The 136446-nt window shown below is 58.2% G+C and overlaps 7 protein-coding genes across 14 annotated transcripts; all 7 read right to left on the reverse strand.

Moving 5' to 3' along the window:
• Positions 1-692: 692 nt before the first annotated feature.
• Positions 693-41957, reverse strand: UNC119 (unc-119 lipid binding chaperone). Of its 2 annotated transcripts, XM_073315286.2 has the most exons (6): positions 41745-41805; positions 26271-26376; positions 23421-23534; positions 19664-19766; positions 10355-10527; positions 693-7621 (listed from the first exon to the last, which is right to left on the reverse strand). In XM_073315286.2, the coding sequence occupies exons 3-6, from the start codon at positions 23467-23469 to the stop codon at positions 7509-7511; spliced, it is 438 nt and encodes a 145-aa protein (XP_073171387.1). In that variant the 5' UTR covers positions 23470-23534; positions 26271-26376; positions 41745-41805; the 3' UTR covers positions 693-7508. The 2 variants fall into 2 exon arrangements, with proteins under 2 accessions (XP_073171387.1, XP_073171386.1); XM_073315285.1 differs by lacking the exon at positions 26271-26376 and having other exon boundaries at positions 41745-41957.
• A 5809-nt stretch (positions 41958-47766) lies between these two features.
• Positions 47767-57898, reverse strand: PIGS (phosphatidylinositol glycan anchor biosynthesis class S). The gene is made up of 12 exons (XM_073315233.2): positions 57796-57898; positions 56711-56850; positions 55796-55907; positions 54669-54758; positions 54032-54120; positions 53035-53245; positions 52467-52609; positions 52257-52371; positions 51634-51779; positions 51071-51171; positions 50195-50405; positions 47767-49338 (listed from the first exon to the last, which is right to left on the reverse strand). Exons 1-12 carry the CDS (start codon positions 57812-57814, stop codon positions 49063-49065), a joined length of 1653 nt encoding a protein of 550 aa, XP_073171334.1. The 5' UTR covers positions 57815-57898; the 3' UTR covers positions 47767-49062.
• Positions 57899-60923: 3025 nt separating this feature from the next.
• On the reverse strand, positions 60924-69595 carry ALDOC (aldolase, fructose-bisphosphate C). 2 transcript variants are annotated; one of them, XM_078849236.1, is made up of 9 exons: positions 69496-69595; positions 65860-65993; positions 65004-65215; positions 64568-64622; positions 64165-64325; positions 63497-63580; positions 62941-63115; positions 62159-62358; positions 60924-61698 (listed from the first exon to the last, which is right to left on the reverse strand). In XM_078849236.1, the coding sequence occupies exons 2-9, from the start codon at positions 65969-65971 to the stop codon at positions 61603-61605; spliced, it is 1095 nt and encodes a 364-aa protein (XP_078705362.1). In that variant the 5' UTR covers positions 65972-65993; positions 69496-69595; the 3' UTR covers positions 60924-61602. The 2 variants fall into 2 exon arrangements, with proteins under 2 accessions (XP_078705362.1, XP_078705363.1); XM_078849237.1 differs by lacking the exon at positions 69496-69595 and adding an exon at positions 66222-66781.
• A 3649-nt stretch (positions 69596-73244) lies between these two features.
• Positions 73245-93161, reverse strand: SPAG5 (sperm associated antigen 5). Its single transcript, XM_073315315.2, is given in 30 exon segments — positions 73245-73522; positions 74191-74271; positions 75115-75168; positions 75690-75842; positions 76024-76104; positions 76787-76898; positions 77186-77309; positions 77787-77861; positions 78880-78973; positions 79130-79295; positions 79745-79878; positions 81081-81162; positions 81602-81695; positions 82172-82286; positions 83067-83201; positions 83616-83708; positions 84093-84212; positions 84893-84997; positions 84999-85028; positions 85470-85487; positions 85489-85563; positions 86355-86429; positions 86431-86475; positions 88429-88446; positions 88448-88482; positions 88485-88621; positions 89528-90212; positions 90215-90779; positions 91310-91456; positions 92949-93161. Coding segments are annotated over 30 exon segments (3801 nt in total). The 5' UTR covers positions 92985-93161; the 3' UTR covers positions 73245-73405.
• A 43-nt stretch (positions 93162-93204) lies between these two features.
• Positions 93205-98643, reverse strand: RSKR (ribosomal protein S6 kinase related). Of its 3 annotated transcripts, XM_078849239.1 has the most exons (13): positions 98444-98578; positions 98007-98258; positions 97397-97480; positions 97238-97306; positions 96692-96761; positions 96404-96604; positions 96120-96227; positions 95812-95852; positions 95249-95276; positions 94910-94999; positions 94731-94819; positions 94010-94120; positions 93205-93881 (listed from the first exon to the last, which is right to left on the reverse strand). In XM_078849239.1, exons 1-13 carry the CDS (start codon positions 98489-98491, stop codon positions 93657-93659), a joined length of 1416 nt encoding a protein of 471 aa, XP_078705365.1. In that variant the 5' UTR covers positions 98492-98578; the 3' UTR covers positions 93205-93656. The 3 variants fall into 3 exon arrangements, with proteins under 3 accessions (XP_078705365.1, XP_073171417.2, XP_078705364.1); XM_073315316.2 differs by lacking the exon at positions 96404-96604; XM_078849238.1 differs by lacking the exon at positions 96404-96604 and having other exon boundaries at positions 98007-98643.
• Positions 98644-101946: 3303 nt separating this feature from the next.
• Positions 101947-127299, reverse strand: BLTP2 (bridge-like lipid transfer protein family member 2). 4 transcript variants are annotated; one of them, XM_073315103.2, is made up of 39 exons: positions 127183-127295; positions 125524-125653; positions 123805-123854; positions 123342-123504; positions 123128-123246; positions 122573-122633; positions 121984-122194; positions 121610-121733; positions 121024-121148; positions 120768-120835; positions 120500-120648; positions 119481-119599; positions 118901-119064; positions 118421-118685; positions 118005-118210; positions 116496-117582; positions 116000-116191; positions 115255-115457; positions 115056-115174; positions 114760-114980; positions 114248-114438; positions 113956-114055; positions 113670-113872; positions 113025-113307; positions 112570-112727; positions 112136-112342; positions 111733-111832; positions 111182-111364; positions 110487-110608; positions 110250-110405; positions 110045-110157; positions 109617-109797; positions 109443-109529; positions 109170-109280; positions 108826-108961; positions 107647-107771; positions 107169-107270; positions 106349-106483; positions 101947-102580 (listed from the first exon to the last, which is right to left on the reverse strand). In XM_073315103.2, the coding sequence occupies exons 1-39, from the start codon at positions 127242-127244 to the stop codon at positions 102395-102397; spliced, it is 6717 nt and encodes a 2238-aa protein (XP_073171204.2). In that variant the 5' UTR covers positions 127245-127295; the 3' UTR covers positions 101947-102394. The 4 variants fall into 4 exon arrangements, with proteins under 4 accessions (XP_073171204.2, XP_073171203.2, XP_073171205.2 ...); XM_073315102.2 differs by having other exon boundaries at positions 121024-121163; XM_073315104.2 differs by lacking the exons at positions 125524-125653; positions 127183-127295 and adding an exon at positions 125325-125498 and having other exon boundaries at positions 121024-121163.
• A 4484-nt stretch (positions 127300-131783) lies between these two features.
• On the reverse strand, positions 131784-133781 carry SDF2 (stromal cell derived factor 2). Its single transcript, XM_073316001.1, has 4 exons — positions 133767-133781; positions 133609-133681; positions 133146-133378; positions 131784-132529 (listed from the first exon to the last, which is right to left on the reverse strand). The coding sequence occupies exons 1-4, from the start codon at positions 133779-133781 to the stop codon at positions 132242-132244; spliced, it is 609 nt and encodes a 202-aa protein (XP_073172102.1). The 3' UTR covers positions 131784-132241.
• Positions 133782-136446: the final 2665 nt, after the last annotated feature.

Below are 136446 nucleotides of genomic sequence, written 5' to 3' on the forward strand. Positions count from 1 at the left end.
TGTTCCTCAAAACCCTCTTTTCTTCCATGCATTGTGAAATGAAGATTCAGTGCCAGTGGAAACCCTAAAAAGAAAAGGAGGACTTGTGGCACCTTAGAGACTAACAAATGTATTTGAGCATAAGCTTTCATGAGCTACAGCTCACTTCATCGGATGCATGCAGTAGAAAACTTTATAACAAGTGTTTGCTGTGTGATGAAGTAAAAGGGTTTATTTATAGTGTACTAGTGTCTGACCGACTTCCCTTTGTATAAACCGTACACATTAATAGGCAAATAATGAGATCCCCAGGTTAACTCTAAGGCTTGAGGATTTAATACAAGGACTAAATATTGAAGCAATGTTGTAATGTTTTGAAATAATCAGTTTTAAAAGCCAGTGTCCTTACCTATTTTACTATACTATTACCCTCTGAGATTATTAAAACTCATTTTTAATTTACTTTTCACTATACTTTTCTTTTGTGCTTTGTAATGCTTCCATCATTAGTTTAGTTTTCTGGTAGATATACATTAACAGAAGACTGGGCTGCAAATACTGTAACGGAATGTTTAAATCCAAACAAGTCCCAGCTCTTCATTAAAAGGTTTCTAGGGGCGCTGTAGAACAACACACTTTCATGCTAAAGCGGAATAATACATTAATCATACAAAATACCAGCATTCAATGCAAAGAACCAAACCACCATTTTTAGGATCAATAATTTACCTTTAATTTTTTTAAACATTTCGCAGTTTGTTACAAGAAACAAAATACTTGCTAATGAAAGATACACATTTTAACCCCTTTTCCAAAATAATAGAAATATTTAAGCATATTCCCTAACCTAAATACTGATGACTGAACTGGCAATATTAAATAGCTCTGAGTGAGCAAATTCACTCACTATTTTGACTCCTTGTGTTCATTACTTCTAACATCTACACTCCTACCCCCTATAGGGAGTCCTTAAAATCATATTCTAATTTTCTTTATTCTGAATTATTCTCATCTGTCTCCTCCCCCGCCGCCCACAATTCAGTCTCTGCAAACAAATAAAGCAAACTAAGTGCTCAAACCAATGCCAGTCAGGTGGATTGACTGCCAGGGCTTAAATTCTTCATGGCAACTTGCTCAGTTTCTCTCAATTCCAGAAGGAAAAACAATCCTAATTCTTCCAAACCCAGGTTCTCTGCATGGCAGTGCAATGCATTTCTACTAAGTGAGCTACAGTGGATGTTCTTACTGCAAACTGAAGATAGACAACTAACAAGATACAAACATTTATAAAATAAACTTGATAAAAATGTTGCTAACATTATCCCAATGGAATTATGCCTACATTTTTACTTTCCTTCCACCAAAAATATATTTTTATTTTATAAATACATATTTTAATAGACAATCCGATCTGATTTTATGCAAAAAAAGTCACATTCAGATAGGTATTCTCAGTGTAGCATTAAAGTAAAAGCAGACTTACAGTAGGAAGGCATTAGCACAGTGATTCTAGGGAAGTGTTCACTAAATCATATAAATGGATCTACAAACGTACAGTACCATCTGTTTAGACTATGCCATGATTCAGAAGATAATGCATCTGGCATTTCATGCCCAGCATATCACTCTTGTGTTTGCATGTTGATAAAGAGCTGTCGGAGACTTTAAGTATAAATCTGATTTTAAAATTAAAACATTTATGTAAACTTCACTAGTACTTACATTTGGGGTTCAGAAAAACAACTGCTAACAGAAGCTATGAGCTAAGGTTTTCCTTTAACAGAAAAACAGTTAAAGCTGTCAGGACCTTACAGTTCTTAGTTCCAGTTAACCAAAATCTACCGTGTAGTTTCTCAGTTGTTCCACTTCTGTTTCTTTCAAGTGGTAGCACTGGTTCCTGGAATCCAGCTCCTAGTCAGACTTGGTTAACTGGAGCTATTTGCCAATTCAACTTTTCACAGAGATTACAGAGATTTATTAACAGATTATTTTTACAATACATACGAGGCATGGAGGTTGAATGTCAGGAGCACCAACGAAACGATAGGTGCTGTTCAACCAAAAACAAACAGTTTCTACCAAGTGTTCACAATTTAAGAGGATAGTTCAATAGACACCCCTAGACATGCACACTCTTCAACAGTGTCTTTTATAATAGTACAGGGTCTTCAAATTTTACAACCAAGGGCAGCACTGGCCACTTCCCTGAGCCAAAGGATTGCATCTAATGGTCATAAAATGGAGCATGTTGCACTTGTTTTCTTCTTTAAGAAAGGTTTGACCCAGGGAGACCAGGTTCTGACACACAGTGCTCCATCCTTGATGCAAGTGAGTAGGCAGTTTGGATTAAGATGAAGCTTGCGTGTTGGAACTTTTAGCCTGTATCTCTATATTAAAGATATGTGCAGTTGCAGGTTGCACTTTTGCTACCTTGTACGAGCATTTTCAGTGTGACCCAATGGCTGACAGACAAGCCAAGCAGTTCCATCTTACTGATCTGCTCATACAACAAGACTTTTTATTACAAAAGAGACTGTGAGCAAGAACATTAACATAACATCTTGTTTTTAATCTTGAAATGAAGAGACTGCCTACATTTAATCAGGCTCAAAAATCCTCCCCAGTCAACGATGATAATGGAATAGTCAATTAATGCACAAACCATCTCACAGCATAAAGGACATATACTATATCTGCAGGAATCTTTTCTCTTGATCATCATTGGTCCAAGGCCAGAGCATATAAAAATGTATTGGTCTTGAAAGCATTTGTCCTGTTCCAACAATATGTTTCTAGTCTAGCAATCTGTGAAATATTGGACCATATAGTAAAGGTATTAATTTAATGTTATTTTTGCTATTTGAAAACCTCCCTATATTTCCAAGGAACTTAAATTATAAAGATCTAGAAAAGAGAAAGTCCAATACTTTGTCCACTTAGAATAACTAAATTGAGACATAATTGATTTCCTTATTTCAAGAAGAGTTATGTCAGTGCAGGTCTGACTAGATGATTATGAGGGTCCCTTCTGGCCTTAAAGTCTATGAACGTTAGCAACAGCAGGAACTCCTACAGCATCAAACTTCACTTAAGTGAAGCACAGTGCAGGAAAATATTAACGTGTTCCCAGAGAGTACTAAGGGTTTTACAAAGTTAATTCAACAAATAAGAAAAGACATGATCAATATATTAATAATAAGGAACATCTAATCTCAAAGCTGGTCATCTTGATTACCCTCTTGCTCTTTTATCTCGCTTCAGTTCCAACATTTAATAGCCAGTGGCTTACAAATCAATAACATTAGAGATAATCCTTTATATCATTGCAAACTAGGGTCCCGACTCTCAAATGGTACTGTCATACATGGAATTCTCGATACAGTGGCTATTAAAATCATATATGGGGCTGGCGAAGAGGGTAATTAGAACACCCCAATTTTAAGAACATTTTTGTTAGTCTCTAAGGTGCCACAAGTACTCCTTTTCTTTTTGCGAATACAGACTAACACGGCTGCTACTCTGAAACCCAATTTTAAGGTGTACTGTCTTGGCTTGACCTGCTGGGTGTAAAGTGAATGCAATACCTATCTGGAAAGCTAGGATTTCAGAGCCTGGACACAAAGGTAAGCCCAGCATGGATTAATAGTCAATAGAGTAAACAGCTACAGGGAGAGTAGCTAAGAGCCTTCTGGAAACAATGAATGAAAAATGTTTTAATTTCAATTCTATCTTTTGCCAAAAATAAGGTATCAATTTTTAAAAGAAGTCATGGGCCTGATTCTAGAAGGGTGCCAAGTGCTTTTAATTCCCATTCAAACCAATGGTAGTTGAAGGCACTCAGCATCTTATAAGCATTTGGTTTTAAAATGATCTCTTATAGACAGTTTCTTTCATATGTAACTCTGCTCCTTCATATCTCAAAAAAAGTGACCCATCTTAAGATCAGAGGAAAGATTAGAAGTTTGTTACAAAATAAGCCCCAGAAGAAGGAAAATAATAATTTTGTCATAAAATTGCACTAAAACGATGAATATATTGGAAAAGCTCCTACTAGATTTTTCATGTATATTTCACAGATACGTGCAGTATAATTCGATGGATGTTGCATCAATATTACACAGCATATTTCTGCATGAGTAGCCAGAGTAGAAATGGAACCTGTCCATTAGCCAAGGCCTTTCTTTTTCTTTTTGTATTAATCTTAGATTATTTAAAAGTTGGAAACAATTTATGACAGCATACAGCTCTCTAGGTGAAAAACTGTTTGCAACTACAGAATGACAGTTACAGTGGACTGTAAAATTCTGTCTTCATAACACTTCTAGAGAAAGCTTCATACTGGTCTAAAGAATTCATAACTGTATCTCAGGCTGTCTTGTAACATTAGCACTTTGACAGTTTTTTTTCCATATTTGATTTTTGAAAAGAATAACTTATAAAGCAGCCATTGAAAACCCAAAGCCAAAAGATAATCAAGTAATTTACTCCATTAAATGGCTGAAAATTTTTCTCCTCTATTTTAAAGGATATCAGCATTTTTATTTATAGGACTGGGCAAACTAACTAGCTGTTAAACATTTCTACATAAATCATGATTTTTTTCTAGCCTGAAAATATAACCCCCCTGAATATGGGTCATGATCAGTTTTCCAAACTAGTCCCAGAATCTGGTCATGAATATTTCATTCTTTTTTTACACTTAGCCTCTCACTTGCAATAAAATGCAGTGTACCAAGAAGCTCATTCTGTAACTTATTGCACTTCTGGGAACGAAGTACCGTTTCTCTAGCTTCTTGTTCCTATGATTTGATAAAAGCAGGCAACCCCACAGCATATTTTGTTTAGCCACTTCCCATTTCAAAAGATATAACATTTTTAATCCTATTATCAACTAATACTTCAAGGGAATCTTTAAAAAGAGCAACAAGAGGTCGCAAAAAGAGAGTGTGAAAAGCAGCTGGGGACTAATGAATTTGAGTGTTTTCCAAATGGCTTGTTACAACATCACATACCAAGAGGATCCTTGAGATGACAACCCAATATATGAAAAGATAAGCTAAAAGGTGACATGGAACTGACACCACTTTCACAGCAGTGGACTAAGACATTAAAAGATGACATTTGAACTCTCTGCTCCTGGAACATGTATGTCTGCCAGCCAATGCTGGACAGGCACACTTGCTGTATGTAGCTGTTATAATTAAGCACAAGAGAGGTTAATATGGACAATGAATGAGTGATGGAAGATATTAGTATAGGGGAAGTATATGAAATAATGGCTAAAAACACTCTACTGTCTCCAAATAACAGTGTATTTTTTATATATTAATACATATCGACTATTTCAAAAGCTGTTCAATATTTCCATGAGTTTGGAAAGTCTCTTGATTTGTAAGACAGTATAACAGCCCTGATGCAAAAAAATACAAAAAACAATTTTAAATTGTCCAACGTTTTTTGTCAACTGTTTTTCATTTTCAGACGATTCACTGTGCCAAGATACATGGCTGATCAGACTTGAATATAAAAATAATTGGGAAAATTCCTTATAACCATCTTAAAATGGACAAGTCAGCCCTGGGCTGATTTTGCAGTTAGATACAATACAAAGAAGCGGTCATGACGACAGGTCTCATCTGGGTAGTATTTGCTGTTTTGTTATAGCAGTGAACTGTGTACACACACTTTGGCTACAGTTAATTTTTTAAACTAAGAATGATCTGTGTTGTGTCCCCACCTGCTGCAGTTGCCTCAGAAAACCATCAACTGTCCAACGTAAAAAACAAGCCAACCAAGAGCAAACAGTGACCCTTAGTATTATCACAATCCCACTGATGGCAGCTTTCTCAGACAAGGCCTCCCTTTTCAGGTGATGGACGGTTACACTTGGAATAGTTTGCAATTTTCTTGGTTGACTAGGCTGTGACTGGAGGAAAGGTGTTAGTAACAACTGGAAATGGTATTTTAAAAAATTGTTACAATCGGATCTGTCTGAGGCTAATGTATAATGTTCCACTTAACTCACAGAATTAGACATAAAGACAATGTATTCATAGAAATAGCTATAAACTGCAAAGCTTAATTCTTCTGATACCAGTGAACCAAATTTTTTGAGTGAGGGTTTCATGACCATAAGTCGCCTGCAAACAAAAGGAAGAAAGCTTTCATCCTTTGCTTCTGTTCATTTTGGACCTTTTAATTGATTTTTATCTATTCTAATGTACAGTACAGCAGATTCTCTCTGATTCATTAGCTTGCTTTTGCCTCTCCTCTCCACTTCCCTGCTCCAAAGAGCAGCATACTATGAGAAACTTGGGCAAAACCGTTCTTAAACTCCTTACGCGGGACTGGAAGGGGCGCAATCATTTTGGCTAACCTATGTTGTACACTGACCATAGATGCACAGTGTCAAATTTACGCTCTCTGAGACATTAATAACTGGCCCAAAAAATTTTGGACAAAAACCAAACACACTTGACCATAAAATGCTTCAAATTCAGACATAAAAAGAAAAACCAGAAAGTCCATTCACTCGAATCACCTTCGAGAAACGGAACTACTTTCCTCTGACAACCCTACTGAAGCATCTTGTCTCTAAAGGTAGCTAAAGAAGAAATCTGATTCAGGGAAGAAAAGCTTACACCAGGTACAGGCTGAAAATTAACTGCCTGATAATGCCAAGCTAAACTAAAAACATATCTACTTCTTGACTGAAAGATTCAGCAAAGAACACAGAAGCTGAAATGAAAGAGGACAACGCTTGTGCGGACTTGCAGACCCTCAATAATAGGTTTCTAACAGAGGCAGAAAAAAAGGGCAGTTTAAGACAGACCTGTCATTGAATTACTGTCCTTCAGGGTGAGTTTCATTGTTTCCAGGATACCTTACAGGAAATGTTATGTGGAGGTAAAACATGTGCTGAGTTATAGATTTAGAGAGGTGCTCTCTCTCTAAAATCACACTTACATTTTGTTTCTCAGGATTAAAGACAAGACATTTTTATGTGGATGTACAAATGAAGTTAGGATTAAAACTGTGCCCTTTGAAGCATTCAGAAACAGAATCAGATAAAGATATGCATCTCTGTATTTGCATTAGACTTCTGCTTGTTCACAGGCTCTTCCACCCCACATTCTAAGAGAGAGCAATTGTACAAAGAGAGGCTTAATAATGAAAACATGGATCTGGAGAATTTGGGCCCAGAATTCCTGGATTTATACTAACTGGATGATATATCAGGACATTTTTACACAGAGCTATTTAAAGAGCCTCAGACTCTGGTGACCAAAGATCACTCATTGGAGTGGAACTGTGTTTAGAGTTCTTGAAGGACTGGGTTCTGCTTCAAAGCTCAGGGAAGATGAAAGACTTCAACAAGTTTAGTCATGAAACTCCTACAAGCAGAGAGTCCTTGGTTCATGGACCTGTGCTCAGCTGACCCTGGAAGTCAACTGCAGGAAGGTGGTAGAATCCCTGACAATTTCTACAGGAAAGGAAAGGCCAGCACGGCTCTGCTGTCCACTCAGTACTCATGGTCCTCCACTGTACGAATAATCTGCCTTGTTGTGCATCACCAGCTTGTTGTCTACAAAGTAGAAACTGTCCGACTGTGTCTCATAGGGGTGAAGGATCATCTCTCGAACTGCAAAAGAAGTTGCACATTGGTAAATTTTTGTTTTTACCTCACACAAATCGATAGACTGTAAATCTGGTGTTTTCTTCAGCAGTTATACCAGGATGTATAAAGATACAGTTTACATGGTTGTTCTGGTAACAACTAATGGCCATCCCGAAGCAAGTGACCAGGAGAAATCATACTGTCTAGGTACTTACCTGCCCTCCATAGTAACTAAGCGCCTCATGCGTAGGGTGCTGAGAAAAATCAAAGATTTGTTAAAGAAAGTTCACAGCAGTGTCATGGGTCCGGTACTGATTTTCATGAGATATGCATGGAATACAGTCAGCAACAGGTCACTGCTGCATTCTTTTGTATAAAACCGGCCACTGAGTCCCTCATGAATTGCTGTGATTTATTCTGGTGGCTGCAAATTACGATCTCCCTCTCTTCCTATCTCAAAAAGAAAAGGAGGACTTGTGGCACCTTCGAGACTAACCAATTTATTTGAGCATGAGCTTTCGTGAGCTACAGTTCACTCCATCGGATGCATACTGTGGAAAGTGTAGACGATCTTTTTATACACACAAAGCATGAAAAAAATACCTCCCCCCACCCCACTCTCCTGCTGGTAATAACTTATCTAAAGTGATCACTCTCCTTACAATGTGTATGATAATCAAGTTGGGCCATTTCCAGCACAAACCCAGGTTCCCCCCCCGCCCCCCCCCCACACAAACCCACTCTCCTGTTGGTAATAGCTTATCTAAAGTGACCACTCTCCTTACAACGTGTATGATAATCAAATAAATTGGTTAGTCTCTAAGGTGCCACAAGTACTCCTTTTCTTTTTGCAAATACAGACTAACACGGCTGTTACTCTGAAATCTTCCTATCTGCTCAGCTGCTCACCTGCAGACGGTTTTCTGGAACATGAGCAGCCACAGCGTAAGTGGGGAGGTGAAGTGTGCACCAGCTGCCAAGTCCCCCCAAATGGCTGCAATTTTCCCATCAGCAGGCACTGGTCTCATGCTCAGTGTGACATCAGAACAGTAGTTTGGGGGGATTCAGTAACTGGCGTGTCTCCAGCTCCCCACTCAGGCCGCTCACATTCCAAGCAGTGGCCTTGCATAAAACTAGCTACCAAGTGTGCAGCAGATGAGCCAGATTGGTGCCCGCCCACCCGGCAGAAGAAAGGAAGACAGGGAGAAAAAAAATCTGCAGCTGGCTGAGGAAATGAAAGCATGAGGAAATGAAAGCAGTCGGGGGGGGGGGGGGAAGCGATTTAGCAGACGATTTTACACAAGGCAGCACTGCTCCAACAGGAGGCTGCCACACACCATGAGCTGCGCCAAGCACCAAACTGCATATGCAGAGGCCCCCTCTCTGCTGTTGGAAAAATCGCAGTACTGGACTACTTTTGTGATTTCTGCACAGCCCATCGAACTATAGTTTCTCAGGGGCCTATTAATAAGCATTAATGTGCTTCTCCTTGCAACACTTCTGTGAGATGGGAAGAATCATCTCCATTTTACTGATGGGCAACTGAAGCACAAAAAAGCGAAGTGATTTGCTCAAGATCACACATGAAGTCTGTGACAGGGCAGGAAGTGAACCATGATCTCCTTGGGTTCTAGTCTAGTGCTTTAAGCATAAAGCCTTCCTTTCTAAGCACAAGGTTTAAAAGGGAGCCAGGGGTGAGGGGAGCAGAGGGGTGCTACGCTCAAAAAGTGACTAGGGACATGCCATTCTTACTCAGAATTTGCTTCCTGTGAGCACGACTGACACTCGAAAGTGGATACCATTCCACAGGCAATACAGAAATCTCTTCATATTAAGGTTCCACTTACAAGCTTTTCAATAAGCGACCGGTAGATGTTTTAATAAATGGGTAAACAATTATTAGTGTCGAACAGGTTGCTTATAAACACTTTCCACTGATATGCTGATAACCACCTATATATAAAACATACTTCTCAGGCCTGTTACATGCTGACATCATCTATCAATCATTAGACCCTGCACAGCCTGTTTATAACTGAAATTAATATAGCGCGACCAATACATCTACAGAAGAGTGAGCACTCTCTCTGTTGATCGTTTTCAGCGATGGTAAATTCTGAGTGCAAAATTCTGAAGAAGAGGTAGAAAAAAAAAATACTGCTCAATTTTTGAGTCCTAGGTAGTTTGCAGAGCTGGCATTTAGGCAGAAAAACTCAAAACTTGGCACATTTGACATGACTGTTGTTGAAAGAATAAACATGAAGCTACAACCCCCTGCCCCAGAGTTACTCTTTTGCTGATAGCCAAAGCCCCAGGGACTTGGGCCAAATCATTTACATCTAATGTGCAACAATCCTGATTTCTACCGCTCAGCTGCACTAAGTTATACAGCAATGTTAAGTGATTTTGTAATTACTTAGGTCTTCACAGTTTGATGGAAATAATTCTAAAAATGCACCACAAAACGAAATGTTGTAGCCGCATCAATCCCACAATATTAGAGACACAAGATGGGTGAAGTAATATTTTTCATTGGACCAACTTCTGTTGGTAAGAGACAAGCACAGCCATTTCAGCGGTGGTTGTACATCTGGCACAAGAATATGATTTCTCTATTAACACTGATGCTTCCAAGTGGTTTTTGTACTCTCCCATTTCCACTTCACAATAAATACATAGCTCCATTTGAGATGGAGTCCTCCAAAATACCGCCGTTTATCGTCCCTCCCTGGCAACCCATTGACTGGAAGAACTTACTGAGATCCTCCGAGAGCTGTGGGAATTCATAGATGTGTTCACAAGTGTTTTTACTGCTGGGGATGCAGAACCCAAATTCAAAATCAAAGCTCTTGAGCAGCTGATCCCGGAAGTAGTGCCTCTCAATCATGCGGAAGTTATTAATAGGCTTGTCCCCTACTGTGAACTCTACCCTGCAATGGAGAAAAAGGAAGATTGAAACAGGGAGTTTTGTTCCTGGCCAAAAGTTTGCTGCTCACCACCACGCACAACTGTGTCCTTTTAAACAATGCTGAAAATCTTAAAGTAACTGATCCTAAAACATGCTTGTATAAAGGCACACAGTGTGATGCTACAAATCAGCCAGGAAACAAAGCAATCAGGATTACACAATGCACACAACTATTTTTCCTGCACAGAAGTGAAATACAAGTGTGAATTTCACAGTTTAAATCACCATCAGTAGAGGAAAAGCTGCTCAAACATACTGCATAAACAGCAGAGCATTCAGCACAGCTTCCTTGGTATAGGTGGATTTTTTTCAAAAGCCATTTTAATTAGGGCTCTCAAGCAATTAAAAAAATGAATCACAATTAATCGCACTAAAACAATAGAATACCATTTATTTAAATATTTTTGGATATTTTCTACATTTTCAAATATACTGATTTCAGTTACAACACAGAATACAAAGTGCACAGTGCTCACTTAATATTTATTTTTGATAAGTATTTGCACTGTAAAAGAAATAGTATTTTTCAGTTCACCTAAATATGAGTACTGTAGTGCCATCTCGATCATGAAAGTTGAATTTACAAATGTAGAATTATGGACAAAAAAAACTTGCATTCAAAAATAAGACAATGTAAAATTTTAGAGCCTGCAAGTCACTCACTTCTACTTGTTCAGCCAATTGCTCAGACAAACAAGTTTGTTTACATTTGCAGGAGATAATGCTGCCCACTTCTTGTTTACAATGTCACCTGAAAGCGAGAACAGGTGTTCACATGGCACGGTTGTACCTGGCATTGCAAGATATCTACATGCCAGATGCACTAAAGATTGATATGTCCCTTCATGCTTCAACCACCATTCCAGAAGACTTGAGTTCATGCTGATGATGGGTTCTGCTCGAAAACAAACCAGAGCAGTGCAGACCAACGCATGTTCGTTTTCATTATCTGAGTCAAATGCCAACAGCAAAAGGTTGATTTTCTTTTTTGGTGGTTTGGGTTCTGTAGTTTCTGCATTGGAGTGTTTTTCTTTTAAGACTTCTGAAAGCAAGCTCCACACCTCGTCCCTTTCAAATTTTGGAAGGCACTTCAGATTCTTAAACCTTGAGTGGAGTGCTGTAGCTATCTTTAGAAATCTCAGATCAGTACCTTTGCGTTTTGTGAAATCTGCAGTGAAAGTGTTCTTAAAATGAACACCATGTGCTGCGTCATCACCCAAGACTGCTATAACATGAAATATATGGCAGAATGCGGGTAAAACGGAGCAGGGGACATACAATTCTCCCCCAAGGAGTTAACTCACAAATTTAATTAATGCTTATTTTTTTAAATGAGTGTCATCAGCATGGAAGCATGTCCTCTGGAATGGTGGCCGAAGCACGAAGGGGCATACGAATGTTTAGCATATCTGGCATGTAAATATCTTGCAATTCCAGCTACAAAAGTGCCATGCAAATGTCTGTTCTCACTTTCTGGTGACATTGTAAATAAGAAGAGAGCAGCATTATCTCCTGTAAATGTAAACAAACTTGTTTGTCTTAGCGATTAGCTAAATAAGAAGTAGGCCTGAGTGGACTGGTAGGCTCTGAATTTTTACATTGTTTTGTTTTTGAGTGCAGTCATGTAACAAAACAAAACAAAAAAAAATCTACATTGTCATGAAAGTGCAACTTACAAAAGAGATTGCACTACAGTACTTGTATGAGGTGAACTGAAAAATACTATTTATTTTGTTTATCGTTTTTACAGTGTAAATATTTGTAAGCAAAAATATATACACACTTAGATTTCAATTACAACATGGAATACATATAAAAATGTAGAAAAACATCCAAAATATTTAATAAATTTCAATTGGTATTCTATTATTTAACATTGCAATTAAAACTGCGATTAATCGTGATTAATTTTTTTAGTTAATCGCGTGAGTTAACTGTGATTAATCAACAGCCCTAATTTTAATGCTTTTTAATGGTGCTAGATGAAGAGCTCTAAACTAGAAACTCACATCCTCTGTCTACAAAACAATCCCAGAAGAGAGAGAAGCAGGACAAGCTTCTGATCACGGCTCCCCACTGTGCTTCTATCCTAACCAGGAGGCATGACCACTTAGGGTTAGAAGGAAATTATTCATGTAGGCTCAGCTGTATGCAACGTTGGCACACTTTACCCTGAGTACAATCAGATAGCATGTCCCCACCCCAAATGAAAGTGAATATTTATTGCTTGAACAGAGTAGGATGAAGAGGTTGGCAAGCAACTTTGATTCTTTGTCCCAAACAGTAAGGATGTGGATTCTCAACCACAGCACAACGTTGGGGGTGCTTGTTTTAAGACTCTAGAGGCAGAAACCTTCACTTTGTTCCTAAACCTTCTGCCTCCAAGTTCTCATTCTTTAAAATTCAACCTTTAATTAGCATTTAATCAGACACCCTAAGAGCAGCAAAAATGCTGTTTGTCTTCTTTAAAAGTTAGATTAATGCAAACCCCTTATTAGAATAGCCCTGCTTTGAAACTGGAAGAGTTTCCCAAATTCCAGTCTGACATGAATCCAGATGAGTGACTTCTACACACCTGAAACCTGGGATTGGTACTGAAACAGCAGCTGCTGTTTATTTAATTAAAGTATTGTAGATGTGATGCTATAATACTGATGGGCATGAAGCACTTTGCTGTACTAATTTATACGTAAGTGAACATGGAGAAAACAAGGAAAACAAAAGGATCAGACACAGCCTGTTCTTCGAGTGATTGTTCATGTCCATTCCAAGCAGGTGTGTGCACGCCGAGTGCACGCCAGCTGGAAGATTTTTCCCCTAGCAGTGTCCGTACGGTTGGCCTGGGCGCCCCCTGGGGTGGCGCCTTCATGGCGCCCAATATCGAGCCCCGCCGACCCCCACCCCCTCAGTTCCTTCTTACTGCCCGTGACGGCTAGCTGGAACTTTGCTCGCTCTTGCAGCAAGCGCCTTAGCAGTGTTTTTGTTCTTAGTTTCAGAGTAGCAGCCGTTTTAGTCTGTATTCGCAGAAAGAAAAGGAGGACTTGTGGCTCCTTAGAGACTAACACATTGATTTGAGCATAAGCTTTCGTGAGCTACAGATGAAGCATCCGATGAAGTGAGCTGTAGCTCACGAAGGCTTATGCTCAAATCAATGTGTTAGTCTCTAAGGTGCCACAAGTCCTCCTGTTCTTTCTGTACTTATCACATAGGTAGTAGTGTTTGGTAGATCGTTAGTTTCCCCTCCGGGGGTATGCCTGGGTCTCCAGGGTTTAAACTGAGTCCTGTGGCAAGTTTATGCCCAAGAGTGATCCTCACTCATCCTGCCTGCGGTGCTTGGTGAGACTCACCAAAAGGACAAGTGCCGCATTTGCAAGGGTTTTCCGCCCAAGAACCTTTAAGGACAGAGAGCAGAGACAAACTCCTGCTCACGGAGGCAGCTCTGAGACCGCAGTCCGACCCAGGACCCAACGACCCGGCACCGAGCACGTCCTCTTCGGTGTGCAGCACTCTGGCGCCAACGGCGTGCGAACTGGGCCAGACGAAGGACTCTAAAGCCCACCGGCACCGCCACTCTTAGGGACATAGGGCGTTGGCATCAGTTCGGCACTGTTCTCCGTTTCTGGTGCCGGTAAAGAAGAAGAGGCCAGTGAGGGACCAATCACCCCCCCCCCCCCCCCGAAGCCTAAGGGGCCAGTGCCGTCTGCGAGTGGCTCAGCACAGACCGCTTCCACCCAGGGTCTCGTCGACTCCTGCCCCGGCCGGGGTCCAGTCGAGGCTGAACCTTCCTCAGTCCCTGGACCATCTGGTGGACATACAACCACCATCAATGCCAGAGGCGTTCAAGGCGGCAATGGACCTGATGTGCCTCCCGGTGCCGGCCTCCTCCCAAAGGAGGGACAAGTCCCCGGCGACCGCACGGCCCGTTTCACTCCAGGGGCAAGCCATCTTCACCCGACGAAGCGGTCGTGGGGACTTCACCGGCCCCAGCTTTGGAGGACAACCAGGTTCTTCAACAGCTTTTGAAGTAGGCCACCCAAAGCCTGGGGATTCAGGCAGAGGAGGTAGAAGACGACTTTGACCCGGTCATAGACATCCTGGCTCCCTCCGGCCCATCCAGGGTTGCACTGCCATTCATCAAGTCAATAACAAACATCTAAGAACTTGTGGCAAACCCCTGCTTCTCTGGCACCTACGGCCAAGAAATCTGAGTGCCGCTACTTTGTTCCCTCTAAAGGGTATGAATACCTTTATACCCACCCTCCTCCGGGTGGTCGACGCGGCCAATCAGAGAGAACGTCAGGGGTTTCAAGGCTCCACCCCTTAAAACAGGGATGCCAAGAACCTGGACCTGTTTGGCCGGAAGGTCTACTCCACAGCAGGTCTACAGCTTCGATTAGCCAACCAACGGGCCATAGTAAGCCGCTACGGACATAACACCTGTTCGTCCATGGCAAAATTTACGGAGCTTCTGCCCCAGGAAGCTCAGGGGGAGTTCTCTGTGCTCGTGGAGGAGGTGAAGTTAGTCTCCCGAGCGTCTTTACAAGCGGCCCTGGACGCGGCTGATGTGGCTTCTCGTACTTCAGCCACAGGGGTTGTCATGAGGAGAGGCTCCTGGCTACAGGTCTCTGGTTCCCCATGAGGTCCAACAGACCATTCAAGACCTTCCCTTCAAAGGTGTAGCTCTCTTCTCCGAGAAGACGGATAAGAGACTTCACAGCTTGAAGGACTCGAGGGCTACCCTTCGTTTGCTGGGGCTTCACACGCCTGCTACCCAGCGCAGACAGTTTAGGCCTCAACCTGCTCCTCGTCCTTATCAACCCCAGAACCGCCGGGACGCTCCACATAGGCGGAACAGGAGCACTCTGAGGAGGCAACGTCCTCCCCCTGGGCAAAACTCAGGCCAGCCTAGGGCCCCACAGGGCTCCAGACCACCCTTTTGAGGGTACGGTCGAGGACAGCTTGCCAGTTCGACCTTTGGATCCTTCCCATCTTACTTTCTCATCCCGTCTCTCCCCTTTCTACCGTGCCTGGTCTCAAATTACTTCGGATCGCTGGGTGCTCCGCACAGTAGAGGTGATATTCCATCCAATTCTGCACCCTCTGACCCCCCCAACCCCTTTCAGGGACCCCTCTCCCGAGCAACTTGTGTGTGAAGTTTTGCAGTCCCTCCTCTTGGTAGGGGCAGTGGAGGAGGTTCCTCAGGAGCTAAGGGGCAAGGGTTTTTACGCCCAGTACTTCCTAATACCAAAGGCCAAGGGGGGCGGGCTTCAGACCCATACTGGACCTGCGACAACTCAACAAGCACGTAAAGAAACTCAAGTTTTGCATGGTCTCGCTAACCTCCATTACCCCTCACTGGATCCAGGAGACTGGTACGCCACCCTCAACTTGAAGGATGCGTATTTTCATCTCTCAATAGTCGCACATCACAGACGCTACCTCAGGTTCGTGGTGAACACAGGCCACTACCAGTTTGCCATCCTCCCATTCAGACTGTCGACTGCCCTGCGAGTATTCACAAAATACATGGCAGTCGTCGCGGCGTTCCTGGGCAAGCGCCAGATACAGGTCTTTCCATACCTCTATGACTAGCTGATCAAGAGTTGCTCGAGGGCCCAGGTGGAGGCTCAGGCCGAGTTTATAAGGAGGACCTTCCTCGACTTAGGTCTCCTCCTGAACGAGGAGAAATCCAATCTGTCCCCGATGCAAAGGATAGAGTTCATAGGCACGGTCCTGGACTCTACTCAAGCCAGAGCGTACCTCCCGGAGGCCAGGTTTCGCTCACTTCAGGACATCATACAAGGCCTCGGACAGTTCCCCACAATATCTGCAAGAAACAGTCTAAAGCTGCTGGGACACATGGCCTCCTGCACTTACGTGGTGCAGCATGCCAGGCTCAGGCTGCGCCCACTCCAGTCTTGGCTGACGTCAGTGTACCGACCAGCCCGAGATGCGTTGGACAGGGTTGTAACCCGGCCCCGCTTGGTACTGGACTCCGTCCTACAGTGGCTCAACCCTTGAATGGTTTGCACAGGGGTACCTTTTGCCAGCCCTCAGCCCTCGCTCACCTTGGTGTCAGATGCCTCAGATCTGGGTTGGGGGGCTCACCTAGGGGACCTCAAGACCCAAGGCCTCTGGTCTCCGGTGGACCTCGCTCTTCACATCAATGTCAAAGAGCTGAGGGCAGTGCATCTGGCCTGCTACACTTTCAAAACGCATATAACGGGCAGATGTGTTTCAATCCTCACGGACAACACCTCTGCGATGTTCTATACCAATAAAGGGGGGGTGCACATTCATTCCTCTCCCCTGTGCCGAGAAGCCTTTGCGCTGTGGGACTTCTGCACAGAGCACTCGATCCACCTGCAGGCCCCATACCTCCCACAGGTGCGAAACACGCTGGCGGACAGCCTCAGCCGCACCTTCAACAGCCACAAGTGGTCCCTTTGGCCAGATGCAGTGAGCTCAATCTGCCGGTTCTGGGGCTCTCCCCAGATAGACCTGTTCGTCACTCCGGACAACAAGAAATGTCAGACATTCTGTTCTCTAGGGAACCATGGTGATGGGTCCATGGGGGACACCCTCCTTCTCTCGTGGGAGGGCGGCCTGCTATATGCTTTCCCACGCATCCCGCTAGTCCACAGGGTGCTCCTCAAGATCCGCAGGGACCGGGCCCGAGTCATACTAACAGCGCCGGTGTGGCCGCGTCAGCAGTGGTTCACCTCGCTCCTGAAAATGTCCATAGCGGCCCCTCTCACCTTACCGCTGGTTCCTGACCTGATCACACGGGACCAGGGCCGTCTCCAGCACCCAAATCTGGAGTCGCTCCATCTTACTGTCTGGATGCTCCATGGTTAAGTGCCACAGAGCTCTCTTGTTCGGACCAGGTCAGGCAAGTCCTCCTGGGTAGTAGAAAGCCCTCCACCAGGGCTACTTACCTGGCCAAGTGGAAAAGGTTCTCCATCTGGGCAGAGCAACGTAGTTAGACACCGCTCCTCGCCCCCATGCCATTTATACTGGACTACCTCCTGGACTACCTCCTTCACCTAAAGCACCAGAACTTGTCCCGGTCATCAGTAAGGGTCCACTTGGCCGCTATCTCCGCCTTCCACCCGGGTTCAGACGGTCTCTCGGTCTTTGCAAACCCTATGGTCAGTCGTTTTCTCAAGGGTTTGGACAGGCTCTTCCCACACACGCATCAGCCTGTCCCTGCCTGGGACCTCAATTTAATACTCTCCAGGCTTACAGGCCCGCCATTTGAACCTCTGGCCACCTGCTCCCTGCTATCTCTCTCATTCAAGGTTGCGTCCCTCATGGCAATTACCTTGGCCCAACGGGTCTCAGAGCTCAGGGCCCTCAAGTCTGAGCCCCCTTACACAGTTTTTCATAAGGATAAGGTTCAGCTGAGGCCTCATCCAGCTTTTTTCCCGAAGGTTGTCTCCCATTTTCCCATGACCCAGGACATCTTCCTCCCAGTGTTTTGTCCCAAGCCACACTCCTCCGATAGGGAGCGCAGGCTGCACTCACTGGACGTGCGTAGGGCCTTAGCCCTCTACATAGAGACAACTAAGTCGTTCCAGAAGTCCGTCCAACTCTTCGTAGCCATGGCAGACAGAATGAAGGGCTTTCCGGTATCATCTCAACGCATATCGTCCTGGATAACGTCCTGCATTAGGGAGTGCTACCCTGGCAAAGGAGCCCGCTCTGCAGATAACTGCTCACTCTACCAGGGCCCAGGCCTCCTCTGTGCCATTCCTGGCACAAGTCCCTATTCAGGAAATCTGCAGGGCAGCCACGTGGTCCTCGATACATACATTTACATCGCACTGTGCAATTACACAACAGTCCAGGGATGATGCAGCTTTTGGGCGAGCTGTGCTCTTTTCTGTGGATAACTCCCCACCTCCTGAGCTCTGGCTTGTGAATCACCTGCTTGGAATGGACATGAAGAATCACTCAAAGAAGAAAAAACGGTTACTCACTTTCTCATAACTGTTGTTCTTCATGTCCATTCCAATACCCACCCTCCTACCCCTCTGTCGGAATGGTCGGCAATAAGGAACTGAGGGGGTGGGGGTCGGCGGGGCTTGATATTGGGCACCATGAAGGCACCACCCCAGGGGGTGCCCAGGCCAACCCTACGGATGCTGCTAGGGGAAAAATCTTCCGGCTGGCGTGCACGAAGCGCACACACACCTGCTTGGAATGGAGATGAACACATCTCGAAGAACAACCGTTACGAGAAAGTGAGTAACCGTTTTATCCAATATCCTGTCGGCAATCTCCGAGGAGAGCAGAAAGGGGCCTCCCACCCAACCCAGAAGGGAAAGTGTGGGCATCTCAGCCAAAACCTGCACCTCTCAACACCCCACCACAGATACATTGCTACCTGTAAGGGAAGGACACATTTTGAGCGAGCTAGGCTCAGCTGGAATAAATTAATACACAACCAATTCCCTGCACCAGTTGGTTTTTTCAGTTTCAGGATATGCCCCCCACATACATGCACATCTGCACTTTACAATGTAAAAGTCAGTGGCGATATTCCTCGACTGAAGTTATACAGAAAAACCTGTTTTACTGGTGCTGCACATAAGCATCACTTATTGACCCGCACCAGGTCCTACCCAACCCACCAAAGGCAATGCAATGGTGCAAATGCTGATGTGCTTTAAATGTTCTCATTGGAATTCATGATTCCATTCGCATCCATGGAGTGATGCTGGGAACGAGGGAGGCTGCAGAGCCCTCTTTCAAAAGCTGAGCAACTGGGACAGCAACTGCCAAGCCACGCTTCTCCAAAGAGCAGCTGGGATACCTGCATGTAGCCTGTTGGTTCTGCACCGCCACATGAGACCCTAGTGTTAGTCTCTTAGGCCCCATTTCTCGATATGGTACAAGCACTGGGCAGGTTGAATGTTCAAACCTCAAGGTGTTAGGAGATCCTCGTCACAATCAGCAAAAAGCCCCTACGAAACTGACTTAAGTTGCAAGCCTATCTGGTACCTACAGCAAACTAAAGACACTTTCACCCCAAACAGTAAGAGTGCAACCGATTTCAGTACTAGGAAGAGCAGCACAATACCCCAGATACTTACGTGGCTCCAACCTGCCGAAGTCTAAGGAAAGCTGGAGTGAACTGATAGCGAACAAACCGTCCGGCATTAGGGTCAACATCCTTTTTATCACCATGTTCACGTTCTGGAATGGTACAAATCAAATCTTCATAATTGTGGACTGAGAAACAGGAACCTAAGGAGAGCACCTTTATGTGGTACCCTGAAGTCCGCCCTCCCCCTCAGAGATCCTCCATTCCTGATACTGCCTGTCTCCTCAGTTTGAAAGCCCAGCCAAAGACTGCATAAGATGTTTGTGGACAAGTCAGGCAAACTCAGGCACTGAAAAGTTAACTATCTGCAGACAGTGGCTAATGTTTACTTACCTACTAGGGGTCCTGTGCTGTGTATTTTCTGTAAAGAGCTTGGAGAGCCTCAGGTGGAAGGTAATACACAAGTATAGATTTAATAATTTTATTAAGGTAATGTTGAAGAAAAAATGGCTATGTTCAGTATTACACATCTACCCTAAACACTTCCAGGTCACTGATGCTATGTCAGCTAATCTATTTGCTAGTTTGTATCCCTAACGAGTATGAATACATCCAGAAAACTAAAGACAGATCTACCACCTGTCTGCTTCTTGAGGGAAATGTAGTGACAGAGATAGCAGAGTCCACCTTTGCAGCAGGAATTTCTTTGTGAAGGAATCAAGTCAATTGGGGCAGTAGAGAATGTGGGGGGCCTCTCTCTGGATCTCCTCAGCACGTTCTCATTATTGTATTTTGGTTCTTCAGAGTTGATTTCATCATGGGGCTATCAGTGTGGGGCTGTAGTGTTGCTTCAGAGCCATAAAGTTTGGCTCTTCAGCTCTGTCCTTCTCATGCCATTCCATAGGGATAGCATCCCTAGCAGAAAGGGGTAATGCACACACTGGATTCCAGCTCTATAAACATGGAAGAATCTGAAAACAGTTACACAAAGTAAATGTTTGCAGAAGAACCTGGACAGTGGAGGCCAGATCACTAGCTTCTCTCTCCCTCTCTCTCAGGAGTTGGCTCACAAGTATAAGACAGTCATACAGTTTGGAATGACTGGCAACCTCTGCTCAATGGAGACTCGCTGCTGGAACAGTAGGAGAGTTGAAGGCAAGGACCCAGGTGATTTAACAGTGGAAAGTAAGGCCCAGAACTGGAAGAACCACTGGGGCTGCAAGTGTGTTAGCAAAGACACATATGGGAAGCTTGCACACCACCTACCCACACTATCCCTGCCTAGAGTCAGACATAAGAAGCCTATTACTTTCCATAGCACCAAATTCAGTAACATTTGGAGGGCTTGGAGGAGGAGCAATAAACACACGATGGGAGCGGACATGCAGAAAAGTCCAGGAATGCTAGATTTCCCAATTCCCATTTTCCTTCTGAGTGGGCACAGACTTGCCACTTCTGCCACATCTGCTGTTGATTCTGTCCCTCACAGCGTTAAGACTGCCCTGCAGCCAAGCACAGCAAATCAGCCTGCCTGCCACTTCTGAACAGCTCCCTCTATTCACTGGCTGCTGGGGAAACTGTTTACAGGTTACTTTCGTTCTCTGTCACTGAGCAGGTAAGAGCTTTACATTCAGGGAACAATATTTTAAGTTATTTATATGACTGAAATATAAAGGATTTGTTCCTCAAATGTAAACGTTGATCTCAATCCCAGCTGCAAAGTCATGCTGCTAGCCAGGGCTGCTCTACCCTGGCAGGGGGAAGGATGGATCTAAGTTACGCCATTTCAGCTACATGAATAATGCAGCTGAAGTCGACGTACGTAGATTTACTTACTGCAGTGTCTTCACTGCAGTAGGTCGACTGCTGATGCTCCCCTGTAGACTCCGCCTACGCTTCTCACTCCGGGAGAGCGCTCGGTGGTCAATTTATCGCATCTTCCCTAGACATGATAAATCGACCCCCACTGGATCAATCACTCCAGAGGTGAGAGTGTAGGCAAGCCCCCATTAGTGTCCCAACTCTTACACTTCTGTGTCAGTAAAGATTTGAGAGTGTTTGGAGTCACTTTGCTGTCTCCTGTAGAGCATAAGAACGGCCACACTGGGCCCGACTAGTGGTCCACATAACCCAGCATCTTGTCTTCCAGCAGTGACTGGTGCCAGGTGCTTCAGAGGAAAAGAACAGAACATGGCAAATATAGAGTGACCCATCCCGTCATCCAGTCCCAGCTTGTGGCAAGTCAGAGGTTTAGGGACATCTGGAGCATTGGTTGTGTCCCTGACCATCTTGGCTAACAGCCATTGATGAACCTATCCTCCATAAACCTGTCTAATTCTTTTTTGAACCCAGTTATACTTTTGACTGCAGGACACTGAACGAGCCATTTCAGCTCTGTGCTTCACTTTCTCCATCTGTAACATGAAGAAAAAAACTCCATTTCACGTGCAGGGAGACAGAGGTTCAAAGGGACACAACTTAAAATATAAGTCATGCTTCTGTCTGAACTGTCATTATCATTTATGGTTACAAGTAACACCAAAGAGTCGACAGAGATTAAACAAACCTGTGTGTTTCAGTTTGCTTACTTTGTGCCTTTGATAGTACTTCACATATACTCAGCTCCTCCTCTACAGACAGAGTCTCCCTTTGGAGAAGTGTCTCTTCACTGCTGCTGTGTGAAAGACATTTTAAGCGATAGGAAAATAGGACTGTGAAACCACAGAAACTGGCAGGGGCACTGAGAAGCTGGTGTCAAATCTGAGACTACTGCTTCCAATTACGCGAACAAGTGTCACCAGGACCTCATACTGCCGCGCTCTCATTTATGTGCAGCATCCACCTGTTGCCTCTTGTCACATGTAGCGAATTAAGAACACTGTGGAAGGGACCTGCTTTTTTATCACGTCCGTATTGGCACAATGGGCACTGATGAAGGCGAATGCCTAGAGCAGGAGAGGGCAAACTATGGCCAGCGGGACGGATCCGTCTGGTCAGGGCTTTCAATCCAGCCCGCGGGATTGCCAGCTGCGGTGCAGCGGGGCTAAGGCAGGCTCCCTGCCTGCCCTGGCCCCGTGCCGCTCCCAGAAGTGGTCGGCACCATGTCCCTGCAGCCCCTGGGGGAGGGGGGGACAGAGGGCTCAGTGTGCAGCCCCTGGGGGAGAGAGGATAGAGGGCTCTGTGCGCTGCCAGGCACTGCCCCCCGCAGCTCCCACTGGCCAGGAATGGGGAACTGTGGCCAATGGGCGCTTCGGGGGTGTTACCTGCAGGCGAGGGCAGAGGGCAGCGGGCAGCATGTGGCAGAGCCGCCTGCCCCATCCCACCCCCAGGAGCCACTGCCGGACATGCTGGCCACTTCCGGGAGCAGTGTGGGGACAGGGCAGGCAGGGAGCCTGCCTTAGCCCCACTGCACGCCACTGCCACCCCGAAGCTGCTCGAGGTAAGTGGCACCGGGCTGGAGCCTGCACCCCAACCCCCTGCCCTGAGCCCCCTGCCACACCCCTCCTGCACCCCAACCCCCTGCCCCCCAACCCCCTGCCCCAGCTCTACATTCATGGCCCTGCATACAATTTCCCCACCCAGATGTGGCCCTTGGGCCAAAAAGTTTGCCCACCCCTGGCTTAGAGGCCCAACTTCGATAGGAAGATAATTTTCCTTGAAGTGACTAGATTTCAAGTTGACAGTGTCTCTTTGCTATTTGGAAAGTGCTTGGAGTGAAAGAGGCCAGAGAAAGGCAAAGGTTATTTCTGAAGAAGAGAGGTGTGAAGTGGCATTTGTTTATTAGTGACAACATTCTCTGCACTCACCTGAGGCAGGTGGTTTGGTGATTTCAAACAGTACCGTGCCAGACTCCATGTCTCGGATTTTAAACCTGGTGAAATCTATCTTGTACACATTTTCCTCAGGAGTGCACAAATAATCTGTGGAAGGAAAGCAAATTCAGTAAGGAAAGGGTGTGTTGCATTGGCTTGGACTTCAGACTGCTCTCTGGGATCACAACCAGCAGTGGGGGTGGCCAAATGCACCCCAAAAACCCCTTTTCTTTAATACAGAGCTGCAGCCTACAGAGGCTACAATTCCCAGTTTGCAGCACTCCATGTTGATCCAAATGGAAAGATGAAAAGATGGAAAAATGCCTTCTCCCAAGGCATGGAGGAGTCATTGCCATGCCCTGATCCTGGCCCTCCACCTTCTGGATCCCTTTTCATCCAGGGCCCTGAAAAGCAGGCAGCAGTCGATCGAGCTCTGGCCTTTTCCGTTTAAGAAGTCTGCAAGAGTGCAAATGCTAAACAGCTTCACAGGCACTAAGCCGACTTCACCTAAACAGAACAAGTATTCCCAAGACACAATACTGCCTCACCTCGCCATTCACACTAGTCTGGGGGTGAATTCTGCTACCTTTTCCTCAGGCCTCATGAAAGCTAATAGCAACCGGCCTGCAGCTATTTTTAACTAGAGGTGGATCTTGACTAGACTGTGGTCTGCTAATGGGGCCCTTTCCTGAGTCAATCACTGCTAAATTCTGTGGCTGAACACCACTCTTTCCAACCCTTGTCTTGCTTTGTCTTGGGACCACTTCCAACTCCCTGCCACTAGACAGCAACTTTACCTTTGTGCTGGGTGCGGGAGGGGAGATCATTAGTCCTGTGGTTACTCTCCATGTTACAGAGGCACAGAGTAAAGGCAGCTCTGAAAACCTATTTTATGCTGGCAAAATCTAAATTAATTTAGACCACCAATCTACATAAGTGAACTTAGCTTGTAAATACATGAGTGAAGAACAGTGTCTGGGGCATTTCTGAGAGACCTGCTCTAGAGCAGTGGTCCCCAAACTGAGGAGCGTGGAGGAATGTTCTCCACCCCCAGGTCACCACCTCCTCCTCCTCCATCCCCAGTTCTGCCTTCAGCCCAAGCTCCTCTGCCGGGCTAACTGTGCAGTAATGGGGGGGGGGGCGCGGCGGGCAGACAGAGTCCATTACTAGTTGCGGGGCCGGGGGGAAGTGACAGGAAAAATTTGGGCACAACAGGTCTGAAGTTTGAGCACAGCTGGAATCTAATTCCTGAGTTCTAATCCCAGCTCATCACTTAGTGGCTGTGCCTGCTTCCCCACTTCTAAAATTGGGATCGTATCCACCTCCCAGGGGTGTAGTAAGGGTCAGCTAGCTAAGGACTTATCTATACTTACATTGGGAGGGTTAGGTTGGGTATTAGGAAACACTATTTCATTACGAGGGTGGTGAAACACTGGAATGCGTTACCTAGGGAGGTGGTGGAATCTCCTTCCTTAGAGGTTTTTAAGGCCCGGCTTAACAAAGCCCTGGCTGGGATGATTTAGTTGGTGACCTCCTGAGGTCTCTTCCAACCCTGACATTCTATGATTCTATGAATGCTGCAGCTGTGTGCTAGTCCATAGTGGAGACTATGCCTATGTCGATGGGAGAGCTTCTCCTGTTGGCACTGGTACTCCACCTCCTGGAGAGGTGAGACCTATGTGGACGGGAGAAGCCCTCCCTCCCATTGACATACTGCTGTCTACACCAGAGATTAGTTCAAGTGTCACACAAGGGAGTGGACGAAGTTATATCGACATACGTGTGTAGTGTAGTGTAGACAAAGCCTAACACATGTGAGGGAATTACTGTAGGTTTCAGACAGGAGGAGCGTGCTTTAGAGGAAGCACAAATGAAGTGCGTATACTAACTACTGTGTTGGGCAAATCCTTGGATAGAAAATGACCGGTGTGATTCAAGACTGCCCCAGTACATTAAGAATGTGTCTTAAATCAAGCACATTGTGACTAGCAGGACAGAAAGATATCCTATGATCTCTGCACAACAAACTGTACCAGAAGCCAGACCACAAAGCCCTCAGGCTGGGATTTGCAATCACAGGAACTAGATCCCAGCACTCTAGAGCAGATGCAGACATGTGTTTGATCATTCCCAGGTTGCTAGCCTGTACCATGCATGTAATCTGCGGTTTTGTGTGACTATTTTCAGCTGTTGTGTTACTGAAAGTTAACTGCACATTCTGTGCCTTTCCTCTTCCAGGAGCCTCTTTGCAGATGCTCTATCCAGAGAACTGTTTGAGCACTCAACAGCATAAAGAACAGGAGCATTAGACTTACCCTCCACAGGATTTTACTGCGGGGTGCCATCACCAGCAGACAGTGGAAGTTCATAGGAAATGGAGTCCGTTAGGGATGCTATTAAGCACAAAGCTTTCTGTTGGCATGTGGCAGTGACATTTCCCTCTCAGAGTATCAGCACAGAACAAGTGGAAACACTAACAGCAGCTCTTTGATTGTTGGTTTGGCCAAAATAATTTTCTTCCTATCCAAGAGCTGTGCAGAAGCTCAACTATGTCAGTCATTGCTGGTTATCACAAATCTAGCTGAGGCCCACTGCTGAGAGAAGAACCCTATTAAAGCAAAGCACTCTTTCAGCTGCATAAAACCCCACATTTCCTGGTGACTCTTGAGGCAGAGATAGTCCAGGCATTTAAAGCAACACTCCATTCTGGACTCCAACAAGGAAACCCTAAACTTGAATACGGGGAATGTGTCATGTGAAGATACATGAGGGTTAAGGGTCAGCGCAGGGCCAGGCCAAACTGTTAGCAAGGCTGATCTGGCTGGAACATTCTAGGATACTTACGTAAGTTAATTTGTACCCCATAGGCACATATTAATATCACTTCTGGAGGCTACTGCTGCCCACTATCAAAGGCTGTGCACCTAATCGCAGAGAGAGGCAGCTGCTTCTGAAAGGTGTAAGAGCCACAGTCAGTAACATGATCAGACCACATGCTCCAGACAAGTGAACTACTTGGTAACAGTCTGGAAGGGGGAGGGGGTGCGATGTGCAAGTCATGTTTGTCCACAAGTTAATAATTAACTGTTTCTTCTGCAGAATTCTTCCCCAGCTAGCACCATGGCAACAGTTATCCCCATCCTAGGCAGCGGTGGTTGCTATAGTAACAGTGTCTGTGGATCACCCAAATGAGAGCAGAGCTATGGGCAAAGAGCTACACAGAAGGCCGAGTGCTGGCCACTCTGTCTCTCTGGCACTGAAAAACCTTCACCACCTTTTCCAGCTCTGCGGGGGAAGTCTTTGAAAGAACCCTCATCTTTACCGGTACTCTGGTATCTAGCTGGACCACCCCCAGGCAGGTTAGCTGCCAGGGTGAAGGTGGGATTTGGTGTAATTGGTAACAGCTTTCCCGCCCTACCCCCTAGAATGGCATTGTCCAGTCTCCAAGTGGAGACACACACACGCACGCACTTGACGTGGTATCAACCCAGCTCCTCTCAGAGTCTGCACGGAGATATTTGCTTCCTCCAAGTCCTGCTCAGAAACAGGCTCTTTCCCAACAGCTCCCATTATTAATGATGGAGACACTTGCTAACTGCACAAACACTGCCTCCTCTTCCAAGGCCTGCTGTATTTAAGAACCACCTAGGACATTATGTAAGAAATGTGTTGTCAGAGAAGGAATCCAGCACCTCATGTAAACCACTGGTGAGACCCTACCCTGACCTTCTCTTTACAGATAAATATTTCTACAGAACCAGCAGAAGCCCTGTCCACAGCCTGCAGCCACAGAGTCTGAGCTTCGCTCACCTGCGAGCAGAAGTGTCAGGGTGCCAGAAGGCCAAGGTCATACCTAACTAGCCTAGGACAGAGCAGCCTCCTCTCTACAGAGGTAGAACTGGAGACTACAGGCTCCAACCTGGCCTGCTCCACCACATTGAAGGGGGAGAAATGGCCACAGGCAACTTTGAAGAACACTGTACGTTGTATTTGGCCTACAGTCTGACACCCAAGCTGTAGGGTACTGCCTCTGAGTCATCTACATAAAGTCTTCTCCCTCCCACTTAGTCACTTCTACCAGCTCCACCTCAACCTGTGTGGCTCTAAAGGGGGAAGCATCACAAACTGACCAGAATGAGCAACTCCCATTTATAGACAGTCCGAGAGAAACATCTGCAGTCTCACTGCTGAGCGCTGACCACAGGTTAAGGCCAAAGGACCACGGCTAGAACCAGGCTCCGAGTCCAAGGCCTGTAGAACCAGAGGCAGCCCAGGGGACCAGCAGCGCTGTCATCGCCACTAGAACTAAGCTCAACTCCTGCAGCATGGTTCAATCAGCGGCCAGAGCCTGGTGGGAGAGGAAGAGCCACTCCTCCGGGGAGCAGCATGAAGTACGTATGTCCCAAAGCCCCACGTCTGAGGATGAGGGTAAAATGATCAAACTGCACCAGAACGGGCTTGGTGCTGAGCCAGCACGAAAGCCCAAAACAACAGGTGGCAGGGTGAAGGGACGCCAGCGGGCCAGGCAGCCCCACATGGAGGTTGTGTAAGAATAAGGTTTATATAAACTCAGGTAAAACAGAAAAATGTTTCTCATTCATGACTTTGCCTCTCCAGAGCCCCCTGTAAGGGCGAGATACATGGCCTTGGAAAGACAGGGTGGGAACACAGGCATCCAGAGATGTCTCTTTGGCTGGCAATCCACATGCTCTCAGGGTCTCCAGAAACAGAGTCCCATCTCGTCAGAGGAGAAGAGCCCACATCCAGGAATTCTTCACACAGCGCTTCACAAACTTCAGAGCCAAAATATTTAATTGGAGGCTTCAGTGCCCCCTACCAAAATAAAAGTCTGACTCCTTAAAGCCAGTGGTCGTGTATCCCGTCCCGTCTCTGGCACGGTCCATTATTTGGAATAGGACCGGGCAATACAGTTTGTGCTCCTGTGCCAGCAGCACCTTCTGCCCAAATCCAAAGGGGAAAATCCCCAGGGCAGCATGGTCCTGCGGTGTCGGCAGCCTCGGCACTTCCATGTGGGATTTCATTCTGACGAAAAGTGCCGACGCAACAGGAGGCCATGGCTGGCTATCAGGAGAAGATGGCCGTTTTCACACTATGTCCTAGGGAATCAGCCCACAACTCGGAGCATTTGCATGTGCACACAGCACAAGAACCTGCACACTGCAACTAGAAGGTTGCAGACGGCCAGGAAATACTAGAGTTAGGGGCCCAGCAGCAGTGATAGGCTGGCCATGTTGCAGGTCCTACGTGTTTTGGAGGATGCATTTTATGACCCCAATATATTGAGCTGCATATTTAACAAGAAAAGAATCAGCCCTTGAATATGTGCAGCATAGCTGGGCCAATGCTGCTCACTGCATTGCCAGTCTAACGGTACCAACTCAACATCGCATTAGCAGGGTTTTGCACCTAAACTCCTAGCTTTAAAATCCTGAGCTTGTCGGTTGCAAGGCTTACAGATCCCCAGGCCATGACCTGCAGAATTTGCAAGCTCCTTTCTCTACAATACATTATACAAGCTCTGCTCGCTTCATAATCAGTAGATAAGTTCAAAGACACAAAATTATAATGGTTTAGAAATAAATGCAGATCGAGTAACACACAGAAGAAGGGGACTGCTCATGCATCAAGCTAACTGGTGTCTTTACACAAGATGAGAGCTTCCAATCTTATCTGCAAGACAATTCAGTAAGTCTTTCCTACATGTAACAGATGAATGGCTAGATACACAAGACAACCCAGTCACCATCAAACTTCCAGCTGCAAGCTCCTCTCCTTCCTTCTACAGAGTAGGGAATAGATAAATCACTGAAAGAGAAGTTCAGTGACTTTTGCAGTCCTTCCCCCTTCCCCTGGGAGCAGGGCAGGATTGAAAAATTGCTTTCTGCCTTGCTTAGGAAACGCCAGCAGAGGACGCGCACTCTAGTCTGTAACACACAGATCCTGGTGTAAAGTCAGATGTCAGACATCATTAATGGCGAGAGAGCTCTTGCATCTTTGAGAAGGGAAGCAAAACAACCCCTTTGACGGGAATGACGGGTGTCTGGTGCCATTGCCCCTCCCTGCCCCAATCCCATGCTGGCAACCAGTCACCACAAGTCAAACCCGAATAGCACTCCTCGAGGCCTGAGTTATAAAATCCTGCACAGGTCACAAGTGAGATTAAATTTGGGGATCTCTTCTTGATCTAATGTGAGTGTTTGTCTTGATTGTTGGTTGGTTCTGTCTGGGTTGAGGAGACGTTCAGACAGCAATAGCAGCTGCCGCTCAGTCGCTGGCTCCCTCTGGAACGAGGAAGGGAGAAACACAAAGCACTTGTGAACCAGAGTTCACCTCTGCAGCAGAGGCTAGAAGAGGGTGTTCTACTGGAAAGCCCAAGGCTGCATGGGAGCCAGCGGCAAAAGAGGCAGCATTAACTTGTGTCTCTAATGCTATTCTGCACATGGGAACTGCTGGCAGCCTGTATCCAGAAAACCCCCAGAGCAGCAGGGATTTCAGCACCAGGGGGGCAAGCCTGGCTCGGTGGAAGGAGCAGTCAGTTTCACAATGGCAGTTCAATGAAGCACATACACATTGTGAAGCCAAGCAGGGCACAGCTTCTGCATCCCCACTCAGCCAAAGCGCTGCAGCGAGCAGAGGAGAGGCACACGTCACTGCCCATCCCAAGGAAGTGAACTTGGTACCCCTTCCCCCCTCACCCGCAGACTCTGTCCGGCTCGGGAAACCAACCAGGTGGGGACTGGAACCCTTGTAAGCCTGAAGCGAGTGCGCGGAAGGAGAGCATGTTGTTTTCCTCCTATTTCTTCAGAAAGACGCAATTCCCCAAACAGTGCACGTGCAAGGGTGGAGACACACAGCCTCACTGCACCAAGACAGTGATGGCCTCCTGCTACCCGTTGAGCAGTGCAGAAAAGAAGGTGACAGAGGACATTGCACAGAGGACAGGCTACCTGGCATGTCTGTACATGCCAGTGACTAGCGCGAGAGAAGCCTTAGAGCCCAAGGGGGCGTGCCTGGCTCTGGAGGGAACTCAGTGGGCCGGGCGGTAGGTGGAGAAGCACTGGTCAAATGTAAGGGCATTCCACGTGCTTTACACACGGAGACCCATGCTGTCAGCGAAATGGTCCACAAGGGGAGGGTAAAAGCCCCACAAACCACCCTCAGGGCAGCCTAAACATGAATGTTCCCTCTCCCATGGGCGAGCTGAGGATGGGAACTCCAGGGAGGGGGCTTGGATGGAACGACCCCATGGCAGAAGCAAAAAAGCAGGAAAAGATAGATAAGCGGGTGGCTGGAGCATCTGCCTGGGAATGCTGCCAGTTACCACTTGGTCCTGTCAGAGGGGCAGCCTCATCCCCATCAGAATGCACCGGCCTCACGGCAACAACCAGGCACATCTACCTTCTACCCCTAAGTAGCTAAGAACAAAATGGCAATAGACAAGTTAGTATGTGCAGCTACACAAACACTGCCTGTCCTCACCTCCCCTGGGCAATGGTAACCTTGCTCCAGTTCTCATTTCAAGAGACACACAGAGCCCTGACGAGGGCACTTCTGCATTCTCTAAGAGATTTGTTCCTTTAGTAACTACTCATTTTAGTCAAGTGGGTGCCATAAATTAGCATGAAAGGCCCCGGCTCTCATGTTCAGCCTACTGTGCTGGTGAGAGCATTTCCTCCAGCATGCACTTCTCGGTGGGAGAGGGATGGGATTACACAGCATTCAGTGCCAACAGTCGAGGGGGGGGGGGGAAGAGAATAGAGAACAAACCTGGGGCCTCAAGGTCAGCCAAACAGACGTAATTCTCCCATAAAGCCCTGCAGATCACCAGAGCACACTGGCAGACTGCCTCTATTCCCAGCCTGGTGAAAGGCCACACTGGACTTCGGCACCAGCCTGGCCAGAGCACCTTTTATTGGGGCAGCTTCAGTGAATTAGTGGGGATCAGGTTCGGGGGGGAATGCTCCCAGCAACCTCCCACTTAAGATCAGGGCCACGAATTTACAGTGCCCTCCATGGGGGTAAAGGGAAAATCCTCTAGCCTCACCAACATTTATTTATAGGCATCTCATCCTTAGAGCATCTGAGCTCAGCTTTGGCAGATTTTATTCTAAGCCTTTAATTGTCTGGGGGTGGGGGAGGGGAAGCAGAGTGCCAAAAGGAGGAGGAAGGTCTTAGAATCTGGGAAGGGCCCTTGGCCATACAGACAAGGGAGGCAGCAGCAGTCACCTGGGGTGAGCCTGTCTTGCCAACAGGAGCTGGAACAGAAATTGAGAAGAGGCAGGAACCCCCTGGCTAGCACATGGCTGTTTCCTAACATGCTTTAAGAAACCAGGTCAGAGGCTATTTCGAAACCTGCTCCCAAGAGGTAAGCCAGGTGTAAGACGCAGACACTGATGCTGGACTGCTTGGAGCTGGCGATTAGGAGATTATCAGATTGGAGATTCTCAGGAGGAGGAGGGCAAACATAGCACAGACACACTGAACATGCAGGCTGGTGACCCAGGGAAAGGCACCTTCTGTCTCCCCAGCCCAGAATACACCCCCCGCCCCACTCCGCAGGAAGGGGGTGACTCAGAGCACTGGGGTACTCCTGGCATCCAGAGCAATGCAGAACAAGGAAGAGGAAAGAAGACTCACCAGATGGAGCAACATTAAAACCCCCTAGAGAAGAGGGCAGGGGAGACCAAGGAGCAGGATCCTAACAAAGCCCTGGTGCAAAATAGTGGGTCCTAGGTGGTTCCAAGCCTCTTGTTCTGGGCTGGGCTGAAGGCTGCCCTGCCACTTGATTCCTCGAGTTTATTGTCTTGTAGACAAGTGCGCAAACACTGCCCTGTACGGGTATCTCACGCCCTCCGCCCCACCGCAAGCCCATGGCAGCCCAGGGAGGGGCACGTTTCAGTCCCACATGGGGTGGGGAGCGTGAGGGAAGAGGAACTGACAGATGTTCTTGGGAAGCGTAGCGGGAAAGGGGATGGAGGAAGAGGAGGATTTTGAGAGGAAAGGGAACCAGTGCCGTGTCCCCGCTAGCACCATGGTAAGGAGGTGGCATCATGGCTTCCCGGGGGACCAAATCCTCACTCCGGCTCCGTAAGAGCAGAGCAGCTGCTGCAGGCTTCCTGCGGCTGCATGTTTCCTGGCACTACCTGCTTGAGAGTACCCTTGGGCCTGCAATTCCACTAACGTTCCTGATGCACTCAGTCCTCCCTGGGGTTTGTCTCAGCCCTTCTGCAGCACCATATAATGGCAGCCCAAGAGATCCCTCCACAACCTCTGCAAAAGGCTTTGCCAGCCTTACAGCTACGTCTACTGGACCGTGGACACACCAGGACATGCCAATCTCACCCACGCTGGTTTCGATGGAGGCCCCGAAGACGTAGATTGTGGCATTTCTCGTCCAATCATTCAAGCAGCAAGGCCTTCAGGCAGCGGGCCAGTGTGCGCCAGGTGGGGTGAACCGGGCCTATGGCCGGTTTTGTGGGGGAGACACACAGCCTCACACACCATTTGGAGGGTGTGTTCAGTATTTGTCTGAATAAAAATCCCTTCCCCTGGATTCATAGCTTGAGACCTATAATGTCTCAGTCCTGCCAGCTTCCACGGAGTCTTCCAGGCTAGAGAAGGCAAGCCCTGAATTACTAGTGTAAAGAACCTGCAAGAGAGGGCCCCAACCAACCAGACACCACAGTCCCACGCAGGGCCCCTCCCCACGTCACCCCTACCGCTTAGGGCTCATCTTCACTAGAGAAACAACAACTAACTGACCCTACATCTCAACCCAGGAGTCCCTAAACCATGCCTCAGTCGTACTCTGAGCCCTACTGAGTCTGCTCGGCTTCCCCAGAGGGGAAATCTGAAGGGACCCCGCACTGCGTCACGAGTGCTCCGAGTGGGGATGTTGTGGATAGAGTTCAGGCTCATGCTATGCCAAGCAAGGTATAGCAGTCCTCCAAGGGCTATCCCACAGTGCCCCAGCCCCAGCAAAAGGGCCTCTCTGAAAAACTAACCTCCACTGCCAACGGTCAGGCTGGCCTGACACCACCTCCCTGTATTTGCTGCCCAACAGCATGCAGACGGGCCTCTGCTACAGGCTCCCTAGAGGTCAAATCGCCTCTCCCAGGAAGACGCTGCCAAGCCAGGCTTGACCACAAGCCCCTTACACAGACATGGCTCACTGGGAAGGAACGATAGATTAACAAACCAACGAACAGCAGGAAAGCAACCCTAGCGACTCGCCATGCTGGAAATACAGCGTCCCCTGCCGCCACCAACCAGGTTTGCTGGGAAAGGTGCTGCAAAAGACAATGCAGCAGCAGCCCGGACAGCCTGTGATAGGGCACAAGGCCGGAGAGGACGAGATGCTACGACCACCACAGAGAACCCGTTTTACTGACGAGTCGGACCCTTCCAAGTGCCCTTCGGGGCCGCAGTCAGCCAGCCCAACCAATTCCTCCCGGGCAAGCTCGGTTTGTTAAACTGACCATAAACCTGCCAGCAGAGACGCAAGTTCGCCTGCCTATTCCATAGAATGCACCATGGTAGCTAACAAAGTCACCAGTGGATGATCCCCAAGACAGACAAAGCCTTAGACCTTCACTTGGAAGAGGTGAAATGCTACAGAAGGGAACTAACGGCACCCTGCCTAGATACACATTAGCCCCTGCAACCTGTGTATGCACCCGTCTTCATTATTCCCAGCACCCTGAGCACAGTAGAGCTAGGGTGTCCCCCACAGGCATGGACACCTTTCTGGGCAGACAGCATGGGAAGGGCAGTGCCCTCCTGACTCCTTGGCCAACCCAGGCTGTGTTCCCAGAGCGGATGTCGGCCCTAGATTTACAGAGGGACCTTTCTTCCCCTCCAGCTGCGCTTGTAATTAACTGCAATCTGAAATTAGCTTTGCCCTCTCCCGGGTAATCCCAAGTTAATCAGGCTGCAAGGTTTTCCTCTTATTGTGAGTGTGGCTGTAAGAGCAAGTGACAAATCCTGCTAATAGCAAAGCGAATGCTACACTCGCCTTCTGTTTAATCCATCTAGAGCTATGCCAGAGGTGAGCTCATAGAGGAGACGTAACTGCACCCTGCCATTTTCCACACTGCCAGCCCTTGACAGCTCTGGTGCAGGGCAAGGCAATGGAACTTGGGGAGAGTTTCACATGAAGAGGACACAACACACCCAGGAGAGTTTGGACAGCATCTTCCTCCCTTAAGCTTATTAGGGGCAGGGAAACATTGAGAAGACAGGCCAGCCAGATTTCCTGGCTTCCTGCATACATCAGCAGACAGAATAAGCTTCCATGAATTGGAAGCAAGTGTTCGTTTGCCACAGGGTTCACCAAATGTTGTTCACAGCACCTCTCACCACAGCCAGCCAGCTGCCCTGAGCCATCTAAAAGATTTACCAGTGTCCCCTTTGGGAGCAGAGACCTCCTTCCACCCACGTGTGGTTCCATAACAGGGCTCCCACAGTGCACTCGTGGCCGGCTCAGCACTAAGCCGGTTTCTAATGTCAGCGGGTATTTCTGTGGTAATTGCTGAGTAACCAGCCTGGACGTTGGAGAGAGCAGCTGTTCCTCTTACATAAAACCACTGCATTTTAGACACCGAGTTCTGCCGGCTCCACCCCCAAGCTGCCAGCTCCACCACGCCAGCCCCTTCCTGGGGGGTGTTTCAGTGCCAATCCAAAGGGCACTCAAGTCTGAGGGCTTGGAAGAGCAGCACCATGCACCCTGCATTCAGACTCATGATTTTTCCAACCCAGGGGCTAGGGATTCTGAGTTCAAAACACCCGCACACAGCAGCTGGGAGAAGTCCTGGGGCCTGCTTCCCGCCCCCAGCATCACAGGACATTAACGCTCAGGGCCCTGGAGAACTGGCTCTTCCAGCCTTTGCCGTGGCTGGCAAATTTCACAAGTGCTTCAGGAAACCCGGCAAGTCTCTGCACAAAGCCGAGTGGCCAGGGGACGAACAAGAAGGGGCATTGCTGGCATGCGACCACAGAATTCCAGACATGTCGCCTAGTCTCTAAAGCGCGTGTCACTGCAGCATCTCAGCACCTAAGCCAGTCTAGCCCATGCTGGGCCTGGACCCGTTAGAACCGGGTTAGCAGAAGACTTCTTAGCCTTGCTCTGCCATAACCAGCATCCCTCAGCACAGCAGATGAGCGAATCTCCACAGGGCACAATGGAAGGCCCATGCTTGGACCGGATCTACCCCAGGCTATTCACTCTGATAATGGCTCTGTCCCAGGTGAAAGGCTGATGCTCCGAAGTGCCCCAGATGAGGAAGCATTTCAATCATCAAAGGGTTTGACTTATAAAGGCCTGCACAGCCTCTTGCTATAGCCAGCGGTCACCATCCCCACACCCCTGACCTGCACTGCCTGCACTTGGACCAGCGGGCCTTGGGCCTCGCCACCGTCTCGGAGAAACGAGAGGAAACTAAACTGCAAAGCACTGAAGGCCCCATAGCCCGAGGTACATTTGTAGCAAGGGCAAGGGATAGCTCAGTGGTTTGAGCATTGGCCTGCTAAACCCAGGGTTGTGAGTTCAATCCTTGAGGGGGCCATTTAGGGCTCTGGGGCAAAAATAAAGGATGGTACTTGGTCCTCCTGTGAAGGCAGGGGACTGGACTCAATGACCTTTCAAGCTCTATGAGCCAGGTATAGCTCCACATATATATATATATATATATATATATAAAATGCCTAATGACAGTGTGTACTGTGATGAGTCAGATCCCAGGGCCACAACACCGCAGACAGAGCTTCAATGGCCAGACCAACACTGTTTCAAATGACTTCATGGCAACAGGAACTTAGGCCCTCCAAGGGGTGGAATCAGTTCAGTATTTTTCCCCTCTGGAATCTGGCTGATCACGCCATCTCCCCTGCCGCCGCTCAACACTCCCCCCAGCAAAGCCATTGCGACTCACACGCATTAGCAAACATACGTCACTGGGCCAGAATGGAATTGTTCCTTGCTAGAGTCACTTGTTCTCCTGACCCTGGAGCTCAGGCCAGCAGAGCCCTGTTTGCTGACCTCCTTTCTGAGGAGCAACCCCCATTATCTGGGCCCCTTCCCTGTTTTAGGGCTTGCTGGGCCCATCCCATTTGCCAGGGCCAAGCCATGCACCACATGCAGGATGGTACCCTGGCTGAGCGCCCCAAGGCCAAGTCACCGCATCCACAGGATATTAACAGAGTATGGGGGCTGGGGGGGGGGGGGAGAAGAGAGACAGCCTCATGCTTCAGGGTTTAAGTCAGTCACTAACTCCTAGGGGTTAGGCTGAGACCTTCACAGGACAGATTATCCCACATCTCTCTACAGGGGGTTAGTTCTTGTACCTTCCTCTGGAGCATCTGGTGCTGGTGACTGGGTAACAGGACACTGGAGGAGACAGACCCCAGGTCAGGTCCAGTCTGGCTCCTGCTGCATGCGCTGGGCCTGCATGAACACTGCACACTTCATGGACTCCCTGGGTTTGGGATTTTCTAAGCCTTACGCTAAAAACATGGGAGGAGAGTTCACCTAGTATCTAGAGTCAGCTCTGGACTGGGACAAGCACCTAAAGCAACAAGGCTGGTCCACGGGGCCTAGGGGAGCTTAACTTGAGAACAGCTAGGACAGGAAACAACTGTGAGCACTTGCGTTTCATGCTTACCCTCAGAGGGCCAGAGGAGCCCAGAGTAAGTTTCCCTGCCAAACCGGCTCACCTCAAGCGCCCCAACAGCAGGAAAGGGCTGAGGCTGGACGAGCTGTCAGCCTCCCTCCCACAGCCAGTGCTCCTTCCCATCCTTGCAGCGCCTTGCACAGAATGGCTGGATGTTTTCAGCATCTGCTGAAAAGGAATGGGCCCTGAAAAGCGCTCTTCGAAAAACCATCCCTCTGCACTTCCAGGGGCCAAAGGATGGTACCGCAGGCAGGACCAATGCACCAGGACCTGAGTCTGCAAAAACACTACATTCCACATGTGCCTTCACTGCAGCCCCAGCCCTGCAAAGACACTGCCCAGCACGCTCCTCAGGTGCTCGTGGCAAGGCCTGGCATCAGCCAGCTACAATATTAGTCCCACATCAGATCAAATGGCGCATTCACACAAACTGGGGTCAATCTGCACAGCCTAGCGATGAAGAAACAAGGCCCTGGAAGTGAGGGTGGGCTCCTGCCAGACACAACACGCCTCCGGAGCCAGGGACGGGACCAACCATGCAGCAGTTAAGCTTTTCCTCTCAAGCTGGAGCACCCATCCTGCCACGTGCACAGTGACAGCACCCTGAATGGGAGCCAAACGAGGGAAGGGGAGCCACTCTCTCTGACTGTTAGCAGCCCCTGCCTGACTGCTCTGGAACATGCCACTAGTATGCAAGGTTGGGAACCCCTGTGCTGTGCGGGGCCAGGGGAAGCCGATGGACACAGGGAGAATACGCCCTCTCTACACACTGATGCATGGTGTCGAGACGGGAACGTGCACATGGCCCACAGTGCAGCAGGGTTCTGGCACGTGGACGCCGTGGGGATGGCAGGGGAACATTCTGCAAAAGTAAAGCTCTCAAGGTCTCCCGGGGACCTGCTCAAGAAGCATCAAGGGACAAGGCCATTGAAGGAGGTAACTAAACGGTTTGTTTCTGGGACTGTTGTCCCATAGTTAGAGAAGGTGACTACAAGCGTGGGCTCATCATTCTGTTCCCAGCTTGATATGCAACCTTGGGCAACTAATTAAACTTCCCAACATTGCACTAGGCTGCTAGATCTGGGAGAGAAGAACACTTTACAAGTGCCAGTCTACAGGGGGAAGGATCATTTATGTTAGTGTCAGACTGCAATATATGTTCATGTGTATTCCCTTTAAAACTCTACGTGAGAGAGCATGCATGGACATGTCAACCACAGATACACCCAGACGTGGCTACCAAGCAGCAGCACCAGTTACATGGCCTATCACAAAATATTTTAATGCTTGTCCAAACACCAGCACACTTATCTGGAGCAACTATATCGGTGTTTGCCAAACCACACAATGCACTTCATCCTGCATGGCACAGCTGCTCTTACCACAGGACGCGAGAGCCGTCCTCTGTGCACAGCATGAGAGGCCGGAAAGTCACCCACAGCACTCCACCCAAGTGTCTTAGCTGGGCACTGGGGAGGAACCTTTCCCCCAGTGCCGCAGAGTGTTAACGGCCACGCCCCAGAGGAGCCTCGAGACCCCAAATGCTCCTCCCGCAAGAGCAGAGGATGTGGGCAGGACCTCTCCTTGTCCCTACCCCCTACTGCCCAGGGAGCACTCACAGGGGTACACCCCACCCCCTGCACAGCCTCCCAAACCCTACTTCCCCAGAGCCATTGACAACACTCAGGTGCCATTTTAGCGCCAGACTCTTCAGGGCTCCTGTTCCAAACGCCATCAGCCAGGCACAAGGCTTAGCATGGAATACCAGGAGTAAAGTGGCAGATTCTTGAAATTACCGTGTACAGCCGAGATCAGTAGCAACGCAGCGATTGTGAGAAATGATTGTTTTCATTTCTTGCAAAGAGAGTGAAGCCCACCTGAGCTGGGAAACAGCACACCCTTCCCTTGGGATCAGCCTCCAGCAATGCCATCATGAGCCCCACTGTGCCCCCATTCTAGCTACAGGTGTGGGGGTGGCCTAGTCCTGCCTTAGAAAACCACTCGCACATTGGCACTAGCTGGCCCCCGTGAGGCAGAGTCAACAGAAGCCAAGGAGACCGAACCCCCAAGTCCCATCACAACATGCTTGAGGCGTGCTGATGGAGAGCACAGCAGCCTGTTCCTCGGAGAGAAAATGTCAGTCAGCAGGGCTAATAATTCAGTACTTTTCCCCAGCTCTAATGGGGGGGGAGAAGGGGGGGAGGTCCTTGCAAATCTGTTCAAGGGGAGACCTGGAAGTACTCCCCTCCCCTCCCCAGAGGCCCCTGCTAGAGAGACCTGCAGCCCCATGGACCCTCTCAGCACATGGAGGAACAGAAGCTGGGACAGCAGAGACTCCCTTCCACAGCCACAATCTGCCCCTCCTCTTGCAGCAGCAACCCACCTGGGGCGTGACGGCTCCCAGCAAAGCCAGCTGTGCGGGAGAGGAGTGTTTAAGCACAGACTCTTTCCGATAGAGCCATAAAATGATTCAGCAGGCTCTGAAAATCCCACCTGAATCTATTTTAAGAGACAGTCCTGGGTTAGCAGCTCAGCAAACGGTGTTTCAGTTTCACCTCCTGTCCCTCTTCCCCACCCGAAGCCGAGTGGAAGGTGGGGCAGTTACTCCAGCTGCCCCCGGCCCGAGACCTCCATGCCTTGCAGAAGAGTCCCTAGCCTCGGACTAGCAAGGGCCCCGACTCCACAGCCAGGCACGCTGGCGAGAGCTACTCCTGCCACTCAGCAGCACCCAGGGCGCTCCGCCACCCACAGGGCCGGCTCAGGTGGGGGCCTCTCGCAAACACAGAAACCAGGCCCCTGAGCTTCAGACCAGGGCTGGCTCCCGTGCTCGCCTGTCTGGGTGCAGCACAAAGCCACCAGCTTCAGCTGTCCCACAGTCTGTCCACTGGGGCAGAGGCCCATTGTCCCCCTGCTGGAGCGGTCCTCCGCCTCTGACAACGCTAAGAGGCTGAAGGACCAGGGCGCTGCTGAATTCGGAGACCGAGCTGGCCCTGCATTTTCAGGTTCAAGCACCAGGTCGTCAGTCTATATCAGTCAGTGCCCACTTCTCGAGAAGGCGCTGTCCTGCATAGTCCTCAGACGGCCCACCCAGCGACACAGACCCACAGCAACGTGGCCCGCGGCCTGAGCCGGGTGCTGGCAGTAAAAAACCACTGGTGGGGGCTGCACCCTGGGGAGGGGCGGCAGAGAATGGCTACGGAGCTCGAGAACAGACATGCAATCCAAGGGGTCTCAGACATCCCGCCCCGTCCCCAACTGCACAAAGCAGGGGCTCAGCCCAGGCACAGAACCCAGCAGATGAAGAGCAAATACTGCGACCACCCCCCTGCCCAGGCAGATCTCAAAGCGAAGGGCCAGGCCCCAGCTGCTGAGACCTTAGGGAACAAGGGGTCACTGGAGCCTGAGCAGAGAAATAGCCCTGACTCCCAGATAGGGAGTGGTGATGGGGCAGGAGCCCTGGACAAGCACTGCACCCCTGGGCCACAGACAGACCACTGTGGGGTGGACATACCTCCCCCTTGGAGGGGCTGGGACCTCACGACGGCAGGGAAAATGGGGGGCCGGGGCCCCCCTCCAAGGGCAGGCCGGGACCCCACGGGGGGAGACAAGACGGGGGGCCGGGGCCCCTTTCCAAGGGCAGGCCGGGACCCCCCAGGGGAGGAGATCAGAAGCGGAGCCGGGGGCCCGCCCGGGGGAAAGGGGAAGATCAGAAGCGGGGCCGGGGGCCCCCCCGGGGGAAAGGGGAAGATCAGAAGCGGGGCCGGGGGCCCCCCCGGGGGAAAGGGGAAGATCAGAAGCGGGGCCGGGGGCCCCCCCGGGGGAAAGGGGAAGATCAGAAGCGGGGCCGGGGGCCCCCCTCGCAGAGGGTGGGAGGTCAGAAGCGGGGCCGGGGGCCCCCCCGGGGGGGGGAGAGGAGATCAGAATCGGGGCCGGGCCCCCACGGGGGGGGGGGGAGAGATCAGAATCGGGGCCGGGCCCCCACGGGGGGGGGGGGAGAGATCAGAAGCGGGGCCGGGCCCCCACGGGGGGGGGGAGAGATCAGAAGCGGGGCCGGGCCCCCACGGGGGGGGGGGAGAGATCAGAAGCGGGGCCGGGCCCCCCCCCCCGGGAAGGGGGGCTCAGAAGCGGGGCCGGGCCCCCCCCCCCGGGAAGGGGGGCTCAGAAGCGGGGCCGGGCGCCCCCCCCCCGGGAAGGGGGGCTCAGAAGCGGGGCCGGGCGCCCCCCCCCCCCGGGAAGGGGGGCTCAGAAGCGGGGCCGGGCGCCCCCCCCCCCGGGAAGGGGGGCTCAGAAGCGGGGCCGGGCGCCCCCCCCCCCCGGGAAGGGGGGCTCAGAAGCGGGGCCGGGCGCCCCCCCCCCCCCGGGAAGGGGGGCTCAGAAGCGGGGCCGGGGCCCCCCCCCGGGGAGGGGGGCTCAGAAGCGGGGCCGGGGCCCCCCCCGGGGAGGGGGGCTCAGAAGCGGGGCCGGGGCCCCCCTCGGGGAGGGGGGCTCAGAAGCGGGGCCGGGGCCCCCCCCGGGAAGGGGGGCTCAGAAGCGGGGCCGGGGCCCCCCCCGGGGAGGGGGGCTCAGAAGCGGGGCCGGGGCCCCACGGCGCGACACGGGGCCTCTCCCCCGGGGCCGGGCCCGCACTCACCGCCCGTGACTTTCTGCAGCCCCAGCACGTCCTCGGGGCCGATGAGCGGCTTCCGCAGCAGCTCGTCCTCGGGGCCCGCGGCCGCCGCCGCCCCGCCGCCCTTCTTCACCCTCATGGCCGCGGCCGCGCCGCCCCGCCGGCCGGAGCGCGTGTGGGCGCGGAGAGCGGCCCGGCTCATCCCTCGCCCGCGGCCCGCCGCCGCCTCTGCCGGCAGGGCCCGGCCGCCTGGCTCCGCCCGCGCGGGGAGGGGCCGCCCCGCCCCGCCCCGCCCCGGGAGCCCCGGGCTGCGCGCACCGAGCCGGGACGGGCCCGCGGGGCGAGGAACGCCCCCCGCCCCCCGCGAGTTCGGGCTGCCCTGCAGGGCACTTTGGGGGGCGTAGAGCAAAGCGGGACCCTGCACGGGGCAGGATCAACGGGCTTTCTCCGGCTCGCAGCCAGCGCCGAGCACGGCGACAGCGGCAGCACCTTGCCCTGCAGGCTCAGATGTCCAGAGGGCTGAGTCAGCTGCGGAAACAAGACAGCAAGAACAGGAGGCTTGTGGCACCTTCCAGGCGAACCAATGTCTCTGAGCCTAAGCCTTCCTGAGCTACAGCTCACTTCATGGGATGCACGCCGTGGAAAATACAGGGGGGAGATTTATATACGCAGAGAACATGAAACAATGCGTGTGACCCTACCCACCGGGGGGCCCAGATAATCTTCATCCAAGAATATTAAAAGAATTGGCACAAGAAATTGCAAGCCCATTAGCAAGAATTTTTAATGAATCTGTAAATTCAGGGGTTGTACCATATGATTGGAGAATTGCTAACATAGTTCCTATTTTTAAGAAAGGGAAAAAAAGTGATCCAAGTAATTATAGGCCTGTTAGTTTGACATCTGTAGTATGCAAGGTCTTGGAAAAAATTTTGAAGGAGAAGGTAGTTAAGGACATTGAAGTCAATGGTAAATGGGACAAAATACAACATGGTTTTACAAAAGGTAGATCGTGCCAAACCAACCTGATTTCCTTCTTTGAGAGAGTAACAGATTTTTTAGATAAAGGAAACGCAGTGGATCTAATTTATTTAGATTTTAGTAAGGCGTTTGATACTGTGCCACATGGGGAATTATTAGTTAAATTGGATAAGATGGGCATCAATAGGAAAATTGAAAGGTGGATAGGGAATTGGTTAAAGGGGAGACTACAACGGGTCCTACTGAAAGGTGAACTGTCAAGTTGGAGGGAGGTTACCAGTGGAGTTCCTCAAGGATCAGTTTTGGGACCAATCTTATTTAATCTTTTTATTACTGACCTGGGCACAAAAAGTGGGAGTGTGCTAATAAAGTTTGCAGATGATACAAAGCTGGGAGGTATTGCTAATTTAGAGAAGGACAGGGATACCCTACAGGAGGATCTGGATGACCTTGTAAACTGGAGTAATAGGAATAGGATGAAATTTAATAGTGAGAAGTGTAAGGTCATGCATTTAGGGGTTAATAACAAGAATTTTAGTTATAAGCTAGGGACGCATCAACTAGAAGTAACGGAGGAGGAAAAGGACCTTGGAGTATTGGTTGATCATAGGTTGACTATGAGCTGCCAATGTGATATGGCTGTGAAAAAAGCTAATGTCGTCTTGGGATGCATCAGGAGAGGTATTTCCAGTAGGGATAAGGAGGTTTTAGTACCGTTATATAAGGCACTGGTGAGACCTCACCTGGAATACTGTGTGCAGTTCTGGTCTCCCATGTTCAAGAAGGATGAATTCAAACTGGAACAGGTACAGAGAAGGGCTACTAGGATGATCCGAGGAATGGAAAACTTGTCTTATGAAAGGAGACTCAGGGAGCTTGGCTTGTTTAGCCTAACTAAAAGAAGGTTGAGGGGAGATATGATTGCTCTCTATAAATATATCAGAGGGATAAATACCAGAGAGGGAGAGGAATTATTTAAACTCAGTACCAATGTGGACACAAGAACAAATGGATATAAACTGGCCACTAGGAAATTTAGATTAGAAATTAGACGAAGGTTTCTAACCATCAGAGGAGTGAAGTTTTGGAATAGCCTTCCGAGGGAAGTAGTGGGGGCAAAAGATCTATCTTGCTTTAAGATTAAACTCGATAAGTTTATGGAGGAGATGGTATGATGGGATAACATGGTTTTGGTAATTAAATATTCATGGTAAATAGGCCCAATGGCCTGTGATGGGTTTTTAGATGGGGTAAGATCCAAGTTACCCGGGAAAGAATTTTCTGTAGTATCTGGCTGATGAATCTTGCCCATATGCTCAGGGTTTAGCTGATCGCCATATTTGGGGTCGGGAAGGAATTTTCCTCCAGGGCAGATTGGAAGGCCCTGGAGGTTTTTCGCCTTCCTCTGTAGCATGGGGCATGGGTCACTTGCTGGAGGATTCTCTGCTCCTTGAGGTCTTCAAACTACAATTTGAGGACTTCAATAGCACAGATATAGGTGTGAGGTCTTTTTTAGGAGTGGTGGGTGAAGTTCTGTGGCCTGCATTGTGCAGGAGGTCAGACTAGATGATCATAATGGTCCCTTCTGACCTAAATATCTATGAATCTATGAATCTATGAATCTGTAAGGCAGTGATCAGGTCAGATGAGCTATTACCAGCAGGAGAGAAAAAACACCTTTTGTAGTAAGAAGAACAGGAGGACTCGTGGCACCTGAGAGACTAACCAATTTATCTGAGCATGAGCTTTCGTGAGCTACAGCTCACTTCATCAGATGCATACAAATAAATTGGTTAGTCTCTAAGGTGCCACAAGTACCCCTTTTCTTTTTGCGAATACAGACTAACACGGCCATTACTCTGAAACCTTTTGTAGTGATAATCAAGGTGGGCCATTTCCAGCAGTTGACAAGAAGGTCTGAGGAACAGTGGTGGTGGTGGGGGGAATAAACACGGGGAAATAGTTTTACTTTGTGAAATGACCCATCCACTCCCAGTCTCTGTTCAAGCCTCAGTTAACTGTATCCAGTTTGCAAATGAATTCCAATTCAGCAGTCTCTCTTTGGAGTCTGTTTTTGAAGTTTTTTTTGTTGAAATATTGCCACTTTTAGGTGGCCAGAGAGATTGAAGTGTTCTCCAACTGGTCTTTGAATGTTGTAATTCTTGATGTCTGATTTGTGTCCATTTATTCTTTTACGTAGAGACTGTCCAGTTTGGCCACTGTACATGGCAGAGGGGCACTGCTGGCACATGATGGCATAGATCACATTGGTAGATGTGCAGGTGAACAAGCCTCTGATAGTGTGGCTGATGTGATTAGGCCCTGTGATGGGGTCCCCTGAATAGATATGTGGACACAGTTGGCAAGGGGCTTTGTTGCAAGGATAGGTTCCTGGGTTAGTGGTTCTGTTGTGTGGTTGCTGGTGAGTATTTGCTTCAGGTTAGGGGGCTGTCTGTAAGCAAGCACTGGCCAGTCTCCCAAGATCTATGAGAGTGATGGGTCGTCCTTCAGGACAGGTTGTAGACAAAGGCTACATACAGCTTGCAGTCAGTGCCTGAGACCTCCCCACTCCCACAGATTTTATTTTAAGCAGTGGGGAGTTGATGGAATTTTTAATATAGAAACTTTTCTTGTGCTTCTAGTTCTCAAAAATAGCTTTGTTTAGGCCCCCAAGGATGCTAGCCCACCTCCTTATTTGAAATTGGATATATCAAACCGAAAGCAGAAATAGGCATTCCCTAAAATGTAATAGGAATAAGTAAGGTGGATACATCATGACACTCCCGACTAGCAGAAGGTGCACATCGTAAAGAAGCAGATAGAGGTAGTTGCAGGTTAGCTATTTCACGGTACCCACACAAACACGCTGCCTCCCTTAGCCATTCAGCTAGCCCCAGCACCGGACCGGGCCTGGAGTTAGAGACTGCAGATGCAAGGACTGCGCAGGCCACACAGCATCATGCTGCCCTCCAAAAAGCACTTGCTGGTGGTCTGCCATGAAGTGAGGGGTACATGGCCCTGGCTCCTCCTTTTCAACAGCTAAATGGTACTAAGTATTTTAACAGACTTCTCGCTGCTGGGTCAGCTCATGCGGGAGGAGTCAGCTCCGTTCTAGACTAACACCCAACACTTCAGACTAATGGAAATACACCAAATCGCACGCTGATCCAATTCACCCTCCCCTCTCCCAGCCTTCCCCATTATCGAAACAGAGGTGGGGTTGGCTTTTGGCAACACGGCTTCTCGTGATGTCTGAGCCTGGAACATCGCAGACATATGGAAACTCACTCTGCCTGGGACGCTCAGGCCCCGTCCAGAGGGAACAGTAAGAGGTGCAGCAGGGCAAGGTGTTTGCAAAACTGGGTGAGGGGACAAGGTGGGGGGTAGTGGCATAGCAGGGGGGATCTGGGAGGAGCTGCTGCCTGTGGCTGAAGGCCCGGTGCCCCTCATTACACCTTACTACTCGAGAGCAGCAGTCAGGGTACATCATTAACTTGCCCACATTGCAGCACGGCTGCGGCCCCACGGGGATGGGGCAGCGTGGGGAGAGCTCTCCCAGCAATAAAAAATAACCACCCCACCCGAGGCTCCTGGCGCTACGGCACTGTCAGCAGCGGGGCTCTTCAGCACTGACACTTTTGTCGCTGGGGGGGGGGGGTTCACACCCCTGAACGACTGAAGTTTTCGCGCTGAAAGTGGCAGTGTGGACCCCGCCTTCAGTAAGCACCATCCCAGACAGCGCTGACCCAACAGCAATGGCTTGAGACACCCTGCCTGCCACAGCTGCCACTTTCCGGGTGAACGTGCTGGCGAAGGGGAGCAGACCAGGGTGGCTGTTACGCTCAGACAGTACGAGGGGATCTATTTGCTGACATGTCAAGAGGATTTCACACTCAAAACCAAACAAAACAAGACTCTCTAGTCTAGCGCACTGCCTGGTGCCTCGGAAGTGCCTGCTTTGATTGCCCATTTAAAGGAAGCTTAGTTAAGGTGAAGAGCCGGCAGCCTGGGGCATGGAGAGAGGAAAGGCAAGGAAGGGGCTTCAGGACAAGGAGAGTGACAGCTCAGACTGTTAGTGCAGAGAGAATATAACCAAGGCAGGCAGCAAGCTAAGGCTCACACATGACACTTGAAAACCTACCCGAGACCGTAGCAAGAGGGCAAAGGGTTACGTTAGAAGTACTGAAGGGGGCTGATACAGATGATGGGGCTCCCAGCAGAGGAGGGGGAAGCCAAGCCGCAGTGACGTATTTAAGCAGAAATGGGACACTGATGTGAGAATTTTATCAATGGCCAGGGAGCTCATGGTCACACTTTGGAGGACCGGGGCACTCTTTGGGAGTCAAGAGGGAATTTAGTGCTGAGCATGTTCCACCCCAGATTGGCTATGGTGGGGAGTTTGCCATTGCCTAGTAGAATGCGGAGAACTGCACAGTCAGACCCCTACTGCCCCACAGGGCTCCGAGGCCTACTGAGCATGGTACCTGGTGCTCTCTGGTAGGTCAGTGGACTGTCCTTTCACCCGGGTTTTCTTGCCCACAGACAAGGCCCATCCTGTTGCAAGGTCCCCGGAACCACTGGTTGGAGCTCCTGAGATACAAGCAAGTAGTGCAGAAACCTCTCAGGCCCTGCTCTCATCTCCAGGGAAGCACTTCCCCACAGCCAGCTCAACGCCCAGCAAATGCTTTCCCTCCCGCTCCACTTAGCTGGCACAGAATTGGACAGCTTCCAGCGGCACCTAGCTCCCTGCAGCACTCCTCTCCCACAGCACAGAGCAGCCAGCTCCTCCTCTTTGAGAAGGACAGGGACAGATGCTGGGCAGGAGAGAGACTGGAGCGAGGCAGCTGGCCAGTGTGAGCAGCACAACACTCTCCACACTGTCGGAGAACCTGATTTCCCAGAACCTAGCCCATCTGACAGGAAACCCTCCCAGGCCGATGCACACACAGGAGCCATCCCGTGGGCCACCCTGAGAAGCTCCTAAGGGGCAGGATCTCCCCCAGGCCAAGCCGGCCAGGGTGGCACAGGCTGCTTGAATTCCCAGGAAAGGCACACTGCCCCTCAGCAGAGTCTGGCTTTTACTTTTATTAAAAGGAAACCTTGTTTTGTTCAGCATTCATCAGTGCATCACTCTCACGTCTGGTCCCCACCCAGCCCTCTTGCAATACAAGGCCCCAGGCTCCCTCCACAGAGACCCACAGGCTGCCAGCAGTGGTAGGAAGCTAAGAAACCCAAGAGCCACTTTCTGTACCTCCCTGAAGTACGAGCAGCACTCACCTGCTGCAGACGCTGCAAGGAAGCCCTGCCCCAGTGCACAGGCTGGCCTGTATATCCCCCTACGTTGAGGAAGTTGGTAGGGTCACACTTGTGGATCAATAGCTCACAAGGGGAGGGACCTGGGTCCAGGCATGTAAGGGGGGCCCTGCCAATACCAAGGCTCCCAACAGGAGTAAAAGGAAGATGCCCCACCAGTCTCACTCCTGCTAAACTAGGCAGTCCCAGGGGCACATCCTGTAGTGGCTGGGCAGGAAGGGTGCACTTCAGACTGCTTAAGCACTCAGAGGGGACAGAGAGACTCCAGAGCATCTCCCAGAAGCTAACGCCAATCCTTTCAACTCAAAGGAGAGCCCCTTAATCCAGGCACCTTGGGGGGGGGGGGTGAGCTGAGCGGGGAGAAGGGAAATGCAAGCTTGATTCATGCCTCCTCTGCTGTCTGGTGGTGGAGCTGGCTGCAGTAACTAGAAAAAGCAGAAGTGGCCTGAGCTCATCCACCGTGGACCCAGCTGGCAGGGGCACTTTGCTCAGGTGGCCAGTCACATGCAGCTGTAGCCGCTCTACACTCCTTGGGGGAGGTCTACACTGCAGTTAAAAACCCACAGCTGGCCCATACCAGCTGACAGACTTGTGGAACTCTTGCTAAGGGGCTATTTAATTGAGGTGGAGACATTCAGGCTTGGGCTGGAGCCCACACTCTGGTCCCCTCCCATCTTGCAGGGTCCTGGAGCCCAGGCTCCAGCACAGCCCAAAGAGCTACACTGCAATGAAACAGCCCCTTAACCTGCGTTGGCTGGCGCGGGCCAGCCACAGGTGTCTAAACGCAGCACAGATGTCCCCTTTAGAGTCCCCGCTAACCCCTAGGTAAAGGCGAACCCAAGAGCTCCATGCTGGGAAGTAGCCGTGGTGGTTCTAAGTCTTGATTTCTGACCCAACACCCTATTTTTGCCAGACTTTCCACTCTTCCAGGATTCATAAAGAATCATCCGAGTCCAAGCCCTTTAACTGGGCCCTGACTGTTCCTACAGACAGGCTGTCATGAGCTGGCTCTGAGCTCCCCTGCCCCATGGGGCAGCTGCAGACAGGCTCAGTCAGTTTTCGTGGGCTCCTTCTTGCTCTGTTTGGCTTCCCGGAGGATCTTCATCAGGGACAGCAGGATGGGCACCGCCATAGGCAGGAAGAGTGGGATGTAGATGGCAAATTTCTGGTCATCAGGGAAGTAGAGGAGATGTAGCAGCGAAGGGTCAAAGAAGGCCCGCTCCGAGGAGGTGACCGCCTCTTTACTGGCCTGGAATGCTGAGCCCAGACGGCCAGAGGCCAGCTCCAGCATAGCAGTCTGTGCTGATGCTACTGCATGGTAAACCTGGATGGGACCACACAAAGAGTCAGTGCACAGCAGCCCCCTGTCTGGCCCAAGCAGGTCAAGGGAGCTCCAGGCACCACACCTGAGGCCTAGGAGTGCCAGAAGCTGAGCAGATCCTGGATTGTCAAGTCTGGATCTGCTCTAAGAAGTGACACTGACCTCTGCATATTCCTTCTCAGCACCCCACAGCCAGTGGGGCTCTGAGCGTCAAGCCACCTACTCCTCCTCCACCTGTTCAACCCCACTGCTTTCTACGCTCTCAGCTACACCTGTGCAGTCCCATTCTCTTCAGTGGCTCGCACACTGAGTAACCGGGGCAAGACGTGGGCCTGCACCAGGAACTTAGCAACTGCTCCATTGACGCCGCAGGGGAAGGAAGGGCTGGAACCCACTCGCTGCCCCAGAGTTGCGTTGGCTCCAGGGTTACGACAAAACCCCAGGGAGCAGATCTGCCATTTGTACACTCACTTTTCAGCGCAGACTTTCACTCAAAGGCATCAAGGGGTCTCAGCCCAGAGAGAGGGGGGATGGGAGGATTTAGAAGGTCTCTCCCCAGTGAGGCTGTGGCCATTTCTATTAATTATAGGCCCAGGGCATAAGGGGGGAGTGATGCTGCAAAGGCAGAATTCTCAGCCCAGGAGAGGGCGCCCTCGTGTCCTCTAGCTGACTCAAGCAGCCAGGCCCTGGCCAGCCCTTTAGGTTAAGGGCAACAATTTTCAGAACCCTTCCCCCTCCCCAAGAGGGGAAATAAATACATAAGTCTGGGCAGACAAGGTCCCCAGCAGCAGCATGTAAGGCTCCTATGTGATGCTGGCAGCCCCCAACCTCTCATGGGGACCCTCCCAACCCCACCCACCTCAGAGGCAACATCATCCTTGATGACGATGTTCCCGATCTTGTCTAGCAGTTGGGCCAGGGAGGTGAGGGTGGTGGACACCGTGGCGATATTCTCAACTGTCCGGGTCCACAGCAGGCGGTCCAGCTCCCAGTCAGTCAACCCGTCGTTCCCAGGGCTCTCCAGCAGGAACTCCTCTGGGAGCGACACCTGGGAGATCCCAAACAACAACCTGTGGGGGAGAAGGGGCAGATCAGGTCTGAGCTGGCAGGGAGGTCACCAGGCCAACTCTTCCCTGTGCTCACACCCCCTGCAGCAGAGGAATGGAATGGGCACGTGGCAGAAATGTTCTCGTTTGCCTTTCCTGACGCAAGTTCAGCTCTGGCACAGGGTGCCGGTCTGAGTCCTGCTGCCCAGCAGGGTAGGTGCGAGTCAGGCTTTCCAAACACATTACTGCCGAGCTAGGGCAGAAAGAGGACGGTCCATGACACCGTGGCTGAAAAGGGGCAAGTTAGTGAGATTGTGGGCTTTGTGGTCACCGGGCCTTGGTCCAACACCCACCAACACTACTGAACAGCTGGCAGACAGGACAACTCCAGCTGCCACCACCACCCTAGGCCAGACTGACCCAGCAGCTAAGGGGAAACTGGAGCCACACGCCACTGCCGACCCCCCAAGCCAGCCAGTGACCCAGAGAGTCTAGGAAAAGCACAGAACCAGCCTCAGGCTGCCAGAGCAGGGGGAGCCAGAGAGGCAGCGTCTCTGCCCTGGCACACACCTCCCAGGGCAGGCACAGCCCCAGGGCCACAGCCTCACGCTGCTCTGGTGGAACTGAACATAAGGAATGCAGAGAATGGAACGGCTGGGGCAGGGCAGAGAAGAGAGCAGTGTCCTCACCGTAGCTGGGCCAGGAACACCTCCATCACTCGCACCATGTCCACGTCCACCCAAAGCGGGAGAGGGGCCTTGTCAGGAACTGGGTGGTCAATGTTGTACACCTGTCAAGAGAGTGTGTCCAGGGCAGGCCTGACACAGGCTATGCCTCACCACACAAGGGTCCCCCCGTCCCTGTTCTCCAGTCAGCCCACAGCTCTGGGCTACCCTGCAGTGCTGAGCAGCGCTGTCTCATTCAGGGAACGGCCATGGGGCTCAGGCCCAGGCCCCATCCAGCCCAGCCTTCCATCTCTGAGAGTGGCCAAGACCAGCTGCATCACAGGAAGGGGCAAGAAACTGGCATCAAGTAGAAAAAGCCCATAGGGTGCAGTGGGCATTGTTGGGGCTCTGGCAGGACGCTGCGGGGGTGGGAGGAGCTGGACCAGGAGCTCCCAAACACAGCACAGGGCTCCAGCTGGTCAGCCCCTGCCAGTCACAGTCCCAGCACGAGGGCAGGGGACCAAAGGGACTGCGGTGCTTTCCTCATACAGGGCAGGGCTGTGCCAGGCCAGGCCCCTCCTCCTTACCATGATCCCACCCCAGCGAGGGCTGTGGAAGGCGTTGGTCCCCACAGCGGCGCCGTCCTTGTCCTGGATGTAGAGAGGGGAATGGACGCGCTCTGGCACGTACAGCAGGAAGTTCAACACGGGGTAGAGCGAAGTGGCGCTGGAACCTGCAGCAGTGCACAGTGAGCACCACACATTTCCAGGGCAGACCCTGGCCTGCCAGGCACTGGCGGGCATCAGGGAGGCTGGGAAGCTGCCTGCAGGAGCTCAGCATCTGGAATGTTACTGGGGCAGGGCGGGACCGGACCCTCTCCTCCCCTTGCCAGGGAGGCCAGACTCCACCTGAGAAGGGGTCAGTGGCCTCGGGGCTACATCGGTGCTTTCAATATGAGCCGTATGGTGAGATCCCACCCGGGTCAAACAGCACGAATTTTGCTGGATCTCAGCCTACGCCTCTCATGGGGATCTGCCCTTCTAACTAGTCAGCAGTATGGCAGCCTCCCCGGAGGGCAGTGCAGGGCTGGTAGCGAGGGCTCTGGGGGGGCAGAGCCTGTGCTGTGTCTGCCAGCACAGGTCTCTGCCTTTACCCTCAGCAACACTAAACTCTCAAAGCAGCCACCACAAGGACGCAGAGTGGCACTTACCCAGCCTGGCTTCCACCGGGTTAATGACGTGGGGGAGACTGAGCGCGCTCAGGATGAAGCTGGAGGAGGCCTTGTCAAAGCGGGGTGAGACCCCCAGGACAGCATAGTACAGGATCTGAGGGGATCACCAAGGAGATGGATGTTGTGGGAAGACCACCCTGTGGCCAGCCTGGGTGGGAGCACCCTCCCCCCTCCTACCGCACCTCTCACCTGGGAGTCCACAGAGAAGTTGGCCATTGAGCCCAGCTTGTCGAGGAAGGGCTGTACGTAGCTGTTGACAGCGGCCTCGATGTCCCAGTGCACGTTGTGGGACTTGGGGTCTGGGTTCAATAAGCTGAAGGTGATTTCGTACCCTGGGAAGAGCAGAGAACAGAGGCTGCCAACAACATCCCTCTGCAAGGAGAAGCTGCCAACTGCCCAGGATCAGTCTGGCCATCCCCAGGGCAGGAGTGCATGAGCAATGATTCCAGAGCAGAGCAGATGCCAAGTGGGACAGAGAGAGAACAGAGCAACGTTCCAAGGGATAACTGTGGGACCCAGTCTCACGCTCCTGAGCTAAGGGGCTCCCGGGCAGTGGCACAAAGCACCAGCAGATGGGTTGATGGGGTGCACAGAGGACCCCAGAGAGTTGGTTACTAAAAGGGAGGGGGTGCCTGGGAATCCGAGGGTGGGGGAGAGGTATGTGGCCCTGTGCTGCCCCAGCCCTGCCCAAGGAAGACAACGTGCTGCAGAGAACCATGGGAACAGCCTCTCCTGGCAGGCACCCAGCACGTCCTACCCAGGCTGGATTTGAACGGGCGCCTCGTGTCCGTGCCGAGCTGGTCCATGGGGACGCGATCAGACAAGGCGGTGGCGATGGAGTCAGTGGTGAAGGACATGGCCTGCACAATCTGCTGCACCCAGGCACTAACAGCAGCCAGGACATCCCCGGGGCCCTGCGTACACCTCATCACGGCACTGCGGTGCTTCCCGATGTACACGCCAACACCCTGCAGAGAAGGCAGGGCAGTGAGCCAGGAATCTGGGGAGGGGCAGGGTGTGCACACCTCCCCTGCTCCTGGGCACAGAGCAAACAGAGCTCAGCGCTCCCAGGGCAACATGCTCAGCCCCTGGCAGGGGTTGCCCCAGACTGACCTAGGGAGGTGGTAGAATCTCCTTCCTTAGAAGTTTTTAAGGTCAGGCTTGACAAAGCCCTGGTTGGGATGATTTAATTGGGGATCGGTCCTGCTTTGAGCAGGGGGTTGGACTAGATGACCTCCTGAGGTCCCTTCCAGCCCTGATATTCTATGATTCTATGACCCCTTCTTGTGCCTGGATCCAGGATAACAGGGCTGGGGAAGCTCCATGGACAGCAGCCTCAGACAAAGAGGGTCTTGGATTGTTCTGCAAGGGCAGGGGAGAGCTCACAAAATACACAGGAGAGCCATGCCCCTTCCTGCCTATGGGGCAAGCAACATGGGAAGAGTCTCTGTTTCTGCAGAAGGGTGCCCCTTCCAGCAGTGCCCCCTCCCACTCAGATCATCCACCTGCCAAGGCCCAGCCACATGACTCTGCCCTTTGTGCTGTGCCTGGAGAAAAGAGCGCGACGGGGGAATAGGGCATCTTTCTGGGCAGGTCTCTGTCCAGCACAGTCTCTCTGGGGGGCATCTGCCTGCTTTCTTACTCCAGGGACACAGCTCTTTCATGGGAAGCAGCAGGCAGCCGCAGGACACTCCAAGCCACACTACTGGTCCCAGAGCAAGGAGGTGGGGCACTCCCAGCAGAGGATGCGGTACCTGAGGCAGTAGAGGGGAGGTTTCCGGGATCACGTATACAGTCAGAGCGCCCAGCGAGTCCTGCAGCGGGAGCAGCGCAGCGTCTGCCTCTGAGGGAGAGAAGGGAGAGAAGGCATGTGCCAGGTGGGCATTACCAGCTGCCCAAAGGAAGTATTCCAGAGAGGGGAAACCCTCCTCTCTCTCCAGCCGGGATCACCGGGCTCCCTCGCAGCCACCACTACAACACAAGTCCGTGTCCACAGTCACCCCTAGGTCCCTGCCCCACCCCGCCAGCTCCTGGAACTCCCCCCTGCCCTGGAGCAGCCCATTCCTGTGCTCCAAGAGCTCCACGTGGTAGTCAGCAGCAGCAATCCAAAACGCCCCCGGGTGACACGCCCCCGTGCGACACGCCCCCGTGCACCCTCGGAATGAGGCCCTTTGCTCCCCACAGCCAGTGGTGTTTCTGGGCAGGTACGGCAACAACTTCACTGGCTGCCAAACTAGCACCCACCACCTGCATCCCATTCAGGCCTGGAGACCGCAGAGCAGCACCTGCAGGGCACGGCCAGCTGCAAGCATCCCAGGAGAGCCAGGACTCCCAGCTCTTTGCCAGCTCTACCCCAGGGCAGCAACCTAGCGTGTCCTACAGACTCCGTACCTTTCACTGTGGCCAAGGCCAAGGCTGCCTGCTCTGTGACGGTTGCACTCCGGTAAGTCGTCTCATAGCGAGACGTAACGCTTGTTTTTGCTGCGGGGAAGGAGGAGAGAGAGAGCAGGTGAGGCCAGCTGGCCCTATGTGCTGTGCTCTCCAGCACCAGGGCCCTGCACTGGTACCCCGATAGGAGCCAGGCCGAAAGGGATACAGCAGCTTCTCCAAGCTGTGCGCATGCCATAAGCCTCCCCTTAGGCCAGTGCTGAGCCCCAGCTCCCAGAGCTGAGCAAGGCCTCATGGTCCGGCTGGTCCATCCCTATAGGCAGGATGGTTCACTGGTCCGTGTTCCCTAGGGTTTGCCCAGTCTGATGTGTCACAAGTGATGAGGCTCCCCTCCCTGGGAAGATAACTTCAGCGTGACCTACCTAATGGGCAGGGAGCTTCCTTCCCTTTGTTTCCTCTGATTCTCGTTACCCTCCCATGTGCTCCCCTCCCACCTCATGGTGTGCGCCCCCAGACACTCGGGAACATTGTGCTCCCAGCTACCCTCAGTGGCTCCCCCCAGACCCGGGTGTTTGGGCTGGGAAGGACACTTCCTCGCTCCAACACTGCAGGCTGGGGTGCACGGTGGGAAGCAGCCCAGAGGGCAGAGGCGGGAAGCAGTCAGTGCCTCCTGATCTTCACCCTCCATGCCTATGTCTCACCAGCCAGCCCCTCTCTAGCCCAATGCCTAACTGCACTGGGGTCACAAGAGGCTCATGCTTGGAGGAGAGTTGCTCCAGCCTTTCACGGCTTGGAACAATGTGAGGAACTTGTATCATGACTCGCCACCATGACTAATCTGTGGGGGACAGCCCCAGCCCCAGCGCAGTCTTAGCTCCTGCAGCTGGAGGGGAGAAATGAGGACTCGGCTTCCCTACTTGAGATGGTACCTGCAGCGCCATGGGGGTGTGGGTCCTGGTGGACAGGGCTGCTGGCCTCCACTGCAGCAGCAGAAAGCCATCTGTAGGGGGCAGCGAGTGCAGCAACAGCCATGGGGCAAGAACAGGGACAGTGGGGAGAGTCACGAGATTAAAGAAAACAAAAGGGGTTACAGCTAAAGCACAAGCCCCCCAGCAGCCAGAGGTTCTTACAGTTTAACAGGCTCTCCTCCTCCTTTGTGTCTGTGAAAGGGAGCCTTCTCTGTTGAGCTCCTGGCAGAGCCCCCTTGGCAAAAACCACTGAGACAGGCACAGTCAGCTGGAACTGAGCAAAGAGCCGCGTTACCTGGCAGCGTAAGCCACGTCCCCTGCCACCATCCCAGCCTCTGTCAACCCCCCAGCACCTCCTCACAGCCCTTCTGCGAGCCCCAGAACCACCCACAGCCCTTGGGGCCCCCGAGAACTTTAACAGTATCTGAACCCTGTGAAGGGAGACCCATGAATTGCTGCTGCCACCAGCTGGAAACTCCTGTGCCTGCATCAAGAGTCTGTGCCAAAAAGGGCTGACAGGTGTGGGACATTCAGCCCTTCCCAATGGGGAATGGCCCCCGTAGGGGCAGCAGACTCCTGCCGGGGCGAGCCGGCCCCCAGGCACAGGGCTAGCAAAGCAAGCCAAGGGCGTTCAAGTGGCAGAGCTCTCCCGTCACGGCACTGGGTCCCAGAACCCCCAGCCAGCAGGGAGGCCTGCACCAAGGGCTGTGCAGTGGGCGGGCGGAAGAGGTGCCCCGGCCACTCCCACCGCTGGCAAGGAGGGCGCGCAGCAACCAGGCTCCCATCGGGCTGCAGCTGTCACAGGCCAGCCAGGCCAGGCCAGGGAGAACCCCACACTGCCGACACCCTGCTCCCTGTCAGTGTGGGGCTCGGGCTGGGAGTTGGGGGGGACCGGGCCCGGCTCTTCCCCAGCACCGGGCCCGGCTCTTCCCCAGCACCGGGCCCGGCTCTTCCCCAGCACCGGGCCCTGACCCGCGGACCAGCCCTGAGGCCGGAGGCGGAGCAGGCTGCAGCCGGCCCAGGCTGGAGCGAGGGGCTCCGGGCTCCACCAGGTCACCCCGCGGGGCGCAGCCCTACCCGGAGCGAGCCCAGCGCGCTGATCCCCGCGTAGGGCAGCGAGGCCCGGTACGTCTCCGTCGTCTTCCACCAGAGCGGCAGCCCCAGCACCAGGGCCACGGCGGCGAAGGCGAGAGCAGCGCGCTTCCCCCGCGCCTCCTCTGCGGGGCACAGGCGGGCAATGGCGCGGGGGGGCCGGGAGCTCACTGCCCGGCCCCCCACCGCCCACTTCCCGGTCCCCCCCCGGCCCCCCTCACCGCCCCCCCTCACCGCCCCCCCCAGCTCCCCCCACCGCCCGCTTCCCGGTCCCCCCCCGGCTCCTCACAGCCCGCCCCCCCCGGCTCCCGGTCCCCCCCCCGGCTCCTCACAGCCCGCCCCCCCCGGCTCCCCCCACCGCCTCCCCCCCCGGCTCCTCACCGCCCGCTTCCCGGTCCCCCCCGGCCCCCCTCACCGCCCCCCCCAGCTCCCCCCACCGCCCGCTTCCCGGTCCCCCCCCGGCTCCTCACAGCCCACCCCCCCCGGCTCCCGGTCCCCCCCCCGGCTCCCGGTCCCCCCCCCGGCTCCTCACAGCCCGCCCCCCGGCTCCCGGTCCCCCCCCGGCTCCCCCCACCGCCTCCCCCCCCGGCTCCGAACCGCCCGCTTCCCGGTCCCCCCCCGGCCCCCCTCACCGCCCCCCCCAGCTCCCCCCACCGCCCGCTTCCCGGTCCCCCCCCCGGCTCCTCACAGCCCGCCCCCCCCCGGCTCCCGGTCCCCCCCCCGGCTCCCCCCCCCGGCTCCTCACAGCCCGCCCCCCGGCTCCCGGTCCCCCCCCGGCTCCCCCCACCGCCTCCCCCCCCCGGCTCCGAACCGCCCGCTTCCCGGTCCCCCCCCCAGCTCCCGCCTCCCCCCCCGGCTCCTCACAGCCCGCCCCCCCCCGGCTCCCGGTCCCCCCCCCCGGCTCCTCACAGCCCGCCCCCCCCGGCTCCCGGTCCCCCCCCGCCTCCGAACCGCCCGCTTCCCGGTCCCCCCGCGGCTCCCGCCTCCCCCCCCCCGGCTCCTCACTGCCCGCTTACCCGGTTCCCCCCCCGGCTCCGAACCGCTCCCGGTCCCACCCCCGGACCCCGCACCTGCCCCGTCAGCCACCATCCTCCCGTCCGACCGCTCTTCCCGGACCTCACGGGGCGGGGCTAGAAGCCGGGAAACCAGCGGGCGGCCAATTGGCGCAGGCCAAGGACCGGAAGACGGCGTAGACCGACAGCAGCGCTGACCAATCAGGGCTGACTAAGCGCGCCAAAGGGGTGGTCGCGAAGGCACCAATCTGGTACGGGTCCCTCGGAGGGACAGCGCAGGGGGGTGCCCCGTCCCGCGAAGGGGCCCGGCCGAGAGGGAGGTGGGCGGGTCCAGGGCTGCGCACAGAGCAACTGCACCGGGCCAGCGGCGCCCAGCGAGCCCTGCACCCCTCCCCCCCACTGCACTCCCACCCCGGCCTCCCCTCACTGCACCCCTCCCCTCCACTGCACCCCCACCCCGGCCTCCCCCGCACTGCACCCCTCCCCCCTCCGCACCCACACCCGGCCTCCCCCCCACTGCACCCCTCCCCCCCACTGCACCCACACCCGGCCTCCCCCCTCACTGCACCCCTCCCCCTCACTGCACCCCCACCCCGGCCTCCCCCTCACTGCACCCCTCCCCCCACTGCACCCCCACCCCGGCCTCCCCCCCCACTGCACCCCTCCCCCCACTGCACCCACACCCCGGCCTCCCCCCCCCACTGCACCCCTCCCCCCTCCGCACCCACTCCCGGCCTCCCCCGCACTGCACCCCTCCCCCCTCTGCACCCACACCCGGCCTCCCCCGCACTGCACCCCTCCCCCTCACTGCACCCCGCACTGCACCCCTCCACTGCACCCACACCCCGGCCTCCTCGGCACGGCACCCACACCCCGGCCCTGGACACTGCACCCACACCCCGGCCTCCTCGGCACTGCACCCCTCCCCCTCACTGCACCCCCACCCCGGCCTCCCCCTCACTGCACCCCTCCCCCCACTGCACCCCCACCCCGGCCTCCCCCCCCACTGCACCCCTCCCCTCCACTGCACCCCCACCCCGGCCTCCCCCGCACTGCACCCCTCCCCCCTCCGCACCCACACCCGGCCTCCCCCCCACTGCACCCCTCCCCCCCACTGCACCCACACCCGGCCTCCCCCCTCACTGCACCCCTCCCCCTCACTGCACCCCCACCCCGGCCTCCCCCTCACTGCACCCCTCCCCCCACTGCACCCCCACCCCGGCCTCCCCCCCCACTGCACCCACACCCCGGCCTCCCCCCCCCACTGCACCCCTCCCCCCTCCGCACCCACTCCCGGCCTCCCCCGCACTGCACCCCTCCCCCCTCTGCACCCACACCCGGCCTCCCCCGCACTGCACCCCTCCCCCTCACTGCACCCCGCACTGCACCCCTCCACTGCACCCACACCCCGGCCTCCTCGGCACGGCACCCACACCCCGGCCCTGGACACTGCACCCACACCCCGGCCTCCTCGGCACTGCACCCCTCCCCCTCACTGCACCCACACCCCGGCCTCCTCGGCACGGCACCCACACCCCGGCCCCCTCGGCACTGCGCCCCTCCCCCTCACTGCACCCACACCCCAGCCTCCCCCTCACTGCACCCCTCTCCCTCACTGCACCCACACCCCGGCCTCCTCGGCACTGCACCCCTCCCCCTCACCGCACAAACACCCCAGCCCCCTCGGCACTGCGCCCCTCCCCCTCGGCACTGCGCCCCTCCCCCTCACTGCACCCCTCCCCCTCACTGCACCCACACCCCGGCCTCCTCGGCACGGCACCCCTCCCCTGGCACTGCACCCACACCCCGGCCTCCCCGGCACTGAACCCCTCCCCCGGCCATTGTACCCACTCCCCGGACCTGGGCACTGTGCCCCTCTGCCTCCACTGCACCCATACCCCAGCCCCCTCAGCACTCCACCCACACCCCACCCTCCCCAGCATTGGGCATTGTGCCCCTCCCCTGACATTGCACCCACACCCCGGCCTCCTCGGTACTGCGCCCCTCCCCCGTCACTGCACCCACACCCCACTCTCCCTGGCATTGGGCACTGTGCCCACACCCTGCCCTCCCCAGCACTGGGCACTGTGCCCCTCCCCCGGCACTGCACCCACACCCTCACTGCACCCCTTCCCTGGGCACTGCAGCTCTCTCTCCTCCTGGCCAGTGTCCCCTATCCCCCCCACCAGCATCGGGCACTGCACCCCTCCCCCAACACTCCTAATTAACTCAGAATCCAGCACCAGTGCCTTAGTGACTGAACCCTGAGCAGAGCCTGGGGCTGGCCCCACTCTTCTCTCGCTAACTGCCACTCAGACCTTGTAGGAAGGAGGCATTTGACCTTTCTGCCTCCATTTCCCCAGCTGTAAATCACAGCTACCACAGCTGCAGGCTGGTGAAATTGGCAAGAGCCCTGTGACACCAGAGGATTAACACTACTTCCCTTGGTGGTAGAATGGCAGAGATCAGGAAGATCCAGCCCCTTAAGGAGCAGCCAGGTCAAGAGGTGCGGATGGCTGGCCAAGGAAAGCACCAAGAGAACTCAAGAAGAGTGGACTGGAGCACATTACAGCTCTACCACTAAGGACAGGCAGACCTTGCAGTAGGAATGGGGATGGAGCACGTGCCACCGAAACAGCTTAAGGGGAATCTCAGCTGCACCAGAAAAAGCTGAACACCCCAGTCCTGTTTTACTACAGTTCCGGAGTAGGCCCCACTCCACCCCTACAGGAGGGCAGCAGCTGCCTTCCTTGCACAGGGACGGAAGAGTTCTACTGAACTGAGCATGCAGCAAGAGACTGGTAGAGCTAGCCCTGGGCAATTGATGGAGGAGCTTCACCCACCACTGAAGCAGCGCCACCTCTGGGGTGGAACTTGGCAGCTGTTTTAGCAGCACAAGACAGTTCAGCAGAGGAAGGGAGGAAAGCACCAGTGTCCAGCTGAAGCCGTAGGGGGATGTGGAGAGGAAGTTTGTAATGGACAGCAGAGACCCGGAGCTTTGGGAGAGGAAGGGCGGGATTTGGAAGAAGTCTCCATGTGGGTTTGTTGCTCCAGAGTGCATGGCTGGAAGCAGCTACTTTGACTTCTTCACCCCAACTCAGAATACCCATGTTGAACAGACGGCCGCCCCCTGGAGAGAAAGCAGCTAGCCCCCATCCCCACCACCAGATGGAAGTAGCAGTCGCTTGTCACTTTCTCTAGGATTTATTTGTTAGACTATTCGGTACATCAGGTGCATATGGAGAACACGACACACGGCAGGAACTGGCTCCCCTACCGTCGGCTGCTCCCGCCTGACTCGGCCAGACAGCGGTGATGGCACTATGAGGGGGGGGGCACACAATCAGAACTGCAAAGCTACAGCTGCACACCGAAGTGCAGTGTAATGCAGCGTGGGTCCCACGCGGCCAGGGTGCGTGGAGCACCAACAAAACGGAACGCTTCCTGCGCACAAGCCCCCCTCGGGACCGGGGCCTCCTGCCACAGAGCCAGGCCTGGGCCCAAGGGACATCGCCCCTCCCCACCCCTGCCAGCCTGGCTCCCCTCCCACCTCCAAACAATGGGAGAATTAAAGGGGAAGGGACGGGGTCTGCAGCCTGCCTGCACTGTCTGGCCAGTCCCTCACAGGAGGCTCTGTCAGGGCACCTCCCCCTCCTCTTTCACAGGCACAAAGTCGGCAGCAGTTGAAAGAAAACACAAGACTGGGGCAGTACGTCGAGGTGGGGCTCGCTCCTCCTCTCCCCGCCCTGGAGGCGGCTACAGTACAAAGCTGGGGGTGACTCGTGGCTGATATGGAACGTAGCAGAGTGGGGACTGGTTGGTCAGTGGGGCTGGAACGCCCGGCCGGGGCTCCGAGCCAGGGGCTCAGTAGGCATGGTTAGCCACGTAGAGGGACTGCCCGGCAGCACCGGCGTCATCTCCGCTGCCCTCGTACTTGCCAAGAGCAGCCAGACTGTTCACCTAAGACACAGGGAGAAACCAGTTAGCATCCTCGTCACTGGCTGTGCCCCCAGCCGTGGCACGACAGGAGACATACCAAGTGCCACACTGGGGAAGAGAGGAATGTCCCCCACCCACCCCACCATTCCCGTTTTCACTGCTCCCTTCACCACGTGTGCCAGATGCCATTTCTAGCCTGGACGTGGAGATTCCAGACACACAATACACACGCACTCCCTCCCGGCGTCTCCCGGCAGCCCTGCCGTGACGCACTGGGCTCATCCCAACACTTTGCTGGACACAGGGGCTTGAATGGACAATTACAGGAAGTTTTAGATTGCAAGTGGCCAAACAGATCTTTCACCACGACACCCTCAGGCTGCGGGCAGGGCACCTCCTGGTCCTTGCTGCCCAGGAGTTTCCAGGGCAGGGAACCAGGGAAAGGACCCTTTGCAGCGCACCCCGACCTCCGGCTCAGTACCTCGGCACGCTTCATAAACGCCTCAGTGGCAGAGCTCTCGTTCTCCCTCTGGCCACGCCAGGCATTGAGCGCCGAGGCCTGCAGGGCACGTCCGTAGGAGAAGGTCAGAGCCCAGGGCCTGGCCAGGGGGCAGTTGTTGATGGCGTTCAGATTAATGGAAGCTTCCTCCTCACTCTGCCCCCCAGAAAGGAAGGTGACACCTGAAAACAAGGCCAGGACATTGAGGGAGGGCTTGAATCCTGGCTCAAACCCAGATACGTGGACATCCAGGGCCTTCCACACCCACCTCCTGCACAGCCCCGAAACTCCACTACAGAACAGACTCCGCAGCACCCACAAGCTGAGAGAGCCGGGCTCTGCCTGGCCCGGGTAGCCGCGAGCTCCCCTCTCCCAGGCCTGGCCTACACTTACAAATCAAATCGAGCTAGCTCCGTCGCCCAGAGCACCAAGGATGCCTCGGTCGCCAGAGTAACTGCCTCGAGGGGGCCATTTACCACAGCAACAGACACCGCTTCCGTCCACACAGGACACGTGTCCACACAGTGCTACCAGGGTACAGCGGTGCTGTGCAGCGTGGACAGCCTCACACACCCTGCTCTGCCGGCGGACGAGGGTGCTACAGCTCGAGTGCGGCTGTCCCAGCCGTGGCCGGGATGCAGGGAGCATCAGCCTCTCCCATGAGCTCAGCACTGTTCCCTTCCCGGGCCGGGAACCTCGGGACCAAGCCACTCCACCATCTGGGGGTGGGGAGCTCAAAGGCAGCTGCTCTGTGCCCTGGCTACCTGGGACGGCGGGAGGCACGGTCCGGCGCAGCGCGGTCACCGTGGCCATGGCGATCTCCTCAGCGCTGTACTTGGTTGGGCAGGCGTGCCCTGGGGTCACCATGTTGGGTTTCAGTAGCGTGCCCTCCAGGTAGACGTGATGGTCACTCAGGGCCTTGTACACAGCCGCGAGCACCTGAAAGCAAGGCAGCAAGCGCCTAGGTCCCACGTCTGCTCTGCACCCTGGGAACCCAGGCTCTAGGGTCTCCCACGAGCCCAAACCATGGCCCGAGCCCTGCTCAGAGCCCAAGAAGCTGCTGGGGATGTCCCACGTGCCCCAGTGCCGGGCCTGGAGTGCTGTGGTGACGTCCCAGCATGGCGCCTTCTGCCCACCAGGGTGGCAGTTAAGACTGCAGAGCCCTCTGAGTGCAGGCGACCTGCATGGGGGATAACGGGGCACGCAGAACAGCGGCTGGGGTGGGTACATTTCTCTAGGCAGCTCCACTGACACATCGTCCCCTGGTCTCGCTGTGCGCCATGCCCCCCAACGCCCCAGCACTGCTGGGGCAGGGCTCACCTTCTCGGTCACATACTGGCAGCGCTTCAGGTCATGGTCTCCGTCGGGCAGGATCTCCGGCTCCACAATGGGCACGATGCCGTTCTGCAATGGGGAAGATGTTACGGGTAGCACCCTGTGTGGCAGAGCAGGAGGGAACATGCCAGACAGGTCTCCTCACCCAAGGGTGCTCTGCAGGGGACGATGGGGCGGGCAGGTTTGCCCTGCAGGGCAAAGGCCTCGCCAAGCTTTCACCCCCTGGCACCAGTGCACACACATTCCCTGGTCAGAGAGGGGCCCCACAGCTGGGTCTAGCAGAGCCATGGAGCGTTTAACGCAACTGGGCCCTGGGATCCATGTGAAAGGTGCCATCCAAAACCACCCCCAGCTGGCGACAGGGACACCTCACTGCCCTAGGGACTGAGCGCCCGGCCTGCCAGCCAGAGGCCTCCTGGCCCCCCCGAGCGAGCCCCTGCACCACCGGGGCTGCTCAGTGCTGGGGCCGGGGAGGGGGAGAAGACCCCGCAGGGCTCAGGTACCACGGACCGGATGGGGCCAGCGTTGCGCCCATCCCCCTGTGACCCGAGTGGAAGCTCTCTGGGGCAGGGCCCTGCACAGCACAACGCGCACAGTCAGAGCGACGCTGGGCCCCACAGCCCCAGTCTGGAGCCCCACCGCGCTGCCCTCACCTGCTGGCAGATGCTGGCGTAGCGGGCCAGGACGTTGGCGTTCTCCAGGATGGCGAGGGCCGAGGGGGTGTTCTCACTGATCTTCAGCACGCAGCGCCACTTGGCAAAGTCCGCGCCGTCCTTCTTGTACTGGGCACAGCGCTCGGACAGCCCGTCCAGTCCTGCCCCGACACACAGCTACCCTCAGCCAGGCTCAGCTGAGGCCTCTGGACCCCACCCTGCCCTCTGGTGCCAACCACTCCCCGGGCAAGTGGGAATCCCCATGCTGAGGGCACGTGGCAGCTGCCCCAGCTCCACCCATCAAGACGGGGAATCGCCACCGTTTTCAGACAGGTCTGAGGGGTTTGTTCAGCATTACAGATCTCAGCTCCCCCAGCCCACGCACCGAGCAGCCGTCTCATACCTTGGGTCGTGGTTTCTCCATCTGTCCCAGCCAGAGGCACAACGCCCTTGTCCACCTGCAAAGGGAACGGCGGGGCACAGGTGAGGCCAGACCGCAGCGCCCCGGTAGCCCCTCCCCGGGACTGGCTGGAAACCCAGACACACACCCGCCACAGGGAACTCAGGGTATGCCCAGGAACAGGACAGGGGCCTCGGTGTCTGGGAAAGCAGCCCCGGCCTGAGCCGAGTGAAGCCATGGCAATGGGAGCAGAGCCTCTGGGCTGTCAGGGTGAGCAGCTAGTGCACCTCCCCGCTGAGTCCAGACACCCCGAGGGCAGCAACGTCCCGGGGCAGCCAAGCGCATGGGGCCTGCCGCACCCCGGCATCGGCCACCAGAGAGTGCAAGTGCCCCACACCACCCCAAGCAGAACCGCTCACAGTAGCCCCCAGCCACACACCTTGATGCCCACCACGATGCCCTTGTCTTTGATCATCCTGACGAAGGGGGTGCCGTCGTCCCCCTGCTGATACATGGTCTCGTGGAAGAAGATGACACCTCCGATGCACTTCTTCACCCGGTTGTCGGCACTGAACAAGATCTGGCGGTAGAGCCGGCGGTTCTCCTCTGTGTTCTCCACCCCAATCTGGTTCAGACGCTTGGCCATGCTTCCTGGAGGGACAGAGGGGGGCATGGATGACGCATGGGATGCGTTTCCCTGGGGAAAGAGGAGCCCAGGGGAATGCTGCATTTGCCACTGAGCACTGGGTCTCAGCACCAGCCACCACCCACACCCGATGCCCGGGGAGCGAGTGGCATGTGCGGGCAGCAGCTGCCTGGGACACCAACTTTCTGGCTGCAGCTCTGCGAATACCCATGAAGGAGCAGCAGACGCAAAGGCTGTTGTGGTTCTGAAGGGAACGTCACCATCTGAGGAGAGGAGATAAACAGCCCCCCAGTGATCCCTGGACCACCACAGTCCAGGACCCCTTGGCGTGACCCTTGGACTCTGGGATCACGAACGTCTTTGGGGCCAGAGGTTGCAGCAGGAGTTGTACAGAGGGAGCCTCTAAAGAGAGCGCAGCATGGCACACCGGGTTTTCTTCCTGTCAGCTCCTGAGCCAGCTGTGCTCAAGCCTGGGATGTCAGCCATGGAGCCGCCAGCTCAGCACCATTTCTAGAACCTCAACGCCCCCCGTCACTGATGTGCCAGGCCAAACCCCAAGCTGGATGCCGAGACCAGCATGGGGGGCTGCAGGGAGGGAGCAGGAGCCCAAAGGGGTCATTCTCCCCAGCAAGGAGTTATTCAGACCAACCTACGGACTCATCCGCTGCCAGGATCCCCTTGCCTGGGGCCACGATTTGCAGTGCGATGTCAGACAGCTCCTTCTTCTGCTCAGCTGAGAGCGCGGGATACTGGTGCGTCATCGTTACGGATAGCTGGAGTCTCCTGAACCGGGGGTGGGGTGAGCAAGGAGTTAGCCCATCCCCTGCTCTGGGGAGCAGGGACAGATGGAAGTCTTCACCTCTGCCACGAAGGCAGAGTCCTGGTCCCCGTTCCCGCCCCCGCAGCACTGAGAGCACTCAGCGGCCTCCCCCACTGGTCAGTGTGCACCATGACCCCCTTCAGGTCTGTAATACACCCACTTGCCCACCAGGAGGCACTGCGGCAGCTCACCGACTCCAGTCCCAGGCTCTCCATGCAGGAGTGTTGGCTGGGGGTTATGTTTGTGCCAGTCCCAGGCTTCCCCAGAGGCTCTCCGTGTCGGGAGCAGAAGTGGACAGAGTGCTGGCTGGGGAGCACCTGCCCCCTCCATCGCAAACACCGCAGGAGGCTCCCGCCCAGACCCGGCAGTGTTGCTGCTTCCAAAACTCCAAGGTCATTTGCTAAACCTGGTGCCCCCCCAACGCAGGGGCACCGAGTCTGCAGTGACCCCTCGGCTGCCCTCTCCCTGCACCGATGGGGGAATTGAGCCCATCCAGGCTCCCGAAACCAGCTGAGACCCCCTAGCCCAGCATCCTTGGGAGCGGGGGGGACGACCAATCCCACCCTCTCCCTCCATGGCTGTGGTACAGCTGGGTCAACACGCCAAACACAGGGAAGCAGCCCATTGCCACCCTGCCTGGGTCAGCAGCCATCTGGCCAGAGGCTTCTCTCCGATTGTCCCGGAGACAAAGGGCTGAACCCACCCACCTGACTGTCCTAACCCATATGGGGCCGGTTATGTAACGGGTAGTGCTGCCACCCCAGGCACGGGCCCAGCCTCGTGTAGCACGGCCCAGCCTGCTCCTCCCCTCCCTCCCCCCCGCCATCTCAGGGCTCTGCTGCGCACGCGGAGAGCCAGGATTAGATACTGGGTCCATTGTGCTCCTGGCACGAGCCTCCCCCACGCAGGGGAGATGCCCCCCCTCCGCACAGCGTGGGGCCTTCTCTAGTCGCATCCCCAGGTGGGGGCAAAAATCAGACCAGACCTGGGAAATCCCCAGCCCAGCCGGACAAGGTGGGCTATCAGCTCTCGCACCACCCCTTGCACTCCAGGCCAGGGGCAGCGTACCAGCCCCCTTCTACTGTGGGAAGCTGGCCGGGGAGACTCGCACTCACAAAGCGAGACTGAGGCAGAGCCAGGAACAGGAGCCCCGATTCACAGTCCTGAGCTCCAACCCCGGGGGAGAAGGGAGCCTAACAGCATGAGAGTCCATTTCAAGCTCCCTGTAACCCCCACGGAGGCCCGGTTACGGGGCTACAGGGGCCCCCAGTGCATGCAGCCGACTTCCCATGCAACCCACAGAAATGCTGCTCCAGCAGGGAGCAGCCGTGGAAGCCCATGTGCAAGGTTCCTATGGGCTGCAAGTGGGCCTGGCTGGTCAGGACAAGCCTGCAATGCACCATAAGCCAGTTAAGGCCGGTTACGAGCCTGTCTGCTCCAGCACAGCGCCCAGGCAGCCCGATGAGCTCAGATGCTCATCACGCAGCCAAGACCCAGCCAGGCTTGTCAGCTGGGTGCTGGGGTGACCACTCTGCAGCCAGCTGGGGCCAAGCCCCCTGCTCCCAGAGCCAGACGGACCCCTCCAGAGAGGGGCATGAGCCAGGGTCCCCAGCCTGTCTGCTGAGCCTGGCACCAAGGTTTGCCATGGGGACAGCAAGCACAGAACTCGGCTGCTCGGGACCACGGACCCTAGGGTCTTCTGGGCATCTGGGGGCACTCAGCTGGTGTCAGCAGATGGCCTCTGGGCAAAGGCCCCCCCAGCAACCGCCCCCACCAGCCTCCCCCCCGCACCATCGACCCCCCAACATCCCCCTGCACCCAGCCCCCCCAGCATCCCCCCCGCACCGCTCCCCCGCACCACTGGCCCCCCAGCATCCCCCCTGCACTGCCCCCTCAAGCCACCGACCCCCCAGCATCCTCCCCCGCACCACCGGCCCCCGAGCATCCATCCCGCACTCCCAGCCCCCCAGCATCCCCCCCGCACCGCCCTGAGCCACCGACCTCCCAGCATCCAGCAACCCTTCCGCCCCACCCCCAGCATCCCCCCGCACCCAGCCCCCCCAGTATCCCCCCCGCACCGCTCCCCCGCACCATTGGCCCCCCCCAGCATCCCTCCGCACCGCCCCCCCAAGCATCCTCCCCCGCACCACCGGCCCCCGAGCATCTGCCCTGAGCCACCGACCCCCCAGCATCCTCCCCGCACCGCCCCCCCCAGCAACCAGCAACCCTTCCGCTCCCCCCAGCATCCCCCCGCAGCAGCCCCCCCAGCATCCCCCCGCACCGGCCTCCCCAAGCCACCGGCCCCCCGGCATCCCCCCGCACCGGCCCCCCCACATCACCGGCCCCCCAACATCCTCCCCCGCACCACCGGCCTCCCAGCAACCCTTCTGCTCTCCCCCCAAGTAACCGCCCTACCAGCCTCCCCAAGCCACCAGCCCCCCAGCATCCGCCCCGAGTCACCGACCCCCCCCCCCAGCAACCAGCAACCCTTCCGCTCCCGCCCCAGCATCCCCCCGCACCGGCCCCCCCCCAGCAACCAGCAACCCTTCCGCTCCCCCCAGCATCCCCCCCCAGCAGCCCCCCCAGCAACCCTTCCGCTCCCCCCTCCAGCATCCCCCCGCACCGGCCCCCCCCAGCAACCAGCAACCCTTCCGCTCCCCCCCCCAGCATCCCCCCACAGCAGCCCCCCCAGCAACCCTTCCGCTCCCCCCCCCAGCATCCCCCCGCACCGGCCCCCCCCAGCAACCAGCAACCCTTCCGCTCCCGCCCCAGCATCCCCCCGCACCGGCCCCCCCCAGCAACCAGCAACCCTTCCGCTCCCGCCCCAGCATCCCCCCGCACCGGCCCCCCCCAGCAACCAGCAATCCTTCCGCTCCCCCCCCCAGCATCCCCCCCCAGCATCCCCCCCAGCAACCCTTCCGCTCCCCCCCCCCAGCATCCCCCCGCACCGGCCCCCCCCAGCAACCAGCAACCCTTCCGCTCCCCCCCCCAGCATCCCCCCGCACCGGCCCCCCCCAGCAACCAGCAACCCTTCCGCTCCCGCCCCAGCATCCCCCCGCACCGGCCCCCCCCAGCAACCAGCAACCCTTCCGCTCCCCCCCCCAGCATCCCCCCGCACCGGCCCCCCCCAGCAACCAGCAACCCTTCCGCTCCCCCCCCCAGCATCCCCCCGCACCGGCCCCCCCCAGCAACCAGCAACCCTTCCGCTCCCCCCCCCAGCATCCCCCCGCACCGGCCTCCCCAAGCCACCGGCCCCCCAGAATCCCTCCGCACCGCCCCCCCCCCGCACCACCGGCCCCCCAACATCCCCCCCAAGCCACCTCCGGCCCCCTCAGCATCCTGCCCCGCCAGAGCCGGGGGCGGCGACCTTGCTTCGCCCTTCGGCGCGCCCCGCTCCCCGGCCAGGAGCCCCTCGAGCCGCCCCAGCTCCGGCCCGGCGGGGGCAGCGTCCCGGGCCGCCCTTACCGGCTGGCTGGGCTGGGCTGGGCTCCCGGCTCTGCGGGCTGCGCGGCTCGGGCGCCGGTAAATGAGGCTGGAGCAAGTGCCGCAGAGCGACGTGACTCCGGCGGGCGGGGCCCGGTGACTCAGCCCCGCCCGCGGCGCCGGGGGGCCCGCGGGGGCGGGGGCGGTTGCGAGGCGGGGGAGGGGGGCAGTTCCCAAGGGGGGGCTATGGGACCAGAGGGCAGTTCCCAAGGGGGAGCAGACGGCAGTTCCCAGGGGGGCTATGGGACCACAGGGCAGTTCCCAAGGGGGGAGCAGGGGGCTATTCCCAAGGGGGGAGCAGAGGGCAGTTCCCAGGGGGGCTATGGGACCAGAGGGCAGTTCCCAAGGGGGAGCAGAGGGCAGTTCCCAGGGGGGCTATGGGACCACAGGGCAGTTCCCAAGGGGGAGCAGATGGCAGTTCCCAGGGGGGCTATGGGACCACAGGGCAGTTCCCAAGGGGGAGCAGAGGGCAGTTCCCAGGGGGGCTATGGGACCACAGGGCAGTTCCCAAGGGGGAGCAGAGGGCAGTTCCCAGGGGGGCTATGGGACCAGAGGGCAGTTCCCAGGGGGGCTATGGGACCAGAGGGCAGTTCCCAAGGGGGAGCAGAGGGCAGTTCCCAGGGGGGCTATGGGACCACAGGGCAGTTCCCAAGGGGGAGCAGATGGCAGTTCCCAGGGGGGCTATGGGACCACAGGGCAGTTCCCAAGGGGGGAGCAGGGGGCTATTCCCAAGAGGGGGGCAGGGGGCAGTTCCCAGGGGAGCTATGGGACCAGAGGGCAGTTCCCAAGGGGGCAGCAGGGGGCTATTCCTAAAAGGGAGGCAGGGGGCAGTTCCCAGGGGGACTATGGGACCACAGGACAGTTCCCAAGGGGCAGGCCCTGGGGCAGTTCCCAAGGGGGGAGCAGGGGGCTATTCCCAGGGGGGCTATGGGACCACAGGGCAGTTCCCAAGGGGGGAGCAGGGGGCAGTTCCCAGGGGGACTATGGGACCACAGGACAGTTCCCAAGGGGGCAGCAGGGGGCTATTCCCAAGAGGGGGGCAGGGGGCAGTTCCCAGGGGAGCTATGGGACCACAGGACAGTTCCCAAGGGGCAGGCCATGGGGCAGTTCCCAAGGGGGGAGCAGGGGGCTATTCCCAGGGGGGCTATGGAACCAGAGGGCAGTTCCCAAGGGGGGAGCAGGGGGCAGTTCCCAGGGGGACTATGGGACCACAGGACAGTTCCCAAGGGACAGGCCATGGGGCAGTTCCCAAGGGGGGAGCAGGGGGCTATTCCCAGGGGGGCTATGAGACCACAGGGCAGTTCCCAAGGGGGGAGCAGGGGGCCCTCTCCAGCACTCCCTGCCCTGCTACCTGTGCCATGGCTGGGGGCACAGGGCCTTAGGCTCTGCTGCACCCCCTGGGAGAGCCAGGGCCTGGCTGGAGAACGCTTGTGGGCTCCAGCACCCGACCCAAGCCGAAGCACCTGACCCAGTACGTGACAAGCAGGGAGGGAGCATGGGGCCTGGCTGCCAGGGCACCCCCGCAGAAGCCCCGGGGGGGGCCTGTTGCCCTCGAACTCCAAGGGCCCTGGCACTTGCATGGACGCCTACCCCCATGCTGCTCTTGCGCCCAAGGCAGGGAGGCTAGGCAACCATCCTGTCCTCTCGCTGTCCAGGCCCCCCCTGGGCCCCTCGCAGTACCTGACCCTGCCTTTCCCCCTTCCAGGAACCACTGCCAAGTCCTCTCCATTCAGTCTCCCATTGTCTGGCCCTGAATGGCTCCTCTTAGCAAAGGGGAAGTTTAGAGCCGTAGGCCTTGCCCGGCACACACGGCCCAGCTCTTCCCCACCGAGATTCACAGCTTCTCTCTGCTGCTGGAGGCCTGTGCCAGGAGCCAGCCATTGGCCAGTCGGGCGTCTCCTCATGTCACCCCACGTGACATGGGGCCTCCATCTTCCTCTAGAACTGCAGCCCAGTCCCCTACAGCAGCTCCCAGGCTCGAAGATGAAAATGGGTCTCTCTCTACTTGCTGTCCTAGGTAGGGCAGAAGGGGCTCTGTGGGGCCCATGGTAGCATGCGGCAGGGAGGTGGTTCGAGGGAGAGGAGCACAATGCTGAGAGAGGGAGTGGAGGGACAGGCCCCCATGCTGTCCTTAAGGCCACTCAGCCTTCACAGGGAGTGAAATCACAGCTCCCTGCTGTCCCTCTAAGCAGCAGAAGAGGGATAAGGACCAGGCCATCTGCTCTGTACCCTGCACTGCAGGGCAAACGTACCCAACCGAGTTAATTTTCCAGGACTGTGGGCTGAGTAGCAGCATAGGTGGTATCTACTCGCAGCAGGTCCTAGAGGCTCCTTGGCAGGATGTCTAGGCATTGCATCGCAGTTGTTCAGAGGCTGCTGTTTAGGAGACCTGTCCTTTAAGCTGAATACAGGAGGGGGAGGAGAGGGAAGTGAGCCTGTTTCCCAGCTCCTCCCATACTCCCCTCAGCTACAGCTAGGGGCAGAGGCAGCTGTTCCACAGCTGAAGAGAGAGGCAAGGTGACCCTGCCACCCAGCTGAGAGGCGGGGACAGCACCAGGGAGTAAAGCCATTAAAAACCAGAGCGTTTTATTTCCATATAGCTGCTTTTGGGCACATTATGGTTAGTGTGGTCACAAGCAAGTGCTGTCCTGGCAGCAGCTCTGCCCTGGGAGGAGATCAATAGACCCATGCAGCTATAACCCACCGATCCAGAGCAGAGGACAGCATGGCCCATAGGAGCCAGCACAAGGCTACGTCCTGCAACAGCATGGAAGACTCCAACTCAGGGCTTCCCTCATGCTTTCAAGGCAGGGAGATCCTGCAGATGTTTGACAAAGGGGGGAGGTGGGAAGGAATCAACATTTGAGCGAAACAGAAAGAGGTTTTCAAAACAAGCCCCCTGTCGCAGATCTGTGCTCAGGGAAGGCCCAGCATGCGTGCTCCCCCCTCCCCAGCAGGACTGCTGGGGAGAGGTCAGGAGTGGCAAGGGGCTCTGCTCCTGGAAGCCCTGGGCTGGCCAGAGAGGGACAGTGACAGGAGGTTAGCCCCAGCTGTGTGGTCCAGCTCTGCTGCATGCTCACACCACCAGACAGCTTCCCCTTCTCACCGGGCCCAGGCTGCACTTCCACATCACCCCATTACTGCTGGGTCCTGGGAATCTCTCTCACCACCCCCAAGAGCCGGGGGTCCCAAGGACAAAGCAGCCTCAGGCTACTGCCTCTGCAGGAGGCTCTCACCCTAAGAAAGGATCACCGGAAGTTAGATCCGAGGAGCAAGGAACTGAGAATCTAGGACACCAAGAGCAAGAGCTGCCTCTGAGGGGAAACTAGGTCAGCCCAGCCTTGCTGGGTTCATGTGTGTGCAGTTCGCAGGAGCCCTGGGAACGCGAAGATCAGCAAGGCTGCATACGAACTACAGAACACCAGGCAGAGGAGTGACCCCCTGCCAAGGAAGGGGGGGCTGTCACAACACAGGGAGAGGAGACAGTGGTGGGGAAGTCATCTGCCCTGTGATAAGCCCAAAGGAGTCCAGCTGCTCTGACCAGGGGCAGCAGGTGTCATGCCAGGTGCCCTCAGACAGTTACTATGAATGCTCCCATGGCAGGCAGCAGAGAACCCAAAGAATGAACTCCAGCCTACCTGGGCAGTTAGCCTGTTAGTGAGCCCCAAGAGAGGCCCCCCCAGCCCCACCCCCAAGCTTGGCTCTCGGATCAGGCAAGAGGCAGAGCAATGCAGGGTGTCACAACTTTAATAAATATATATATATACACACACACCAGTACTGCTACGGAGCCCAGCCCACCTGCGTTCCAGACACTCAACCGGGCTCAGTTCAAATACAGGGGAAGCTAAGCAAGGCGGCTTCCAAACACTGAGTGAATCACACCTCACGGCTACGGTGTGTCCCCAGAGCATCTGCCGCCATCCACCAGCTTCAGCCCAAGGTAGTGCAGCAGGTTCTGGAACTCCCAGGAGCCGGCAGTCACCGCAGCAGGGATGGAGGAGAGCACCTGGGAAAGGAGGAGGAAGAGTTCGAGGAGCTGCAGCCAAGCTGGAGGTGGGGGAGCAGGACTCCAGCAGCTAGGAATGGGACAGGCAGGCCATGCCAAGTGAGGGTCTCCATCTATAGCTCTCAATCCTAACAGCGAGGGCCAGGCAGCTGTGTGAATGGTTCTGGCCCTCCAGCCGGGGCAGTGCCTAGGCCTTGGCAGGACCCAGAAAGACAGGACAGGGAGCAGCTGTGGGTGCAGAAGTGGTCGTTTCAGTGACGGCACACAAGCCACTTACTGCCCTCAGCATGGGGCAGCAGGTGGGGAGCCCCTCAAAGACAGTAGCAGAATAGGATGGAGGGGCTCTCCCTGGGCTGCAATCCCACCACACTCCTGGGCCCCAGCCCTTCCACAGCAGTCACATCACTCATGTCCTTTGCCAGACCCCTGCAGCTAGACCAGGCCCTTCTGAAGGCAGCCTCACCTGCGATGCTTTCAGGTGGGGCTGGGCTGGGCCCATCCCTGAGACGCAGCTGTTCTCCCAAGGGCTTTGTGCATGGCAGTGTGGAAACAGGCTGTGTGATGAGGGGAAGGGGGGCAGCCCTGGCTGTTTGTCAGTTAGCCATGCCAAGAGCCTTATCAATGATACCATGCAGGTGTAGTGAGAGCCCCGCCCCAAAGGGCCTCACCTCTTTGATCTTCTCTTCCATTTCCTCACGGCTCCTTAGCATCATCTGGGCATGATGGAGTTTCCCCTCCAGGATTCTTCTCTGCAAAGGAGAACACAGAGCTGTGCAGAGGGATGGGAGCAGAGCAAACCCCAGAGCCCGCATATTTTAATGGCTTACCACAGGGGCAGGCAAACTTTTTGGCCTGAGGATTGCATTGGGTTTTGGAAATTGTATGGAGGGGTGGTTAGGGGAGGGGGTTGTGGCCTGGCCCCCACCTCCTATCCTCCCCAGAACCCCTGCCCCATCGAACCCCCCTGTTCCCTGACGGCCCCCCTGGGACCCCTACCCCATCCACACACACCCCCGCTCCCTGTCCCCTGACTGCCCCCAGACTCCCGCTGCCTCATCCAACCCCCCGCCTCCTTCCTGACGGCCCCCCTGGGACTCCTTCCCAATTCAACCCCCTGTTCCTGCCCCCATCCACATCCACCCTCTACCACCACCTCCCCGAACTCCCCTGCCCTCTATCCAACCCCCCTGCTCCATGCCCCCTTCCCGCGCTGCCTGGTCGCGCTACAGCTGCCCTGCCCAGCTGGAGCTGGGCCAGGTCACCACGCAACACAGAGACCGGGTCAGGCCGGGCTCTGCAGCTGCCCTGCCCCAGGAGCTCGCCCGCAAGGTGAGGCTGCGCCGGGGGGGGCCTGGGGCGAGCCTCCCGGGCTAGGAGCTCAGAGGCCAGGCAGGACAGTCCCGTGGTCCGCGGGCTGTAGTTTGCCCACCTCTGGCTTAGCAGCTGGGTGGGGAGAACGCCGAGCAGGAGCAGGCATGAGAGAGGCTCCATAGCAGTCAATCCTGAAGCCTCCGGTGAGGGGACAATGCAGCCAGACACCCCGCCCCCCCCAACACACACGCACACGCGGCACCCTAGGCCCTGCTCCTTACTTGGTCCTGGTAGTCATGCTGTGTCTCCAGGAGTAGCTCCCTCAGCTTGTTCACCTGCAAGACAAGTATTGGCACAGGGGCACAATGCAGCTGGATGCCCACAGCCAGGGCTAGAGCCTGACTCAGGGATGGGGAGAGAACAGACCCCACCAGCCCCCAAAGAGCTGGCTCCCGCCTTGTGCCAGCCGCTCCCAGCCAGGGCACGTACTGCCTCCCCTTCCCTGCCATTAGCCAGCCCATGCCCAGCATGCAGACCATCTCGGGCCTAGCCATGCCCAGCACTCCCCCTCCTGCCGCCAGGCTGGAGCGCCCACTGTCTAACCCACTACTGAACCACCAGCAGGGCTGCGGGGCCTCTCCCTGCTCCCTCTCCATAGCACTAATAGAAAGGAGCCACAACGTAGCAAGAAAGGGCCGATGGGTGGGGGAAAACACATGCCAACAGCCCCAGGGCACCTGTCTCTTGGCAGTCAGCCCCATGCTATACAACTGCCCTAGGCCAAGAGCGACCCCCCCACCAAGCCCCTCCCTTCCTGCACCAGAATCTGCCCCTGCCCAAGTACTGCTGGCTTCACCTCCTGCCGTAGCCAGACTTTCTCCTGGACAGTGTCAGCATCCAGAGGTGTCGTGCTGGGGTCTCGTCCCCTCACCTCCTCCCACAGCACCTCAGCCTCCGTCTCCGCACGCCGGAGCAGGTGCGTCAGGTGAGAGACCTCTGCCTTCAAATTCTGAGGGGAGAGAAGCCAGTGAGATGCCGGGGAGTGGGGCAAAGGACTCCGTCCCAGCCTCTAGGGGCCCACAGGGCAGCTCCTGTCCTGTACGTGGCACCGTACTGAGCACAGTGGGCAGCAGGGCCGAGCCCATTCCAGGATCTAACCCGACATGCCCCCAGCCTGCAGAGGCGGGTACCGTGACTTCCCGGCTCCGGTCAATGAGCTGCAGCATCTTCTCCTCTTGTTGCCGCACAATGTCCTGCAGCTCCTTCTCGGTCTGAAGAGAGAGAGGGCGGCAGCATTTAGGACAGAGCCTCCCGGAGTGGCACCACCCTTGCAGCAGAGTCATGGACGTGCTGCTCTCCCAGGAAAGGAGCAGGCAAAGAGGGAGCCCAGGCCCAGTACCGAGGGGAGGCAGCTGGTGGGCTTTTGTCTGTTGCAGTCACTGTGACAACAGCTGCTAGCAGACACTCAGCGGGACATGGACAGTGAGGACAGGGCGGGGGCAGGCAACAGGCTGGGCACAAGCCCCCAGTTCACCAGCAGCTTCAGTCAGGTGAGTCCCAACACCATTCCCCTGCCACCAGGCTGCACACAGAGCCGGGGTTATCCTGCCCCATCACCAGAGGTAGCGAGGGGTCAGTCACACCAGGGTCCCAGCCTGCCCCAATGCAGACATTACATTTGGACCTGCACAGCCAGATGGGGGCAGTTCTCTTAGGCTGGAGCAGTCCTGACCCAGGAACACTCAGGACCCAGCCAGTAATGTGCCCTCAGCCTGGGACACTGGGGAGCCACACAAGTGCCGCATTAGATCAGGCTAGCGAGCAGCTGCAGGATATGGAAAAAACCAGTTACCCAGATTCTCCCGTGTCCTAGAATCTGAGCCTGCCTGGTCCACGTCCCAGATCAGCTCTGCCCTGGAGTTCACACCTAACCCAGTTCTGGCACCTGCTCACCTGAAACCTGACTCCCAGGGTCTTGTTTAGCTTGGCAAGGTTTGCATCCCGGGCATCAATCTCTGCCTGGAGCCTGGATTCCAGGCTCTCCAGCTGGTGCTGATGGTCAGAGCTATGAGAAGAAGAGCCAAACTGAGGCTTCAGAGGGCACAAAGCAGATGGAACGTGGGCTGCATAGCCGTGCTCTCAGGGTGACCCTGCCTCCCCCTGACCCTGAGGCTGGAGGTTGGCAGGGTTAGCTCCTGGGGGTCGCAGTCCTAGACGTGCTGCTCAGCTGCACAGGGATGGCCAGTGGCGGTGGGGGAGTGACAGGTCAGCAAGCAGCAGTGGCATTGCCCAGAGCCCACTGGGTATTCCCATCACCTCTCCTTTGACTCAAGGGCCAGATGCTGAACTCACAGTTTAGCCTGCAGCTCCTGAACCTCGTGCTGTGCCGCCTTCTGGCTCTGGAAGCTTACAGTGACGAGATGAGAGACAGCAGCTCTCAGCTCCAAGACAGTCTCCTGCAGGCTCTCCTCGATCTCTGGGGGCAGAGCAGACACCAGCCATTTGCATGGCAGGGGAGCAATGGCTCACAGTGCACGGTGCTAGCCCGCAATGCCAGGGTTAATGGAGAACCCCTCACAAGCCAAAAGGAAACAAACCTGTGTGTTATACTGTGCTCAGGTTCCAATTACCCAGCAAGGTCCAGGGCAGCGCCAGGCCAGGAACAGACACCAGATGCTATGCCTGGAACAGCAGGCAGCTTTAGCCCACCTGCATAGCCACTGCCCCCGGCCCGGCCCCCTGGTGCTCAGCAGTTACAAGAGGGAACCTCTTGCTGAGTCAAACCTGGATGAAGGGACAAGCCTGGTTCCCTGGGAAAGCCTAGTGCACTCACGTGTTTGCACCTGCCCTGCTCCAGGGCACCTCCTGGGACTAGGCCAGTGCCCTTTGCACTGGGGCCCAGCAAGGCCACGTTAATTGGCAAGGGAGGAGAGGGCAGACACCAGGCCATTACCTGCTGGCATCTGAGGAGTAGCAGGTTCAACCTCGGTGAACGTGGTCGAGCCTTCAGCAGCTTCTTCATCAATGCCTGTAACAAAGTAGGTCAGAGGGGCTTGATGCTGGGTTATCAACACAGGTTACCCCTTTCTATGACCCTGACCCACTGCTAGGCCATGGTGCCTGCATAGATCCGGGAACTTCCCTTCTCCTCTGGGGAGTCCCTGGGGCTTGGGCCCTGAGAGAGGGGACTGGTGCTGAGGCCCCGTTCACATCACCCCCTCGCCACGCCCCATGTGAGGAGCCCTGGGACAAGGCCATCCCAAGACAACTATGGTTCTGTGCTTTCTGGCCCTGCAGTGGGTGATCCTGGCAGCCCCGGGGAGGAACAGCACCAGCCTCGAAGAGCTGAACCATCCCCTGTCTGCAGGCTGCATGGGAAGGAGGCCTAACCGGAGACAGGAAGCCCTGGGCATCGAGGGTCCTGTTTGCCACGGAAGCGCCGACACTCCTCACTGAAGCAATCTGGCTCCGGGGTCAGAGACAGCCCACGAGGCAGCAGAGGGCTGTAGTGTTCTGGGCAGAGCTGGTTTTCTGTGGCAGGTTCATCAAAATTCATCCACCACCCCGCTGGAGGCCTAATGCAGCCCGACCAGTCACAGGAAGGGAGAGCAGAGGCACAGGATTCGACAATAAAGCGGGGGGCACTGGAAGCTTGACGGCTCCTTCCCAGACACGGGAGCAGCCTCAACCACTGGCTGGGAAGCTGTAACCACTTCTGCCTTGCTTCAGTGTCAGCAAGGTACTTCTGGCTCCTGAGCACGCGGCAGAGCAAAGCATTATGGGCAGGTCCCCCACTCACTGCAATGGCTGCATCTCCAATACCAAGGGGAGGGTCACTGCATGACAGGCCTGCACAGTGCAGAGGAAGGCCCCACCATGCTGCAGGGGTGATGGGAGGCTCAGCCCCGGGTTTGGCTGGTGTACAGAGCACTTCACGCCCCTCCTTGTCTGTGAAGCACTAACCAGCCCCCTCCACACAGGCAGGGTTTCTGGAGCAGCAGACAAGAACCAGAGCCAATAAACAATTTCTGGCAGCCACATCCTACCTTTTCCTGCCATAGCTTTTAAGACGCTGCCCACGAAGGAGCAGGGAACGCTGCGAGGGGTACACACTCTGCTCCTCGATGCAAGATCAGCAGCCTTCAATGACAAAAGAAGGTCAGAGTGGCTGTCCCACAGATGCCAAGGCAGCATTACAGACATTGCTCTGCTTCCCCAGGGCAGACGGGCTGCAGAAACCCATGCTACAGAGGGTTCTGCGATCAACAGCCAGAGGGCAGTTCCCTGGACTCCTACCTCTCCTGGCAGGGCAGCTTGGAGAGCATCAGTGAGGTCCAGCAGCCTCTCCTTGGTCTGAGCGAGCTCCAGGGAGGACTTCAGGAGTTTGTCCCTGATGAGCTGCAGGCCCAGGGCCTCTGCCTTGCTGCAGTCGAGCTCCTCGCAGAGGATGTCCCGCTCCTTCCTGGGGAGAACAGGGGGAAGTCAGAGCTTGCTCAGTGCCCACCGAGGCCCTATCTTCTCAGGGTGGGGAGGGGAAAGGGTAGGCATGTCATGGCAGCCTAATGGCCTGGCTGTGATTGACTTCCTCGGTTCGGTGGCCAGAGCACAGGGGGACACTTGGAGGTGCCTTTTGAATAACCAGAGGATGAGACCAGCTGTGCCCAGCCAGAGTGCCTGTGGGTTTGCCACAGGGACAATTAGGGATGTACTAGGGTGCATAGAGGGGCTCGTTCACTGGCACCCTTTGCCTCCCAGCCATGGGTGAGGTTGGGAGGGGACCCTGCCCGTCAGGAGCTGAACAGAGACATGCCAAGCTCCTTCCCCCAGACGCAGGCTTTCCAGACACAGCAACGAGTTGGGGCGGGAGGCACACGAAGGGCTCAGAGAGGCAGAGTGGAGCTGCTGGCTCACTGGAGGTGCTGGTAGGCGTCCTTCAGGTCCTCGTACTGCATGCTGCGCTCCCGCAGAACTGCAAGGGTGGCTCTCAGCTCATTTTCTGTCTCTGTCAGCTGCTCCCGGGACACACGGTTCTCCTGGTCAATGAACTGGGGCGGAGGGAAGATTTACTAGGGAGGAGTGGGAGTTGGTACAGCGGGAGGTGCTCAGCACATGCAGGCCAGGAACGGCTAAGGAGGGCCATGTTCACACCAGGAGCTAGGGAGCAGTTAGCTCAAATCCCACTCTACTTTCCTGCAAGTGCCCAAGTGGAGACTCCTCCCCGACCCCATTCTCATTTGAGGGGCTGGTGAGGCCTCCCCCCGGGTATCAGGGGGTCTTTCATCTAACAGGCCTCAGAGCCCAGCAACAGCTCTGTAGTCTTCCTCCCTTCTCACCAGAGTGCTTGGCAGATCAGAGTTCCACCCCCACACCTCACCTGCCAGCAGACTCTGCTAGGAAGTACGGGATGGTCTGACTCACCCTGCACTGGGGTGTGCAAAGGCCAAAGCTGCAGCAGCCAGGCCGATTCCCCAGGGGGATTGGGTCAGGCATTCAAGTGCATGGAAAGGCCCAGCCAAGTCTCACACCCAGAGTAACTGCACAGAGATGGTTGGGAAGGCTGACCACAGGGATCAAAGGACCGAGCACAGGGTCAGCAACAAGCAATTGCTCCCCACAGCATTTATACACTTGTTCAGCCCTTGCAGCTTGTGAAATACCAGACCTTCCAATGCCCATCTTGCTTTCGACGCTCAGCCAGTTCTTCCATGACTTCAGCCATGGCTTTCTCAAGAACTGCTGGAGCGGGAAGTCTGCCCTTTGTACTTGGAAGTCACCTTGGGATTCCAGTCTCCACAGCATCACTAACTGACGCACCTGGAGTATCAGATACCAGAAGGTTAAGGAGTGAAAGAAAGGGCAGGATGAGTAGCGAGGAGGGCTAGGATCCAAGGCAGAGAGAGAGAGTTCCTTTGAGAGATTTAGCTGCCAGGGGTTTTATGGCACGGGTCTGGCACCGCATATAGCAAGTCCTGGGCCAGTAGGATTTGCACCCGCAGTTAGGATGCCCAGCTTTTTCTGTGTCCCTCTAGGAGGGGTTTTGGAAAGGACATTTGAGCGGTCAGTGGGGCTTGGCAGCTCCAGGCCTACGTGCAGGGAGGAGGCGACATTAACTGGTCCTGGTCTACGGTTTAATATCGTGGTGTGTGAAGGCTGCCATAGGGGTCAATGGGATGAAGCACATGCCATTAGCACAGCAAGTGTCCTGTGCCCCTAACAGAAGGGTTAGCCCATCCCCCACAGCGTCTACCTCGTGGCACTCGGTCATCTCACGCAGCTCCTGACGCACCCGGTCGTGCTGCTGCTGGAGAAGCTCCTGCTCTCTGGTCAGCCTGAGATAGGAAGGAGGGAAGCAATTAGTGTGCAGTTCGGCTGCCAGCTGCAGGCTCTGGGCGCAGGAGGGGCAGCTGACAGGATCTGCCCAGGAGATCCACTCCTCTTACAGTTTGTATGGCAACTTCCACCTTCTCTGTGTGTATATATATATATATCTCTTCTTACTATATGTTCCATTCTGTGCATCCGATGAAGTGGGCTGTAGCCCACGAAAGCTTATGCTCTAATAAATGTTAGTCTCTAAGGTGCCACAAGTCCTCCTGTTCTTTTTTCAGAACAGAAGTGAATTTCGGGGAAGGGGAAGCAGCAGAATGAGGATTGTCCAAGAGCCCTCCTTAGGGCATCACCTTTTGTTCCTCATTATTCAGTCACTGGATTGCACAGCACTTTGCTTCTATGCCCCCCAGCCTCAGCACCCGGAGGCTGGAGACTCACCGCGCCATCTCCTCCGACAGGTCTGCATGCTTCTCTCGCAGCTCATCCCGCTCGCACTGCAGGCTGGCCAGGTCCCTCAACAGCGTGCTGAGATCTAGGGCACAGTGCACAGCACGGAGGTTAGCTGCACAGTTGGCACCAGTGAACGTGCAAAGCTGAGAAGGCAGAGGAGCCCTTGCCTGCCCATCCCCCAGAGCAGGTCTTAAGCAGCAGCCCAGATACTGGAGTATGGTGGGGGTGCACACGTTAGTCTGATCCAGCTGTTGAGCTGTCAGCAAGGTGGCCTCCAAGAAATCTACAGGGCACTGACATGCAAATGGAACAGGCAGCTACTGCTACAGGAGGAGTCCTCTAGCCAATGTTGGAGGCTCGGGATGCTCAGCTCCGTCCTCAGCATAGCAAGACATGGTCTGGGCTTTGTGCCCTAGCACGTGACCAGCATGCAGCAAGGTGCAGCTGTACGAGTGTCTCCCAGTCTCTTACCGCAGGAAGGGCCAGCTGCTGCCACCTCTTGGGCCTTTGCACATCCACACAAGACACCGAGAGACCCAGCCTCACATGCAGGCATACCTGCTCCCAGCCGGGAGTTTGTCACAGTCAGCTGATCCACCTGGGCTACAGAATCCTGCAGCTCTGCAGTCACTTCCTCCAGCCTCCCGAAAGCCACCTCCAGCTCCCTAGAAGCCTGCAACAAAGCACAGCACCTGGCTCACTGCTCAATCCTGCCCCTTGGGGGCTTCTCTGGCCCAGCCCAACAGGCACCGAGAGCTGGACGCTGCTGGCATCCACATCCCAAATGGGACAAGTGCTCAGGGGTTTCTAATGCCCTCCCAAAGATACAGGAGGGGGCAGGGCAGCAGTTCTGTACCAGACTGCGATGCTGGAAAAGGAGCCACGTTCTGACCCCTGGATGGCAAATGCCCACCGTGCCCCACTCATCTGCCTCTTGGCATCGTCGGGTCTGCACCAGACATCTGACAGACAGGCCTCCTTGCAGCTACACTCCTGCCATTGGCTGCTAAACATGGCATTGCTCACATGGCCATCTTGCACCAGGGTCATCCTGGAGGAAGGAGGTGCTCAGCCCTCGGCATTTGCTAAGCACCAGCTAGCACCAGGGAGCCCTGACAGCCCCACTGCTGAGGGATGGTGCAACCCCAGCACACATTAGCAGCAGGACCCACCCGTGGGAGATTCAGCTGTTGATGTGGCGTGGCTGCCGCTGAGCTGCAAGGCTCACCCCCGAGACACCAGCAGCATCCCTAGCCCTGCAGGGCTTGCAGCGAGAGTGGGGCTGAAGTCAGCCCTGGCATGCAGAACCCCGACCACCAGGCCCAGGCTAACCAGTCCTGCCAGCTGCTCTTGCTCCTACCCCACTGTTGGGCAGGGCAAGCTCTGGGCCCAGCACCACCACAGCCCTGCCCTGCCCTCTGAACAGCATCCCACAGGGATCTGAGCCTGTTACCGCTTCTTTAGCCTTGAGTGCCTCTGCTGCTCGGCTCCGCATCTCATCCCGCTCCGCCAGGCAGCTCTTCAGTTTGGCTGCCACTTTGTCCAGTGAACTCCGGTTCCGGGAGAGCAGGGCCCTCATCTGGTCTTGCTACAAGAGGAGGAGGAGAGCACCCCTGAGGACAGCCTGGAGTCCCTGCGGAATCCCAGAGGTTCCAGGCCCAACACAGGCCTGCCCCATGCTCCTTCAGAGGCGCCGTTCAAGCGGCCCGTGCATTGGGCACCAAGGCTGCCAGGCTGGACCCCCTCCCTGGGGTACCCACCCCACCCAGAGCCTTGGCAACACATGGTGTGACCAGCTCCACAGGGATAAGTCTCACGAATTAGAGCCATCTGACATCCCAGCCGCTGAGTGCTCCAACGAACCCGGGGCACCACGAGCCAGGCCCGGCCCTCTCCAGGGTCTCTCTGAGCACGGCTGTTGGAAGAGCCGAAGGCACTTTCCGAGGGCTGACATACGCCTGCTAGCGCTCAGAGGCTCAGCCACAGAGCCAGACAATCTCACCTGTTGGTTTAGGGTTCCTCGGTCTTTCTGCAGATTCTGCAGGGAAGTATTTGCGGCGTCCAGGAACAACTGAGACTCCACGGTCCAGGATCTCTGCAAGACAAGAGGGGCGTTAGCATTGCCAATGCGGATGCTGGGACATGGGCAGTGGCCAAGAGTCCAAGACCTTCTGGAGAACTGATGGTGTAGTCAGTCGCCCCCAATGGAAGTGCAGAGGAACTGGTCTTAGGCAGCCTCATGCCTTGAGACCAGGCCAAAGTAGTGGCAGGGGAAACTCCCAGCATCACTAATGGCAGAGACAGGAGAACACTGCCCCAAGCTGCAGCATATCAAATTGAATCACAAGTTCAGCAGACCCCAGGCTGAGCCCGTGCAGTGGGCAGCACACAAGGTTTCCAGCAAGCTGGCTGGGCCCACAGGCTAAGAAGATCAAGAGCAGGGCCAGACACCCACGCAGAGCTCACTACCCTTCCTTACCTGGTGCTCACGAGCCTCCTCAATAAGGGTGCAGAGCTCGCACTGGGACTCCAATCCCTGCTCTAGGGTTCTGATCCGAGCGCTGGCATGGACACGGAAGGCCTCCAGAACCAGATCACTCTGGGGAGGGGGAGACACGTGCATGTGGGGATTTTAACAGTGATCCATCAGCCTAGTGCCACCATTGCCAGGTGCCCCAGGAGCCCTGACAGCCCCACTGCTGAGGGGTGGCAAGCTCCAGCACACATTAGCAGCAGGACCCACCCGTGGGAGATTAAGATGTTGATGTCACAGAGGAAGCACCAGCGCTACACTCAGGCTGCAGGGCAGGGCTCTCCCTCATGCCCCTCTGCTGAAGCACTGGGGAGGCCTCAGCCAAGTCCTTAACCCTGCCCCCTTGTATACGCTGGCCTGGGGCACAGCTTCCTGCCAACAGGTCACCCAGCACCCTCTTCAAGTGCCAGTGGGACTGGCTGAGAGGGGGCTGTCCAGCACTCCCGCAGAGAGAGGCAACCCCACTTGTCCACCTGACGTGGCTGCTGCTGAGCTACGAGAGACAACCTGCCCCCCGGAGACACCAGTAGCATTCCCAGCACTGCGGAGCTAGCAGCGAGAGTGGGGCTGAAGTCAGCCCTGGCATGCAGAGCCCCCGACCACCAGGCCCAGGCTAACCAGTCCTGCCAGCTGCTCTTGCTCCCTACCCCACTGTTGGGGCAGGGCATGCTCTGGGCCCAGCACCACCACAGCCCTGCCCTGCGCCTGCCTCTGAACAGCATCCCACAGGGGTCTGAGCCTATTACCGCTTCTTTAGCCTTGAGTGCCTCCGCCGCTCGGCTCCGCATCTCATCCCGCTCCGCCAGGCAGCTCTTCAGTTTGGCTGCCACTTTGTCCAGTGAACTCCGGTTTCCGGGAGAGCAGGGCCCTCATCTGGTCTTGCTACAAGAGGAGGAGGAGAGCGGCCCCTGAGGACAGCCTGGAGTCCCTGCGGAATCCCAGAGGTTCCAGGCCCAACAGCAGGCCTGCCCCATGCTCCTTCAGAGGCGCCGTTCACAGCGGACCCGTGCATTGGGCACCAAGGCTGCCAGGCTGGACCACCCCTCCCTGGGGGTACCCACCCCACCACAGAGCCTTGGCAACACATGGTGTGTGACCAGCTCCACAGGGACAAAGTTCTCACGAATTAGAGCCATCTGACATCCAGGCCGCTGAGTGCTCCCAACGAACCCGGGGCACCACGAGCCAGGCCCGGCCCTCTCCAGGGTACTCTCTGAGCACGGCTGTTGGAAGAGAGCCGAAGGCACTTTCCGAGGGCTGACATTACGCCTGCTAGCGCTCAGAGGCTCAGCCACAGAGCATCGCAGAGCCAGACAATCTCACCTGTTGGTTTAGGGTTCCTACGGTCTTCCTGCAGATTCCGCAGGGAAGTATTTGCGGTGTCCAGGAACAATTGAGACTCCACAGTCCAGGATCTCTACAAGACAAGAGGAGCATTCACACCGGCAGATGTGGCTTTGGGGAACCCTATCGAAAGGCCACTGCTGGGACTTGGGCACCAGCCAAGGGTCCAGGACCCACTGGAGATCTGGTGGTGTAACCAAATTGCCACCATTGGTAGCAGAGGAACCTGTACAAGTGACGGACCCTTGTTAGGCAGTTTCCTGCCTTCAGAGACAGGCCCAAAGTATCTGAATGTGCAGATGAGCAAGTAGACAAGCCATCTGTCCCTAGATGTGGCCATTCTCAGAGGACCCACTGTACATGGAATCGATCGCTAAAGCAGGGGCCCTGCTTGTTACAACACCTGGGATGGGGAGCAGAACGTCCCACCTGCGGACTAGCCCTGCCTCCCTGTAGTGGATGACTCGTTGAGGACCACAGGGAGGAGTCAGGAGCCCATTTTGCTTAGCCCCACCAAGAGACAGCCCTGCACGTTTAACCAGCTCCAGCTGCTTCTCATTGGAAGCCGCACTTGGACAGCCAGCCCTGGAAGCACCCACCCCCTTGAGGACACTCTACCCTCCTTTCAGAGTAGCAGCTGTGTTAGTCTGTAACCACAAAAAGAACAGGAGGACTTGTGGCACCTTAGAGGACTAACAAATTTATTTGAGCAAGAAGCTTTCGTGAGCTACAGCTCACTTCATCGGATGCTTCATCTGTAACTTACGAAAGCTTATGCCTCAAATAAATTTGTTAGTCTCTAAGGTGCCACAAGTACTCCTTTTCTTTCTACCCTCCTTGTACACAAACCCCTCCAGGACCTACCACTGCCTCCCTGGCCTGTTCCAGCTCCTCTTTCAGAGCCTGCTCGTCCTCCTGGGTCCGCTGCAGGGCCTTGAGTCCTCTCTCTGGTTGCCATGTAGAAGTCATGATAAAGCTGCTCCTCCTGGAAGATATTCCATCCCCAAGCCATCGGCTCACAGGGCTAGGAGAATTGTTTCTCACAGGGGTAAGGTGGGCAGGGCTTGAGCCAACTCTGCCCATGCTCTGGGGGCTCAGCAGAGGCCAGACAGGCTGAACACCTCGTCTTCTTCCCCCAGGATCACGTGCACCAGGCTCAGCTCTGAGAAGGGGCGCCTTGGGGCAGCATCTCTGCCCAGCAGGCTAGATTTAAGCAATTGCTATGACATTTGCATCACCATTAGTTCTGACAGCTGCAAGCTTCCCCAGGTGCTGCCTTTTCCCAAACCCCCCTGCCAGCCTGCACCAAAGGATGCAGCCCACACACTCCCACCCACTGGCTGCAGACATGCTCGTTTGCAGCTTCCTTCCTGGACGAGCTGGTGGTCAGTGGTGCAGTCAGGCGAGTGTAATCAGGAGGCCAGGAACAGCAAGGACTGCTGCAGTTCTCCAACTTGGCAAGAGCTGGACCAGCCATGCGCATGATTTGGGTTAGCCAGTGCTGTAGCAGCAGGCGACCATGGGACCAGGTTTCATCAGCTCTGAAACTCAACAATCGCCATTCAGCCCACATCACTTCCGCTCCATTTACCCTCAGTGGGACCTTGTGTACTTTGAGTGGCCTGTTGATCTGAAACAATTGGAGTCCATGCACTTGCTGCAGTGGGGAGTCACACCAGCACTGGCCAGGGAGCGCTCAAGTCCTTGATTGCTCAGCACTGCCCAGCTGCATACCTAGCAGAGGTTCTGGGACACACCCCACAGTACTGCAGAACCACTAGCTAGCTAATGGATTTGTGCGGCCCCACTTACCTCTGCAGCACCTGAGCACCTCAAAACCTTTAGTGTCCTCTCTCCTGCGAGGCAGGCAGCGCTATTGTCCCCATGGCACAGCTAGAAATCAGAGGCACGGAGAGGGTAAGTGACTTGCGCAAGGTCACACAGGAAGTCTGGCAGAGAGGGAATAGAGCCCGGGGCTCCCAAGTTCTAGGCTAGCACTGCATATGGGGGGCTGCTAAGCACCCCTTTGCCTGACTGCAGTCACGGGCTCCCCGGGCGATGCTCTGGAACTGCTCCCCACGAAGCTAGACGGGACTCTGGGGAAGTCGCCTTTCTGTGAGCAGCCTGTCTGCAGGACAACACAGCTCACCGCAGCTTCCACCTTCCTGGGTCTGACCTCAGAGCATTCAGCCTCCTCTGCCCCTCTGTGCGCTTCCCACAGCGAGTCCACCCAGGCGGGGTCCTGGGGAAGCCAGAGGGTCCTGCAACCCAACTTCGCAGTCAGACGGGACTCTCAGCTAGCCAGTAAAACAGGTTTATTAGATGGCAGGAACTGGTCTAAACCAGAGCTGTAGGAGCAGAGAACAGGACCCCTCATCTGGGTCCATTTTGGGGGGCAGTGAGCCAGACAACCACGTCTGCACTTCACTCCATGTCCCCAGCCAGCCCCAAACTGACTCCCCCTCCAGCCCCTCCTCCTCTGGGCTTTGTCCCTTTCCCAGGCCAGGAGGTCACCGGATTCCTTTGTTCTCCAACCCTTTAGCTCTCACCTTGCGGGGGGGTGGGGGGTGGGGTTGGGGGAGTGGGGAAGAGATGCCATCAGTTGCCAGGAGACAGAGTGTTGCCATTTATGGACACTGGTCCTTTGCTCTGCAAACAATTACACCCCCTTATCCCACCACACTAGAGACTTAAGAAATGCACAGGGAAACTGAAGCACCCCTACAGTTATTCTGAGGAAACATTAAGAACAGTCCCACTTTGTCACAACTACCTAGTGCAATTAACTGGTAGGCAACAGGGGAAGTTTCTGATCTACTCAGTCAGAAGGGAGGCAGGCACAGCTCATGGCCACACCTGCCATCATCCTCTGCTTCAGAGCATCCCACCTGCAAACCAAGACGCACATGATCTCATCTCTACAGTGGGCCCCTCTTACTGCTTTGGGGTGGGTGACTGTCAGTCTGCGTGAGCACGTCTCTCTGGTCTGCCGCCCCAGACGAGGAACTGGCCACTGGCTCTGCTGCCAATCCCGCAGCTGGCACGAGAGGGCTTCAATGATGATAAGCGTGCTCTCCAGCCGCCCCTCCAGCTCCGCCCGGGACAGGGCACTCAGGTGCTCTTGGGAACAGCTGGTCAGAGGAGAAGATATTTGTGAGGGGCTTCAGGAGCACAGACACCCCTGTGAACTACAGAAATGGCTCCCGGCTCAGGGACATCGACTAACCCCAGGGACCTGGGGATGTAAGGATAAGGTCTTTTCCTATAGCCATATTAGAAGAGAAGCAGCCATTAGCTAAGAAGCAGGAAGTTGGATCCTCACATTCCATCTAAATTACAATTAAAACAATGTAATATCGGGCTGTTAAGAAGGTCCCTGTCCTAATAGCACCCACCATCACCAGATAAAGACACAGATCTTATGATGGTTAAAGAAAACTTAGTTTGATAGCATTCTGTCTGGCAAGAATCACTTGACAGTTATGGTTGTGAAATCCTCATTTCTTTATTGTTTTATCTTTATAGTCCCCTTTTCTCTATTGTTTGGCTGTAAGGTCTGTGTGTTAATTAATTTTTGTTAGGTGTAAATTAAGGTGATGGGGGTATGACTAGGTTAGAAAATTTTGTTACAATATGTTAGGATTGGTTAATGAAATGACTGGTTATGGCACAGCTAAGCAGGACATCAAGTTTCACTGTATAAACTGGGGTCACAAGGAGGAGAGCAGCAGAGAAACTCTGAGATAGCGCGTATGATGTGCAGCAGCCAGAATCCAGACGAGACCCGACCTTGCTGGCCAACAGGAAAGTCCGCCTGCCTGGCCAGGACTGGGGAGCAGAGCACTTTATGCTTAGCATGGGTATTCTGCCTGGTAATCGTTGAGAGGATAAGGGTATTACTGTGTAAGGCTCTTTCATTAGTAAAAGGTCCTGCAAACCCGCAAAGAGTACACCCCGAGCCCTAGGAATTGCGTAAAGGTGGGTGCCCCTAGAGTGTGAGAGTAACAGAATTGCGTGTGGATAACAAGGAAACTTACTGCCAGAGAAGAGAATCTGTTCTGCAGCACGCACTGTCCTTTGCGCAGGCAGGCCATTCCACAGAGGTGTTCATGCTCTTCTCCAGCAGCGCTCGGGGAGTCATCCAGGTCCCCGCAGAGCAGGTGGAGATTGGGGTGACACTTGTGCCTGCATCTTGCTGCAGAGCTGGCAGCGGCAGGCTTTGCCTCAAGGACTCCATCACAGCAGAGGTGCCCATGTTCTTCTCCAGCCATGCCAGTGGGGTCATCCAGGAGATGGTACCAGCCACGTTGCACCCAATCTCATGAGAGGGCACTGGGTTGTGAGAGCTTGCTGCTCCTCCCTGCAGGGAAGGCTTCTGAGCAGAACTTGAAGCCACATCCTTCCAGACAGAAGCCTGAGGGGAGCCCTCTTCAGTCACCAGCAAGCTGGGCTGGTCACTACCAAAAGGGAGGGGGCAACTTCCCGATTCTGCTCCCTGTGGGATAGGCAGGGTACTGCTACATCCTTCCGTTTCCTTCAGGGTGGCCAGGATGCTGGGAGGTTGCAGAGAATCAGCCTCAGGAATCACGGCCCAGATGCCATTCTCCTCGGATAGAGGAGGGCTGCCAAGCGCCTGTGTCGCTGACAGCCGCTCAGGATCACACCCCCTGCAGACCCTGCTAGGAGGCAGGCACGGCCTCTCAGGAGACCACACAGAAGGACTAATGAGATCATCGTTACAGCAGCATGGCTCTGCTTCTCCTGCACGCCCAGCTCAGCAGCAGTGTCTTGGATGGCCCTGGCGTCCGAAGGGTCACTGTCCAGGCAGGGCTCATTCTCTGCCATTGTCACGTGGGCCTGATCCTCATCCAGCCTCACTGTTACTTTAGAAGCCTGAGACGTCTCAGGTGTACATGGCCAGTCTGCCTCATCCTTCTCCACTTCTCTCTCCAACTGGGAAGTGTTTGCAGCATCTGCACTCCTCCCCAAAAAGTTGTCCTGCAGGGTCCCGACCTCCCCCAGCACAAGCTCCCCCCCAGGTTCAGCCCCAGGAAGAGAGCCGGCAGATATGGCACTTTCCCCCTGACCCATTTCCTGGAGGCTACCAGCTGCCTCAAAAGCCTTTGGTGTGGAGCTATTTGGAGCCAGACCCAGCTGTTGCTCTTTTGTATTGGGCCTAGCTTTGTTTTCCTCCACAGTTTTGGTGCTGAATGTTGTGTTTGGCAGGGAGTCTGCCCAGATTTTTATAGCTGGTGACATCTGTGAGCCAGGCAATGGGCTTCTGCCATCCTGCATGGAGGGGGAAAATAATGAGGTCAAGAACCGCAGAATCCCTGCCCCCTGCTGTTCCGCACCCCCCAGACACATGGATGCCTATCCTGCATGTTGGGCTTTGACTGGCTTGACCCCAGAAGGCCCCTTTCCCAGCTTCCTTCCCGTCTCCAGAGACAGCATATAGGGAACATCCTTATGTTCAGCGCAGAACGGGGGGCGGCAGGAGAGCCCCACTAAGCTCTCTAGGCTATGTGGAGGAACCCCCTTGCCTTCTTCCATGGCAAGACACCAGCCCCTCCCAACTGCTGTTTCTCCCTCTCCCACCCAGCTCTGTGGGACCCATGGAGTCAGAGCCAGGGTGCAGATGGGTTCTAAGAACTAGGCTAGCCAGCCTGACTCAGGAGAAGGCTCCCTTCACCCCGGGCCTACAGCTGTGTGGGGTCTATGGGGTCAGTGCCCCGGGAGACTCCGGACTCTCGGCCCCACTGGGGCTGTATTTGGCCATTGGGGTCAGCGCTCTCCAGCCCCACAGCAGCAGCCCCCACCTGCAGCCGAAGCCTGCAGAACAGCGGCGTAAGAGACGAGGGTTTCGCAGACTCCATCGCGCTTTGAGAAAACTTCTGCTTCTGGGGAGTAGCCAGCTGCTGGAGCGAGAGGTCCTGGAGCGGGGCCCGGCCGGCTGACTTCCGAGGCTGGACACAAGAAACCCCATGTGTGACCCCTACAGGCTGCACCCCCCCGCCAGGCTCTGCTTGGCCAGGGGCATCTGGGAGGGGGGGGGTGGAAAGAGACAGACGGACAGACAACGACACTCAGGGCACGGGGGCGGGAAGGAGCCCCAGGGTGGGAGTGGCTGGTGCCAGAGCCCAGGGGAGGGGGAGCCAGGGCCCAGGGGGGAAGGAGACCCAGGGCGGGGCCCAGGGGGGAGGCCGGTGCCCAAGGGTGGAGCCAGGGCCTGGGACGGGACTGGGGGAGCCAGGGCAGGGCCCGGGGGGCGGGGAGGAAGGACACCCAGGGCAGGGCCCGGGAGGCCGGTGCCCGAGGGGGGAGCCAGGGCTGGGCCCTGGGGGGAGCCACGGCTGGGGGAGGGGGGAAGGAGACCCGGGGCGGTGCCCGGGGGGGAGGCCGGTGCCCGGAACGGGATGAGGGGGGGGAGCCAGGGCTGGGGGGGGGAGGAGACCGGGGCGGGGGGGGTGGTGCCCGGGGGGGGGGAGCCAGGGCCCGGAACGGGACAAGGGGGGGGAGCCAGCGCTGGGGGGGGAGGCCGGTGCCCGGGGTGGGGGCGGGCCCGGGACGGGACGGGGCCCAGGGCTGGGGGGGGGGGGGGGAAGGAGACCCGGGGCGGGGACCGGGGCGGGGGGAGGCCGGTGCCCGGGGGGGGCGGGCCCGGAACGGGACGGGGGGGGGGCCCAGGGCTGGGGGGGGGAGGAGACCCGGGGCGGGGACCGGGGGGGGGGAGGCCGGTGCCCGGGGGGGGCGGGACCGGAACGGGACGGGGGGGGCCCAGGGCTGGGGGGGGGAGGAGACCCGGGGCGGGGACCGGGGGAGGGGGAGGCCGGTGCCCGGGGGGGGGGGCGGGCCCGGAACGGGACGGGGGGGGGCCCAGGGCTGGGGGGGGGAGGAGACCCGGGGCGGGGACCGGGGGGGGGGGCGGGCCCGGAACGGGACGGGGGGGGGCCCAGGGCTGGGGGGGGGAAGGAGACCCGGGGCGGGGACCGGGGCGGGGGGAGGCCGGTGCCCGGGGGGGGGCGGGCCCGGAACGGGACGGGGGGGGCCCAGGGCTGGGGGGGGGAAGGAGACCCGGGGGGGGGGCGGGCCCGGAACGGGACGGGGGGGGCCCAGGGCTGGGGGGGGGGAGGAGACCCGGGGGGGGGCGGGCCCGGAACGGGACGGGGGGGGCCCAGGGCTGGGGGGGGGGGGGGAGGAGACCCGGGGCGGGGACCGGGGGGGGGGGAGGCCGGTGCCCGGGGGGGGGCGGGCCCGGAACGGGACGGGGGGGGGGCCCAGGGCTGGGGGGGGGAAGGAGACCCGGGGCGGGGACCGGGGGGGGGAGGCCGGTGCCCGGGGGGGGGGCGGGCCCGGAACGGGACGCACGCGGGCGGGCGGGGCGGGGCAGGACCCCGGGCGGAGCTGCCCAGCGATCCCGACACGGGACCCAGGCTCGGGGCCGGGGCCCCCCCTCACCTCGCGCGCGGCCGCGCGGGGCCCGGCGGTCTCCATGGTGACCCGGGAGACCCGACCTGCTCCGCGGCCTCTAGCCGCCAGCCGCGGCACCCGCCATTCGAACAGCGCGCGCGAACGCCATTGGCTGCAGCGCCAGCAACGTCATCACGCCAGGGGGCGGGGGCGACGAAGTGTCGCATGCCAGCCCCAGCGCGCAGGGACTAGGGCGCCCCCTAGCGGTTCGGTCTGGTTCCCCCACAGACGCCACGCAGACAGCCACGGGAAATGCCCTTTATTGCTCAGCCACGTGCAGCCCCGCGCTCCCGTCCAGCTGGGGGGTCCCGCCGCCAGGCCCCGGGGCATGCACGAGCCCGGCCCGGGGGGCAGCCCGCTGGCCCAGCCTGAGTCTAACCTGAGGGAGGGGGGGGGGCACAGCCTGGCCTGGGAACGGGGCGCCCATGAGGGGAGCCACGTCCTGGCCCAGGCAGGAGCCACTGCTGGGGAGGGGGCTGGGTGCCCTTTGCTGCTCCCCCTGAGACGGCTGCAGCTGGGCTGGGGTGCTGCACAAGGGGGGTTCCTGAGCGCTGCACAAGGGGGGTTCCTGAGCACACAGAACGGTGCCCCTGGCTGGCCCACGTGGGGCCTGGTCACAGCCGGCAAACAGGAAGGAGATGGAGCCTCCAACGGGCCGGAGCTCCAGCAGGGCCAGAGGAGAGGGTCCGCTCTGCCTCAGCCAGGCCAGGGGCGGCTCAGGGAGGCCAGGAGGTCACAGTCAAAGTCTGCAAAGGCGACGGAGGGTTCCAGGGCTGCCTGCTCCGCTTGCCGTGCGGCCAGGACGATGTCCACCGGGTGCTTCTGCAGGAGCTGGGCGTCCCAGGTCGCTCCCCGGAAGAAGAGGTGGCTCTTGAAGTGGTGGAGGTCGTGCAGGCGCCGCAGGGGGTTTCGGCACAGGAGCTGGGGAGGGAGAGCCTGACCATGAGACCGGGCTGCATGTCCGGGGATGGACTCGGCCAGCCTGCCCTGCTGGAGGGGGGATGGGCCAGCGAAGGGGCCGCAGGAGACCGGGTGCAGGAAGGAGTTACCTCGCTGAGCAGGAGGGACAGCCCCCGGCTCAGGGAGCTCGGGCTCTCGTAGCTGCAGCGGTTCACGCTCGCCAGCATGGCCAGGTGGTCTCGCTCGGGAGGAACCGGGAACTGGGGAGACAGGAGCGGGCTGTTAGTCCCCCGGAAGAACGCATTCCCAAAGAGCAGCGGGCGCAGAAGTGGGTGCTGCCTCCCTGCCTCTGCACAGGCCCAGCAGCTGCAGCAGGAGCCCAGCTCCAGGCTGGGGCAGCTTAGGGCAGGAGCCAGGCTGCCGCATGAGCACCACATGTTGGATGCAGGTACCCATCAGCCACCCCCTACACCATCTTCCAGCCCTCAGCAGGCCCAAGCCCCTCTAGGCTCAAGTCCTTCCCTGATCTATTGCACAAGAGCCACAATCCAGACCATGGGATAGGGGCTCCAATGCATGCGCAGGGGATGGGAAGCAGGGAACCCGCCAGCAGTGCTGGCGGAAGTGACGCAGAGTGGAAGCAGCCTTTGGACAAGGAGAAGGGGGGCCCAGTGACCCATCCAGCGGGATCTGGGAGAGATGAGGAACACAGGTTTCTCCTCTGCCCCCAGACCCTCCCACTGGCCAATGTGGCTCAAGGGGATAGCAGGGCTGTGTGCCCAGACCAATAGGGATGCTGCCCCAGCCCCTCGCCTCCCAGTGATAGAGAATCTGACCGCTTAGCATCTCTCCCCGGCCCCGTCACCTCACCTTCCCAGTAGCCAGGGTAAAGAGCAGGATGCCCAGAGACCACCAGTCAGCAGAATGGCTGTAGGGGCCTCCGCTCAGCACTTCTGGGGCTGTCAATCCCAAGAGAAAGCAGAGTCAGGGTTTGTGCAGTGCCCCGCCCCCCAGCCCCATCGCCCAGCAGCAGCCCGTGCCAGCCTTACCCATGTACTGCAGGGTCCCACAGATGGTGTAAGCCCGCTCCCCTCGGCGCAGGTGGCGCGAAAGGCCGAAGTCTGTCAGCTTTAGGTGCCCTGTGCACAGACACACACTGTATCTCTGCCCTGCGAGAGCCCTGCCCCCATGGAGCCATCCTGCTGCCCCCAGACTGCCAGCCCAGTATCCCCCCCACCCAAGCCCTGTACACAGACACGGCCAACCTGGCATTCCCCCCACCCCAGACGCTGCCAGTCCAGCATCCCTCCTACCCAGGGAACAGAGGCCCAAGTCCAGCACGTTCCCAGCCCCTAGCGCAGGGGGTGGAGGGGAAGCAGTGCACCTACCATGTTCGTCCAGGAGTATGTTCTCCATCTGAAAAGGAGAGAGAGGTCAGAGATCACATTACATCCTCGGCCAGGGTGTACTCAGCTCAGCGAGGCTGCCCGGACAGGACATACCAGCTGGCCTTGCGGGCCTGGAAAGGGCCATATTCCATCAGGCTGCTTGCGAGGGCCCCTGCGGCTCACGCTCCACGTCTGCCTGTGTGAGGACACCAGCCCCGCCTCTAAGAGCCGCCCAGGGTCCGCAATGGGCTGGATCAGGCCTCGGGCAGCGCTCCCCCAAACTAGTGGGGGAAAGGGCAGCTGCCCACTCCCGCCACTGAGCGGAGCAGCTGAATCCAGCTCCCACCCCACCAGATGTGAGTTTGGGGTCTGGGGGGGTGAGGTCCCCCCACCGCAGAGGAACTTGCCACCCCCAACTCCCCCGCTCCTGCCAGCCAGCACTGACTCAAACCCAGCTGCAGAGCAGCCGCCCAGAGCCTTGCAGTGGAGCCCATCGCCCCAAGCACGTGTCTGACCGGAGAGGGGCAGGACAGGTCAGACCCCCTCTCCCAGGGCACTCATACCTTCACATCTCGGTGCACAATGCCCAGGTCGTGGAGATAACCTGGAAGAGGAGAAAGGAGGAGAGTCACCAGAGTCCCACCAGGCATGGCGAGGAGGACCCAGTCCAGGGGAAGCTGTCTGACCAGCAGTTCCTAGCAGGCAGGGAGGAGCTCACATCTGGCCCCTCTGCCCCAAACAGAGCCTCCTCCCCAGGGCCCAGAGATCCCAGGGTGCTGGCAGCATCAGCCACACAGCACCAGGGGAACCTACAGGGACGCCCTGCCCCAGCACAGGTTCCCATGCAAGTGTTTCTCAGCAGGTCACTTACCCAGCACCAGCACCAGCTCCGCTGCAAACAGGCGAATGGTGGCTTCCGCAAAGCGCCCCGCAGAGGCCCAGAGCGTGTACAGGTCTCCGGTGCTGCAGTATGTACACACTGCAGAGGGAGACAGACACTATAGCTTGGGGGGGCCAGCACACACAGCCCAGCTGGGGAGAGCCAGGGCTCCAGGCAAATGCCATCCCCTCTCCCTCCCCACAGATCTACAGACCCTGCCTGAACCTGCTGGGGAGGCAGGGCACAGAGCGGGCATGGCCTGGGCTGATATTTACAGTGGGGTTGCTTCTCTTCGCTGCCAATCCCTTCATTGCCCGAGGGCCGAGAGAACCGTACCAGCCCAGGCCTGCCAGAGGGAACTGCCTTTATCCTGCTCTCATGACCCAGCCACGGTGGACATGGGGGAGGGGAGCGAGCCGCAAAGCAGCTCCTAATCCACAGGGGATTGCGGGTGGCAGAGCCAGGCTGCACTCCAGCTGCCAGAGAAGAGGTTTAATATCAGTCAGATGCACGGGAGGAGCCCCTACTCTAGGGAGACCCCAGGGGGGCAGATGGTGACTCACTAATGAAGAGATGCCGCTGTCCCTGCCAGCTGTCCCCTAAGCAGTGAACAAATGGGTGGCTGACCTGCCTCTGGGGACAAAGAAAAACAGGACTCATGAGTATCTGAGCTGGGGATGGGGACACCCAATGGGAGAAGTCGGGGAGGAGGAGAAGGGGATGAGGCGGGGAGGAGCAGGAAGACTCAGGACATCCCTCTTGCCAACGCGCCCTAACCCACCCCCTCTGGGATACAGCCCCGACCCCCCCGGGCATCTCTGGAGAGGGCTCAGAAGAGCCAGCCAGGTAGCTTGGGTAAGAGGCACATCTGCAAACCAGATGCTGAAGCTGTGGTGCCAAGGAAGGTACGGTGCTCCTGGGGCCCTGAGCTGACGGGGCCAGGTATGGCCTGCCTGGGACTCTGAGCCAGGAAGGCTCGGTGACAGAATGAGCTCAGGGCAGCTGGCCAGGCCCCTGTGGCAGGGCAGCTTCAGCAGTCTCTTCTCTTCCCCAAACCATCCCTCCACCCCTCCTCCGTGACCCATGCCCCCAAGGAGAGCAGCAGCTACCTGGATGCTGACCTCCTCTTTGCACTGCTTCAGGGTGTCACGCCGCAGCACCTCCACTTTGGGGACCACCTACAAGAGAAGGAGCCATGGCCCCAGTGAGTCGACACAGGAGAACGGAGCAGCGCCCTGGGGAAGGGGGGCAGTGTGACGGGCACCCACCTTCACAGCAAAGACCTTCTCCCGCCCGCAGTCCAGCACTTTCAGGACCGTCCCGAAGGAGCCCTTGGCAACAAAGCCCAGAATCTAAAAGGAAGGAACCAGTGAGTGTGGGGTGTGACTGCTCCTACCAGCAGGGCCAGGTCCCACGAGAGCAGCATGGGACTCAGCTAGGACAAGCTCCAGGGACTACGCAGGGCAGTGTCTCCTGGCCAGGCTGGACAGAGCCCTGAAATAGGTGTGCGGGGGAACCACCCAGCCTCCCGTCCCCTTGCTGGGATCTAGACGGGCTCCCAAAGGATGGGGGGGTGGGAGAACCCCAGGGGCCTTTTCTCTTTCCAGCATACTCAGAGAGGAAAGGCGTGTAGTTGCCCAGGGGCCGGAGGGAGAGCAGGAGGCCAGGGAACAGATGCTACCTGAGTCCTAGTTGGAGACCGGAGCTCGCCGCGACACTCCCACGCGTGGGATCAGCACTGGCAGACGTGTGCCAGCACTCCTGGGCTCCTCGACTCCGGCTTGGGCCCCCAAAGGGCCACAAGAGGCCAATGGGCCCTAGCCACGTCTTGTTCCCAGCCCCAGCCACCCCCCAAGGGCTCAGAGCTGGGCATCGCACCTTGAGCTGCTGCTGTCCCAGGGGGGGCCGGAAGGGGAACTCCGGGAGGAAGAGCGAGACGAACTGCGGGACTGGCCAGCCCGTCACCACCTTCTCCCCCAGCCGGGGCAGCTTCTCGCCCGGGCCGCGCTGCTGCTGGAGGCATCTCCTCGCGGCCACGTTGCGCTCCAGCCCTGACAGCGTCGCCCCGATGCCAGCCAAGACGCTCTTCCAGCCCCGCACCCAGGAGGCCTGGGCTGCGAGGCCACCACCCTGCAGAGCCAGCAGAAGGATGAGCCCCGGCCCCCGCTGCAGCCAGCTCTGGGGCAGGGCACAGAAGCCACAGCCGTGCGGGAGGGGCGCGCGGACTCCTTGGCAGGGAGACCCGCGCAGGCACCCCAAGGCCGGGCGGGGGGAGCCCCGCTGCCGCCCCCAGCCAGCTCCGCCCCCTGACACACCTTGAGGGGCCCCGGCGGGGGCTCGGGCTCGCTGCTGGCAGCTCCCATCGCGTCTCCTTCCTGCGCCGGCCCCGGCCCCGGCCCCGGCCCCGGCCCCGCTGCGCCCGGCCCGGCTAATCCCCTGCGGGCCGGTTACGTAACCAGGCGGGATCTCGACCCGCTTCATTGCCACGCCGGCCCCGCCCCGCACACGGACAACGCAGAGAGCCCCCTACCCCTCCCCGCCCCACGCAGAGCCCCCTACCCCGCCCCACGCAGAGAGCCCGCTACCCCTCCCTGCCCCCCGCCCCGCACAACGCAGAGAGCCCCCTACCCCTCCCCGCCCCACGCAGAGCCCCCTACCCCGCCCCACGCAGAGAGCCCGCTACCCCTCCCTGCCCCCCGCCCCGCACAACGCAGAGAGCCCCCTACCCCTCCCCGCCCCACGCAGAGCCCCCTACCCCTCCCTGCCCCCGCCCCGCTACCCCGCCCCACGCAGAGAGCCCCCTACCCCTCCCTGCCCCACGCAGAGCCCGCTACCCCGCCCCACGCAGAGCCCGCTACCCCTCCCTGCCCCCCGCCCCGCACAACGCAGAGAGCCCCCTACCCCTCCCCGCCCCACGCAGAGCCCCCTACCCCTCCCTGCCCCCGCCCCGCTACCCCGCCCCACGCAGAGAGCCCGCTACCCCTCCCTGCCCCCCGCCCCGCACAACGCAGAGAGCCCCCTACCCCTCCCCGCCCCACGCAGAGCCCCCTACCCCGCCCCACGCAGAGAGCCCGCTACCCCTCCCTGCCCCCCGCCCCGCACAACGCAGAGAGCCCCCTACCCCTCCCCGCCCCACGCAGAGCCCCCTACCCCTCCCTGCCCCCCGCCCCGCTACCCCGCCCCACGCAGAGAGCCCGCTACCCCTCCCTGCCCCCCGCCCCGCACAACGCAGAGAGCCCCCTACCCCCCCCCCGCCCCACGCAGAGCCCCCTACCCCTCCCCGCCCCCGCCCTGCACAACGCAGAGCCCGCTACCCCTCCCTGCCCCCCGCCCCGCTACCCCGCCCCACGCAGAGAGCCCGCTACCCCTCCCTGCCCCCCGCCCCGCACAACGCAGAGCCCCCTACCCCTCCCTGCCCCCCGCCCCGCACAACGCAGAGAGCCCGCTACCCCTCCCTGCCCCCCGCCCCGCACAACGCAGAGAGCCCCCTACCCCTCCCTGCCCCCCGCCCCGCTACCCCCCGCCCCGCACAACGCAGAGAGCCCCCTACCCCTCCCTGACCCCCGCCCCACGCAGAGCCCCCTACCCCTCCCTGCCCCCCGCCCCGCTACCCCGCCCCACGCAGAGCCCCCTACCCCCTCCCTGCCCCCCGCCCCGCACAACGCAGAGCCCGCTACCCCTCCCTGACCCCTGCCCCCCGCCCCGCACAACGCAGAGAGCCCGCTACCCCTCCCTGCCCCCCGCCCCGCTACCCCGCCCCACGCAGAGCCCCCTACCCCTCCCTGCCCCCCGCCCCGCACAACGCAGAGCCCGCTACCCCTCCCTGACCCCTGACCCCCGCCCCGCACAACGCAGAGAGCCCGCTACCCCTCCCTGCCCCCCGCCCCACTACCCCTCCCTGCCCCCCGCCCCGCACAACGCAGAGAGCCCGCTACCCCTCCCTGCCCCCCGCCCCGCCCAACGCAGAGAGCCCGCTACCCCTCCCTGCCCCCCGCCCCACACCCCCTCCCTGCCCCCGCCCCACACAACACAGAGAGCCCGCTACCCCTCCCTGACCCCCGCCCCGCCCAATGCAGAGCCCACTACCCCTCCCTGCCCCCCGCCCAACACAGAGAGCCCGCTACCCCTCCCTGCCCCCGCCCCGCCCAACACAGAGCCCGCTACCCCTCCCTGCCCCCCGCCCCGCCCAACGCAGAGAGCCCGCTACCCCTCCCTGCCCCCCGCCCCACACCCCCTCCCTGCCCCCGCCCCACACAACACAGAGAGCCCGCTACCCCTCCCTGACCCCCGCCCCGCCCAATGCAGAGCCCACTACCCTTCCCTGCCCCCCGCCCAACACAGAGAGCCCGCTACCCCTCCCTGCCCCCGCCCCACACAACACAGAGCCTGCTACCCCTCCCTGCCCCCCGCCCCGCACAACACAGAGCCCGCTACCCCTCCCTGACCCCCGCCCCGCACAACACAGAGCCCGCTACCCCTCCCTGACCCCCGCCCCGCCCACAGACAACGCAGAGAGCCCGCTACCCCTCCATTGCCACGCGAGTCCCGCCCTGCACACGGACAATGCAGAACCCGCTACCCCTTCATTGCCCCCCACACACACATAACGCAGAGAGCCTGTTACCCCTTCATTGCCATGCGAGCCCCGCCCATTTGCTTGTTCGCTCCTTATGGGATGCACCCAGTGGCTGTTTCTTCAGGACAATTTGCCCTAGGCTATGCCCACCTCCTGGATATTAATCAGTTTCCAGGAGCCAGGCCAAGCAGGGCCATAAGGGGCCCCAGGCTGATGGGCCCCAGGGCAGGCATGGGCCCTGCTGGCTCTGGCTTTAGCTGCCCCAAGCACTGCAGCAAGGGCAGGGACATTGCTCAGGTCATGCTGTACAGACTGAGTTCCATGGTTCATCCTCCTCCCTCAGCCACCAGCTGCTTCTGCTGCTCATCGCAAGGAGGGTCTCAGCCCCTGTGGACACAGGACCCATCCAAGGCCCCCGGCCCACAGACAATAACCAGCCTCCGGAGCTCATGCTCTCTCCTGGGCGCCTGCTGGCAGGAAGATACTGTGGGAAGGAGAGCCTCTGACCACCGCGATAGATGGGAGGGATGGGTGCCACTGAAAACAGAGCTGCAGGCTAGTGCGGCCCCAGCAAGGTCTGCGCCCAGCTGCCCAGTGCAGCATGGGGCTTCCCTAGCCAGAACAGCACCGAGAGGCCCAGCACAGAGCAGGGGGAATGCACTGAAAAAAAAGCCACCAAGCTCCTGTTTATAAAGCAGCCGGAGCAGAGGCAGGTGATAGGGACAGCACCACAGCTGGGAGAATGGAAAAGTTACATACAAGCAGGGTGAAGCCAAGGGGTGTTCATGTTTACTAACCCAGGGGGCAGCTCACAGGAAAGGTTCCTACCCCTAGGCAGTAATCTGGACTCAGGCTGGATAAACAATCCAGGAAAGTGGAGGGTGGGGGGTAACAGATCAGCTCAGTCACCTCCAGCTGCGCCTCACCCCCAGCCGTCCCCCGGCTGCCTGGGGAGCTGGGACTCACAGACCAAGCAAACCCCACAGCAGGGCTGCAGCACGGACAGCAGTGTCCTGCTAGGGGCTCGGAGGAACGGAGCAGGCGAGGCTGCAGGCTGCACCAGAGAGCAAGGGGAAAACCAGGGGAAAGCAGCTCAGCGGGCCGTGAGGCCCCAGGTCTCTGGGTGGGGGAGCAGGCCCAGGCTGAGCCCAGGTGCTGGTGGCAGGCTGGTAGGCCGCTGGGCCCTGGCTCCCGCCCTCTCCCAGCTGGGGAACTGATCAGTAACACCAGGACAGAGGTGGGTCCAAATTAAAAGCTCTTATTTAAATTCTCCTCAGTGCCCACTTCCCAACAGTAACCAGACTGGAGCGGCCACGTTGCAGTGCGGACAGAGCTGCTGGCCCAGTGCTGCCAGTGCAGGACCCACCAGGAATAAGGAGAGTGCTCCTCGCCACCCAGGCTCTGTGCAAATGAAGGCAGCCCCAGGCCTGGGTGATGCCACCGCCCCAGCTCCCGCGGCTGGGGAGCCACTTCACGCTGCGCGGTGTCCCCCTACCGCCATGCCGCTCCCTGCCTGGACAGGGGCTCTGCCCGTGCCATCAGTCCATCAAGTTCTTGTGCCATGGCTGGGCTGTGCCACCAAGGGCCCCCACCTAGACCTGTTTGTGCCAGCTCAGGCCTGCAAAGGGGCCATGTGCCCAAGAGGTGGCAGGAGCTGCCGCGTCCCTTCCCAGCCAGACGGGTGCTGCCCTCATTTGCGCCTGCCAAAGATGGACTTCTTGCTGGGGTTCTTCTCGCCCACACTCAGGCCAATGAGTAGCCGCGCCTTCTCATCCTCCTCCTGCTGCTGCTGGATGGTCCCGTCAGATTTGTTCTCCAGCTTCCCTCGGGCCTCAGCACCAGCAGCTGGCTTCAGGCGCAACTTCTCCTTGATCACCTGCGCGGCGGAGAGAGGGTCAGGAGACAGCACGGGCGGGGGAAGGCCAAGGCTTGTCCTGGCTGCAACAGCTCAGCCACAGACCTGACTAGGGTTCGTGGCCTGGGGCTCCCCTGCACAGCCTGCCCCAGAGGCAGGGACTTAGCAGCAATCTGGGCGAGCAGAGTGAGCCTGGCAGAGACAGCAGTGCCCACTCCAGCCCGGGCATTTCCAGCAGCCCCCCAGACAGCTCATCTGCAGCCTGTCATTTAAATCCGCTTCTGTACCAAGTGACTGGCGGCCAGCTAATGTGAGGCTGATTTTTTGAAAGGCCCCAGCGGTGACCCCGGCAGTTATAGGCCGGTCAGCCTGGCTTCAGGACCGGGGAAATGGGTTGAAACTACAGTAAAGAGCAGAACTGTCAGACACACAGAGGTGAGCGTGATTTTTTGGGGGAAGAGTCAATATGGATTGTTTAAAGGAAAATCATCCCTCACCAATCTGCTAGAATTCTTTGAGAGGGTCAACGAGCATGTGGACAAAGGGGACCCAATGGATAGAGTGTACTTAGATGTTCAGAAAGCCTTTGACAAGGTCCCCCCTCACCAGAGGCTCGTAAGCAAAGTAAGCTGTCATGGGGTAAGAGGGAAGGTCCTCTCATGGATTGGTAACTGGCTAAAAGTCAGAAAACAAAGGGTAGGAATAAATGGTCAGTTTTCAGAAAGGAGAGAGGTAAATAGTGGTGTCCCCCAGGGATCCGTACTGGGACCAGTCCTAGTCAACATAGTCATAAATGATCTGGAAAAAGGGATAAGCAGCAAGGTGGCAAAATTTGCAGATGATACCAAACTACTCAAGATAGTTGAGTCCCAGGCAGACTGCGAAAAGCTACAAAAGGATCTCACAAAACTGGGTGACTGGGCAACCAAATGGCAGATGAAATTCAATGTTGATAAATGCAAAGTAATGGAAATTGGAAAACAGAATCCCAACTATACGTGTAAAATGGTGGGGTCTAAATTAGCTGTTACCACTCGAGAAAGATCTTGGGAGTCACTGTGGATAGTTCTCTGAAAACATCCACTCAGTGTGCAGCGGCCGTCAAAAAGCGAACAGAATGTTGGGAATCATTAGGAAAGGGATAGATCATAAGACAGAAAATAACCTATTGCCTCTATATAAATCCATGGTACGCCAAAGTTTGAATATTGCGTGCAGATGTGGTCCCCCCTCTCAAAAAAGATATATTGGAATTGGAAAAGGGTCAGAAAAGGGCAATAAACATGATTAGGAGTATGGAACGGCTTCCGTATGAGGAGAGATGAATAAGACGGACTTTTCAGCTTGGAAAAAAGACGACTAAAAGGGGACATGATGGAGGTCTATAAAATCGTGACTAGTGTGGAGGAAGTTAGGAAGTGTTATTTACTTCTTCTCATAACATAAGAACTAGGGGTCACCAAATGAAATGAATGAGGGAGGCAACCTAGTGACAGAGGATGTGGAAAAAGCTAATGTACTCAATGCTTTTTTTGCCTCTGTTTTCACTAACAAGGTCAGCTCCCAGACTGCTGCGCTGGGCATCACAAAATGGGGAAGAGATGGCCAGCACTCTGTGGAGATAGAGGTGGTTAGGGACTATTTAGAAAAGCTGGACGTGCACAAATCCATGGGGCCGGACGAGTTGCATCCGAGAGTGCTGAAGGAATTGGCGGCTGTGATTGCAGAGCCATTGGCCATTATCTTTGAAAACTCGTGCCGAACCGGGGAAGTCCCGGATGACTGGAAAAAGGCTAATGTAGTGCCAATCTTTAAAAAAGGGAAGAAGGAGGATCCTGGGAACTACAGGCCAGTCAGCCTCACCTCAGTCCCTGGAAAAATCATGGAGCAGGTCCTCAAAGAATCAATCCTGAAGCACTTGCATGAGAGGAAAGTGATCAGGAACAGCCAGCATGGATTCACCAAGGGAAGGTCATGCCTGACTAATCTAATTGCCTTTTATGATGAGATTACTGGTTCTGTGGATGAAGGGAAAGCAGTGGATGTATTGTTTCTTGACTTTAGCAAAGCTTTTGACACGGTCTCCCACAGTATTCTTGTCAGCAAGTTAAGGAAGTATGGGCTGGATGAATGCACTACAAGGTGGGTAGAAAGCTGGCTAGATTGTCGGGCTCAACGGGTAGTGATCAATGGCTCCATGTCTAGTTGGCAGCCGGTATCAAATGGAGTGCCCCAAGGGTCGGTCCTGGGGCCGGTTTTGTTCAATATCTTCATAAATGATCTGGAGGACGGTGTGGATTGCACTCTCAGCAAATTTGCGGATGATACTAAACTGGGAGGAGTGGTAGATATGCTGGAGGGGAGGGATAGGATACAGAAAGACCTAGACAAATTGGAGGATTGGGCCAAAAGAAATCTGATGAGGTTCAATAAGGATAAGTGCAGGGTCCTGCACTTAGGACGGAAGAACCCAATGCACAGCTACAGACTAGGGACCGAATGGCTAGGCAGCAGTTCTGCGGAAAAGGACCTAGGGGTGACAGTGGACGAGAAGCTGGATATGAGTCAGCAGTGTGCCCTTGTTGCCAAGAAGGCCAATGGCATTTTGGGATGTATAAGTAGGGGCATAGTGAGCAGATCGAGGGACGTGATCGTTCCCCTCTATTCGACATTGGTGAGGCCTCATCTGGAGTACTGTGTCCAGTTTTGGGCCCCACACTTCAAGAAGGATGTGGATAAATTGGAGAGAGTCCAGCGAAGGGCAACAAAAATGATTAGGGGACTGGAACACATGAGTTATGAGGAGAGGCTGAGGGAGCTGGGATTGTTTAGCCTGCAGAAGAGAAGAATGAGGGGGGATTTGATAGCTGCTTTCAACTACCTGAAAGGGGGTTCCAAAGAGGATGGCTCTAGACTGTTCTCAATGGTAGCAGATGACAGAACGAGGAGTAATGGTCTCAAGTTGCAGTGGGGAAGGTTTAGATTGGATATTAGGAAAAACTTTTTCACTAAGAGGGTGGTGAAACACTGGAATGCGTTACCTAGGGAGGTGGTAGAATCTCCTTCCTTAGAGGTTTTTAAGGTCAGGCTTGACAAAGCCCTGGTTGGGATGATTTAATTGGGGATTGGTCCTGCTTTGAGCAGGGGGTTGGACTAGATGACCTTCTGGGGTCCCTTCCAACCCTGATATTCTATGATTCTATTAAATGAATAGGCAGCAGGTTTAAAACAAACAAAAGGGAGTATTTCTTCACACAACGCACAGTCAACCTGTGGAACTCCTTAACCAGAGGATGTTGTTAAGGCCAAGACCATAACAGGGTTCAAAAAAGAACCAGGTAAGTCCATGGAGGATAGGTCCATCAACGGCTATTAGCCAGGATGGGCAGGGATGGTGTCCCTAGCCTGTGTTTGCCAGAAGCTGGGAATGAGCGACAGGGGATGGATCACTGGATGATTCCCTGTTCTGTTCATTCCCTCTGGGGCACCTGGCACTGGCCACTGTCAGAAGACAGGATACTGGGCTAGATGGACCTTCGGTCTGACCCAGTCTGGCCGCGCATATGTTCCCTGCCCTGCCCAGAGAGACACTCGCCATGGGCACAGGCCCAGCACAACTCAGGAGAAGATGAGGAGGGAGGGCAGCAAACTGGAACCAGACAGCAGCAGGCACCAGCGTGGGAGGGGGTATAACTCAGTCCCCAGGGCTAACAGAAAACCTGGAGCAGATCCCCCCCCTGCTCCTTCAGTTTGGGGCTCCCGCAGTGGGGGGAGGGTCCGGGCCCTTACTTGTGCTACCAATGCCTTGCGGCTGTCCCGCTTCACTGCCATAGCGAAGTCCAGCCACGTCCACGTGTTGTTGTGATACTCCAGGCACGGCAGCACCAGGTTCAGGTCACCCCAGTCCACGCTGTTCTTCTCGCCCTGCGCCAGACAACGTGTCAGACCCCGCGGCCAGAGCCAGCCAATCATGGGCCTGCGCCGCTGGCCGTGTTCCTACAGGCTCGGAGCGAGACCCAGCAGCCAGAACCCCTGGGCTCATGGGAGCGGAGACGGGCAGAGGGGACCCAGAGCGGAAACGGGGACACAGGGCCCCTGCTGAGGGCAGTGTGCTGGGGCCCAGGAATGGCCTCCTCCCCTCTGCCCCACGGCTCAGAAGAGTCATGCATCCCAGCCAGACAGACAGCAGTGACAGTGCACAGGAAGAAGGCAGGGGCTCCCTGCCCCAAGAAGGTACCAGGCACCCTGTACTACCCACGGCCCGTGGGGCAGAGAGAGGAGAGGCAGAAAGTGAATTCAGCTCAGCCCAAGCGGGCAAGGGAAAGCCGTGAGAGCAGCCCCTGGGCAGCCCTAGGGATAGGGCCAATCAAAGGGCAGGGCAGCCCCTCACACACAACCCCTCCAACTACACCCTCTGGGGCCGGCCCCACCCCAGCACATGCCAATGGCTATCCCCTCCCTCTCCAGCACCCTCCAGGGCCGGCCCCGCTCCAGCACACGCCCACGGCTGTCCCCTCCCTCCCTGGCACGGGACCACAGCTGTCCCCTCCCTCCCCAGCACCCTCGGGGTCACCCTGCCCCAGACACTGTGCTGGAGGCAGGCACTGACCTTGTAGCTGACGCAGAGTGGCACCTGTGGGATCTTGATGTAGATGAAAGAGTTGTTCATCGCCGCACGCTCCTTCATCTTGTCAATGTCGTCCACGGGGTGCTGGGAGGGACAGAGCAAGAGAAGGGGGAAGAGATGCACAGCTGGCCACTGGACCAGTGGGAAGGGGGCGGATCCAGCTCATTCAGGAGAGCAGCCAAGGCTCATCTCTCTTCCCTGCCACGTGCCAGGGGACCCAGGATGACACCCCCTGGTCTGCACCAGCTGCTCAGCATGCAAGGGGCAGCTTTGCTGACAAGTGTGAGGGTAAGTGGGTGAATCCCTCACAGCCCTGGGGCAGAACTGCCCAGCCCACTGCCCCCAGGCACTGCGGGAGCAATCGCTGGCTCTAGACTGTCTGAGCCTCAAGAGGAGCCAAACAGACGCTTCCTGGGGAGGCTTTAAAGGAGACTCCCCGCGAAAGCAGTGGGGTGGGTACCTCGGGGGCTTTCCGGAATGACCTCCTGACTCCTGACGTCCGGTTCAGTCCTTGAGCGACTCCTTTCCCTGGGCCCAGTGAGTCTTCAGCCACAATCAGCTGCCTCGGCTTCACCACGGGCATCCCTGAGAGAGAAGGGAGCACTGTGGTTATCCAGCCTGACCCACTGCAGTATCCCCACACTGATCCCTGCAGCCAGCCAGAACCCTGGCTGGACTAGGGCAGAGCTGGTAGAAACAGAGACACTCAGTGCACCACAGAGTGCACCAGGTCCTTCAGCTGGTCCAATGGTCAATGACCCTCACTGCTAAAAATGGGCACCGTATTCCCAGCGTGGCTTCAGCTCCCAGCCCCTGGGTTTCGTTCAGCCTTTGTCTGCTAGACTGAGGAGCCCTCTCCGCTCACAGACCTTCCTCCAGGTAGGTATTTACAGACCGCGATCAAGTCACTCTTCCTCTTCTCTTGGCTAGCACTGGCTGAGCTTCTCTCCCGTCACCGTAAGGCAGGTTTTCCAGACCTCGAATCGTTGCAGCTCCTTTCTGAGCCCTTCCAGCTGGCCCATGTCCTTTCTGAAGTGTGGACCCCAGCACTACCCCCGTAATGGTCTCCCATGGGCCGTATGCAGTGGGATCACCTCCCTACGCCAGCTCCATATTCCTGGGCGGATCCAGCCAAGGATTGCATTTGCCCTCTTAGTCAGCCCATCGCTTCAGCTGGTTTCCACCATGACCCCATGTTCCTATCAGAGTCCCCACTTTCCAGAACACAGCCCCCCCGTAAGTGAGAGCTGCGTTCCTGGCTCCTAGCTGGAGGACCCAGCCTTTGTCTGCATTAAAATGCAGGTTGGCCAAAGGCGCCCAGCTTCCCCGGTGATCCACATTGCTCTCAAGAACTGCCCTATCCCACCATTATCCACCACTGCACCAGTCTGGGCCTCAGCTCCAAACTTTACCCCCCAGGGATTTAATATTTTCTTCCACACCACTGACAAGAGACTGAATAGCATTGGGTCGAGATTGGACCCAGGGGACCCCACACGACGAGGAGTCCCCATTTACAATCCCCGTTGGGGGTCTCTTGGCCAGCCAGCATGTACCCCATCACTGCACTGAGTTCAACTGGGGGGGTCGAGCTGGCCTGTGCTAGGCCCCTCTCTTCCTCCCCACAGAGCACACTCACCCGTCGTCACCAGCTTGGATTTATCCTCCTCATCCCCCACCTCCTCCTCCTCCACGCTGCGGCCAGGGAAGAAGAAGCCCATCATCCTGTGGAAGAACTGGTGCGTGAGCTGGATGGTCAGGGGCACCACGTTCACCTGCAAGAGGAGCAGTACGTCAGGGGCCAGTGCACAAATCCTTGTGCCGCCCTGCAGCCCAGGGGACCCTGGCCCCCTCACCCAGATATCCAACCAGGATGGGTGCGCCTGCCCTGTTGCCTACAGCACCTCCTACTGGGGACACAGAGGAGCAGAACACCAGCCCCGGGCCTGCCTACCGACCCCTAGGATCCACCCGTAGCCTCACCTCAAAATGTTCCTTGATAGAGATGCCTCCCACTGGCGGACGGACCTTGCTGAATATCCGCAGAGCCAGCTGCCGGCCCGACTGGCAGGAGCTCTGAGGGCGCAGCGCCACCTGCAGGGCATAGATGGGGATGCAGAGACGGTGGGGGCACAGCCAGCCACAGGCCCAGCTGGACCTGGTGACCCCTCTGAAAACCCCACCCACAGGCTGGCTGCCGCCACGCCCCCGCCCCGGCCAGGGCCCCACTCAGCCTCCCGCTGGGCTGGTACTTGCCTTGTAAAGGGCGTTGGGCAGGAGGTTGTTCATGGTGACCCAGCCCAGCTCCAGGAGATGCTCTGCCGTGTCGTCCGACTTGTTCACCTGCAAACAGAGCCATCAGGCTGCGGACCCCAGCGCACCCCTTGCCTCTCCTCCTCAATGGCGGAGCCCGCCCGCTGGGCCCGGTACCTTGCTGTAGAGGAAGCGCTGCAGCTCCAGCTCAGCGATGCCCAGCTGCCCGTCTTCCTCGGTGAGGCGCCACCGCGCCTGAGCCAAGTAGAACTCGGTCCGCCGGGCCACACTCACGTCCTCCAGCTGTTTGCGCAGCTCCATCTTGTTTGCCCGCTGCAGCTGGAAATCTTTAAAACACCTGCCCAAGCAGGCGCGGGAAAGCCGTGAGAGCAGGCCCTGGGCAGCCCCGGGGCTAGGGCCAGTCGAAGGGCAGCCCCTCAGAGCAGCCTGGGGGAGAGGAGGCCTGGGAGCCCCGGGGAAGCAGAGCCGGGGGGCAGTGGCGTGGTGGCTTTGGAAGGCGGTGGGACTGGGCAGCACCAGGGGGGCAGCAGGTCTTGGGCAAGCTGCCTCCCTGCTCTGCACATCAGGCTGGTGGGGGCTGGTACCTGATGAGAATGTTCAGCTCCTCACTCTCCAGCTGCAGATCAGCCTTCTCCTGGCTCAGCTGCAACTGCAGCTTCTGGTTCAGCTCGAGCAGGTTCTCGTTCTTACTGTCATCCTGCAGGGACCGAAGAGCCGGCATCAGTCAGCACCTCCCCAGGCTAAGCAGGCCCGACCCAGGGACCTGCAGTCCGCACGCCCAGGCCTCACCTTCATGATGGAGTACATCTGCTTCTCCAGCTGGCGGATCTGGGCCACGTGCTGCCTCACGGCCTCCTGCAGGTGCAGGATGCTGCTGCGCTGCTCCTCAGGGTTGCTGGAGATCTCCAGCTGGAACCGCACCCTCTGCTTCTTCTCGCTGTGCTCCTGAGGCCAGAGAGAGACAGGAGAGGTGAGGGGTCTCTGGGGAACTCGCTACGCCTGCGCACCGCTCAGGCCCACGGGTACCTTGCGCTTGGGCTCCACGTGCAGCAGCAGGTTGTTGACGATGTCCAGGATCATGGCATATTGCGCCGGGTTGGTCGAGATCTCCAGGTCGTGGTGGATCAGCGTGAAAGTGTCGACGGCTCCTGGGGAGCGAGGAGAGGGACGGGCGTTGGGGCAGCCCCTGTGACAGCCAGGGAGTGCTAGGAGAGCACATGGGGGGTCGGTATAGTCCCTGGGAGCTGCAGAGGGAACCACCTACGGGGCTAACACACAAACAAGGGCCAGGGCTGGGGAGACCAAGTCCACCCCCTCCCCCAGGCAATGACAGCTCAGAGACGCTACACAGGCCCCAGCAGGCACAGACAAACCCGTCTCTCCAGCCCACAATGCTCTGCCACCCTGTGCCGGGCTTTGCTGGAGCGCGGCATGAATTGTGCACTTGGCTGTGAGTGCCGTTCCCTGGCCTCCGAGAACCAGGCAGAACGAACCGGAGATCAGCACCAAGAAGGGAAAGCAGAGACTGCACCCGGTGCCAGACACCCCAGGGCCCTACTGACCGGAGCCGACTGCAGCTGCCCAGCTCTGATCCAAGGGAGATACAGCCCCTGCTAAGGGTTACACGAGAATTCGGCATGTTGAGGCCTGTGGTCGTGGCCTGCCCCCAGGAGCTCCCTCCCAGAGGGGAGCAGAACGACCCAGAATGCGCAGGCCCGCACCCTCCTGTTTCTTCAGCAGATCCTCCTTCTCCTGGTTGGCTGGGGCGTCGGGTGGCTTGATCTGTGTGGCCAGCTCCGGGTCAATGTCATGGCTGTAGCTGATGTAATACATGCGACAGCTGCACCGGGAGATGATCCTCTGCACCTGCTGGGTCTGCTGGGCTTCTGAGGGGTGATTCCAGTCTGGGGGCCAAACATGGCAGCTGTCAGGGCCGGTGCTGCCACCCCCAGGTATGAGGGCCCCGATTCTCAGACAGTCTGATGCATCAGAGTGCAGGGGCAAGGGTAGGGGGCAGGGGGAAAACCTCTGGGATCTGAACACAAGGTGGGGGAAGGGGATGCACGTAAGTCCTCTGGAGAGTTACCCCAGAATGTTTCCTTGGGCAGGGACCCCAAGCCCATCCCAGCGTGGGGCGCTACAGGAGAGGGACAGAGCTCTCAGCTGGGCTGGCTCTGCTTGTCCCTCAGGTGACAGACAAGGACCAAGGGTAAAGAGAGGGCCCAGCAATCCCCGGGTGCTGGTGTGAACGATTCTCAGGCCCGAGGCTGACCTGTGGTGGTGCTGACCATGCCGCCCACGGCCTGCCCACTCTCCATCAGCTCCTGCACCGAGTCCAGGCTCCTTTGCCGATGCTCCTCGATGTTCTTCACCTGGGGCAGGAGGGACACTGGTGACTCCCCAGGCCTCGGGCCCAGCCCAGCCAGAGCTGGCCGGCTGGGGGGCTTGTCCCTGGGGCTGGCTTGGCACCCTCTCCCCCAGCTGCCTGGCACTGGGATCCTGCCCTGCCATGGATTTAGGGGGCTCCAGGGCTGCCCTCACTTTTAGGCCTCTGCGTCTCAGCACCCTGGGGCTGTGGCTGTGACAAACCCCTCCCACATGGGAGCCAAAGAGCCGCGGACCCCCTACCCCACCTGAGTTCACTCCGGCCAAGCAGCCGGCCAACAGCAACCAACCTCCAGCCACAGCTGGCCGTCCTCCCGCTCAGCGGGGCTGCTCTCAGTGGTGGCGAAGTACTGCATGCCATCCAGCAGGCAGGTCCACGAGGTCTTCTGCTTCAGGGTGTCTCCGTACCAGGCGGGGTGATGCAGACACTGCAGCAGCTGGGCCTTGGCAGCCGACACAATCACACAGCCCTCGGTTTCTGCACCACGCAGCACCATCTGCAGGGGAACAGGCCCCTAAGTGACCCTGCCAACTCCAGGACGGGGCGGCCGAGCCGGGAGATAAACCAGAGCCACGAAGGCCTGCAGTGTCTGCCCCAGCGGCAGCGCCAGGGAAAGAAAGACGCAGCTGAGTCACCACCTCTCCCAGCAGGGGGCGCTGTAGGGAGCGGGGCAGGAGCTCTGGCTGGCCTGTCCCAGAAGCAGCCTGGCTGGGACCGGGGTACCTGGCAGTTGACCAGCTCAACGAGGCAGTTGCGGGTGAAGATGTCGTCGGTCTGGCAGGCAGCGATCCCACACAGCTGCTCGCTGGCCCCCGACTCCTCCTCCGTGAAGACCACGAATTTATCTGTCTCCTCAATGAGCTTCTGCAGCATGTAGGCCCCTGGGAGCAGACGGGGGTGGCGGTCAGGGCCGAGGGAGAGGGAGCCAGCCCTTGGCCAGCTGACTGTGACGGGAGCTGAGGTGGGTCAGTATCGAGGGAGGGAGGCCCCTGGGAGCAGACGGGGGGGGTCAGGGCCGAGGGAGAGGGAGCCAGCCCTTGGCCAGCTGGCCATGGTGGGTGCTGAGGTGGGTCAGTACTGAGGCAGGACATGTGTGGAACGAGCTGTGCAGCTCTGGGGGACGGGGCTGTGTGCCGAGCGGCATCCCGAGGGTCCCACCCAGGCGGCTGGGCACTCACCCCCCGAGGAGCCTCGCTCGCTGGTGGTGCCAGTCCCCCTCTGCGGGGGAAGGGCAGCGGACAGCAGGCGTTGTTTCAGCTTCTTAGCTTGCAGCTGGGTGTCGATCTTCAACCCCTTCAGCGCCTCGGTGGACAGGTTCCGCTTGAGCACAGCCGCCTTCTTGTAGCCGTCGTAGAGGCCAAAGGCGATGTCCCGGTTGGTGGTGGTCCAGGACGCCCGCAGGTCCACCAGCTGCAGCTGGTGGGTGTGGAAGGCGTCGGCCCCATCCCGCATGGTCAGCTCCTGGAGCCAAGCCGGGGTCAGACAACGGCCAGGGCAGAGCGACTCCCCGCTCAAACCCGCCCAACAGCAGGGAGGCCCTGTGGCCAGTAGGGAGCACCCTGGCTGGGAACACCCGGGCGTCACCCCCAGCGGGGTAGCCTTGGTCATGTCACTGTCCCTCTGGGCCAGCTACCCCGCCCATGCTGAGCTCTTCGAGAGGGTGATCAGCGGCACCCAAGGCTGCTGAGTCTGCAGCCAGTGGGGCCCTGTTCAGTTTCTCCCTCATCCAGGGCTCACCCTGCAGACAGCCAGAGCGCTAGTCGCTGGCCTGTTCCCTGCCTCGGCGCGGGAGGGGTCTGCGCGCAGCGCGAGCCAGTGGGTACCTCTTCGGCCGTGCGGTTACTGTGCCGCTGGTAGGTGAGGGAGGACAGGCTCAGCAGGTGAGTTTTCTTCACCAGCGAGCCGAGCTGGTGGTCGGCGCTCTCGTCGCAGGTCGACGCCATCAGGTGCACGGTGACGAAGCTCAGGTCGCTCACCATCTGTGTGATGCTCCACTCCGAGATGAGGCGCCGCATCACCGTGCCAGCTGGGGGCAGGAGAGAGCCATCAGTGGGGGGACCTTGCCCCTCGCCCCCACCCCACCCTGCCAGGCAGGGCCCCCAGCCTCACCTTGGGGAATGAGCCGCTGAGTCCCTCGCGTGAATATGTGCCCCTGCCCACACTCCAACTGGATCCCCCGCTGCTGGGCGAAGGAGGCCCAGTAATGCACCTAAGGGAAGCAGACCCAGGGCGCTGAGCTGGGGGGGACGGGACGGGACGCAGGAGAGCAGCCGATGGGGGAGAGAGACAGCCGACGGACCTCGCCACACTGAGCTGGTGGGGGCAGGGAACGCGAGGGACCTCACCAGCCGCAGGGCCAGCCGCAGGGCCAGCCTTGCGCCGCGCAGGGGCCCGGCCTCACCTGCAGCTGGGGGAAGAGCGCCGTGTAGGAGAGCTGCTTGTAGTGCTGCCCCAGCTTCTTCTTGCCGGGCTTCATGTTGCTGAAGAGCTTCCCGCGGCAGATGGGGCGCGTCACGCTGGTCCAGGTGGCCCAGAAGTTCTGCATCCAGCGCAGAGTGCTGCTGTAGAGCAGGATCCGGGGCTGGGACAGCTCTGAGAGCAACACACGGCAGCACTGTGCACACGGCAGCCACTGCCCGGCCCCCCCGGCCCCTCCCTCGCCAGGAGCCCGCCCTCCCTGGGATGGCAGAGCCCACGAGCACTCAGCTCGTCCCCTGGCCAAGGTAGGCAGCGGGGGAGGGATACAGGGGATCTCCAAGGACCCCCCGCCTCCCAAACACAGAGCCCCAAACCAGCAGCCCCCAGAGCTCCTAGCAGGAACGGCCACGCTCCAGTCAGTGGCTGAGCAGCAGCTGGCACGGGGCCACGCTGGCTTCCAGCAGCTCTGGAGTGCCCTTGCGGGGCAGCGCTCACCCCCGCCCGGCCGGGTCAGGTCCATCCGGATGGAGAGGTTGAGGTTCTCGGAGCGGAAGGCCCGGTACGAGTCATGGTGCTGCCCCACGGGCAGCTCGGGCACGAACTCTGGGGAGCGCAGCACCACACTGTGATGGTCGTGGGGGTTCCCATGGCAAAGCCACTGCAGGTCCAGAGTCATGCAGAGCTCGGGCAGGTGGAGGAAGCAGCAGTCATCGTACCTGCTCAGGGAGAAGGTGCTGGGTTGCTCTCCAAGATCACAGCCCCCATCCCCCGCCCCCTGGGCTGACACTCACTTGGAGGCCGTGCGGACGTTGATGTCCAAGTCGCCCTTGAAGACGAATTGGCCAGGTCTCCAGAGGAAGGCCAGGTGGCTCCACTCCCAGTGCATGTTCTCGGTGGTGTTGTACGGATCCTGCAAGACACAGGCGGAGCGTGAGGCCGCCAGGCCGTGGGGGGGCCCAGGCGCCCTGGACGACCCCACGCGAGTCTCACCTCGGTGGCCAGCTGGTGCAGGTTGGCCTGCTCGATGTCCAGGTGCCAATCCCCGTGGAAGAGAAGGCGGCTCTTATCCCACCAGGGCAGGGTGGGGCTGGGATCCTCCGAGGCCTTGGTGAGGAGATCCACAGACTGGCCAATCAGGGTCCAGGCCGGGTCCCAGCATGGCCCCCAAACAATGGTGTACTGCAAGATCTCCGCTAGGGACACAGACAGCGGCTCAGGGCAGCTCCCGGTCCCTGCCCCAACCAGATACAGCCTGGCCCAAAGTTACTTTCTGCACCCTCCCTTCCACAGCGCTGCCCCAGGACCCCCAAAGCTACCCAGCGCAGCCCCACTCCAGCATCCTGACCCCAGGGGGCAGGATCCCAAACCCCAGGCACTGCCCAGTCCCTGGGGTGGGGGGAAACGTGGGCCCATCACTAATCCTCCCTCCACTCAGCTCAGAGGGGAACAAGCCTGCTTCGCACCGACCAGCACCTGCACCTCCCCCCACAATTCCCGGTGTCTTAAGCCTGGCCCAAGCTCACGGTCCAGAGTGCCAGGGATAAGGCCACCCCCAAATCAGTGTGACCCTGTCACGAGAGCGGTGCTCCTCCAGTCCCAACTGGAGCCCACATGGCCCCCCAGCCCCTCCCAGCCAACCCAGCCCAAGCTCCTTCAGCAAGAGCCAGAAGGAGCCCCACTCTGGACCCCAACCGCATGCCTGCCTGTAGGATCAGGCCCCCCAGAGCCCACTTACAGTGGAAGTCATGGTAGAACTTCAAGGGAGGCATGTTCCTCTCCACAGCAGCATCCCCCCATGGCGCTCCCAGCTTCAGCAGCTGGCGGCGGCGAGAGCAGGCCTGGCCGCTCTGCTCCGTCCCGATCAGCCGACCCGAGAGCTGCCAGTCCCGGATCTCAAACAGGTAGCGTGGGTAGTCACGGATCCGCACTGTGGGGCAGAGCCAGAGACCACGCTGACTGCCGGACCAGAGGGGAGCCTGCGTTAGACTCACCCCCAGGGTCCCTGGGAGGGGCCATGCATTCAGTGGTCTCTTCACTCTCCCCAGCCTCTGGGCAAGAGGCCGAGCAGGCAACACCCCCCGCTAGTTCAGAGGGACCCTACGTGGGGGAACCACAGTGCTTCCCACTGCATGTGGCCTGGGTGCCCGTCATGCCCCCACTTTCATGCCAGGGAACCAGAGCCCAGAGCTGACATGGCCATGGGGGCTGAGGAGCCCCATAGACACACTCACCGAAGAAGGTCTTGACGCTGCCCTTTAGCATGCGGCACCACTGGGTGACCAGTTCCAGCCCCTCGGGTGGGAAGGGGCTGACGCTGTCCAGGTCCTTCATCTGCTCCAGCACACGCTCCACGCCGTGGAAGGACTCATCAGCCAGGGCCACCAGCTCCAGGCTGGAGAGGGTCCAGGTGAGCAGAGCCTTCCGCATAGGCATGTTGGCGTACAGGCGCCGGGAGCGCTGGATGTAGATCTCTATGTTCTTCCTCTCCAGTGAGGCATAAAGCTCCTCGATCTTGCGGGCGGGCAGCAGCTCGCCATGCTGCTTGCGCAGAGCCGCCACCTTGGTGTCCAGCAGCTGCAGCCGCTTGGCGCTCTCCTTGCTCTCGTCCTTCATCAGCTCGTAGTTGTCCCGCAGCTTCACCTCAAAGACGTCGTCCAGGAAGACCCAGGAGAAGTGCTGCACCTTGAGCAGGAGGTCCGGGGGCAGGGCCGAGGTCCGGGGGCGGCCCTGCCGGTGCAGGCTCTTCAGCCACTTCTGCACGCCTATGGCCTCGTCCAGCGTGCGGGAGAAGTCGTACTGGTAGGGGAGCTCGATGACGACGCTGGCAAAGGAGAAGGCCCAGACGCGGTTCCGCAGGGTGCGCAGGGTGGGGAAGGGGCTGCGATGCAGGATCATCTCCTCCAGCTCCGGCAGCAGCTGCACCTCCACCTCCTTGAAGCTGAAGATGCTGTGCTCGTCGAAGCCGGCGGCCAGGTCAGGGCAGTAGGCATGGAGGGCACTGCCGTGCCAGCTTATCGAGACCCGCTCCGCCACCAGGCTGATGTAGCTGGCCTCAGAGACGAAGGCCGTGACCTTGGCAGAGCTCATCTCCAGCGTCAGGTTGAGGACTCTCTTTGGGAGACCCTGGGCTGGGCTGGGAGGCTTGCTGGGGCTCACTGCCTCAGCGGCCTGGAGCTCCGGGGGGAAGGAGGGAGCACCCCTTCGGCCCAAGGTGCTCTGCAGCATGTCACGGCACTGGAGCGTGGCGAGGACGTGCTCATACAGATACATGTGGTCAGGGGGGCTCCACAGAAGGGTCAGGCCCTCGCCACACTGGACCTAGGGCACAGAAAGAGGCAAGCGGGCCTGGGTCTCTGCTCTGTCAGCGCCTCTTAGCACGCCCTGGGGCCGAGAGAGCCCAGGAGGGCCAGAGCAGGCAGGGGCCGAGCGAGCTCCCCCACTGCTCTGCTGGCCACCTCACTCCTGACCCCCCCTCCCCCCTCCCCAGCCCTGCTACATGCTGCAGCAGAGGCCTCCAGCCACAAGGCAGGGTGTGACACGGATGCACAGGGCCTAGGCTGAGAGCCCATCGCTCGCCCTCACCTGATAGCCCCACTGAAGTCCCAGTGTGAGTGGGACGATGAGCAGGTGCCCTGACCTGATTGGTCACTCAGCCCCCTCCGACTCAGCCCACGGGCACATCTTTTGCCTGGCACTGCCATCCCAGATTGCCCTCTGCCAGGACAGCGGCCAGCACCTACCTCCAGGGCGTGGACACTACTGTGGTAGGTGAAGGAGAGCATGGAGATGCTGAGGATGGGGCAACGGATGGCTGGGGCTTTGCAGCAGGGCTGCATCTTCTCAGAAATGCTCTTCACCAAAGCCAGCGCCATGCCCTGGATGCTAACAGTGCAGCTCTCAGCACTGCCCAGGGCAATCAGCGTGTCCAGCCTCACCTCCAAGGAACCTGGCAGAAACAGGAGGTTATCTCTGGGGGCAGGACAGGGCACAGCCCTCGAAGTCCCCCGCACTGGGCAGTGCAGGGAGGACCAACAGCTGCCGACAGCCAGGACGAGACAAGGACTACTGCCTCCGTCTGGCTGGCGCAGAAGGTCCTGCGGGATGGCTGCCCGCCCATGGTGCTGCCCCCGCCAAGCAGCCCCACCTGGTCACTTACCCACCAGGCTGGACAGTGTGAACAGGTTCACATCCTCCACCTTCAGGTCCACCTTCCAGAGCAGGCCTGCAGACTCCCCCAGGGAGGGGGCTGGCTCCACCAGAGGCTCTGCTGGGCTGGCCCCTGGGTGCAGCAGGGACAGGACCCTGGAGAGGCACTTGGTGCAGGTGTCCGACGACTCCACCTGCAGCCCCTGGATGGTGCAGTCCAGGAAGAGCGTGTCTGCCTGGGCGCTGGACATGCCCAGGGGCTGGTTGTAGCTGCCCTGCAGGGAGCACAGTCCAGTCACTGGCTGGCAGCTCGGAAACTGCCACATTCCCACTCCCAGCCCAGCCCAGGCAGAGCCCCTCCCCACTGCAGGGTCCGGGGGGGAAGGAAGCGCCTCCCCACTGCCTCACAAGGGAGCCGCGCCCATGCCTGTTGGGGCGGTGGGGGGGAGCTGATCCTCCCTCCCCCGCTCTGGCGGGCCGCCCCTCTCACCTGCAAGTTGAAGGAGTCAAGGATGAGGGCCTCTCCCCACACGTGCATGCTGGGTGGGTGCGGGGCTCTCTGGATGTGCGAGTCGTTCCCCACGCGCCAGCACAGGTGGTCGATGGCCAGCACTCCCCGCTGGTGCACGCTCTGGGGGCGCAGGTGCTGGTAGTCTGAGGGCACAGAGCAGGAGGTGAGCATGGGCCGGGGCCCTCCGGACGCCCCGCTGGAGTGTGCGAGGCAGGGGCCAGCGTGCTCCCCTGGGGCTGCGGACCAAGCTGCTACCTCACCCCCGGAAACAATCCTGACCCAGACCCAGGAGCTGAGGAACTGCTGCAGAGCAGTGCCCATCCAGGCCTCCCCGCCAGGCTGGAGCACCCATTCCCATCACCTTCTGCCCCTCCACGCCATGCCAGAGGGCCCCAGCCCAGACCTGCCTCTTCTCTGTCAGCTGCAGGCACTGCCCTGGGAGCCACAGAGCCCTTTCCAAAGCAGAGGAGGGGCCCCATGGGCATGGCAGCAGCCAAAGCCCAGGCCGTGCTCTGCCCAGGCTGGGTTGCATCCGCCCTGTCACGTCTCAGGCTCCTACCTGCAGAGACGGTGTTGAAGCCCAGTGCGAAGGGTGGCGTGTCCCCCAGCTGCACAGAGATGCTGACGTTGGATAGAGAGGCAGAGAGGATGATGGGAGCCAAGATCTGGGGGCAGCTCCTGCCAGAGGGTGAAGAGCGCCATGGGATTAGTGAGCCCAAGCCCCCCTGCTACAGAACAGGGCTGGAGGGAGCTCCTGTCCCAGGGCCACAGCAGGCCACATGCCAGCCCAGCCCCAAGGGCTGCTTCTCGCCTGCAGAGAGGCCAAGCTGCGCAGCTCCTGCTGAGTGGAGGGAACCAGGCCATGCTCTGGGCCAGGGCAGGAATGCTCCATGGGGCAGGTATCACACCGCTCGCGGCACTTCTGGGGCCCGCCCGGTACAGTTTCTGGCTCACCACTGGCTGGGGTTGGCAGGCAGCTCCACGGAGGTAGGTTACCACAGCTCCTCCCACAGGGCTCAGCGAGGTGAGTCCCTCAGGTGATAGTCCCCGGGGGGGCTGCATTTACTGCTTCCCAGAGCCCAGCACACAAAGAAAAGGCTTTTTGCATAAAGGACCCCCAGGCCTTCCTGTGACTCAGAGCCAGCCAGGGCCCCACAATGCAGCAGGGCTGGTAAGGGTTTGGCTAGGGCCCCTCAGGCTGCTGGCTGACCCAGGCACGTGGCCCCAACCTGGGGTGGATTGATGTTCTCTCAGCACTGCTTTTCCCCTACGAAGAAAGGCATTCGCTTTGTGGGGGCTAGCTGGCGACTGGCAGACATCCGTGTAGCCCCTGAAGAGAGGTAGCCCCGTCTGGAGGGTGAGACCTGGGCCTCCCCATGGTTGGGAGCCTGCAACCTTAAGTGGATACCCTGGAGGAAGCTGGCGGGGAAGGGAAGGTGCAGTTAACCCTCAAACCGCGGCACTCTGTGTGCTCTGCCCATGCTCCGAGGGAGGTGACCATGGCTGCTGAGCACCCTAGCTGGAGACCAGGGGGTGGTTAACGACACCAGCCATCACCCTCCCTGGGTCCATATGTACCTTCGCCTGTGGCTCTGGAGGGGGGCCGGTACTCCTGGGCCCCGGCACTCCTGGGCCAGCGCGGTGAGCCAGTGAGAGAACTCTTGGTGGCGATAGTGGACAATGCAGGTATTGAGCAGAACAGCAACTGACAGGTCTATGGCCGTGACCTAGAGATGGGGAGAAGGGAGGTGTGAGCAAGACCTCTTCCCCGCTGCTCACGCGCATGTCAGCAGGCCCAGCCGGCTCGGTAGGTGCCAGGACACAGCCGCCAGAGTCACGCACTCACCTGCACGCTGGCTTTCAGGGAGTTCAGGCACACGATACGCTGGCGGCTCTGGGACAGCAGCAGGCCATCTGTGGGGAGAAGGGGCGGCCATCACCAAGCAGAGCTATGGGCGTTAGCCAGCCACCCCCACGCACATGCTGCGGAGCTGGAGTACCCAGCCCCACCCATTGGGGCAGAGAGTGGTGTGGATCTCCCTTCCTCCTCCCGCAGTCCCCTGGACAGAGCCACTCCTCCCGCAGCAGCCCCCCGCACTCGCCTTCCAGCAGCAGCTCAGTGCTCATCTGGCCCAGGTCGGAGGTGGGCATGAAGTTCCGCAGCGGGATCTGCTCCTCGTCTCGCTGATACAGGAACTGCAGCAGCTTCAGGGTCCACGTGAGGTGCCTGAACCCACAAGAACTGGAGCCAGGCAGAGTCACAGGACACCCAGAAGGGAGCCACAGCTCCACCACCCAGCCCCTCCTGCCCTGCCCACTGGTGGCCAGCATAGATCCCGGGCACGGCCCAGCCCTGCCCCATCACTGCCAAGCCCAGCCCGTGGCAGAGCGCTCCTCACGGCCTCAGAAGGGAGGGGCGACCAAGGGAGCACAGGCCATGCTCATTCTGCCCCCACTCCAGAGCCACCCGGAGCCTGGCCCATGGCCTTCTCACCCACAGCAATCCTGCCTCCCCCAGGGACCACTCACGTCTGGACCCTGCTGGCTGGAGGCCCTCAGGGAGGGGATGCCCAGCAGAGGGCAGCCAGGGGAGAGGCATGGGCCTCAGGAGGGCGCCTGCAGGCGGGAGGGATAGCAGAGCCGCTGGGCTGGGCATTCGGGCCTGTCATGGTGCCAGCTCCCCATTACCTCTGCTGGCTGTTCACAGACAGCACCACGTTGGTGTTCTCCAGCTCCACCTTCGCCTTGCTGGGGATGAGCTGCAGAGTGTGCAAGCTCAGCAGGGGCAGAGACTTTGGGGCCTCCCCGGGGCCTGGGAGCAAGGGATAGACCTGGTCACAGGCAGGAGTCTCACCCCAGAGCTCCCCACTCCCCCCAGCAGGAGGCAGCAATGGCCTGACCTGCCCAAGAGGACCCCTGGCTGGGACCCAAGACAGCATAAACCACCCCATGCCCATTCTGCCAGACGCATTCTCAGAGGTGCAGGGAACATGGGGGTCCCAGGGCACCCTCTCCCTTCCCCGCAGCCCCCCGAGACTTCCCAGGGAACATGGCTGGCCGACCTGGGGCCAGGCAACCTGGCTGGTCCCCTGCGCCGCTGCGTCTCACTCCGTTGGCTGCCCGGCGCAGCAGCTCGCTGCAGAACAGCCCCTCATGCAGCTCTGCATGCAGGGTCCACACGCCCAGGGTGATGCCCACCAGCTGCCGTTTGCTCACGTTGACCTCCATGGAGAAGGTGAGAGCCAGCACCAGCTCTGCCAGGCATGTGTCATCCTGCATGGGGGGCAGAGGGTCAAGGAGAGCGAGATGACATCACAGGGGAGGGAGCCCATGGTGATGGGGGCAGCTTCTAGCCACTCCATTTATGTGCATCGGGTGCAGCCCTGCAGCCCACAACCGGTGCCCACAGGCAGCCTGGTCACAGTGCAGAAAGCAGGAGGTTGCAGTGTCCTACACCCCCCCGAGGCTACAGCCCCACCTGGCAGCATCGCTCGCCGGGCTCCAGGACTGGCCAGCATCTCCAGCTGGGAGCCCCTGTGGTTCACGCCATGCCTCCTGGTGCCACACCGGGTGGGCTCAGGTGATAGGCAGCATGAGCTCCCCAAGAGCAGGGGCTGGGCAGCTGCAGGGCCCCCCACCCTGGATACTCACCAGCTGGCTGCTCTTCAGCACCTTGCTGTTCACCTGGGACAGGGTCACCTCACAGTCCAGGCTGGGGGGAGAGCAGAAGAAAGCTCAGCTCAGACCTGCCAGGCACAGAGGGGCCCTGCTGCCCCCTAGCCAGGTCTTTCCAACTTGGGGTCTGTGCTACAGCCCCCGGAGCATCCACCCTAGAGTTGGACCATGCAGCAGGAGGCTGCCACCCGCAAGAACCAGGCATCACACAGGGGTTGGGATGGTCTCAGTCCCAGGAGGGAGAGGGTTAGGGTGCCATGCTCCTGGGGCGCCCTCCAGTGGCTAGAGAGAGCTGCTGACCAAGAGGGAGGGGGTAGAAGATGAGGATTTTAACAGCCCTTGGGAGGGTGGGCGGAAAGGATGTTGCCAGGCAGGAGTCCCAGTAGCAGGCCCCCAGCCCAGCTCTACAAGGCACGGGACGGGAATGGTCTCCCAGGACAAAGGCCACAACAGAGCTCTCGTGAGCCAAGGGAGCTGTACGTGGTTGTTACCCAGCCCTGGTCCCACAGGCCAGAGCAAGGGTGGAGTTACCGCTTCCCGTCGCTGTCCAGCAGCAGGCGCGTCCTGGTGAGCTGGATGTGCCACAGGGACTCGGAGGTGGCCACGTGCAGAACCATGATGTTGATGGACTCCACGTGAATCGAGAAGAGCTGGGAGCAAAGGGGCCATAGTGAGGAGCGTCTGCCAGGAGCTAGGCCTGCTCCCCGCCCACCCTCCTCCTAAGATCCAGCACATGGAGACTCACCTGGCTCAGGACTCTCAGCAGGGAGGGTTTAATGGGCAGGTCCCCCTTGTTCTCCTCTCTGCCGCCCTCAGCTGGAGCCTCAGGGACTGGGGACCCTGCCGCTGGTGCCTTCTGGAGATCCACGCGGACCCGCACCTCGCCGAAACACAGCGCGAGGTAGCGTCTGCGCAGAGGAACAGCAACAGCACGCATTACTGCAGCTTAACACAGCCTGGAGTCCCTCCCCTACATCAGCCCAGCCACCCATAGTGCCCCCATGTCCTGCCCCCACACAGTCTGCGCAGCCAGGGGAGTCACAGCTGGTCACTCCTTACGGCAGAGAGCAGGAGAATGTGACCTGCCGCAGCAGGCCGACGCCTACGGGCAGAGCTGGGGGACCCTGGCAAGGCAAGTGGAGTCAGGGTCTAGCCACGCTCCCAAGCACAGAAAGGAGAGCGAGGAAAGAGCCAGGGTGGGTACTTACGGCAGCTCGTGGCTCAGGAGTTTACTGGAGATCCAGACATTGTCAATCTCCTGCAAACGGACAGACAAAAAAGTCAGTGGAGCTACAGAGCCTAGCCCCACCCTGTAATGCTCACCCGTCCTGTGTTCTCTCCCCCCACTCCCAGCTCCCATTCAGCTTGCCAGCACACGGACTAGCTGGCATCACACTGTGCAGATGGGCGAGCATCAGGGTTTGAGTACGGGGGGAGGAAGGGCCTAGGGCCAGCAGTGGGGCTAGGTGGAAAGGACTAGCCACGTGGGGATTCACTCCAGTGGCTGCATGAGCGGTTGCCATGGGATGTGAGACCTCAGCGGGTCACTGTGGGGGAAGGCAGAGGCCTCGCATACCCGGAGGAGCTGATCCCCGTCACTCTGAGCGCCTCTAGTACTACGCCTAGGGGAATTCTGCACCACTAGGAGTGCGCAGAATTCATGTTCCCCGCAGATTTCTTTGCTTCCCTGCAGAAAAATGACTTTCTGATGGGGAAGCAAAGGGAAGCTGCAAGAGGAGTCACGCACCACTCCCTAGCAGAGCAGATTCATCATTTCAGGCACCCGGAGCAGCCAGCAGAGAGGTAAATCACTGCAGGGCTGGGGACACCCCAGCCAGTGGCTCCCACTCTAAGCTGGGATCAGCTGCTCGTCCCAACTGCGCTGGAGGCAGAAGAGGACAGGACTTCCTCTTTCCCTGCAAGGAGTGGCTGGGGCTGGGTCAGACCCACCCCCAGCTGCAGGAAGCTCAACATCCTCCCCTGCTTCCTGCCCCCATTGCTTCTCAGCTGCGGGGGAGGGAGGGGTCACTCTTCAGCAAGTTGCTCCCCCATCCTCCTGACCCCTGTGCATCCAGACCTCCCATACTCACTGCCAAGCCAGAACCCCCCTAGCCCTCCATACCCGAACCCCACCCTATTGAACCTCAACCCCTGCCTCTGGAGCCCCCTGCACCCAGACCCCCTCCCTCACGACCCCCACCCCTGCACCCAGGCCACCCTGTACTGAGCTCCCTGCACTCAACCCCCCACCCTGATAAGTACCCTCCTGCACCACCCTGAGCCCCCACATCCAGACCCCCAGGCCACTGACCCCCAACTAGCTGCACCCAAAACCCCATCACACCAAGCCCTATGCCCCCAGCACCCACACTCCCCTGCTGAGATCTCCACACCCAGACCCCTCCGCTGAGCCCCAACCACCTTCACCTGGAAGCCCCTGCAGAGTCCCCTTGCCCCTGCACCTGGAACCCCCCCAACGAGCCCCTGTGCATCCAGATCCCCCCACACCGAGACCCCCCGCTGAGCTGCCTGCCCCCAGATTGTCCCACACAGAATCCTCGGACCCCACACCTGGATTCCCCCCACATGAGCCCCTCCACACTTGGATCCTGTCTGGTTGAGTCTGCCCACCCACAGCTGGTGTGTCTGGCAGAGAGGGGCAGGGCCTCAGAGTGTTTCTGGGGCAGGCCCAGGCCTTGTGCTGAGTCAGGGTCGGGTGCAGCCTCACCGCTGAGTCTGTGTCCCTGGGGTGGGGAAGCTGCAGGGTGATCTCCCACCTTCGTGCAGCCAGCGGTCTGTGCTCCCCACCTCCATACTGGAGCCTCTGCATTTATTTATTGACAAATAAAACTTGCAGAATTTTAAAATATCATGCAAGGAATTTTTAATTTTTTGGCGCAGAATGCCCTCAGGAGTATAGTACCCACCACCGTCTGCTGCTCCTGCTGGAACTTAAGGCTGATGTTTTGGAGCCAAAAGAACCCAAAGGAACCAATCTTCAGCTCTGCCCGGAGCCTCTGACGACACCAGTTAGTGGCCAGTCGGCACACAAGCCACCTGCAGGCAAGTCAAAGAGAGATCGGGTAAATGCCAGGTCTCCGAGCGGGTAAATGCCAGCTCTCCGAGAGCCCCCGGAGGGCCTCCCTGTCACTCCCAATCTGAACACTTGTCCCACCCTCTGCTTGCAGCTCAGGAAACAACTCACCTCGCTGTAGGTCCAGCAGCAGCTGGATTAATCACAGCCCCATGGAACAAGCCCTGGGCAGGGACTTGATCACTGAGTCTCTGCAGCACCCACTGCCACAGGGCCCTACCCCTGAGTGGGGCATTGCCACAATATAAAGAGTAAATGTTGTGTGCCAATGCGGGAGTGGCACAGAGTCTGCGTTTGAACACGCCATGGCCTGGGCAGTGCCAGCCGGAGGGGGAAGCAGGGGGGCCACGACGCCTGTGCCCAGAGCCAGGCACACAATGGCCTGGGCAGTGCCAGGCAGGGTGCTTAGGGGAGCCTCAATCGGTCTCTTCTGAGGGGGCGCACAGAAACCCAAGTCCAGGGTGTCTGGGGCAACGGACAACTCCCCAGCTGCACAGTCCTGGCCCCCAATTCACCTCTGGGGAAATGTGCTGGGGCCTCAAGGCTGGGGGGCCTGGTTCGTGGGGTGATGGGGGCCCCCAGGGAACCCACCCCAGCCACTAGAAACGGCAGCTGTTCCAGTGTGCAGCAACTACACTCTGGGGTACCCGGACACCAGCACCTGCCCCCTTAGCGCCTAACGCTGCCCCTCACTCCCTCCCCATGTCCTCTGTTCCCCCACCTATGCTTGCCCCACACCCACATGCCAGCCCCCCCGCTCACCCCACACGCACCCCAGCCCTGGCTCACCAGCCCCCCAACACCGCGCACACACACCCTGGCCCCCCGCTCACCGGCCCCCACGCTCACCCACACACACTCCGCCCCCCCGCTCACCCTCCAGCCCCCCCCGCTCGCCCGCTCACTGGCCCCCCCAACCCCCGGCCCCCCCGCTCACCCACACACACTCCGCCCCCCCACTCACCCTCCAGCCCCCCCCCGCTCGCCCGCTCACTGGCCCCCCCCAACCCCCGGCCCCCCCGCTCACCCACACACACTCCGCCCCCCCACTCACCCTCCAGCCCCCCCCCGCTCGCCCGCTCACTGGCCCCCCCCAAACCCTCGCCCCCCCCGCTCACCCCCACACACTCCGCCCCCCCGCTCACCCTCCAGCCCCCCCCAACCCCCGGCCCCCCCGCTCACCCTCCAGCCCCCCCCCGCTCGCCCGCTCACTGGCCCCCCCAAACCCTCGCCCCCCCCGCTCACCCCCACACACTCCGCCCCCCCGCTCACCCTCCGGCCCCCCCCAACCCCCGGCCCCCCCGCTCACCCTCCAGCCCCCCCCCGCTCGCCCGCTCACTGGCCCCCCCCAACCCCCGGCCCCCCCGCTCACCCACTCCAGCCCCCCTCCACTCACCCCACACCCTCCCTGGCCCCCCACACACCAGCCCCCCCCGTTCACCCCCCCGACACCCGGCCCCCCCGCTCACCCACCCCCGGCCCCCCCGCTCACCGGCCCAGCACCAGCGCGCCCAGCAGCAGGGCGAGCAGCGCGGCGAGCGGCGGCGGCAGCATCGCGATCGCGGCCCCGGCCCCGGCCCAGGAGCCGCCTCTGCGGGGCCGACCTGCCGCGAACCCGGAGGGCGGCGCCGGGAAGGCGGAGCGGCCGGGCCGACAGGGGCCTTCCCGGAGTGACGGGCCCGGACCGGCTCCGGGCGGGGCGCTGGAGGGATCGGCTCCGGGGGGGGCCGGCTCCGGGGGGGGGGGCCGGCTCCGGGGGGGGGGGCCGGCTCCGGGGGGGGGCTCTGGGGCTCGGCTCCGAGGGGGGGCGCTTGGGGGGTCGGCTCCGAGGGGGGGCGCAGGGGGGGTCGGCTCCGAGGGGGGACGCAGGGGGGCTCGGCTCCGATGGGGGGCGCAGGGGGGGTCGGCTCCGAGGGGGGGCGCTTGGGGGGTCGGCTCCGAGGAGGGGCGCTGGGGGATCAGCTCCGAGGGGGGACGCAGGGGGGCTCGGCTCCGATGGGGGGCGCAGGGGGGGTCGGCTCCGAGGGGGGGCTCTGGGGCTCGGCTCCGATGGGGGGCGCAGGGGGGGTCGGCTCCGAGGAGGGGCGCTGGGGGATCAGCTCCGAGGGGGGACGCAGGGGGGGTCGGCTCCGAGGGGGGGCGCAGGGGGATCAGCTCCGAGGGGGGACGCAGGGGGGGTCGGCTCCGATGGGGGGCGCAGGGGGGGTCGGCTCCGAGGGGGGACGCAGGGGGGGTCGGCTCCGAGGGGGGACGCAGGGGGGGTCGGCTCCGAGGGGGGGCGCAGGGGGATCAGCTCCGAGGGGGGACGCAGGGGGGGTCGGCTCCGATGGGGGGCGCAGGGGGGGTCGGCTCCGAGGGGGGCTCTGGGGGATCAGCTCCGAGGGGGGACGCAGGGGGGGTCGGCTCCGAGGGGGGGCGCTTGAGGGGGGTCGGCTTCGAGGGGGGCTCCGAGGGGGGGCGCAGGGGGATCAGCTCCGAGGGGGGACGCAGGGGGGGTCGGCTCCGAGGAGGGGCGCTGGGGGATCAGCTCCGAGGGGGGACGCAGGGGGGGTCGGCTCCGAGGCGGGGCGCTGGGGGTGTCAGCTCCGAGGGGGTTGGCTCCGAGGGGGGCTCTGGGGGATCAGCTCCGAGGGGGGACGCTTGAGGGGGGTCGGCTTCGAGGGGGGCTCCGACGGGGGGCGCTGGGGGTGTCGGCTCCGAGGGGGGCTCTGGGGGATCAGCTCCGATGGGGGGATGCAAGGGGGGTCGGCTCCAATGGGGGGCGCTTGAGGGGGGTTGGCTCCGAGGGGGGTGCTGTCGGGAGCACTGTGGGCTGAGGGGATCTGCTCCGACAGGGTGAGGGGTGCTGTGGGCTGGCAGGGGGGTCTCTGTGCCTGGGACACCACCTGGGGTGTGAGCCTCAATGCCGCTCGGCCACCTCCCTGGTCATGTCACCACCCCCAACCCAGGGTCCCAGCAGGGAAAGACCATCCTGCGGCCACCCCCAGGCTGTCCTGTCCAGCCCGGGCACGCACAGCACCAGGAACAAGGGTACGTGGATCACAACTTTGCTCTGCCCAGGTCCAATACCGCACCCGTCATCATGGTGCCCCAGTGCCTATAATACTGAACATCCGTCACCTTGGGCTCTGAACAGCCATTGCCCTGGCGTCTGAGCACCGGTCCTCACAGGATCTTAGCACCCTCCATGATGTCCAGGCATCTGTCACCATGACATCTGAATGCCCATCACCATGGCATCCAAGTCACCACGGGGTCTGAGCATAGAGCGTCTATCCAGGACGGAGCATCCACTGCCATGAGATCCAGGCACCTCTTTCACCCAAACTCAAGGTTTAATATGATGGGACCCTACCCCTTTAAAAAGTCTGCATTTTGTGTTTGGTCAACTATGCACTAACCTATGGTTGGAGCATACATTTTTCCACTTCTCTCTCCAATTCATGTGAATTTGGGGCTGAAAACTGGAATCCTGCTTATCCGCAGAATAGACACAGGCTGAGGAGCAGGGCAAGCTTGCTTCTCTCCCTGACTCCAAGGAACCATCTCTCAGGGGAGAAGGAATTTCAGTCCCTATTTGTAGACCTTGGCCTCTGCTGAGGCTCCCAATAAATGCCAATTCCAGCTGTGACTTTGATGACATTGGCACCTGGCCATTGAGAACTGGGCTGAGAACTCTTCCCCCAACCCCATTTCATTAAACATCCACCCAACAATTCTGCATTTTTGATGCCAGCATGTCTCAGCTGAAGCCGGGCTACAGAATGGGGCAGGTCAGGTCCCCCCACATCCCCACTGTTTCTATTCAGTTTGATAGGCACTCTGTTATATAACTGCCTTTACTTGGAACAGGAGAGGACAGGGAGTTTGGCTGGAGCTGAGAGGGGAGAGAACTGGCGTAGAGTATCACTCCATTCCCTCTCTGGTGTCTAGTCAAGTTCTGCATCAGAATAGTTCAGAATGCCAACTGAGTTTACAGTGCAGACAGGACCAAGTGAGCAACACCCTGCTAACAGGATGGGACAGTGGTAATGCCCTCGGAATATCAACAGCAGCCTTTGAGGACTCGGTAAAGAGCTGTTCGCAAACAGTGCTTTCCACACCATGGAAGCGGCTTGAAAAGCTCCAGGGAAGTGGTCTGCAGCACTCTGTGTAACTGAAGCAAGAGGAATTAGAGCAGCATCCTGCCCCCAACCTTCCCATCTCTCCTTTCCCTGATGAAATCACAGCTGGTTGTTAATGGAGGCAGGGTGCAGGGGAGCCAACACAAACTAATACTTCTTGGAGAAATGACAGAAGGGCCTGGGACTAGAAAGGACAAAGAATAATACAGCAGGTGGCAGCAGCCTGCACTTCTCCCACCCTAGAACTCCGGCCCCACAGCCAGGCTTGGGGCATGGCTTAGTGAATTGAGTGGCTGGTGAAAGGTGAGGGATCAACAGCCCTGCAGCCAGACGGCTTCCATTCATTTCTACAAGAACAGGCTAGGGAACAGCAGGGCAATTCCCCTTCCATGCACTGCCACCATCCCATCAGCCTCGGCCCTTTGCTGGAGGAAGCATTGGTGGGGTAGGAGGGTTGGTCAGTGTCCCTGCCTCACTCACCTCTGGGCCTCTGCAGGGATTGCCCTGAGAAGTCAGTTCAAACTGGAGGAGGTGGATTTATTCTGTGGACACCCGTGCATTAGGAACTGCTCTAAGACCTACACAAAAGCCAAGAAATCACCATCCAAAGGGAATACCTTGCCGTTTCTACTGCTCCAGGAGGCATCTGAACCAGCAACTCAGGAGCTGTTTATCCAAAGTCACCCCAAAATGCAATTGACAGCAATAGAGCTGGACTGTTTTAATTAAGAATGTGTCTGTCCATTTGAGGCACACTTCCCTGGGGTATCTGAGTCCCCCACCTCCCACCTGAAAGGGTGGGTGATGCTGTGGGGAGTTACAGGGTCATGGCCAAAGCAGTTCTTTTATTTTCGTACATCTCTGCAGCTCCCTGGGCCCAGCCCTCTACTCATGCACAGGCAGAAGCCAGAGGGAGCCTGCTTGAAAAAGCAGAAACCAAGCCCCACCCAAGCCTGCAGCAAGGTGAGTGTCCGTCCCATAGGGAAAGGGGAAAGGCTAGTTCAGGACACAGAGAATTCTTCCCCCGCACACCAGGTCCTTCGGCAGTGGCAAGACTTCAGCACAAACCCACGCTCTGGCTCACCCTTAGCTCCAGCTGGGACAAGCCCACCCAGCGGTTCACCAGAAGCATGAATTCTTTAGAGACAAGGGAACGGATCTGAGGTGGAGAAGGAATTTCCCCCAGGTCAGACTGACAGTAGTTTTCACCTTCCTCTGCAGCATGGGCTATGGATCACCTAGGCATAGCTCATCTACCCAATAAGGCTTGCCATTGTGGGGGCCTGGGCATTGGTGGCAGCACGGGCTCTGCCTAAGCAACACAACAGCCCCTCCCCAACTGGTGCTGAGCTGCCTCTGACCTGCACAGGCTGGAAAGCCCTGAGGAAGACATGGTCAGACTTTGGAATCCCAGAAGCTGTCAGGAGTCTCCCCCCCTTAAGCCTTCAGAGACAAGCAGCCCCGGACACCCTCCGTCCCTGTGTTCAGACATGGGAGCCGTGGTCACGCCTGCACGAGACAGTTATGCTCTCCTACCTGGGATTATCAACAGAACATTTTCATTCCCTTTTGGATGAGCAGGCAGAGCAGACAATTGCTATTTACTGGTTTAAACACAACTAACTATCGTTCTCCCCATCTTGTACCCTGGCTCTTGCCAGCAACAGCTGACCATGCCTCTGCTGGTGCTCAGATGATGATACGAGTGGTCTGGGGCTTTTTTAGTTCCCAAGTGCTATTAGTTTGCTGGCTGATCCATTATTTTTTAATCTGTGCCACTTATCAGTGGGGGTGTGGCGACGTGGGGGTGTCTTATCAGTGGGGGGGCGGCACCGTGGATGTGTCTTATCAGTGGGGGTGTGGTGACACTTGCCCACCCCCTGGGAGGTGCTGCTGATTTCCACGCCTGTTGGAGTAATTCAGTCGGTAAGCAAATACGAATGGGAGCAAGATAAAGTATCACCCACTCTTTGACAATTGAATTCTTTTATGAGCCCAGTCCTAGTCAGCAGCTCTCTCCCCCAGGGCACATCTGTGCCTGAATGTCAGCAATATGGAGTTTACAGGGGCAGCAGGATGTCAATGTGGTAGACGCTCAGGGTCGTTACATTGAGAACAGATTCAGTACAAGATGATAAACACAAATCATTAAAAGTCCCTTCCTGCTTTTCCTGTGGAGGGAGAGTTTCTCTTAACCCCACTGCGGGGAGAAAACCAACTGCACTAGGATCCTGCAAAAGACAGAGCCCTAAATAATACAGAGAATTAGACACACAAGGAATAACCAGGAGGCCAAGGGCTCTGCTCCTTGGCCTGTGCCAACCAGTGCAGGAATAGTCTCTCTCCAGAAGAATTTAGAGACAGACTGGTTCCTTCAGGAGCTGAACACTGTGTGGTAGAGGTATTGAGGAGCCCCAGCGCAGTCCATCAAAGCTCAGCATGATAGGAGTCAGTCTTCAACAACTCACTGGGTTTCATGAAGATCCCCTCCATCACCTTCCAGTTGTTGTTCTGGTTGGAATAGGACATGCCATGGACTTCCTTTTGGCCATGGATAGGTCGCCCATACTGCTCCCCAGTCACAGACAGGAGCATGTCAGTAGATGAGTGCTTGAACCGTACCTCGCCATCCTGCACCCAGTAGGTCCCACTGCACAGAACAGTCCAGTCATCCAGGTAGTCTCCCTCGCCATCCTCCCCAAACGCGCTGACTTCCTGCAAGAGCAGCAGAAGGAAACACTATTTAAATGGGCCTCTGAAAACTTCCCGGGGAGACAGAGTGAGCCACACAGAGAAGAGCTAGAACATGGAATGATTATATTCTTGGTACAGGTTATATATTAGCCTGAAGATGAATCCTCCAATCATGATCACTGAGCAGGGATTTGGGCCTTTGGACCAGAATTAAGGAGCATACCTCCATGTCCCCCTCCTCCTGAGGAATCACATTGTGTCAGATTTGCAGGACTCACACAGAGACCAGCTTCCCACTGGAAAAGGGGGCAGGGACCTACAAGGACTTGCCTTTTCTTGGCAGTGACTTATAGACAAGTCTCTCCCTGCTGCAGTCATTCACACAACACCTTTCTCCTCTCTCAGGCGCACAGAACAGGGTAGCCAGTGTCACTGTCTCAGGGAAGCAAAAGCCCAGTTCTCAAGCAGACAGGTCAAGATTTATCCTGTCCAACCCCCTCAGAGAAGTACTGACCACTCAGTGAGCAGAGAAGGGTGCCAAGGCTGATGCTATACCATAGACCTCCCCACAGAGGAGGGAAATAAGTGGGAGCCATTCCCGCAGCTGTCTCCACACAACTCTAACTCCAGGGATTACCTGGTTCCCTGAGAGAGGCGATGTGAAGTGATGGCTGTGCAGGTTTCGCCCTGTGTTGATGTGGGTCAGCCGGATGGACTGCCCACATTTCACAGGAGTCCCCCTCTCGCAGACCGTGGATGTCTTTCCCCGAACCCTCCAGTAACTGTTACTGTCGTCCACAGCAGAGACGCCCGTCACTGACTGCTGCCCGCTACCTGCGTGAACAGAAAAGAAGTCAGAGAGTGTGCAACCTGCCCACTAATTCTTAACTACTGCAGAAGGCAAGAAACACTCCGGAAGGCTGCAGACAGACTTCAGCAAGAGCAGGAATTTGCCCATCAGGCAGTTTTAGTTCAACAAAAAATTTTGACCTGCTGGGTCCCTTAAAGCCCTGGTCTACACGGGGGCGGTCGACCTAAGATACGCCGACCTCAGGTATGCTATTCGCGTAGTTGAAGTTGCGTATCGTAGGTCGACTTACCTGGCCGTGAGGACGGTGGCGAGTCGATGGCTGCCGCTCCCCCCGTGTCGACTCCGCTTCCGCCTCTCAGGAGCTGGAGTGCCGGAGTCGATGGGGAGCATGTTCAGGAATCGATTTATCGCGTCTAGACAAGACGCGATAGATCGATCACTACGCACCGATCCAGCGAGCATGCTGTACAGCAGCACGCAAACCAGGAACAGGAGTACCTTCCTTCCTAAGGCTTTTGGGAGCCACTAAAACTGCCCACGTGCAGCCAGAGTACAAGGCGGGCAGGGACCCCAAGTTGCACCAGAGGAGACAACATACCCAGCCTTCAAAAGAACTTTGGGGGTAACAAGGCTCCCAGAAGCCTGCCACAGATGCAGATGATGTCACAGGGTGGATGGGGGAGAACAGATTCTGTACCAAAACTGTAGATTTCTGGGATGGGAGACCAGGCAAGGGACTCAGTTCCAGACCAAACTTGGGACAATATGTAGCAATAAGGAAGGGATGGGAAGAGAACAGGCGAGAAAGCGCTTCAATCCATGGAGGCAGGTCCCAGTCCAGGTGTGGGAGGCAAGCCAGGTGACCAGGGTTGGGGTGGGTGGAAGCCAGGCCAGGCGATTGGGGCTGCGGGGGGGCGGGGGTTTCTGGGGGCGGGAGCCAGGCCAGGCGATTGGGGCGGGCGGGGGTTCCCGGGGGCGGGAGCCAGGCCAGGCGATTGGGGCGGGCGGGGGTTCCCGGGGGCGGGAGCCAGGCCAGGCGATTGGGGCGGGCGGGGGTTCCCGGGGGCGGGAGCCAGGCCAGGCGATTGGGGCGGGCGGGGGTTCCCGGGGGCGGGAGCCAGGCCAGGCGATTGGGGCGGGCGGGGGTTCCCGGGGGCGGGAGCCAGGCCAGGCGATTGGGGCGGGCGGGGGTTCCCGGGGGCGGGAGCCAGGCCAGGCGATTGGGGCGGGCGGGGGTTCCCGGGGGCGGGAGCCAGGCCAGGCGATTGGGGCGGGCGGGGGTTCCCGGGGGCGGGAGCCAGGCCAGGCGATTGGGGCGGGCGGGGGTTCCCGGGGGCGGGAGCCAGGCCAGGCGATTGGGGCTGGGGCGGGAGCCAGGCCAGGCCAGGCCAGGCGATTGGGGCTGGGGGGGGCGGGGGCGGGAGCCGAGCCAGGCCAGGCGATTGGGGCTGGGGGGGGCGGGGGCGGGAGCCGAGCCAGGCCAGGCGATTGGGGCTGGGGGGGGCGGGGGCGGGAGCCGAGCCAGGCCAGGCCAGGCGATTGGGGCTGGGGGGGGCGGGGGCGGGAGCCGAGCCAGGCCAGGCCAGGCGATTGGGGCTGGGGGGGGCGGGGGCGGGAGCCGAGCCAGGCCAGGCCAGGCGATTGGGGCTGGGGGGGGCGGGGGCGGGAGCCGAGCCAGGCCAGGCCAGGCGATTGGGGCTGGGGGGGGCGGGGGCGGGAGCCGAGCCAGGCCAGGCCAGGCGATTGGGGCTGGGGGGGGCGGGGGCGGGAGCCGAGCCAGGCCAGGCGATTGGGGCTGGGGGGGGCGGGGGCGGGAGCCGAGCCAGGCCAGGCGATTGCGGCTGGGGGGGGGCGGGGGCGGGAGCCGAGCCAGGCCAGGCGATTGCGGCTGGGGGGGGGCGGGGGCGGGAGCCGAGCCAGGCCAGGCGATTGCGGCTGGGGGGGGCGGGGGCGGGAGCCGAGCCAGGCCAGGCGATTGCGGCTGGGGGGGGCGGGGGCGGGAGCCGAGCCAGGCCAGGCGATTGGGGCTGGGGGGGGCGGGGGCGGGAGCCGAGCCAGGCCAGGCGATTGCGGCTGGGGGGGGCGGGGGCGGGAGCCGAGCCAGGCCAGGCGATTGCGGCTGGGGGGGGCGGGGGCGGGAGCCGAGCCAGGCCAGGCGATTGCGGCTGGGGGGGGGTTCCCGGGGGCGGGAGGCAGGCCAGGCGATTGGGGCGGGGGGGCAGGGGCCAGGCCAGGCGATTGGGGCGGGGGTTCCCGGGGGCGGGAGCCAGGCCCGGCGATTGGGGCGGGGGTTCCCGGGGGCGGGAGCCAGGCCCGGCGATTGGGGCTGGGGGGGGGGGGGGGGTTCCCGGGGGCGGGAGCCAGGCCCGGCGATTGGGGCGGGGGTTCCCGGGGGCGGGAGCCAGGCCCGGCGATTGGGGGGGGGCGGGGGTTCCCGGGGGCGGGAGCCAGGCCCGGCGATTGGGGCTGGGGGGGGCGGGGGTTCCCGGGGGCGGGAGCCAGGCCCGGCGATTGGGGCGGGGGGCGGCGGAGGGGGGGCGGGAGCCAGGCCCGGCGATTGGGGCGGGGGGCGGCGGAGGGGGGGCGGGAGCCAGGCCCGGCGATTGGGGCTGGGGGGGGGTTCCCGGGGGCGGGAGCCAGGCCCGGCGATTGGGGCTGGGGGGGGGTTCCCGGGGGCGGGAGCCAGGCCCGGCGATTGGGGCGGGGGGCGGCGGAGGGGGGGCGGGAGCCAGGCCCGGCGATTGAGGCGGGGGGCGGCGGAGGGGGGGCGGGAGCCAGGCCCGGCGATTGGGGCTGGGGGCGGCGGAGGGGGGGCGGGAGCCAGGCCCGGCGATTGGGGCTGGGGGGGGGTTCCCGGGGGCGGGAGCCAGGCCCGGCGATTGGGGCTGGGGGGGGGTTCCCGGGGGCGGGAGCCAGGCCCGGCGATTGGGGCTGGGGGGGGGGGTTCCCGGGGGCGGGAGCCAGGCCCGGCGATTGGGGCTGGGGGGGGGGTTCCCGGGGGCGGGAGCCAGGCCCGGCGATTGGGGCTGGGGGGGGGGTTCCCGGGGGCGGGAGCCAGGCCCGGCGATTGGGGCTGGGGGGGGGGTTCCCGGGGGCGGGAGCCAGGCCCGGCGATTGGGGCTGGGGG

Source organism: Lepidochelys kempii, chromosome 17 (assembly GCF_965140285.1).
Source record: "Lepidochelys kempii isolate rLepKem1 chromosome 17, rLepKem1.hap1, whole genome shotgun sequence".
Taxonomy (NCBI): domain Eukaryota; kingdom Metazoa; phylum Chordata; order Testudines; family Cheloniidae; genus Lepidochelys; species Lepidochelys kempii.

Coding starts and splice junctions, on each gene's coding strand:
- UNC119 (XM_073315285.1), bottom strand. CDS start 41,922: ATGAGCCGGGCCGCTCTCCGCGCCCACACGCGCTCCGGCCGGCGGGGC. Junction 10,528..19,663: donor CTTCGGCAGGTTGGAGCCAC/GTAAGTATCTGG, acceptor TCTCCATTGCAG/GGTAGAGTTCACAGTAGGGG. Junction 7,622..10,354: donor ACAGCTCTCGGAGGATCTCA/GTAAGTTCTTCC, acceptor CTTCTTTTGCAG/TTCGAGAGATGATCCTTCAC.
- SDF2 (XM_073316001.1), bottom strand. Junction 133,379..133,608: donor GCCACCGTCCTCACGGCCAG/GTAAGTCGACCT, acceptor ATTAGTGGGCAG/GTTGCACACTCTCTGACTTC. Junction 132,530..133,145: donor CGCCTCTCTCAGGGAACCAG/GTAATCCCTGGA, acceptor CTGCTCTTGCAG/GAAGTCAGCGCGTTTGGGGA.
- RSKR (XM_078849238.1), bottom strand. CDS start 98,609: ATGAAGCGGGTCGAGATCCCGCCTGGTTACGTAACCGGCCCGCAGGGG. Junction 97,481..98,006: donor TGGGACAGCAGCAGCTCAAG/GTGCGATGCCCA, acceptor CCTTCCTTTTAG/ATTCTGGGCTTTGTTGCCAA. Junction 96,762..97,237: donor AAGAGGAGGTCAGCATCCAG/GTAGCTGCTGCT, acceptor CTTTGTCCCCAG/AGGCAGGTCAGCCACCCATT.
- ALDOC (XM_078849236.1), bottom strand. CDS start 65,971: ATGACGCACCAGTATCCCGCGCTCTCAGCTGAGCAGAAGAAGGAGCTG. Junction 65,216..65,859: donor GGCAGCGGATGAGTCCGTAG/GTTGGTCTGAAT, acceptor CTGTCCCTCCAG/GAAGCATGGCCAAGCGTCTG. Junction 64,623..65,003: donor GCATCGTGGTGGGCATCAAG/GTGTGTGGCTGG, acceptor TTCCCTTTGCAG/GTGGACAAGGGCGTTGTGCC.
- PIGS (XM_073315233.2), bottom strand. Junction 55,908..56,710: donor GCGCGCTGGGCTCGCTCCGG/GTAGGGCTGCGC, acceptor CTCTTTGCTCAG/TTCCAGCTGACTGTGCCTGT. Junction 52,372..52,466: donor ACTTCTCTGTGGACTCCCAG/GTGAGAGGTGCG, acceptor TGATCCCCTCAG/ATCCTGTACTATGCTGTCCT.
- BLTP2 (XM_073315102.2), bottom strand. CDS start 127,244: ATGCTGCCGCCGCCGCTCGCCGCGCTGCTCGCCCTGCTGCTGGGCGCG. Junction 121,164..121,609: donor TCTGTGAACAGCCAGCAGAG/GTAATGGGGAGC, acceptor GCCTGGCTCCAG/TTCTTGTGGGTTCAGGCACC. Junction 114,056..114,247: donor CGCTCTTCCCCCAGCTGCAG/GTGAGGCCGGGC, acceptor TGCTTCCCTTAG/GTGCATTACTGGGCCTCCTT.